The sequence below is a fragment of the Serinus canaria genome, chromosome 15 (assembly GCF_022539315.1).
Source record: "Serinus canaria isolate serCan28SL12 chromosome 15, serCan2020, whole genome shotgun sequence".
Taxonomy (NCBI): domain Eukaryota; kingdom Metazoa; phylum Chordata; class Aves; order Passeriformes; family Fringillidae; genus Serinus; species Serinus canaria.
Genome location: NC_066329.1, coordinates 570961 through 713856, shown reverse-complemented (window position 1 = coordinate 713856; position 142896 = coordinate 570961).

Here is a 142896-nt window from a genome sequence, read left to right as displayed (position 1 = left end):
AGGGAAGGAAGGGAAGGGAGGAGGGAAGGAAGGGAAGGGAAGGGAAGGGAGGGAAGGGAAGGAGGGAAGGGAAGGGAAGGGAAGGGAGAGGGAAGGGACGGCCGGGAAGGAAGGGCTTTAAGGCCGCGTGCTTAGGTGAAGAAGGCTTGTTTTCATGAAACTCTGTTCACTGCGAACATATGATGTGGATGCATGGATTAAGGCACTGGGTGCCATGGATGCGGATGGTCAGGGCTGGGTGTGTGTGATCACACAGGGGTTTTTCCCGAAAGTGCTCAGAAACACTTCCCAGCAGGAAGCCCAGCTCCACTGAATCTCTGGGCAGGATCAGAACACTCTTCTTGGAGCATCACCATGCTCCATTCCACTTCCCATTATGGTCCCTTGGGAAGCATTCCCACCTTCGAGGTGACTGAGACTATGGCAGGGCTGTGATTCAGTGTGTGAAGTACAAAACAGGCTGGGAAGGTTTTCTCATGGTTCCCATCTTGCTCCCACTGGTTCATGCCAATATTTTCACCCTCCTTACCCTTCCCAGAGCTGGGCAGTGCTCCCATCACAGCTTCTCCTGCTCAGCAGTGGGAGGGGAGAGAGGCAGAGCATCCCTGCAGTGGGACCAGGATTTGGGCTCTAGTGGGTGATGCCTGGAGATGTCCAGGCCACCCAGACCCCCGGTTTTGGCAGAGGAAGAGTCTGTCTGCTGCAACACCCAGGAAATTCTCCCCCTCCCAGCGATTGTTCCCCTGCCCTGGGGCCAGGCTGGGTTTGGTGGGACAGTAGGACAGCCTGGCAAAGCCTTGCCCAGGGGGTTAAACCCTGCTGGGGGTCTGACTTCACTTCCTCCCACCACAGTGATCCACAAGGCTAAACCCATGAAGACAAAGCATCAAGCCATTATTTCATATCCATCCCTTCCCCAGGCACCAGGCACCTTCCCCCCGCCCCCAGGCCTTGGCAGCTCAGAGCTCTGCTTGCACCCACACACCCCCCCCCCAGGTAACCAGAACCCCTCCCCTGCTGCAGAGTGTGGCCTTGTCTCACCATCCTCCAGCATTCTGCTGTGTCTGTTTGTCCTGCCAGCACCCACCTGCCTGGATCTGGCTTTGTTCTAACTAGGACTTGGACCTGGCTGTGTCCTGACACCCACTGGCACCATTCCATGGGCTCTCCAAGGGAAAGGCAGTGCTTGGATCCATCAGGAATTATCTGCTCCTCCTGTACCAGGCAGGAGGATGATGATCCATGATCAGTCCCCAGCACCTGAGGGTTGGGGATTATTTACTGTAGTGGTTTTGCTTCGCTAATCTGAGATTTCTCTGTCAATGCATCAATTGATGAAGTGAGTTTAACACTGGCCAAATGCCTGTGCACCCACTAGAATATACTCACTCATTTCTTGTTGTGAGATAGGATTAGGAGGAAGGTAAAGCAGGCTCAAAACTTTAAAAGGGGATAAAGCAAAATTTATTAACAGTAACTAAAAGAAAGAAAAATAAGAATCAGAAGAAAACTTTTAGAACACTTCTCCTTCCCCCTACAACCTTTCTTTCTCACTCACAACGTACAGGAACAATTTAGTTTATTACTTCTACAATAGTCTTTCTTCAGTTCACTTAGGGAGAGGAGTCCCTCTTGCCAATTTATGGACACTTCTCTACAAGAAAACAGTTTTCTTGTGGTTTTTAATTTCTATGAATAGTAGCTGCCAGAAAAATCTGCAATTATGAACTCTCTCCTATCTCTCACAGCTTTTTTTTACAGCTGTGTTTATGGGCCACGTCAACTTATGGGGTAGTACTTTAAGGATGGGCTGTTCAAGAGGAAAGGTTCTCTTCATCTATCTCTGAGATCATCTTCATCTCTGGGAACAGAGATCTTCTTGTCTCCCTGGGGCTAAAGGGTCTTCATCACTCTTCTCTCTCTCTCTGTTTAAACTTCTCATGAGATCACAGCTACTTCAACATCTGCTTACTTTACCATAGAGGCCTTTGCTCATATCTACAGTCTGAACACTTCAATTCCTCATACTTTCAATGAGGTACAGGGAAAAAGAGTCTGATGCATCAATTATATTCTTCTCTATAGCTTTATAAGAGGATTTCAGCCCCAAAATTAAGGCATCTCCTCATCCCTCCTATTTGGGACGTGACTTTTCACTGACTTTGTTGTCTTCATGTTGTTCTTCTACATGATCTCACTCTGTCCTTTTCTCACACCCGAGGGAGGACTGAAGGTTTGCAAGTCTTCTCTGTGCACTGAAAGTTAACATCTCACCTGCTCTCTGCAGGTCAGGTGGGCCCTGCAGGGCAGTGTCTGGAGCACTCAGGGTGATGGATTTTCAGGCAGCACTGGAGCTGTGCCAGGCTCTCAGTTCCAGCCGTGGGCTTTCTCCTCTCCAGCCCAGCAGGGCCCGGCCCCGCCGAGCCGCGAGGGGGAGAGGGCCTGGCCCAGCCCGCGGCCGCTCCCAGGGCCCGGCTCGGCCCGGCTCGGCCCGGGCAGCAGGGCCAGACTTGTGTCAGCAAAATGTGATCAGCACCACGGCCCGGGCCTGCCTCGGCTGGGGACCCCACAGCCTCACCTGGCACCGGGCCGGGACGGGGAAGGAGGGGAAGGACTTCTCACTCCAAACACCAGAAGGAAAAGAGAGCTTCCCTAGTGATTTTCATCTTTAACATGTGTATTCAGAGAGGTGTGTTCAGCTTTCTCAGTGGATTAACAGATTGTCAGTTCTCAAAGCTAATTACTGATTAGTTTGGTTTTTTTTTTGGTTTTTTTTTGTTTTTTTTTTTTTTTTTTTTTTTTTTTTTTTTTTTTTTTTGTCAGACATGGAGGAAACTGCTAGCAGCTTCTCTTATAAAGTCACTTCCATGAATGGCTCCAATGCAAAACCAGCACATTTACCCAACACCAGCAGTGCAGGAGCCAGGCTCCTCTTGTGTCCCACGGCTCACGGTGGAGTCTCTGTGGGAGGAAGCTGAGCCATTTGAGTAGCTGAGCCATTTGAGTAGCTGAGATATGTTCTCCCACAGGTCCTGAGTCAGGAACTCGGGGATTGGCAAACTGGGAGCAGGAAAATTTCCTTTCAGTGCAGAGGAGTTATTAATAATCTGGATGAGGGACTTTGTGCTGTGTCAGTTGGTTGAACAGAACCATGGGCAGGAGAAGGAATTGGCAAAGTACAAGGAGAGGCTCCTCGTTTGACAGGACTAGAGCCTGTCCCTGGTGCAGAGGGTGCTGCCAGTTTGGCACACATGGAAAGGTGAAGGTTGGGTGTTGGCATTGCAGCCACGCAGACACAGAGAGTGGGACTGAGCAGCATTCATGAAAACACAGCTCTTGGAGGGCTCCAGACTGGTTTGTGCATCCTGTTCCCACCAAGGGCACCTGGGTGTCAGAGTGGGGCACAAAAGGAGGGACATGTCAGTGCCAGTCCCCCAGCAGCACAGACTGAGAGGGAACCTTGTTCCTGCTCTCCTGGGCAGCCTCCATCATCTGGCCATGACCATGTGGGCTCTTCTAGCTCGACACTTGCACATCACTCCCACACCCTTCCCAGCTGCCCTGAACCCCTGACCAGAAGCAGCTCATCCATCCTGAAGCATGGCTTGGCTTTCCAAGGCACCAACAATGAGGGAGTCCCATAGCCCAGTGTGGCTTTCTGCCTGTGCAGTTTTGTCAAGAAAGAAAGAATAAATAGAAGTTTTCTGGGCTGGGGATTGAACTGGTGTAAAACTGGTCTGAGTTCATTGTCCCAGTGTGCCCCAAGTCCTGGTGTCACCAGTGAACAGATGCTACCAGCCTGGGACTGACAGCTCAGGAAGCCTCCTGAGGCAGGTGACACCATCCCTGCTGGGCTGGGCCTTGGCCAGGCAGGGGCTGTCCTGGAGCCACTGGAATTGGCTCTGCTGGACACAGGGGAAGCTTCTGGCAGCTCCTCACAGCAGCCACCCCCATTCTCCCTGGTCCCAGAATGTAGCCATGCAAACCCAAGACATCCCTTCAGAAACCCCACATTGCTCACCAACCTGCCAGCTAGGGATTATTTATTATTATTTTTTAAAATTTATTATTATTATCTTCACTTTTCCTTATTAATTCCTACCTTTCCTTGCTGCACTTCATGACATGAATTTTTCCCTGTTTCCAATCTGTCCATGTGACCTTTTTATTTTAACAGATCCTTCCCTTGACCACTAAACCAGTGCAGGCTTTCAGGCAAAAATCATCTTTCTTTGGGGTGAGATTCTGACCTAATCATCCCTCATGAAAGAACTTTTTGTCTTCATTCACTTTTTTTTTATTCCAATTTCCCTCCAAATTAATTCCAGTGCTCATTTTGCCCAGCTTTGGGAAATGAGTCTGTTTAAAGCACAGTGTGAGTGTGTTATAGACATGAATTGGTGGGGACTACTCTCTCTTCGCCTATATTAAAGATAATCAGGTCATGATCATGGCTCCCTAGGCAACCACTAAGTTCCAGCACAGTGATTAATTAATCTTTATCCATCATAACGAGGTCCAAAATAAATTACCCCGTATTGGGTGCAGTACCTTTGCTGTTAGATAATGGCCATCTCTAATGTGTAATAATGCTAACGAGGTTTGACTCCTGCCTTGGCAGAAGGGATTTCTCTCTCTGTGCCTTGTGTGGGGGCTGTGACTGCTCCTCCTCCTGCCACAGCTGCCTGGAGGAAATCCCAACCCATTTCCAAGAGGAGGAAGAAGGGGAGAAGGCAGACACCTTTCCCAGGCATTGGGGACTTCAGAGGGGTCCTGTGTACCTTTGATATGCCAGGCATGCCGAGGTGGGATCCCAGACCTGGCTGGCTCTTCCCAGAGCTTTGCCTGGATTTTCCAAGTCTCTGGTCTGTATTTTCCTGCCATTCTTGTCCAGAAGAAAGATGGCATCCAGTGTGGGGAATGCTGATATTTTCATTGCTGGAGAAAGGGGTAATAGAGCTGCTGGCAGAGAGTGACGATCCAGAAACCTTCAAGGAGAACCGGAAAAGGTTGCCAAGGGAAGATGTGGCTGCCCCTGGATCCATGGAAGTATTCCAAGGCCAGATTGGATGGGGCTTGGAGCACCCTGGGACAGTGGGAGGTGTCCCTGCCGTGGCAGGGGTGGCACTGGATGGGCTTTAAGGTCCCTTCCCATCCAAACCATTCCATGATTCTGTGATTCTATGAAGAGTGGACAGCAGTCCAACTTGATAAATCGGAATTCTCTTGGCTGCTTCAATCCTTCCCATGCCCTCTCCAGGGTTTCTGCTTCCCACAAATTTCTCCTGATGGATTAACTGGGATCTGAGGGTACAAAGAAGACCATGTCACATCCCAGAGTGGGACTCGTGGGGCTCCAAGCACAAAAAGTCTTGACATGTTTATTCCCAGGGCATTGAGCACAATCAGTCTCTGGGAAAAGAAGGGCACTGCTGATCTCCTCTGCACCTGCAAGAAACCCGTGTGTTGTCCTTAGAGGAGACAAAGGCCTGGTCCTTATAAGGGGATTGTCTTTGCTGTTTTTCTTTCTTCACATTCTTTGGGAAGGAAAACAATGCTGTGGAGGCTGGGATGGACTTTAACTCCAGGTGCTTGGCTATATTGCAATAATACTCTGCTTTTCTGGAGCCTGGAATCACCATGTTTGTCCCAGGTCAGGGCATGAATTGTTGACATGGGAGTTATGAATCTATGGGGGTCAATCCAAGGTGTCTTCCTGAAGGCTCTGCCTTCTTCTTGGACTTCTTTAACCCCTGGAAGTAAGCACCAGAGAGGCTACAGGGAAAAATGTTTTGCAGTCATTACTCAGCAGGGTTGAGAGCTCAGGCTGCCCCTTGGCCTCAGGGGTCCCAAAATCTTGGGTAAGGAGTTCCACAGATTTCCTTTCCCCTCTGGTTTTCCATCCTCCAAGGAGATTGGTGCACCAAGGACACCAGCCCAGCCTGTGGCACTCCAAGGGTCCATGGAATGCATCTGGGGATGCTCACACAGCCTGATTCCAGGGAGAACAATCCACCTGTCCTGGCAGCCAGCCCGGGGTGACATAGCAGGGACAGGAACCTGGGGGACACGGGGATGAGGTTTTTGTCTGTCCAGGGCTGCTCTGGGAGAAAGTGGAAGGACTTGCTGCAAAGGTCATGGAATGCAGCTCTCTGGGAGCTCGGGGGTGGGAATTCCCAGGAGTTCCCAGTCCCTGGTAACTTTATCTGGTGGCCATGCATCTCCCAGCATTTCCAACGGCTCTTGATCCTTTTTCAGTTTTGTGCCCCTCCTCTTTCCTGTCCCATTCTGTCCCACCTCCTCTTCTCCATCCTCCCTCTCTGCCACAGCCCTGCAACACTTCCCAACAATCCTTCCCATCCCCTCTCCATGCCTTTGCTTCCCACACACTTCTCCTGATGGATTAAGTGGGTTCTGAGCACCACTTGGTACAGAGAAGACACTGTCACATCCCAGAGTGGCACTTGTGGAATTCTCCTGGCAATGAGAGCCTGGGAGAGCCAATGTCAGCTTTAATGAGGAATTTGGGCAGGGGGAAGGGAATTTGTAGCCTATTAAGCCTTCCCCTGTAACAGCATCTCTTACTGACTTTTCTTTAGCCACAGAAGCCCTTAATAGAGCAAGGCCCTTTGTCTGAAGGCTCTGTGACGTTATTACAGAAAGCAATAACTGTGCTTTTGGGGCAGGAGGAATAAATCAATGCAATGATACCAGGCTGAGGTGCTGCCACTGCTGGAATTTGATTCTGCTTTCTATGAGGCAAAACAAGGCTCAAATCACGTTAACATGGCCTGAAAGAGCAGCAAAGCAGAAAATCTGTCTCTGGTGAGAGATCAAATGGCAAGTCAGTGTTGGAGGAACAGCTTCAGTACATCCAGTGAGCTGTTCTCAGGGACCTGGCGAAGGGACATCACCCAGGAACCTGCTTAACCCTTCCAGGGCCTCATCCATACCCCAAAGGATGCAGTTACACCCAGAAAAGCCAGGATCCTGTGCAAGGAGGGAAATAAGGAAAGGGAAAAGAGGGATGGAGCAGGGAAAGAAAAGCCAAAGAAGCAAGAGGAGCTGTACAAGGCTCTGTTCCCATCATCTTCAAGCTTTGGATCAGCTGTGGAGGGTGAACACTGAAGTCCCCACTTCTGCCAAGGTTCCTCAGGAGCTGGATGATGAAAGGGTGGATTCCTCATCCCAGCAGTGCATCCCAGCAGTGCAAGGTCAAAGAACGGGGATAAAGCCTCACAGTCCATGATTGTCTTGAGGGATCATTTTGTTACATCTCTTTTTAGAATCACAGAATCACAGAATATCCTGGGCTGGAAGGGACCCAAAGGGATCATCCAGCCCAGATCCTGGCCCTGCCCTGACCCCCCACCAACCCCACCCTGGGCAACCCTGGCAGTGCTGGCCAAAGGCTCCTGGAGCTCTGGCAGCCTCGGGGCTGTGCCCATTCCCTGGGGAGCCTGGGCAGTGCCAGCACCCTCTGGGGGAAGAACCTTTCCCTGATCTCCACCTAAGGACCCTGAAATCAGCCAACAGATTTTCTCAAGTAATTCAGGCCTTCCCAGGCCAGGTGTCATTTGTTTCCTCTTTGGCTTTCTTGGTTTGCTCTCTGTCCGCTCCGAGGAGAGCTTTGTGAACCTTAGATAGCTCAGGTCTTCACCCAGCCTCCCATTCCCAGGAAAATCCTGACTTTGTCCTGAGGGGTTACTGTAAACCTGAAGAGAAGGGTTGGCCTTGGAGCCAAGGGATGCTCCACACTGGATGCCTGGCTGAGGGTGACATTCACTGCAGAGCAAAGCCCTTGGATATTCGGGAATATCAGGATTAAAATATCCTGTGCTCATTCTTCTCCTCACCTGTAAATGTTTGCATGAGCACTTGTGATGCCTTGAGAGGCCACCTGGAACAGAGGCTAGACAGAGTTAAAGGAATAAAGTTGGGATTTATTAAAAGGCCTTCAAAGTATGCACCTTGGGCAATACAAGAGCCTGGCTGTGGCTACACCCAAGAGGGACCCAAGATGGACTCAGAGTCACAAGTTTTCACACTTTTATAAGTTTTGGTCCATTTCCATATTGGGGTTAAGTGTCCAGTTACAGCTCCAGGTTCTGCAGTCCCATCCTCTCAGCTTGCTCTCCTCCATTCCCTGGTGTTTGCACTTTTTGGGGCTGAAGCTGCAGTGGTGTCCTTGGTTCTGGGGCTGGAAAAGGATTGTTTTATCTGACTGAGCTGTGAGGAGAACTTGCTGACATTTATATGAAGTTCAGAGTTACACACTAAGGCAGTACAGAATCTGGAAAATATAAAAGCTAAAACTTAAGGCATCACTTGGATCTCTCCTCAAGCAGAGGGTGTAAGATCCAGCTCATCCAGAGCCTGGACAAAGATTCCTCTACCAGGAGTGTCCTAGCACTGATCATTCCATTAAGGACACATCCTTGAGTCCAATTAGAGCCTGGTTTTGACCAGCACCTAGTGGACACTGGTATTGTTGGCAGTGTAGGAAATTGGCTGGGATAGACCAGGGATGGCCCTCCCAGGACAGGTTCTGGGCACATTTCTGAGTCTGCAGCAGCTTGAACACAAATTGAATTGTAATGAATAAAAGAAAGCATGGAGGAGGAGGCAGTGGGGGAGAGGGGAGGGCTGGGAGCTCTGGGAGTCCAGTTTTGAGGAGTGACCCCCCAGTTCTCCCTGATACCCGTCCCTGGCTGAGGAATCTCACAGGAAAGGGAGGATTATGCTGTCAGTCCCGCCCCAGGATAATTTAACACATTTTTGTGGTTCCCTAACTCCATTCTACGTTCCTCTTTCCACACCTGCCCTGCTGCCCAGGGCAAAAAACACTCTTCCTGCTCCTCTCCCGAGAAGTAGAGAAGGCCGAGCCGAGCCGAGCCGAGACTCGCAGCGAAGACAGACGGAGAAGGAGAAGCGACATGTCGCCGCGCCTTCCGCCAGACAAGCCAAAGCGCAGCGAAGCCGAAGGAGCCCGGCAGGGCGCGAAGGCCGGACGAGAAGCGACGCGCACGGCGTCGAAGAGAAGGAGAAGAGAAGAGACGCGCCGAGAAGCGAAGAGACGAGGAGAAGGACGGCAGCGGACGAGCGCGCAGAGAAGAAAGAGAAGAGCAGGGAAGCGAAGAACAGGAAGGAAAGCAGAGTCATGAAGAGAAGAGAAGCGAAGAGGGGTGGCCGAGAGCCTCCGCCACCACCCGTGTAGCGCCTTCAGACAACGCGCAAAGTACGTGAGCCGAGACGACACATCAAGATCCTCTACTCTAAGTTACGCGCTCTCCTTCCTCCCTCTAACTTCCGCTGCATTCTGCTCCGTATACTCGCAGCGCCGCGACGCGAGAGAGAAGCGCAGGGGAGACGCGAAGTGGCACGGCCTCGTCCGATCGTCGCAGAGCAGCGCCGCGCCGGACTCGCGCAGCGCAGGAGCGCGCGCCGAGCAAGAAGGCGGAAGAGAAAAGGCCATACGGTCCGAGACCGCTCAGCGACGAGAAGACGAGAAGAGAAGCGAACCGCGAAGCGAGGCGCGACGGGAGAGAGAGAAGAGAACGAGCCGAGCCCGAGCATAACGAACATGAGCAGGCCGGGTCCGAAGCCGCGCTCGCCGGCAGTCAAGAAAGAGAAGAGAAGAGAAAGCGACGGCGAAGAGACAGAGACAGTATCCAGTGTCTCGCACTCGGCGAGACAACAAGGAAAAGGACCCGAGCAAAAGAAACGCCCGACAAGACGTATAAACCCGAAACCGAAACGTCCCCCACTCGCCGCAAAGACCCTCACCTCCCAGTTACCCCCCCCTCACCTCCCCGCCCACCACCCCTCCCCGTCCCTCCCCCTCCTCCCCTCCCCCTCCCCTCCCTCTTCCCCTCCCCTACATCCCTCCCTCCCGGATTCCAGGGCCGTGGGGAGCAGGGATGCTCCTGGGAGCATTTCTTCAGACATTTCCCATAGCTGAGGCCTCCCTGTGCCCTGGAAGTGCCAATTTCTCTCCGTCAGCTGCAAAGACAACAAAGACATCAAGCTCTGAGGAGCAGGAGAAGCTGGGATGCATCTACTCACACACAACTCTGTTTGAACAGATAAAACCCAAGCAATTATTTCCACTTTTAAACATGCCAGACTCTGCAGGCAAATCTGGGGGAAGCTGAGCAAAAGGAGTTGTTGGGTCTCCTGGAAGATGCTGGTTTTAAAGCCAACAGCTTGTGCAGGGTTACACACCAAGGGGACATGGTGCAGGAGAATTGTCCTTCTCCAGCAGCAGCAGAGCTGCAGCAGTCTCACCAGAAAGCTGAACACACACTCTTCAGTGAGGTTTGGGTGCTGAACACACACTCAAATCAGGTTTTGGGTGCTAAACACATACTCAAATCAGGTTTTGGGGGCTGAACACTCTTTCATCAAGTTTTGGGCTGACTGTGCATTAGATTGCTGGAGGTTTTCCATTCTACTTCTCCCACGGAGGTGGGTTTGGAAGAGCCCTCCTCCTCAGGGTATTCGTGGCAGAAAGAGACAGAATCTATGGTGAGGAGGAATATCTGGGCTTGAGTGCCAGTCCTGGAGCATCTCTGAGCTCCAGGGCCTCCTACAGGGTCTGCTTGTGCTGGGAGCTGTGCTGGAACAGGGGATGGGAGAGCACCCCTTCCCCAAGGGTTAAGCTGCCTGGCTCAGAGGATGAGTTCAGTTACTCCACATCATCTGAGCCTCTATAATGAAAGCTCCTCTCCCCGTTTGAGGTAATCTGCCTTTGATCAAACCCTCTTCTCCTCTGATGAGAACACAGTGCAGTAATCAAGGAGCTAATCTGAGCCTGAGCCGGCTCCCAGAGCCCTCATCACCCTCACCCAGTGGCTTCCTCACCTGCCTTTCCTCCCTGGTCCATACCAGGAATCCTCCTGGACCCTGCCCCTTGATCCTGCTCCAGCTCCACGTGGCAGAGCCCCTGGGAGGGCCCTGCAAGGCCTGGGCTCCCAAAACAGGGAGCAGAGAGTGCCTGCCCACACCTTTGCTCAAGTGAGCCCTCTCCAAAGACCAAAGGGGCTTTTAAACTCCAAACCCAGCTTTATTAGAACATAAACTTGAATAACCACTTTCTGGGAGAGGAGGAACTCAGTGACCAGGCCAGATGGAATAGAAATAAAAAAGCTTATAAACAAGTCTTTTCCTTCACCCTGTGTTCCCATGGCTGAATCTTTGCCCCTGGTTAGGTTTAGTCAGTGGCTCTCTGAGTTGTAACAGATCTTTTCTTATCCTCATCTTGTCCCTGGCACATCTTTCCCTATCTGTCACCCCACCCAAACCCTCATCCCAGCTGGGAAAATGCCATCCCACTGCTCAGAAAATGCACTGTGCAGAACCAGGAGTGTGCCTTGGCCAGAGCAAGATGCACACTGGCTGCTCTGCTGCTAACAGCAATTACAGCTGAGACAGGAATCTCCTTTGCTTTTCCATCCTCCCTCCCTAGAAGGAAGGACAGAAGCAATTTTGTGGGAATAAACCTGGGAACACACCAGGAGGCCCCGCCCCTGACTTGCTCCTTGCTGTGATCCAGACATAATGCCCAGGCCATGGGGTTTCATCCACCCCTCCCTGGAGTGGGTTCTTGGTGTGGCAGAGCTCATCACAAACACTGAGCAGCACTTCAGGTGATGAAGGAACTGCTTTGCTCCCAGCAGGATCCACATGCACTCGTTATCCCCATGCTCCCTCCTCAGGTGAGCACTTCCCACTGAAGAGGCAGAGCTGTGGGACTTGAAAATGCAAATTCAGGCCTGAGCATCCAAGGAGAAACATGGGAGCAAACACTCCAATAGCTGCAAGGCTCCTCACACAGAGAAAGAGGCACCTGAGCCTCCTTGGGCACCTGAACCAAGGGTTTTGCTCTGCTCAGCGAGAGCTGCAGCCCTGGGAGCAGCGCTGGCCTCACACAGAGTGCCAAGTGCTGGTTTGCTAAAAATGGAACATCTTCACCCATTTCCAGAGGTGGGGAATCCAGGAGTTCATCCCAGGGCTGCATCCCCAAGCAGTGAAGCTCCGTTTCACAGCAGGGTTGCCGCAGAGGCACAGAGCTCTGCTCCCCTGGCTCCAAAGCCTCTGGGGGTTGCAGTGCTGAACTCTGGGACAAGGTGGAATTTCCACCAGAGCCTCTGGCCTGGTTTTCTGCACTTTGGAGGAGCCCCATATCTGTCCCACAAGGGTGGGAACACAAATCCCTTCTCCAGCAGCAGGAAATGAGAAGAGTGTCCAATGTCTGTCTTGCATTTGAGCATCATTTTTCAGCTGGATTTCTCCTGCTCTTCCCACTGGGGGCTTCATCCTGCTATGTCCTTCCTCAGGAGTGCTGGGCCAGAAGGAGCATCCCTGAGTGCCTGGTGTCCCACAGGGGTTCTGATTTCCTTTAGGAAGAGCAGCCTGCACCCCACATCCTCCTGGCACAGCTTCTCTTCTGTCATTATCCCTGCTGGAGTTCAGGTGGGCACAGCCACAGGGGCACAGGGCCAGAGCTCTGCTGGGAGCTGTGCTGTGAGCCTGTCCCTGTGAGCTCAGGCTGGGGACTCTCAGTGGGACAGTCACAGCAAAACATCTGCAAATGCAGCCTGGCAGCAGCACCTGGCTCCTGCTGGGGCTCTGCAGGGCTGGTCAGCTCTGAATCTTGGGCAGCATCTGGAAGATCTGGCTGATGATCCAGTTAAAGATGTCCCTGTTTACTGCAGGGGTTGGACTAGATGGCTTTTAAAGATCCTTTCCAACCCAAACTATTCCATGAAATCTCTGAACATCTCACTGCAAAATTCAGGGATTAAACCCACTCTGTGTATTTAACCTTTGTAGTATTTATTTTGTACTCTTCTTTCCAAGGGGAAATTTCTCTGAGGAATCTTTTCCCAGCCCAGTGTACCTGTTATCTCTTATTGATCTGAAACAGAAACAGGACAATAAAAAAGGTAATTTCTGGTAAAACCCACAGAGCAGGAAATTAACTGCTGCCCACCACCAGTGAATTGTGGCAGCTGAGCCAGAGCCCTGTGCCTGGGGACCCAGCTGTCACCATTGGTGGGGCTCGGGGCTGAGTGGCATGAAGCAGAGCTGCCCTGGCAGTCCAGCAGGTGTGGAAAGGGACAGCCCTGGGGCACCTGCAAACCTGGTCACCAGTTCTGCAAGCACTGGATTGAAAACATGCTGGGCTCAGGAAAGTCACTGACTCATGGAATCCCAGAATCACACAGTGGTTTGGGTTGGAAGGATGTTAAAGCCCATCCAGTGCCACCCCTGCCATGGGCAGGGACACCTTCCATTACCCCAGGGTGCTCTAAGCCCCATCCAGCCTGGCCTTGGACACTGCCAGTGGGATACTTCCCCTCCCTTCTGCACAGGGGCCAGCAATAATTCCAGAGAAAATGAGATTCCTGGCTTTAGGACTTCCCTGGAGCTTGTGAATCTCCTCTCTTAGAAAAATTAGAAAGAAGTGGCCAAAGTTTGGAGCATGTCTCTCCAGTCCTCCCCAGCCCAGCTGCTCAGGTGTGAGGCTGGCTGGGGCCATGCTTTTGCAGTCCCTCAGCACTGTCACCCTGGGAAGAATAGGGACAATTCCTCATGGACACAGTATTTCCAACAAGGGAAATCCTTGGCAAGGTGAGTAATATGTTCTACACCAAGCAGGGGCCATGGAGCCTCAGTCCATCCCAGGAAACCCAAGTGCTGGGGCAGTGGGTGTGGGAATTGTGCTGAAAAAATCAGAATTCTCCACAAATGCCTGGAATCTACCAGATTGTTTGTGTCATTTTCTACCTGGATGGAGGGAGAAAGAGAAAGAGCTGAGCTGAGATTGCAGCTACATCCCAGTGGGACTTCACCTCTTCCCTGTGGGAGGGCATGGCCTGGCTACTCCTCCTGTGCTCCTCACACACAAGTTGTGGCAGGTACTGGCACTGTCCTGTGGTGCTGGGGACATCCCTGCTAAAGCTTTCCAGAGGCTTGGATCCCTCCAGGCTCTTCAGGGGGCACTTGGGACCTTCATCCATGGGGCCCAAGTGCCCTGTGGCACCTCCAGGACATGGCAGCAGTTGAGGTTGGAATCAGAGGACACGGGACAGCCTTAGACTAAAGCTCTGGAGCAATATTGAGGGCAAAAAACCAGCTTTGGGAGCCTTGAACAAAGGGTTCCAGTGGGATCATCAGGTCTGTCTTCCTGGAATAGCCAGCTGAGCATCTCCTCTGGGACACAGCACAGGCTGCTCCATCCTCTGCCCCTCAGGGCTGTCAGAGTAAACCCAGGAGATTCCATCATCCCTGCACAGCCCCACTTTTGGAGAGAGGCTGAAGCAGGAGCACAGGGAGGTGCAGACACTGGAGAAAGGCCTGGGTTTGCTGGGTCTGGTGGGGGAGCCACAGAAAGCTCCAAAAATAAGAGTTTGTCCAGAGAGGCCTGGATACAGGGAATGCTTTAAAATGCAAAACTCCTGGAGCAAAATGCTGCTAACTTCAGGATGCAGCTCAGAACTGGATGGAGGGGTTCCAAAGGGATCTCACCTGCACACACACCTGCATTTATTAGCTGTGGTTGAGAGGAGGAGGAAAACCCCATCCCAGCCTCACTTCCCACCAGCCCATCACCTGAGGAGTGCTGCACTGACTGCAGCTCCATGGGGGATTTTCCTGGTGGATCCTGAAAGCTGGAGAAGGCAAAGGTGTGGCCGATGGTGGAGCCACAACTGTGAAGTTATGCGAGCAAATCTAAAGGTGGGAATGTCTCTGCCAAGGATTTAAGCTTTTGCAATAATGCTGCATGTTTGACTTGGAGGGATCATCCCAAAGTCACAGGGAAAAGAAGGAATTTAGAACAACACGGGTAAAGTCCCCTGAAAAAGAGCTCCAAAAGGAGCTGCATCCAGGCTTAGGAGCAGTATTAAAATTCGTGAAAAGAAGACATGATTCTGCTGGCAATTATTGTCCAAAGAGTGCAATTTAAAGATTCTGGCTGGAATGAGAAATAAAATCTGGAGCGATAACAGAATGAAAAGCCAGACTATCACACACCTCACCCGGACAGCCAGGCACGGAAGGATCAATCAGATTTCAGCCCTGCACACAAAGGAAGCCAGTTCTGCCTTTTATCAGCTCAGGCAGTGAGAAAAGGCCTCAGGCAAAACCCATTGTACAGGAGAAGTCCAGAGGGCTCCAGGGATTCAGGGAAGCAGCAGGAGAAGGCCAGGCAGGATGGGACCCTGCAAACCCACAGGATGAGAGGAAAGGGCCTCAAGCTGGGCCAGAGGAGGCTTCAGGTTGGACATCAGGAGGAATTTCCCCATGGAAAGGATGCTCAGGCCTTGGCAGGGGCTGCCCAGGCAGGTTTGGAGTGCCCCTCCCTGGAGGTGTCCAGGGAAGGGCTGGAGGTGGCACTCAGAGCTCTGGGTGGGTACAAGGTGGGGATTGGGCACAAGCTGGACTCAGTGACCTTGGAGGGCTTTTCCAATCTCTGTGATTCTATGGGATGCTCCGCAAGCTCCTCTCCTGTAGCAACTGGAATGTGAACACCGTGTGCTTGGGATTTGGGCTGGGAAGGTGAGAAAACTCTGTGAGAGGCGAGGTGAGCACAGCCATGAGCAAGGGCAGTGGGAGGGGAGAGGAGGGACAGCCCCAGAGACACATCTGGAGGAGCTGTGCTGCTGCAGTGCCCTGTGTGTGCACAGAGTGCCAGGAGGTGCATCTGGGCTCATTCCTGACTCAAACTACCCAAAACCACCTGCAATGTCCAAAGAGCTCCCTACAGCATCACTGCTCCACCCCAGCTCTGCAGGGCTGCTGTGGGACCAGGGCCCAGGGGCCACACACAGCTGGACACCAGAAGGCAGGAATGGGTTTGTTCCATGTCCCAGTCAGTGGCAGTCAGCTTCTCATAAATCTGGCCTTCATGAGAAACTCAAACTACTCAAGTGCTTGTAGCCACAGAGTGGAGGAACCCCTCAGTGCAGCCCCTTGATGAACACCCCTTGGGCTGGCAGGACTGAGCACTTGCTTGGTGCATCCAGCACTGTTGTCCAAAATTTGGTGAAAAGCTCCATCCTGATACACCAAAGACCTGTGGGTCTAAAGAAGACTTGTCATGGAATCAATCAGGTTGTGAAAGCCCTCTAAGGTCATGGAGTCCAACCATGAACCCATCACTAACCTGTGTCCCCAAGTGCCACATCCCCGTGGCTGCTAAGCCCCTCCAGGGATGGGGACTCCATCCCTGTTGGGTTTGATGGCTGACTCTCCCAGGCTCCTTCCAAGGGAAGTTTGCTCCTCTGCAGCAGGGTCTGAATCCTCTTTCTACCTGGTTTTACCCCATTCCCATAACACAGACCCCACCACCCCACCAGAATCCGTGGAAAGATGTAAATTACCCACAAAACCCAGGTGGATGGATGGAAGCACAAAGCAGCATCAGCCCTCCAGGGAGCTCTCTTGCACAGGCTCAGTTCTGTGTCTCAATGAGGCACAGCACAAGGACAGGCCCCCTCCCTCTAGGAGAGTGAAATGCAGAGCTTGGCTCGGGTCTGGCAGTTCATTATCACCTGGGGGTCCCTCCCCTGCTGGCACAGGCCAGGAGTGAATGGGCACACCCAGACTTTCTGCTGCTGCTGTCCGAGGTGCTGGCAGAGCCCAAGGCTGGATCAAACGGCACAAAACCTCGCTGGGATGAAGCTGTTGATCCCACGGGCAGGAGCAGCCCAGGAAAGGACTCAAAAGGGACAGGGCAGCCCGGGATGTGTGTGAGCAGGGTCACCCTGCCAGGGCAGGGATGTGTGTGAGCAGGGTCACCCTGCCAGGGAGCCTGAGGGGGGCCATGGCAGTGCTGGGACCCAGCCCATGAAGGGACCCTGTCCCAGGTGTCTCCTCCCTTGCCCAGAGCAGAGGATGGGCATTCACAAGGAAACAGCCCCTTGGCATCACTTTTCCCATCTGCACTGGTTCTCCAAGGAAGTGCTAAAGGAGAATTTTTGCTTTTCTCAGTGGGTCACCATCATATTTTCTGAAAAAATCCCTTCGCCAGGATTTCTTCTCCTGGGAAGCTGAGAAGCCTCAGAGAAAAAGGAAAACCAGTAATTATCTGATTGCTTCTGCTGTGTTTTGCTGCTTTGGAATGTGGTTGGATATTGTTTATCCAACATGTGAGTTGTTTTTTTGTTAATGACCAGTCACAGCCAGCTGTGTCAGACTCTGAGGAGTCAGTCATGAGTTTTTCATTAGTGTCTTGTTAAGCCTTATGTCTGTATCCTTTCTCTATTCTTTAGGATAGCATTCTTTAATGTAATATAAGTCTTATAAAATATAAATTAGGGATAAAATAATAAATTAGCCTTCTAAGAACATGGAGTCAGATTCATCATTTCCTCCTTCATCCTGGGGACCTAGCAAATACCACATCAGCACAACATTATTATTATTATTATTATTATTATTATTATTATTATTATTATTATTATTATTATTATTATTATTATTATTATTATTATTGCTGATCAGCTGGTTCAGAAGGAGGTGCTGCATGGAAACAGTGAAGTTCAGGCTCTCTGCTGTAAATATTTTCCTTTCTGGAATGTGCCCTTCCAGTAGAGCCACTGGCTAGGGCTTTCCCTCTCTGTGCCCACAACTGAGTCCCTCACAGAGAGAGGAGTGTGTGGGGACGATGGAAACAGTCACACAGATGGACACAGACATCTCCTCGGGGCTTTCTTCCATGCAAACGGGACCACAAAAATAACCGATTATATTTGTAGTAAATAATTTACTGCAAATTTGCCGTAAAGTTCAGAATCTCCACTGACCATGCTGCTCACTCAGAACCCTTTGGGGTCTGTATTTCCATCAGAACAGTCTCAAAAAACAATGGCAACCAATTTAAAGCAGAAGGAGCTTTTGGAGGGGCACCCTGAATGGTCATTTTTCAACTGAAAGCAACAGCATTTAAAATTTTTGGTTTGTTTCGCTGAACCTGAAACCATAAACGTTTTTTACAATTTGGTAAACCTCCTTTTCTGAGCTTCTGTGAGCACATGAGGCTGCTTGGGTAGTTTTAGGGCTTTGGTGAGGTTCCTGAGAGAAGCAGACTCCCACAGGGCATTAAATCCCCTCTGAGAATTCCTGGCCAGAGTGAGACCCTTGCAGTCCTGCGGCACCTCAATAGACCCGCGTGGCTGGGTGGGAGAGGAGAGCCTTGCACTGGTGGAGTGTGAAGGGCTGGAACCACCTCCATCCCCTTTTTGGAGAGCTGGGCTGGCTCCAGGGATTTGAGACCCTGAAGAGAGCTCCCAGCAGCTGTAGCTCTGTTCAGATCCAGCACATCCCAATTTCCCACAAATTACAGTTTCCAAATCTCGGCCAAATGAGGCACTGGGCTGCAGGAGTCCTGCCTGGAAGGGGAGCAGCCAGCCTGGAAATTCCTGCATGGGAGCAGGGTCAAAGGGGGCAGCTCAGGGAGTCCCAGTGCCCTCGTCAGGACAGAGGGACTGCAGCAATGTGAGTGGGACACCTGGGAACCCAGGGCTCCACATTCCCCTATGCAAATAGGCCTGGCTTTAAAATCAAGCTTTAAAACCCTAGTGGCCAGACTTAGGGCCACAGGGAAATGGCAAACCAGTGACCCCTGCAAGAGTGATTTTTTCCTCTGGGAAATGCAGAAATCTCCCCCTTAGGGAAGAGGCAAAGATCCCACTGTGGGCTCTGCATACCCTGATCCCTTTGCTTCCTGCAGTACCTCCCAGCTTTTGTCTCTCTGATTCAGAAGCCTCAAACCAAGGAGTGTCTGGGGATTAATTTTTAGCTTGATTTCCTTCTTCTGTCCATGCCCAGGCCCTATTCTCTCACTAGCTCAGTGACCTGCAGAAACCTTGTGCTGAAGATGCTCCAGTCTAAGTTAATATCACAAATAAACCCAGCCCTGGCAGCATCCTTTTAGAGCCTGACTGGGCAAAATGAGCAAACAATTCATGAGGAGGGGCCCCACAGAGCCAGGCTGAGCACAGATCCTCCAGCAGCCCCGTGCCAGCCAGGCCTGGCATTTCCTACAGGATAAATAGGAGAAAAATTTCCTACAGGTCATTAAAATGCTCTATATTTTCCCACTGCAGCCAGGCATCCAAAGGCCTCCTCCCAGCACAAAGCAGAATCCAGGGACCACAGCTGGAGTGGCTGTCTTGGAGGAGCAGTGGCTGAAGGAAATGCTACAAGCCCAGGAAAAATGCTCATTGTTCCCCTTGTTTCTCTGTTACCTGAGTGCTGGAGCAGCTGTCAGAGCAGCCAGTGCCATTTCAGCCAGAAATTCTTTCACTGAGGACAGACTTGAACATAAAAAGACTCGAAAATGTCCTTACGAGGTCTGTAAAGAGGTTTTTAGCCCCCAGATTCCTTCTCTCCTCTCTTTGTCCTGGCACTGAGTGCAGTGGGCCCCTAAGCTTAGATCAGAGCTGTCTCCTGCTCTGATCTTCAAGGTGCTGTACTTGGGATCTTGGCTCTTTCTTTAAAGGATAGTCAGGACCAGGCAAAGGAGCCTCGAAGGAGCAGTTCCTCCTGACTGGAGGGAAATGCACCCCTGAAATGAGCCTCTCCCTGGTTTTCAGGCAGATTCTCCACAGTGTTTTCCTGCAGCCACTGCACACTGTGAGGCTCAGAGGCTCCTGCTCAGCTTCTTGCCTCCCTTCTTTCTTTCCCTCTCCAGTCTCCTGCTCTGGGACCCTTCCAGAGCATCCTCACCCTGTGACACCAAGGCCCAGCTGGGCCTGTCCTGCTGTGCAGCCTGAGCTGAGCATCAAGCATGAATTCTCCATTAGGAATGAGAAACACGTGCCAAGAACAGCTGGAAAAGGGAATCCCTGAAGCACTGCAGCCCAGCAGCCACAAGTGTCACTGCTGGGGAGAGAGGGCAGGGCCAGGCTGCCCCAGTGCCCTGGGCCTGCTCCATGGTCCTCTCCACTTGCTGCAGTGGTCCTTGCAGTGGCTGGGCTAGCTTTGAAGGAAAGTTGGATCCCATGTGGTGTTGATGAGTCCCCAGGATAAGGTGAAAGATGAGAATTTGGCTCCAGGTTCTCAGAAGGCTGATTACTATATGTTATGTTATGTTATGTTGTTATGTTATGTTATGTTATGTTATGTTATGTTATGTTATGTTATGTTATGTTATGTTTGTTATGTTATGTTATGTTATGTTATGTTATGTTATGTTATGTTATGTTATGTTATGTTATGTTATGTTATGTTATGTTATGTTATGTTATGTTATGTTATGATGTTATGCTATGTCATGTCACGTCACGTCATGTCACGTTACCTTACATTACCTTACGTTATGTTATATACTGAAACTATACTAAAGAATAGAGAAAGGAGACATCAGAAGGCTAGACAAGAACGAATAATAAAAACCCGTGACAGACTCAGAGAGTCTGACACAGCTGGCTGTGGTTGGTCATTAAATTAAAACAATTCACATGCTGGGTAAACAATTCTCCAAAGCAAGCAAAACAGGGAGAAGCTGAAGCTTCCCAGCTTCCCAGGAGAAGAAATCCTGGCAAAGGGATTTCCCATAAAATATCACGGTGACAATTCCAAGATCCAAGTTTGGATCTCTGTGCACTCCCACAGCCAGGTTTCTACATGTACTTGCTCCCACCAAGAACTCATCAGGGTGGGACAGGCAGGGAAAAAGTAGAAAAATGCTCCCAGAGACAGGTCCTCCTGTGGCAGAGCTGGCCCCAGATGGTCACCAGCTCCCTTAATCAGTCCATCCGGAATTAGCCAGGAACAAGCTCCTCCTAAAGGGTTGTTCTTACAATCTGTAGGGTGGCTGCTACCTCAGTTATTTTGAAATTGCTTCAGAGGCTCAGGTGTGATTATTGAGCAGTGGCAGGGAGAGGAATTGATGGGACATTGCCCTTGTTTAAATATGTTGGGATAAGGCTCTTATCCACATGTACTGTGAGGGGTGCAAGGGCAGCAGGAATTAAAACCCAGACACAGATGTGGTGAGCAGGAACAGGAGCAGCTGGTGTGTGGTCAGCGCTTCCAGGCTGTGCTGACCCAGAGCAGCAGGACTGGGATGGACAAGCACTGAGAATATTTGATGTGGAACCAGCTCTGCCTGCTACATGCAGACATTTCCCACTACTTCCCAAGAAAATGCACTGCATCCCCACATACCTGGGCAGGTCTCCCTGCACTGCCCTGCACTGCCCTGCTCAGGTGCCATAAATCAGATCCCATGCCTGATAGACGAGCGAGGATGGAATTCCATCCTCCTGCCTCCTCCCACCTGGGTCTCACGGCCAAGGCCACAGGGGTGACAGGTGCCTGTACCCCTCTGGAAGGACATGGCTTGGAGCCCAGAATAAATCCTGCATCCCAAAACAGGGAACAAAATGAATGGTAACACATGCACCACATGGGGCTCCAAGCCCTCCATTGCCAGATGAGCTCATTCTTTATCATTTTTGGAAAAGTGAGTGAAAGACCTGGGGCAGAAAACAGGAGGCACAATTCGGTTTTTCCGGAACAAGGATTGGAAGGTGAAGACATGCAGTTTGGCATGAAATGGCAACTGAATCACAAGTGCAAGGTTTGAAATGGCCTTACAGACTCCTCACTGGCAGTAGCTCAGTTGCAAAGATGCATTTTTGAAAAAAGCCACAAGCCAGGCTCTCCTCCAGGCCAGAGCCCCCCCCAAGCCTGGCAGGGATGCTGCTGCAACCCAGCATTTCCATCCCACAGAGTGTGCAGCTGAGAACACCACACCAACCTGTCAACCCTCTCCTCTCAGCCTTGCCCTTTTGTTTACTGACACAAGGAGATGATTTTACCTCTCTGGGAAGTCCTGGGAGGGCCTGCAGTGGGACCAGCAGACAGGCGTGAGCTGTGAGCGCTGACACACGGACTGAACCAGCATAATCTTGTGGTGAGCAGAACGAAACCAGCACCTGCAGAACTGGGGGAGGGGTCAGGAAATGCTTCAATGTGACCCCTGCCAAGGGCAGGAGGTGATTTGTGACCCAAACACTGCCCCAGCCCTCCACTTGCAGCTGCAGCAGCACCCAGGGAGCAGGGCCAGGGCTACTGGAGAGGAGCCTGCATGAGGGTTACTCCAGCCCTGCCATCTCCAGCTCTCCCCAGTTCCTCTGCTCCTGGAGAACTCATTTCTCTCCACACTGCCAAAAGCACAGTGTGAACTGTCGGTGCCTGGGGTGTCTCTGGGTGACACAATTTTCAGCAGGAATCAAAACAGACATCACAGAGAGCCCTGGAAACAGAGTCACTCACAGAATGCCTTTTCTCCTGTTTTCTTTACCCAGAAAATAAGGGATTATTTGAACTTGTGGAAAGCAATAGCAGGAGTGAGGAGAGCAGCACAGTCCTAGGGCAGAGCCCACAGAGACTCTGGCCCTGTTGATCTCTCTGAGCTCCTGGATTTTCACACATTTTCCTGCATCTTTAGCCTCTGCCACAGATCAGAAACTCCACTAAGCATCATTGCTTAATTGGGTCCCTTGGATCAGCTGCTCCTTACCTGTCTCTCTCTCGTAATCCACCCTCAGTCTCAGTTTGGGATCCACACTCCTCGGGAAGGATTTTGCTGTCACCACCCACTGCTGCACTGGAATTGACCCCCCCAGAGCACACAACCCCAATTGCACTGCAGGGAGATTTATTCCTATCCCTGAAAATTCATGTCCCCTTTGGGTGCAGAGGTAATTAAATCTTACTATCATTATTGTGTAATAAAGGGCAACTGAAATTTATTTAATATGTGCTGGGTGAGAGGTGCTTCATTACAAAACTCCCTTATTTATCCTCAAGGGAGCAGTGCAGGGAGCAGAGCAGCAGCAGGCAGAGAAGCAAAGCTGTCTGGGAGGGGAAAGCACATTCCTGGTGCCAGTGGGGATCAGCCAGGACCCCCAGGGGTTGATGTGGCATCTGGGGATGTGGGATGAGGAGGGAATGTTGTCACTGCTGACCACTGGTGCCGAGACCTCTGTCAGCACAGGAAGGCAGAGCTGTCATGGCAATCAGCTCCTCAGAGCCTGGAGAAAAGCTCCCTCCCCTGGGATACAGATCCTGGCTATATTTGTTACACTGCACCTGTGTAATCCCAGCCCAGACCAATCCATCCCAAAGCTGAGCAGGATGCCCTGGGAGCACTGGCTGCAACCCAACTTCCTGATATAGGGAGGAATCTGTCTCCCACTAAAGGAAGCATTTGCAAACAGTCCTTTAAATTCAGGGTTTAATTTACCCCTCTTGCAAAGCCCATGGATAACTGGGAACACTCCCTGGCACTGCTAACCCTGCTGTCCCTGGGAAGCAAAGCCCACAAGGAATTGGGAAGTCTGTGGGCAAAGAGTTTTAAAGCTTCTTGAGCTGTGCTTTTCTTTCAGGACCTGCCTGCTGGGAAAGCACGTGGAGGCAGAGCCTCCTGCCCACTTCCCATCAATTTGTGTCGCACCAGCAGCTCTGCTGGGAATATCTCAGCAGGAATAATTACAGGGTTCACCTGGAGGAGCAGGAGCGGGGTCTGGCTGGGACTCTGCTGCTGATGTCACAGCTCTGGCAGGTGACAGCAGCTGTGGGCACTTCCCCAGGCCTGTGAGTCACTTCCAGCCACACGAAGCTCTGAGCCTTGTGTGATTCAGGAGCTGATGAGCAACTTGGATGATGGAGATGAAGGAGAGCGGGTAGGGGAGATGAGGGACCTGACACAAGACTGCTCTGGAGAAATGGCTCTCACGTCTCCCCTGCGCCCCAGGGCTGGCTGCAGATGGGAGAGGATGGTGACACACTTCCAGAGCTTGAATCAGCTTTTATTCCAAACCTTTCTCCCTTTCAATAACACACAGCATTTTTCAAAGGTGGCTTTGAGCTATTCTTTTGCTATTGTCACACATCCTCTGCAAAAATACTTCAATGGCACCTTTGATTGATTCACAGACAGCAAAGGCAGGAGGAGCAGTCAATCAATCACCTGGTCTGAGCTCCTGTGTGGCACAAGGCAGATAATCCCACCAGGATACCCTGCCTCTAGACCAAAGGCTTGCTCTGACTAAATTGCATCCCCCGAGAGGGCTCCCAGTCACCTCCTCTGAGGGGTTTTTTGGGAGCTGAGTCACCTTCCGTGCCATCCATGTGCTTCCAGCAGCACACGGCTGCTTGCACAAAGGGCTGTGGCAACCAAATCCAGGGGTCCAGCCTGCTGTGGCACCAATCATGGCTGCTAGAGGACTCCTGGAAATTTCTAGAACTTCCCATTCCCCTCTCCAGCCATGACATGGAAGGTCACCCATGAACGGTGGCTGTCTCCCATGGGGAGAACCAGGACAAATGCTGGAAAGGGGGCTCAGGGCTGCAGTGTCCAGTGGAGCTGTTTGGGACTGGGTGTGCATTCCCACAGGCCCATGGACACTCTGAGCCCATGAAGATCAGCACTGCGTATGATGTGTGGAATCACAAACATGGACATGAGGAAGGAAACACTCCCAGGAAGCCACAGCCAGAAGGAAAGGAGTGACACAGGGAACTGGAGGGGTTTTTGGGATCCTTCTGGAAAAACCGGATCTCCTGATTTCAGGCCATGCCCTCACCAGCAGCAGCACCATTGTTTGCTCAGCATTTCCATCCTTGTGGATAACAGCCCAAAGAAGCACCATGTGCTCAAAGGCCATTCCCCTCTGGAGAAAGGTGCCTCCAGCAGCAGCAGCTCCCCTCTCCCTGCTGAGGGCTCCCACTGAACCTGGATTGATCTCCTTGCTGCAAATGTGGGTTGGACTTGTGGTTACAGAAGGATGAGAATCAGGGCAGGAGCTGAGCCCTGCAAATTCCCCAGTGAAGTCAAAACCAGCAGAGGGAATGGGGTGGCTGTCAGCACCCTGTGCCTGGGCTGCCCCTGAACCCCACAGAACTGCCCCCAGGAGCAAGCAGCTGCAGAAGGACAGGGACAGCCAGGCTGGAGCCAGCCAAAGGCAGGTGGGAACTCATTTGGCAAAGCACAGACCTGGATCAGGAGGCACAGCTGCTCTCCAGGGACAGTTTTTTCTCTAAGGCCTGTTTTAGACACCACAATCCTTACTTTAAAATAAAACCTCTGTTTTGTGCCCCTGGAAATCATCTGGATGCAGGCAGAGGAAGAAGAAAAGGAGCATTAATTTATCTCCTGAAATACCAGGGACAGGGTTGGTGGTGCCCTGCATCCCTCCTCAGCCAGAGGCTCAGCCCAGCTGCAGGGACAGCCTGTGGAGCCCGGGGGAGCTGCGGCTGGCAGGACAAAGCCTGGGAGCTCTCACCTGCTACATTCAGCTCCCCTCTCCCCTTGAGCTCTTTGTTCAGGTTCTGCTTGCTCGGGGCTCATGCTGAACATCCCCAAACTCCACGTGCCCTCACCCCGTTCTGGCTGACACTGGGTACAGAGGTGCAAATCCCCCCCCGTGCTGTTCCCTGTTCCCATCACCCCAGCCAGCTGCTGCCAGCCTCCTCCTTGTCCAGTGTCACAGCCAAACTCGTGCCAGCTGCCCCACCCTGATGGGGTTTGGCACCAGGGACCTGCTCAAAGCCCAGCTGGAGAAGTCGCAGCTGTGACTGCCCTGGTGTCACTGTCACACAGTGGCCTCAGTCCAGGCTCATACAGCCCTGCCTTCCTTCTGGTGCCAAATCCACATCAGAGCAGCCCTTCTCCTCCCTGCTGACACAGGGCTCCTGGGCAGAGCCGGGACCCCAGCTCCAGTGCCAGCCCAGAGGGGAAGCCTGGCCGGGCACGGGGAGTCCTGCAAGGGTGGGTGCCAGCTCACCCTGATGAGGTGAGCTCTCACAAACACTGGAATTCCCAGGGCAATCATCAGAGCTGATGTGGCTCTGCTCAGCAGTACCTCTGCCCTGTGGAGCTGGCACTGCCCTGCTCCCATTGCTCCTGAGGCACAGGGAGCTGCTTTCCTCCCCTGTGACCTCCTCTCCAAGCATTCTGGCTATGTCCTGGATTAGGGCAAATTTGGGAGAAAACCTCCAAAAGGGCCCCTCCAGAAAGCAAACCCACACAGCCCCTCCCCCCAGCTGGTTTGGGAAGGATTCCTCAGAGAGAAGTGGAAAGAACCTGTTTGTTTAACTGGCACAGCACCCCCAGCACACAAAATGAACAATACCTGAAGACACCACTCTGTCACTGCTCTGAGAAAGATGACACATTCAGAAAGTCTCTCCTGGGGTGGTGGCTCTGTTATCAGTCCCTCTGGCACTGGGGCAGCTGCTGCAGCCACAAGGTGCAAACTCTCGGTGTTTGCCGGGTCCCAGTCCAGAGCAGGCTCGAGTGGTTCCAAAAAAGGGAAAGGAGAAACAGTCCAGGGAAAGACTTGGACTGCTGAGCTAAACTAACTAATGAGCAGAAGCAAAAAGCAAGAGCCAAGCAGAAGCAAGAGCAAAGTGAAACCAAGGCAAAAAGCAAAAGCAGCACTATGCACTGCCCTGTCTGTGTGTCCCACCAGCCGTGGGGGAGCAGCTGAGAACAAAACAAAACAAAACTTTCACTCTTCAGAGCCAGCCTTGAAGGCACAGAACATAATATCCAGCATAAACAGTACACACCAATGGGGATATAAGCATCATAATGTCACCCTAGGACAGGCCACCAGCTGCCATCTCCAGGAATGCATTCCCTGCAGGATCCAAGAACATGTCTACTCCTTCCTGATCCCTCCGGAGCTCCCTGGAGTGACCCTGCAGCTCCTCCTGTCACCAGAGCCAATGGAATACTGCCCTGGGATGAACAGGGAATGCCAGAGCCTCCTCCCAGCCAGCTCCTCAGTGCTGTCCCCTGCTCGGCCCGTGGCTTTCAGGCACTGATTGTCCCGTGTCCCATGAAAGGGGACACTCTCTGGGTCATCAGGATCCTGTCCCTGAGCAGTTGGCATCTGCCAGAGCACAACAAGGCCTTGGAAACACCACAGGAGTTCCAGAACTTCTCCTCTGGGAGCCCAAGCAGCTCCTCCAGCCTCCCCCAGTGCAGCCCCATCCCTGCTGTCACACTGACCAGGACAGGGACCCCAGCCTGGCTCATTCCCTCCATGGAAGTGGCAGAACCAGCAGGGCTGAAGGTGCTGCTGGCACTGTCCTTGCCCTTGCAGCTTCCCCTGGGAGCTGAACCACACTCAGCTGAGAAAGGTGCAGACTTGTGACACCTGGGGACGTGGTTTGGGGGTGATTTTGGTGGTGCTGGGCTGATGGCTGGACAGGTGATCCTGAAGGTCTTTTCCAACCTTCATGAAAGGCATCACTTTCCCAGGGAAGCTCTGGCTTCCTCATCCCCTCATGTCCCCTCTTTTGGAAGCCCTGATTTGTGGAACCGCTGTGACATGAGTCTGGCTGTGGCATTTCCATGCAGAATAAGCTGAGCTCTACATCCTCAGCTCAGCTCTGACCCTGGGTTCTCCTGGACAAGCTGCCCAGCAGAGATCCAGGCTTTGTGGAAGCACCATCCCTGCTATCACCTGAAAAACTTCCAAACTCAGGGCATGAGACAGCAAAAGCCTGTCTGGCCTCCAAGCTACCAGCAGAAGCTGCAAATCACTCCTCCAGATGCTCTTCCAGCTGCCACAGCCCTCAGAGAGGTTTTCTTGTTAAACAAGCAATAAAATGGATTGCAGGGAGCTGACACGGGAGGGGAGCAGAGGAGATGTGACTGGTGTGTGGAACAGGAGGGAATGGGAGGATGTGTCCAGCTCTGAGCAGCAGAGCAGGTGAGAAAAACCCTGGGCCATGGAACAGGCATCCAGTTCTTGGTGTGTGCTTGTCACAGGTGGAACCTCCCTGCTGGAACCTCTGCAGCAGCTCTCACCAGGGTCAGGGGAAAGGCAGGGAAAATGTTCCATCAAACCTGTTAAAGGACACCTCCTGTGGCAGGAGGGACCAGGACTGTGGCAGCAGGGGTGACACAGGCCCGGGGTGCAGCTGCTGAGTCCCAGGGCAGCACTGCCCAGCTGCATTTCACACCAGCTGAGACTGGCATTGCTGTGCTGGGAGGCAATTCCAGGGAGGGCAGTTGAACAGGCAGCCCATGGAAAAGAAGATTTCCCCAGGTTTTCCCATTGGTTGTGCCCAGAGCAGCTCAGGGACAGGCAGGCTCAGGTGCTGGGCACAGCAATGCCCAAGCAGCCCTGTGCTCCCTGGGGGAGGCACAGGCCTGTCACACCTCCCCTGGCCCTGTCTGTGCACAGACACTCTTCCTTCCCAAATCTTGGATTTCACTTCCCAAAAGCTGCAGCTGAATCCTGGCCCCAGCTCTGTAGCTGGACAGACCAAGGACAGCACATTCACCAGGGCTCTCCAGGCCTTCTCTGTGCCACCTCCTCTGCAAGGGCTCTTGGAAAAGTAAAACCTTGCAATGGGAAAACACATATATTCCCTGATTCATCAGAATAAACAAAGAATAATTAACTCATCCAAAAGAACAACTTCAAAGCAATCAGGAAAGGCAAAGGAATATTGGAAAAGGCTTATAAAGTGCCTCGTGGTGGTTCTGGAGCCCTAGGCAGGTTTTTGCCTCCCTGTGTGAGTGGTAGAGAGTTCTTACATTTGTCTCTCTCTCACCTGCTGCACCCTGGGGACCTTCTCCAGCAGGAGCAGGCTCAGGGGCTCCTCAGGGAAGAGCCTGAGCCTCCCAGCCTGGTGCAGAGCTGTGGAACCCGGTGCAGCTGCTGGCACAGCTGGATCCTGGGAGGGCACTGCTCAGCCTCCCTCAGCTTTCCAAGGTTGGGTGTCCCTCAGGTTTGACCGCATTCCTCAGGGAGGAGATCCAGCTGTGTGCGGCAGGGTGAGTGCCCCAGGGAGGCCCCCAGCCCTCAGGAGGGTGCAGTGCTCCCCCAGGATGCCCTTGCTCGCCCCGGGGCAGCCCCTGCCCCTAGGGGTGCCTGGCAGAGGCACACAGCCTTTCCCTTTGTCCTGCATCACAAAGGAGCTGGCCCCGACTTCCAGAACTGCCCGGTGACAACCAAGAGCAGCACTAATTACCCAAGAGCAGCACTAATTACCCAAGAGCAGCACTAATTACCCAAGAGCAGCACTAATTACCCGGCTGGGGAAGAGGGCCTCATTTGCATCTCCAGCCAGCTAAAGTCAGGTAGTCCAAGCACAGAGCAGAAATCATGAACTCCACTTGCTGGAAGGCTCTGAGTCCTGGCCTCTGCCCTGAGCAGCCCAGAGCACCCAGCACTTGGGTCACACCAACCTCTGCCTTGGCAGGGACAGTGAGGGGACACTGAATGGGGCCACCAGCACCTCCAGCAGCTTCTGAGCTCTGCAGGGCTCAGGCTCTGCAATCCTGGATTTTCCCACGTTTTAGTACCTGTGTTCACTCACTCAGCCACCCCTCTCGGCTGTGTTGGGATGCAGTGGAGTTTCCAGAACATTCGTATTCCTGGTTGATTTCCCAGCTGAAGGACAAATCTCACTCAAGCGGAGATGGTGAGATGCTCTGGGGTGTTTGTGAAGGTGCAGAAGGGTCAGAACCTGCCTCGTGTGGGTGCTGGAGGTGCCCATGGCACAGCACTTGCTCCAGACAGCCCCGTGAGCCCAGTGCCACCACCCTGACCCGCAAGATGGGTCAATGCCTTAGGGACTCCTCACCCCTCCAATGCCACCAGCTCCATCTGAGCTCACCCAGCACCCTCAGGAGCACAAACACCTCCTCACCTGGTGTCAGAAGTACAAAACCTAGAGCCAGGTATTGTGACTCATTTCCCTGCCTCCTAAACTTACCTGCAGTGCAGAATTGCTCTTTTTGTCTTAACAGGCACCTCTAAGGCAGTGTGGATATGTACTGGGAGCATGTGTGGGGTGTGGTGGGGAAGGTGTTGATAAACCCCAAACTTTCTATTGATTGTTTTTAATCTTTTCATTTAAAATGTTATAACTCACCACTACACATCCCTCATCTGCTTTCAGTGTCCTAAAGTGGTGCTGTCAGGTGTGAGGGGAGGCTCAGGTGTGTCCCATTGGACCCAGGGCATAGCTGGAGCTGGGCCAGGGCAGCTCAGGCTGAGATCAGGGAAAGGTTCTTCCCCCAGAGGGTGCTGGCACTGCCCAGGCTCCCCAGGGAATGGGCACAGCCCCGAGGCTGCCAGAGCTCCAGGAGCCTTTGGCCAGCACTGCCAGGGTTGCCCAGGGTGGGGTTGGTGGGGGGTCTGGGCAGGGACAGGAGCTGGATCAGTGATCCTGGTGGGTCCCTCCAGCTCAGGACATTCTGTGATTCTCCCTCTGGAGACACATCAGGGGTGGGACCTTGCTGTCCAGTGTGGCAGTGGTGGTGTCTGACACTGCACAAGAACAAGGAGCATTTGAGCAATCCATGTGTTATTTCACCTGCACAGCTCCAAGTCTGACACCAGTGCCATTAGGGTTAATTAAGATTAATGGCACTGGTCACTAAGAGAACAGAACACAGCTCAGCCAGTCTGGGCACTTCACCCCCAGCTGTACCTGCACCCTGCCAGCCCCCTGAATGCTCCACAGTGCCCCAAAGCCCCTTCCCTGCTGAGGAAAGCTTTGTCCTGGATCCACAGCTGACAGGGAGATTCCTGCTCTGGTTCTGGCTTTGTTTGAGCTGCTCTCTCCCAAGGAGCAGCAAGAAGCCTTACTCACATCCAATCACTTCCCCAGGCAGGAAATGATAAGAGAACATCTCTCTTGCTTGTGATTTGATTTTGCAGCTGGATGTCTGTCATGTAATACACACCAAAAATGAGAATATCCCGGGCATTAGGAGGGCTCAGGGAGCTTTGCACTAATGCTGGGTGCAGATGATGTGTTAATGTATTTATCTGATCTAGCTCAAGCTCTCCCTAATCCATTGCCATGAACGTCTGGGGTGGGGATAGAGCCGCACACAAACCAGGCTGGGCAAAGCCTGACTCCATCTCCACACAAGGGTTTGCCACACCAAACCACTCTGAACTCACAGCACCCGGGATCAGGGACAAAGCAGGGACCACAAGGAGCTGGGGACTCCTAGGCCAGACTTCCCCCCATGGAGGACCCACTGGGCTTTGGGTACAGTCACTTCTTAACACCTCTGAGCTGTGAAACCTCGCTGGCACCTGAGAACAGCCCTGCGTGGGACAAACCCCGACCCAGAGGATTCCTTCCCCTTTTGCAATAAAAACCGCAAAAAGGAGAACTGGACTCTTGGTTTTACCTGGCCAGGAAAAGCCCTTCCCTGCCTCCTCTTGAGTGGCTCCTGAGGCTCCTGAGCCTCTCTGGCTGGTTGCCTTCACCTGTCCAAGCTGTAGCTTTTCAGGGACACACAGCAGCAGGAGCCCTCCTGGCAGTGAGTGTCCCTGGGGATCTCTGGGAGGCACTTGGCAGCCCATCTGCATCAAATCCCTTCCCCATACCGTGATTTAGAGCTCTGAGACCCTGTTACAGGGCAGTGGACTTCCTCTGCCAGGCTGCAGGGCTGGGAGGCACATGCCAGTGTCACATGCCACCTGGAGCCACTTCCCAGAGCAGAAGTGTGTCCTGGTGCAGACCCTGGGCTGGGCTGTGTGTGGGACTAGCTGCAGAAAGCAATATCCTCCTGCTCCAGCCTGGGAGCAAATCTCTCTGAACCTGTCCTGCCACAGCACTCTGCAGACCATAATAAGGAGTGATGGGGGGGGTTACTCCTACAAATTCCTTCCATTTCTCACCTGGGGAGGAGCAGTAATATACACTTTCCAGGAAAAGATTCTGCATTTAACAGTGGGGCTCAACTGAGACCATGGGATAAGAGACAATGCTGTTGCTGTAAAAATAATTAGGATGTGCTTGGTTTGTTAATTGAGCCAAATTTCCATGGTTCCCCTCAGCCATGGAGTGAGTTTAGCCCCAAAGATGAAATATTTCTCTCTGTGGCTCATGAATCAAAGCACAGACTGAGCTGGTTCTGCAGCGTGTCCTTCACCTGAAACCAGGAGTCAAACATTTCAGTGTGAGTGAGATAAGCCCTGGGTGAGTAATGCCCCTGCCTCCTCTGCCAGCTCCCAAAGACAAAACACAAACATGTGCAACTGTGGCTGTTGTATTTACAGGAATTAGAAAGGTTTGGTTTAATTTGGTTTAGCTTGTTTCCCAAATGGGATTTGCATTCTGGAAATTACACAAATTTCATGGCCTAAGGGAGAAAATGATGTTGAAAGGTGCAGGCATCCAGTCCTGACCTGCTGGAAACAAAGACTGAACAGAACAAGTGAAAAGGAATGCAGTCATGGAAGGGATGAGTTATCAAACCCCTCAGACTAAGGAGAACAAGAGGGGTTCTGTTAGAAGCTGCCTCTAAATGTAGAGAACCATCCAGGAGCTTCAAGCAGCAGAGGGGGAAATGCAGATAAATGGACAAACAACCCCAAAACAGCCCCAGAAACTCATGGCAAGTGGGACTCTGCCAGGTGTGGACAATCCCTTGCTTTCTACAGGGGTTTAGAGTCAAAACCACATTGTTGTCTTCCCAAAGAGAAGCAAAGTCCAAAAGTTCCTGCCGGCTGATTGGTAGGACACAAACCCTCCTCCAGAGGGAACAGCACAGCACAGCTGTAAATTGTCCTTGCTGTGCTTTTAATCTCTGAAAGGTCTGTGAAAGTGTTGGGGCACTTGCTGGTTTTCAGTTGTGACCCTCATTTTGTATCTATTTATTCTGCATCAGTCCAGGAAAACTTCCCCCAAATGACCTTGATCAATTTTTCTTGACCTATTTATTAAATCCTTTTCAGTTCAACTCTGGTAATAGCCAGGGCCACACCTCCAAATGTGCCATCACAAATGCACCTTCCTCCTTGGAGAGCTGCTGCCAAAGGTGAAATGTGTATCAAATACTGAAGAACTGAGAAATGGCAGTTAAATGGGAAGGCCAACGGACAGCTCACAGATTTACACTGGTTTCTGATCTTAAAAAATGTCTCCAATCTGAATCTTTGTGTTCAGGCAGCCAGAGCTGGGTGTATTTACACACCCTTGGTGCCCTGCTGGTGCACTTGGCTCCTGGATGGAGGGTGGGGTGGCAGGTGTGCATGTGGAGGTGCACACACACACACACACACACACACACACACACACACTCGTGGATGCTCCTGCTCACCCACACCCCCCAGGCACAATCACAGCTCCTCACTCATGACAGGATCCACTCCAGGCCAAGAAATCAGCAGATAAACCCAAGACTGGCTGCTTAATCACCACTGAGCCTCTCGTGAGCACTTCTTAGGGTGCTGAGTTTAATCATATGATTATTCACTGCCTTTTGCACAAAATACCTTTCCTTTACAGTAAGCGGGCTGGACCTGCCTGGCAATTAGTCTGGGCTGTGTCATCAAAGGATCTGAACATTCTTGTGACTGTGATATGGAACAAAGGTTTGGAAAAAACAATCCGTGCCTGTTCCTCCCACAGGATCACATCTGCTCCTTCACAAGTGACTTAGAGTAAGAAGAGATTGACTGAGAGTAAGACAAGTGTTCTCAAAGCACGTGGCCTTCCTTTTCTGGCTGACCAACTCCACATCCAGGTGTGCAGGAGAGCCAAGTGCTCCCACCTGCATGAGAGAGTTGCACATTAAATAAGTAACAGCTTTTGAAAGACACCTTTGTGAAGAGTTAGATACTCCACGTCTGTTCCATAGAGCTGGTCCAGGGCAAGTAAGGCTGAAATCAGGGGAAGGTTCTTCCCCCAGAGGGTGCTGGCACTGCCCAGGCTCCCTAGGGAATGGGCACGGCCCCGAGGCTGCCAGAGCTCCAGGAGCCTTTGGCCAGCACTGCCAGGGATGCCCAGGGTGGGATTGTTGGGGTATCTGGGCAGGGCCAGGGGTTGGGCTGGATGGTCCTGCGGGTCCCTCCAGCTCAGGATATTCTGTGATTCCATGATTCTACAGAAAAATAAGGGAAGGTTGTGACCTGGGTGCCTGGAGAGCCTCCTTGTGCCCATGGGACAGTGGCACTGACTGCTGACAGAAAAGGACAAAACCCTGAGTAATGACACACACAATGCAGAACACCCTGCAGGGACAGTGGGAGCAGGGCAGCCTTAGTGTGTGCAGCAAAGAAGGGCCTGAGGCAGCTAAAAGGGGTAAAATATTCCAGAGGTGATCCTTTAGCACCTTCACAGCAGCACACAGACTGAGGCGGCAGTCCATGGGACAAATGGTCTGTGGCTGTGACATTTAAGAGTAGGGAACAATACATAGAGATAAGGGAGCTGGGATTATTAACACATAGGTCATTCCTAGCCTGGCATTTCCCAGCAGTTCCCACTCCTGTAAATCAGTTCTGGAAGGCACTCTCCCATTCCAGCTGCCCCCTCCAGGCCCACTGCAGGTGGCACCCAGTTGTTGTGGGCACTTTGTGTCCTTCCTTTCTGCACTGCAGGGCCTCATGTGGGGACACACCAGCTCAAACCCTCCCTAAACCAGAACCATTCCAAAAAACAACACTGACTTGTCTTTCCTCTTTGCTTTCTGGCTGCAGCAGCTGGCTCTGTTCAGCCTCAGTTTCCAAAGGCAGAACTCTGCTGACCCCATGGAACAATCCCTCCTTCCACCACAGCCCATGGGTGGCCTTCCACAACACTGTCCTCAGGACCTTTCTCATTGTCACACCCATTTCACAAAACCATAAATCATGGCTTGGAAAGGGCCCAAAGCCCATCCCAGTGCCACCCCTTCCACTGTCCCAGGCTGTTCCAAGCCCCATCCAACCTGGCCCTGGGCACTGCCAGGGATCCAGGGGCAGCAACAGCTGCTCTGGGCATCCTGTCTCAGGACCTGCCCACCCTGTCAGGGAACAGTTCCTGCCCACCATCCTATCTGACCCTGCCCTCTGCCCATGGGGTGCCATTCCCCCTGGGATCCCATCTGGCATGGCCAATAGCTGTCCCTGGGACCCAGCAGAGCAATGGGGGTCATGTCCTGTTTTTGCAGCTGCCATGAACATGCCCTGGCCTGTTGCTGTGCCACAGCTCCCTTGGCCCTGCAGTTGCCAGGACTGCACCAGCCCACAGACCACTCAGGGGAGAGCAGAAAAGGCCCAAAAACGCAGAGGCCCCAGACTTGCCCCAGTAGGAAGGGCTGGGGAAGTTGGCAGTGAGTATGAAGGAAACAGCATACAGCAGAAGAGGATGGGCAGCAGAACCAGGGGGTGAGCCAAGGAGCATTTACACCTCTGATAGCCCAGACTTTGCCTTCTAGCACCCAGCAAAACAGCCCAGCAAAAGAGCCAAAGGATTGAGGGGACATCCCAGTGTGGGCAAGTTACACCAGCCTGAGCAGCACTCGCAGCACAATGGGCTGAACAAAGTGATTGGCAAAGAAATCAAAGGGGAAATCATCACAGCCACCCCTCTGCTGTGTTCTCCTCAGGGCGTGCCTGGCATTGCCACCCACTGGAATCCTCCTCACCCACCTTACCACACACCGAGCATTCCCTGGAGAGCCAGACCCCCTGCCCTGGTGATCCATCCATCCATCCATCCATCCATCCATCCATCCATCCATCCATCCATCCATCCATCCATCCATCCTGCTCCATCCATCCATCCATCCATCCATCCATCCATCCATCCCCATCCATCCATCCATCCATCCATCCATCCATCCATCCATCCATCCATCCATCCATCCATCCATCCTGCTCCATCCATCCATCCATCCATCCATCCATCCATCCATCCATCCTGCTCCATCCATCCATCCATCCATCCATCCATCCATCCATCCTGCTCCATCCATCCATCCATCCATCCATCCATCCATCCATCCATCCATCCATCCATCCATCCATCCATCCATCCATCCCTCCATCCTGCTCAGCCCTGCAGAGGCAGGAGTAATGGGATGCAGCTCCTGGTGTCCCTGAGCAGATGCAGTTGGTGTTTGTAGCATAGCCCCAGCTCCTCAGGGCCCGTGGCCGGGGCTGCTCCCCCAGCAGAGCCCCTTCTGCATTCTGCCCCTGGGCCATGGGCTCATGCCCAGGAATTGTTCCTTCCAAACCACGTGGGAAGGGCTGTGGCTGAGCTTCTGCAGACACATCCAGGGCTCTCCCAGGCTGGAGAGGAGCTGTGCCCATGCAGACCCAGCTAGTCCTCCCCCACTCCCTGCGAGCTGCTCGGCCATCCCTGATCCCTGGGGCTGGGGGCAGGGTAGATCCCCACCCTGTGCTGCCACGATGGAGAGCTCTGCTGGCATTTGACCCAAAGGGTTGTTTGAAACAGCACCTGGGAGTGCACAGAGCAGGGCAGGATCCTCAGAGCTGGCTGGGAACTGTTCCTGAGACATTCCAAGCCAGCACACATGGCTGGAGAGCCAGGGAATGTGTTTGGAAGGCAGAGCAATACAGACGAGCTCACAGGCTGGCTGTGACCCATCCTGCTTGCAGAGGTTCCCCTCATGCCTCAGGCTGATCTTGGCTTTGCCACACTTCCACCAGTGACAGGGGACCTGTCCTCTGTTTTGTGCCCTTCTCAGTGTGCTCTGTGCTGTTCCAGGATGTCATCCTGCAGGAACAGAGCACATTTCAGAATTGCAAAGGAAGGCTGGAAAAGGTGAGTTTGGGTCAGGGAGCAAGGAATGAAAATATGACTGGTTTTCGTTTATGAGCTCTACAGACCTTGAGCAGGTGCAGGATTGTCAAAGGCTGGGCTGGGCCTCCAGGTTTATGAACTGGTGAAATGCAGCACTGCAAGGTGCAAGTGCTGAGCTAAACCCCCTCTGTCCCCAGGGAAGTCCTGCCTGGAAGGAGGATTGCATCTCTGGAAATCCTCTTCCTGTGTGCCCACAGCACAAGGACTTTGAGTGTGTCCCAGAGCAGAGGAGCAGGTACTGAACCCCAAACCTTGGGATTTTGCTGGTGTCAATGAAAAGGCTACAGCCATTTTTAGGGTATCACCCCACCCCCACCAAGTCTGATCCCAGTTAAATCAATTTTCCCTCTTGTCCTGGTTTAGGGCAAATTTGGGAGAGAATCCCCAAAAAGGGCTTCTCCAAAAAACAAACCCACACGGCCCCTCCCCCCAACCAGTCCGCGAAGAATTCCTCGGAGAGAAGTGGAAAGAACCTGTTTATTTGACAAGCACAGCACCCTCAGCACACAAAATGAACAATACTGGATGACACCACTCTTTCACCGCTCTGAAAAAGATGACAAATTCAGAAAGTCTCTCCTGGGGTTGGTCGCTGTTATCAGTCCCTCCGGTGCTGGGGCAGCTGCTGCAGCCACAAGATGCAAACTCTCTCTCGGTGTTTCCCAGGTCCCAGTCCGGAGCAGGTCAGTAGGTCCAAACAGGAAAGGGGAAACAGTCCAGGAAGGAATTTGGACTGTTTAGCTAAATTAACTAATGAGAGGAGGGGAAGAAAGCAAGAGCAAGCAAAAGCGAAGCAGAAGCAGAGCAGAAGAAAGAGCAAAGCGAAAAGCAGGGCAAAAAGCAAAAAAGCAGCACTATGTACTGTGCTATCTGTATGTCCTGCCGAGTGGCTGATAAGAGGCCCAAAACAAAACTTTCACTCTGCAGAGCCAGTCTTAAAGGCACAGAACATAATATCCAGCATAACACAGACAACTGGGGATACCAGTCACCCTATGATACCTATTTACAGGTGTGCTAGGGAAGGGTCTCTGTCACCTGTGGGGCTCTGGGTCCTGCCTGCACTCAGTCCTACATCAAACACTCTCCCTGGCAATCACACCCGAGTGATGCTCTCGGAATGCAGGAGTCTATTAGTGATGGATAAATAATCAATAGGACATCTCTTTCCTACCAGTGGTAGGGCCATTAGCAACCCAGCAGAGCCTGGCTGAGGCTGTTTACCCAAGCACACCCCAGGGCACATGGAGGGTAAATTGTCTGTGACCTGTGGCTGCTCTGAACCTTCCTAATCCAAAATATCCTGTTCACAGGAAAGGAGAATGCAGCTCGCTATGCCCCTGGCATGGGGAACCTGCAAGTCTGTGCCCTTCTCCCTCTGCTCTTCCCTCTTTTGCACTAAACAGCAAAAATCCCAGCTCAGAACCAGCCAGGACAGGAATTCATTTCCTGAATGAGTGAGTTATTATAATCATGTTATTGTCAAACCCTACAGAGCTGCCCCTGCTCAAGAAAACCTGAAGCACTCCCTGACACTGCACAGCTCTGCCTTTAAAGGGTCACTTTAAGTCCTTGAGCTCTCAAGCTCCTGAGCCCACCGAGGTGCAAAGGCCCAGGGTGGAATCAGGGCCAATTCTCTTCCTTGTAAGACAGGGGGAAGTGGCCCCAATGTCCAGCCTGGCCTTGGGCACTGCCAGGGATCCAGGGGCAGCCACAGCTGCTCTGGGCACCCTGTGCCAGGGCCTGCCCACCCTCACAGGGAACAATTCCTAATTCCCAATCTCCCATCCATCCCTGCCCTCTGGCAGTGGGAGCCATTCCCTGTGTCCTGTCCCTCCAGCCCTTGTCCCCAGTCCCTCCCCACATCTCCTGGAGCCCCTTTAGGCTCTGGAAGGGGCTCTGAGCTCTCCCTGGAGCCTTCTCCTCTCCAGGTGAGCACCCCCAGCTCTCCCAGCCTGGCTCTGGAGCAGAGGGGCTCCAGCCCTTGGAGCATCTCTGGTGCCTCCTCTGGACTCTCTCCAGCAGCTCCAGGTCCTTCCTGGGCTGGGCTGAGGGCTGGGCAGTCTTATTTATACTTTGAGGCCGAAATCTGGGCAGAAGGAAATTTTGTCTCAAGATCCTCTCAGCTGTTGTTTGCTCTTTCAGTTTCTGCCATGCCCTGAACAGTTTAATTGCAGTGTTAAAAAGTTCCACGAATTTCAGCCTGTGCCAGTCTCTCACACACTCCAATTGCCTGGGAAGGGTTTGACATGTGACCACAAGGTGCTTTGCACCACAAGTCCATAACATGACCTATCATTTGCTTTGTTACTGTTTCCAGGGGCATGGAGGAACAGGATAAGGGGGATGGTTCACTTGGACACAGTGTGCTCAGATGGGATATTAGGAAAAAAATCCCTCCCTGGGAGGGTGGGCAGGCCCTGGCACAGGGTGCCCAGAGCAGCTGTGGCTGCCCCTGGATCCCTGGCAGTGCCAAAGGCCGGGTTGGGCACTGGGGCTGGGAGCAGCCTGGGACAGTGGGAGGTGTCCCTGCCATGGCAGGGGTGGCACTGGATGGGCTTTAGGATCCCTTCTCACCCAAACCATTTCATGATTTCATGATTCCACACTCAGTCCTGTGGTATTTGCTGGGTCCCCAGGACGAAGGAGGAATTGATGAATCTGACTCCATGTTCTTGGAAGGCTAATTTATATTTGTAGTGTATTATATTACATTACATGTATATGTTATATTACATTACATGAATTAGGAGATTATAGTAGTATAGGATTGATATGTATATGATAGTATATGAGAGGATATTATATGATATTATATTATATTATATCATTATATTATATTATTATATTATATTATATTATATTATATTATGATATTATATTATATTATATTATATTATATTATATTATATTATATTATATTATATTATATTATATTCTATAGGTTATACTAAAACTATACTAAAGAATAGAGAAAGATAATGAAAACTCGTGACTCGCCAGAGCCTTGACACAGCTGGACATGATTGGTCATTAAGTTAAAACAATTCACAAGAAACAAATCAAACAATGACCAGTTTGATAAACAATCTCCAAACCACATTCCAAAGCATCCAAACACAGGAGAAGCAATCAGATAATTATTATTTACATTTTTTTTAAGTCTTCTCAACTTCCCAGGAGAAGAAATCCTGGTGAAGGGATTTTTCAGAAAATATGACAGTGACAAAGCCCCAGCTTCCCTGTGTCTCTTTGACCATCACAAATTCTCTTCCCTTCCTGTGAGGTCTGTTCCTTTCTCCTTTCATCTCCTCAGCAGCAGAAACGTGCTGTTGGCCAAGTTCTGGCCCAGAGCTGAAGGAGGGTGCTCCAGGGAAGGGAAATGTGCATGCCTGGTGCTCAGAACATCCGTGATCCAGCCACTGCTGCAGAACTTGTGCCACTGCAACCACAGGTGCAAGGGCATCTTGAACCAGAGCACACAGCCCCAAGCTGTGCCAAGGGAGATACAGGTTGGATAGCAGGAAAAAGTTTTTCACTGAAAGAGAGTGATAAAGTTCTAGAATGTTCTGCCCAGGGAGGTGGTGGAGTCACCATCCCTGGGTGTGTTTAACAAAGCCTGGATGTGGCACTGGGTGCCAGGGTTTAGCTGAGGTGTTGGGGCTGGGTTGGACTTGATGATCTTGAAGGTCTCTTCCAGCCTGGTGATTCTGTGAATTCTGTGAATTCTGTGAATCTCCACCCCGGGGCCACCAGGAACAGCCAGTGCTGCCCACGGGGAGTGTGGCTCTGGATCCTGCTGGGATAACAGGTTCTGATGCCCCTCTGGGTGTGGAGCAGGAGCAGCCTAGCAAGGAGCCCTGGCAGAGCCACAGGGAGCCCGCAGCTCTGTTCCCACAGCTCCTGCTCCATCCTTCATCCTCTCCTTGGGAACTGGGCCTGTTTTGGGAGCACATAACCCAACTGCTCCAGGCCAGCTCTGCTCCTTCCCAGCATTTCTCAGCTGCCAGGTGCTGCCCTGCAGCCAGAGGTCCTGGCTGAGGGAATGTGGCCTTTAAACTCCAAACCAGGCTTTGCACCACAATTCATTACCTCAAACACAAAATCAATGGTGCCTTTCTTTCACTCAGCAGTGATGGATAAGGAGACTTTTCATCTCCTCTGCATGAAAGAAACTTTTCCCTGGTATGTCCCTTGTTACCAACATATTTTATGAAAAATCCTTTACTTAGGATTTTTCCTTTCCTGGGAGCTGAGAAGCCTCAGAACAAACTAAACAATTCTTATCTGCTGCTGTGGAATGCCTCGGGAAAATCTGTGATTGGCCCCGTCGGACTGTTTGCAATTAAGAGCCTATCACAATTCACCTGTTCGGCCTGTCTCGGGCTGAGAAGACTTCAGTTTACACATTCCTTTCTATTCTTAGCTTAGCCTTCGTAGTGAAACCTTTCTCTTTACTCTTTTAGTATAGTTTCTATATCTTATATATCCTATCATAATAAATCAAAGCCTTCTGATGCATGGAGTCAACGTCTCGTCTCTTCCCTCATCCTGGAACCCCAAAAAAACCCTCTGTAATAGTCCCTGGCAAGGGACAGACCTGCATGTGCTGCTCCTGGTCACTCCAGAGCCTGGGAAGTATCATGGCCTAGGGCAGATCCTGAGGAACTGTGTCAGAGCTCCCCAAATGACAAGGACTTCCAGTGGCCAAATTGTTCTGTCTGAACTAAACAAATCCATCACATCTTTTCTTCCTATGGAGCTCAAACACTCCATAGGCCCAGAAAAGGGGGTTCCACATATTGTCTGTCCTTTAAACATGGATGTACTCAATTTTTATACTCATAAATGTATATAAAAATGATATTGTATTATGGTTGTGCCACTGCCCTTGCACAGCTGAAGGCCAGGGCTGAGTTTTGTGGCAAAATCTGGGATTCAAACACCTTATGTAGGAAGGAGGCTTCAAAGAAAGTGTTTTCAAGGTATGCAGGACTCTAATGACTAATTAATTGTTGTTTTAATTTTAAGACAAGTATTTTTAAAAATGTAGCACTGTTTGAGGCCATTTTGCTCTCTTGAATATAGATTGGAGCAGATCCTCCAGATTTGCCTCTGAGTTAAAACCGTAGGAAAGTTGGTTCCTTGGCAACCTTTGCAGTCTCACTCTTTAGGATTAATGCAGCTCCTCCTGGATTTTGTCTCTCCCCAAGGGTTCCTTGGGAGATCACCAAGCTGGGGGCTATTTCAAAGCTCTCTCTTCTGGGATGCTGCAGAGCAGGAGGCTCTGCAGCTCTGTGCCTGCTCCCTGCCCACACTGGTGTGCCTGCAGTCCCTCTGCAATGTGCTGGAAGTGCTGGCTGGGCTCTCACCAGGAGCAGGGCATGCCAAGGGCAGCTCCCACCTGGGGCTCGCAGCAGGAGCAGGCTCAGGCCCCAGCTCCCTGCAGAGCCCAGCAGAGCAGCAGGATGCCTGGGACTGCCCAGAAAATGGCACTGAGAGCCAAAATCGGGCCTGTCTGCCCCTGTTCCCACAGCTGGGTGGGCACAGACACAGTTCCCAAGTGGGGTCACCCCAGAGCCCCTCCAGTGCCCTTGGTGCTGCTCCCCTCCCTCAGCTGGCACCAAACCGTGCCCAGGGCAGGGCTGGGGCTGCTGTTGGCCCAGGGCTCCCTGCTGGGCTGGAGCCTGAGCCCAGCCTGGGGAGCACCCATAGCTGCCAGCTCGAGCCAAACTCAGAACCAAACCTGCCTGGGAGCAGCCTCTCACCCAGGGCTGGGCAGCACCAGAAAACCCGGACAAGTCCCTGCTCCAGAACGAATCCCTGCTGTAGGAGGGATTTCTGTTCCAGGAGAAATCCATGCTCCAGGACAAATCCATGCTCCAGGACAATTCCCCTGCTCCAGAACAAATCTCCTGCTCCAGGAAGGATTTCCCTGCTCCAGGACCCTCTGCAGGCTGCAGTGCAGAGATGAGGAGCTGGTCTTGGGCACTGCCAGGGATCCAGGGGCAGCCACAGCTGCTCTGGGCACCCTGTGCCAGGGCCTGCCCACCCTCCCAGGGAACAATTCCTAATTCCCAATATCCCATCCATCCCTGCCCTCTGGCAGTGGGAGCCATTCCCTGTGTCCTGTCCCTCCAGCCCTTGTCCCCAGTCCCTCTCCAGCTCTCCTGGAGCCCCTTTAGGCCCTGCAAGGGGCTCTGAGCTCTCCCTGGAGCCTTCTCCTCTCCAGGTGAGCACCCCCAGCTCTCCCAGCCTGGCTCTGGAGCAGAGGGGCTCCAGCCCTTGGAGCATCTCTGGTGCCTCCTCTGGACTCTCTCCAGCAGCTCAAGGTCCCTCCTGTGCTGGGCCCAGGGCTGGGCCAGCTCTGCAGGTGGGGCACAGGAGCAGAATCCCCCCTTCCCTGCTGCCCCCCTGGGGCTCAGCCCAGGCTTGGGGGTTTCAGGGCTGGGGCAGGTGCAGCCCTCACCCAGCAGCACCCCAAATCTTCCTGCTAGGGCTGCTCCACCTCTTCATCCCCTGGCCCTATTTTCAGAGCAGCTGAAGTGGGTTTTTTATGGACCTCTCAGAAGGGACACACAGACACTGCCAGGGTGAGATGGTTGATGTGGGAAACATCAGCCCCATCCATCAGCGAGTGACAAAAGGCACTGCAAGCAGGAGAACCTTGGAGCATCAGCTGTGCCAGATCCATCTGTGACACAGCCACACATCCGTTACTTATTTTGGCTGAGGACAATTTTTTCCCCTCAGAAAATGGAACTATCAATGTAAACAGTTTGCAAAGCTGTCAAACTGCTTCAGTCAAAAGATGAAGCTTTAAAAATGCCCCTAAGCTCCAAAATTTTGCAGTTTTTCTGTACAGCAGGTTTTCCTGGTTTTTTTTTTTTTTTTCTTCATTTCCACCCTTTCATTTTTAAGTGCTTAGAAAAAATTGTTACAAAAATGCCCTTACACCACACAGATTAAACAGTCCCTGGCATGTTCTGGTGAAATCCTCTGCTCAGCCCAAAATCATGGCTCCATTGGTCAAAGAAATGCAAAACCTGAGTTGCATGCCCAGCTCAGGGCAGGAATGAACTGGGAATGGATCCTCGCTCTGTTTTTTGTTGTGAGTCTTTGGGCACTGAGGACCTTCAACACAAGGAGAAGAAGGCAGGTTGAGGTCAGCTGCAACACTCACCGAACAGGAAAAATGGAAATATCTGTGGTTTTTACCCAGGAGCTCTTGCAGCCCCTGGGGGCTGACACTGGCTGGAGCAGTGGGATGGTGGCAGTTAATCTGCAATGTCTAATGAGCCCCGTGTCCCTCCCCTGCCAGCCTGGCCACGATGAGGCCACTGTCAGTGGCATTTCCAAGTCCAGCCCACACTCAGCCTGGAGCCTCTTTCCCTTCACATTTGCCAGAGGCTGTCTTTAGCACTCCAAAATACTATGGAGCAATCTGAGCTACTTCCTGAATTTTATTTCCCAAAATCACAGCATTTTGATTGACTAAGCAGCAATTAACATCAGAGTTGTTTTTATTTTATATCATGCCAGTAGAAACATTGAAGTCAATATCCATCAGATTTGTGAAAAATGAGCAAAACCTGGCCCTTTCCAAGCATAATTAAGACTTGGGGAATGGTGTTGCTTTCATCTATAGGTCAGTACCAATATTAGCAATTTGGCTCAATCTTTTATTCTCATTTCCAAAAAAAAAAATTTTTAAGTTACATCCACCAGAAAGAATCTTCCAGTGACATAAGCACAACCCCAGGAACACGAGGACTTGAAGAATTGGAAGCAAAACTGATGAAGCCTAAATAAATTTGCATGAAGCTGGATGCAGCTGGGTTGGGTTGGTCTCAGGGGTCAGCATTTCTCACCTGGCACACTGAAGCTCATGGAAGGACTGCAAATTCCACATCATCATCATCATCATCATCATCATCATGGAATGGTTTGGGTGGGAAAGGACCTTAAAGCCCATCCAGTCCCACCCTGCCATGACAGGGACACCTTCCACTGTCCCAGGTGCTCCAAGCCCCAATGTCCAGCCTGGCCTTGGGCACTGCCAGGGATCCAGGGGCAGCCACAGCTGCTCTGGGCACCCTGTGCCAGGGCCTGCCCACCCTCACAGGGAACAATTCCTCATTCCCAATATCCCATCCATCCCTGCCCTCTGGCACTGCCCACATCTGCCCAGAATTCCCTCTCACCCTCGGGAAGATGCTGGAGATGCCCTGGGCCAGTGAGGCTGCTGGGCAGTACCCAGGTGAGCAGCTCCAGACACACCTGCAGGGAGCCCAGGGGAGGATCTGGGCAGACACAGCTGCAGGAGCAGCTCCAGAGCTTTGTGTGACACCCACAGCTGACGAGAGACCCAATTCCTAGAGCCTGAAGCCTCCTGCAAAACAGAGCTGGGGCACTCTGCAGGGTCCTTTAGGGGTTTAGGGCCTGCTCTTCCCACACCAGGGCTCACAGGGCAGGGCTGGGAACAGCAGGGAAATGGTTAAATCCCACCTAGTGAAGTGCTTTACTCCAGCACAGCTTCCACTTGCCCTGATTAGTAGTCCTGGCTGTGGTAATTATCAGGTTTTACATAACTCCTGCCAGCAGACAGCTCCAAGCCTGCTCAGCTCCGCTCATCACAAATAAAGATTGCCCGTGTCTGAAAGAGGCAGCTCAGCTCAGGCTCTCATACCCAAAAGAGGAAAATTCAGCCACAAAGTGCTTCCCCCTGTTTGTTCATGGTGGGTTTTCATTTCCCAGTCTGGGCGGCATTGGGTTACACGTCAGGATTATTTTATAGATTCCTGATAGAAACACCTGGGTTTGTCTGGCATGTGACCACATGCAGGGGACAGTTTGATTACACATCTAAGGACCTTGCTTGGGTAATTTTTACTCTCCTGGTACAAAAATGGTCAAAGGATGGGGACAGAAAGTCTGATTTTGCATGAGCCTCTTTGCTGAGAGAGAAAAGGCTTTAAATTCCACACTACTGCTCTGCCAGAGCAGACAAAAGCCACAGGAGGGGCAAGATGGGATAGCCAGGGGCAGAGCACATGGGAAGCAGGCTGGGCACACTCCTGCACATCCACCTCCAGGTTCCAGGGGAACAAACTGCTCCTAACAATGCTGGGATTGCTGCTGATGGATCAGAGGGAAAGGCAGGCCTGGGAACCTCGCTGGAATCCTGCAGGAATGGAGATTATCCCAGATGGTGGAGATAGGCAGATGGAAGCACAAAATGGGTTGTGAATAATCTGCAAACAGAAGCTCCTCGACAGCTGCTGCTCTGAGTCAGGGCATCAACACCCTGCAGCTCCTGTGTGCCAGAGGAGGGAATGGTGCTCCAGGGCTGGAGCCTCTCTGCTCTGGAGCCAGGCTGGGAGAGCTGGGGGTGCTCACCTGGAGAGGAGAAGGCTCCAGGGAGAGCTCAGAGCCCCTTGCAGGGCCTGAAGAGGCTCCAGGAGAGCTGGAGAGGGACTGGGGACAAGGGCTGGAGGGGCAGGACACAGGGAATGGCTCCCACTGCCAGAGGGCAGGGATGGATGGGATATTGGGAATGAGGAATTGTTCCCTGGGAGGGTGGGCAGGCCCTGGCACAGGGTGCCCAGAGCAGCTGTGGCTGCCCCTGGATCCCTGGCAGTGCCCAAGGCCAGGTTGGGCAGGGCTTGGAGCAGCCTGGGACAGTGGGAGGTGTCCCGGCCCATGGCAGGGTGGCACTGAACAGGTTTTAACGTCCCTTCCAACCCAACCATTCCATAAGTTATATGAAAAATGAGGCCAGAGACATCATAGCCCAGGCCCACCTTGTGCTGGAGAAGGGTTTGCTCAGAGGGAGCTCTTTGGGGCTGCTCCCACCCAAAGGCTGCTCCTACTGCTGGGTTGTCACCAGCAGTAGGAGCAGCCTACTGTTGGTCAGGATGGTCAGGATGAAGGCACACACAGGAAATAATCCTGATCTCTGCTTTGCTGTAGGCCGTGGCCAGAGCCCAGGGTGCAGCTCTCTTTGGGAACTGCAGCCCCTGGTCCCTGGGCACTGCTGCTGCCTGACTGGAGCCAATGAGGGCTCATTAGCAGCCAGAGCAGGGACAGAGCTGCTGAAGGCAGGGCATGCTCACCCTGCAGAGGAGACAAACCTCTTCCACAGGGCCAGCTGGGGACCAGCCTGGGCCAGGGGGCAAAGAGAGGCTCAGAATGCACAGGATGCCTGTCCCTGCACAGCTGTGATGGCACTCACATAGCTCAGGTTATTATCCCACACCGCCTTTATGGGAAGCACCTCTAAGAATGGGTGGATTTGGAGTCTGAGGCATCTCCTTCTTCCAAGGATCTCCAGGAAAGCATGGCCCAGCAGCTCTCAGGGATAGCAGTCACAGACACTCTGTGCTGTGCCCAAGCCTCGTGCCTGGTGGGAAGGATGTGACAGGAGATGGTTCACAAAGCAGTTGGTAATTCTTTGGAATAAAGGCCATGTTTAGAGCTTCTGCAATGCCCTGTGGGCATGCACAGCCTGGGCTCCTCCTTGTACCCCGTGCCCTCGTGCCCTTCGTGCCACCCTTCCCATGGTGTCCTAGGATGACATTATGATGCTTGTATCCCCATTGGTGTGTGCTGTTTATGCTGGATATTATGTTCTGTGCCTTCAAGGCTGGCTCTGAAGAGTGAAAGTTTTGTTTTGTTTTGTTCTCAGCTGCTCCCCCACGGCTGGTGGGACATACAGACAGGGCAGTGCATAGTGCTGCTTGTGCTTTTTGCCTTGGTTTCACTTTGCTCTTGCTTCTGCTTGGCTCTTGCTTTTTGCTTCTGCTCATTAGTTAGTTTAGCTCAGCAGTCCAAATCTTTCCCTGGACTGTTTCTCCTTTCCCTTTTTTGGAACCACTCGAGCCTGCTCTGGACTGGGACCCGGCAAACACCGAGAGTTTGCACCTTGTGGCTGCAGCAGCTGCCCCAGTGCCAGAGGGACTGATAACAGAGCCACCACCCCAGGAGAGACTTTCTGAATGTGTCATCTTTCTCAGAGCAGTGACAGAGTGGTTCATTGTTCATTGTGTGTGCTGGGGGTGCTGTGCCTGTTAAACAAACAGGTTCTTTCCACTTCTCTCTGAGGAATCCTTCCCGAAATGGTTGTGGGGAGGGGCTGTGTGGGTTTGCTTTCTGGAGGGGCCCCCTTGGGAGGTTTTCTCCCAAATTTGCCCTAATCCAGGACACATGGGCACAGCAGCTCCTGCAGCTCAGGAGCCTTCAGTGTCCCCCAGAATTCTCACAGCCTCCCCAGCCCATGCTGCAGCATCCCCTTTCTCAGGGGCACCACAGGCTTCTCAACACCCTCACATCCAGAAATGATCCTTCTCCAGCTGTTGTGGAGGAGCAGCCTCAGACATCACTGTTTAAATGGCTGTTTGTGGTTAGAAAAAAATCCCAAAACCTCACCCTTTACTCCCAAAGGGAAAAAAGAAATGGCTGTGCATTTACCCACCAGGGTATTCTCTTTTCCTATGGAAACTGCTCACTTTTCATCTTAAAAACAAAATCTAGGAACTGTATATCAAAATTTGTAATTCAGAAACAGAGGTGAAGTGCTGCACAAGAGCCTTCCCAGGCTGCCTTCAGCACTCCCCCACCTCTGGGCTTTTTTGGGAATCCCAGTGGAGCAGGTTTACATCTCTCACTGCTCCCAGAGGCCACAGTGACACTGGCTGCCCGTACACAGTCTAGAGGAGAGGTCCAGTGACTCCTGGAAGCTGCAGCTCAGTCAACAAATCTTATCCACAGAGAAGGGCCTGGAGTGGTGAGCGACAATTCCCATTAGACACAGCAGTAGTCTATTGTAATAAAAACCCAATTTCCCACTCAGGTATTTAAATTTTGGAAGGAAATTCTTATGCTTCAATTCCTTACTGGAGTTTGGGATTTTCCTACAGTCCTGCTGTGATTTCCTGCTTCCTCTCCCAGTCCTGCCTTGTCTCAATACAACACGAAATGAACGATACTCACACACTGAGATGTCCAAGGCACAAAAGGGCTAGTTTATTTTCAGACGTTGATATTTATAGAATTTTAAAAGTGACCATGGATTGAAGGGTGAAATTGCCACCTCTCCAACCACACTGGTCAAACTAACAGTTCATAAATTCTCCCTTCTTCTAAAAAGGAATGCTAAACAATAATTATTTACATGAAAAGTGTTTGAGAAACTCCATTACAAAAATGTAAACATCAGAAGGCTTTGAAGAACTTTACAAGAACAGGGTGACACTGCCTGTCCATACAGGGGTGATAGGAGCTGGGTGTCCTGGGAGCAGCCTGGGGCTGGGGAGGGTCAGCACAGCCTGTGGGGCTGGGTTTGTCTCCTGGTGGCCCAAGGGCTGCCCCAGCCATGGGCACAGGAGGGCTGTTAGGAGCAGCTCCCTAAACACCCATTTTCAAATAAAACATCCTCTTCTTCTCCCAGCCCTCCATGGGTGGCATCCAGGAGGAACACAGGCAAATTGTCCTGTGAGGTTGTCACCTCTGGTGCCAAGGGGACAAGTGACCACGTGAAAAAGCCTCCTGGCAGCATCCCCAGGGCAGGGACACTGTGCCAGGTCTTTGTCACAGTGTGGGCCCCCAAGTCCCCCAGTTCAGCAGCAGGGTGAGGTAACCTGCACCCCACAGGTTTTAGGGGCTGCTGCCTCTGCAAAGCTCTGCCCCTGGACAGTCCCCAAACCCCTGACACCGACACCTGGAGTGCATGCTGCAAACCGTTCCAGGTTTTCCTCAGTGGAGAAAGAGCTCCCTGACATCTGTTCCAGGAGCTGTGGGTAGCCAATTATCCTTGAAGGCCAACTGTCCACAGATAATTGGAAATATAGACTTTTAACTGATGGAGTGTTGACTAAACTGCAGCTCCTGCTCGCTGGTGTCACACTGAATCTCGGGAGCCTCTGGTAATGTTTAGCAGGTGCATTATCTTCTCACATCCAGCCAGGTACCACAGCCCTGCTCCTAACTGGAAAGCAGCTTTGGAGCATCCCTCCCACAGCTGCTCCTGTGCAGGAGCTCTCCCTCCCCTCGTGTCCAGGTTGAGCAGACACAGTCAGGGCTGCAGGCTGGCATGCACTGGAGCACTGCATGGTTCTACTGCTGGCTGCAGAGCAGGAAGCAGCTCTGGAAGCAATGCAAGGTGGGCAATGGGAGATGGAGAGCAGCCCACACCACAACCACTGCTCAGAGCTGTGTTCTGTCACTTAACCATGCCCGTGGAGTTCACAGGGCTCTGTCACCTCTGTCTTTGCTCTGCTAGAGTGTTCCAGGTCCCAGGGGACAGCAGGCTCCTGGGGGAAGGCAAGCAGAGACTTGGCTGAGTGTTTGTGCAGGTGAAGCCCTTCCCTGGGGAAGGGCCATTTCATCCCTGAGGGAAGGGCTGGAGCTGGGCCAGGGCAGCTCAGGCTGAGATCAGGGAAAGGTTCTTCCCCCAGAGGGTGCTGGCACTGCCCAGGGAATGGGCATGTCCCCGAGGCTGCCAGAGCTCCAGGAGCCTTTGGACAGTACTGCCAGGGATGCCCAGGGTGGGATTGTTGGGGGGTCTGGGCAGGGCCAGGAGTGGGACTGGATGATCCCTGGGGGTCCCTCCAGCTCAGGAGATTCCCTCATTCTCTGAAGTTGTGCCATTGCAGTCACTGCCCCATGGACCAGGTGAGTGCAGAGTTTGGGATGTAACAGCTTCCTACAGCAAAGACAGAACTCTGTTCCCTTACCCCACCCAACAGGCACAGGGACCCCCTGCCCAGGCTGCATAGGGGGGAGGTTTGGCCCCAGCAGCTGCTGCAGACTCAGCTCTAACTTTTGTAGTAAATAAAACAGGCATGGTTTCCATGATGCAGGAACAGAGAGTGCCAAACCCCACCCAACAAACCCAGCTGGTCACTCCATGGCCCTCAGCCACAGCCACACTCACCTTGGCTCCACCACAATGCCAGGGGCAGGTGGAAAGGAACAGCAGCCAAAGGGAAGATGCTCTTGAGACCCAACCTGCAGAGCTGTGTCCAGGTCTGGAATCCTCAGCACAAGAAACATATGGAGCTCTTGGAGCAGGTCCAGAGGAAGCCAGGGAGATGATCCAAGGGCTGGAGCCTCTCTGCTCTGAGCTAGGCTGGGAGAGCTGGGGTTGCTCACCTGGAGAAGGGAAGGATCCAGGGAGAGCTCAGAGCCCCTTGCAGAGCCTGAAGGGGCTTATGAAAAAGGAGAGCAGCATTTTACTCAGGTAGAGAGTGACAGGACAACATCTTAGCGTCTTTAAAATAAAAGAAGAGAGAAATCCTTCCCTGGGAGGGTGGGCAGGCCCTGGCACAGGGTGCCCAGAGCAGCTGTGGCTGCCCCTGGATCCCTGGCAGTGCCCAAGGCCATGTTGGACACTGGGGCTTGGAGCAGCCTGGGACAGTGGGAGGTGTCCCTGCCATGGCAGAGGTGGCACTGGATGAGCTTTAAGGTTCCTCCCAACCCAAACCATTCCATGATTCCATGAAGACTTGTTTTTCCTGGTACAACTCTCCAGTCCTGTGTCTGTGTCCCAAATCCCACAGTTCTCCCAAGCTCAGGCACTGGCATTGTGCAGATTTACACAGCAGAAAAACACCTCTGCAAAAATATCAGAGTCAAAACTTCAACATCTTCACCAGAAATGGAGGTGTGGTATTGCTGAAGGACAGCCCCTGAGACAAACTATCCCCTGGGAACCCCCCCAGGACAGCAGGATATCATGCAGGGGCACCTGGGAATTTCCATTACCCTTAAATACTCTCAACCTTTGGGCACCTCGCTTCAATCAGATGATCAGTTCTTATTTAAAAAGGTGCTTATTGTTTGCCAAGGCATAGCCTTGCATCCCAGCACCTTCCTGGGGGAAATGGGAAATCCAAAGCTTGAATCCTCTGAGGGAGGAGCAAGAAGGAGCAGGTGGAGCTGTCCGGGACTGCTGCTTTTCCCGCAGAGCCGGGGGGGGAAGGGCTGCACTGAGGTCACGGAATCCACAGCCCCAGCTCTGCTGTTCCCCTGGCAGCACAGCCCGTTTGTGTTGCTAATTAATGCCTTGGCTGGGGGAAAATAAATGCTCCAGCTTTATTATGAAACAGAAGTAAATTTTTAATAAGGTCCAATTAGTGGCGTTTTCCAGTGGAAGCAGCTCTGCTCTTTCCCAGCAGCCCCCCGAGGAGGAGGCAGGATCAGCTCAGTGAGCCCCTTCAGGAAAGACCCCCGACCCCAGGTCCCTGCAGAGGCTCTCTGGGGTGCCCCTGACCCCAGGTCCCTGCAGGGGCTCCCGGTGAGCTCCAGGCTCTGAAGCACCCTGGAGATGTGCAGGGGTCCCCTTGTGTGTCAGAGATTCCCCGTGGGCAGCTGGCAGCTGAGGGTGGGAGGCAACTATGGCACAGGGATGTCCCCCTGTGTCCTGGTGCCCAAACTGCCCTGAGCAGCATCCCAAGAAGAGACCCACCAAGCTGTGAGCTTCCAGCAGCACACACCAGCCCCAGCAAGCACAAATCCCTCGGGGTGAGCCAGATGGGTGTGGGCTGCCTGCTGAATCTGCAGAGAGCCTGGCACAGCTGCAGTGACACAGGTGTGCCAACACCCTCCACTCTGGGAGCAGTGATGGTCATTTTCCTGGGGACAAACTCGTATTTCAAGTCAATGGCTGGGCCAACACCCAGGAGGAGAGAAGGACAATGAGGACAGCAGCTCCATTTCCAAGGGGCCCTCTCAGAGAGGTGCAAGGAGGTGAAGCTTTTCCAAAGTATTTGCAACGCTCTGCTCGTGCTGGGAGGTTTTTTGGCAAGGGGAGTGACACTGCAGATCCAGTGACCTCCATAGCCTGCACTCCACTCAGCTGTGCAGGCACTCACAGCAAACCCAGGGCAGAGCCTTGCAAAGGGCCCTGCCCCCAGCATGGGGAGGGTCTGGGACCCAGGCCAGATGCACCAGAGGAGTGGCACAGAGCAGCCCCACACCAGGGCTCACATTTAAACCTTTGATCAGGGACCCAGAGACTGCCCTGATTTCTGTGAGCTGCCTCACAGAGGGACTCAGTCAGGAGGGGACATCAGCAGTCCTCACTCCATCTCCAGACCCAAATCTTGTCTTAGAGACAAATGCTCTTTGTCCAGCTGGGGTTTGACATCCTCCAGAGGGGAGAGCCCACAATCTGCCTGGGGCTCTATTCCAACACTTCACTCTCTTTACATGTATTTATTTTCTTATATTCTGCCCAAACCTCCTTTACTTCTGTCTTGAACCACAGTTTCTTATTTTCCCACCAAATTTCTCTGCACAGATTCTGTTTCTATCTTCTCAAAACCTCCTTATATAAGTACTGGCAGGTAGGTATTTAGGTTCACTCTTCCCTTCCCCAGGCTGAATAAGCAAATTACCCCATCCTCTCCTGAGCTGTCACATGAGCTGTCACATCAGCCCCATGGCCAACATCTTTACTTTCCTGGAAGACACCCCTCAGTTGAATCCTCTTTTCTCCCAGGAACCCAAAGGGATCAGATTTCCTGAGAGATCCCCATCTCAGCCCTCCTGCACTACTGGAGTTGTTCTCTTTGAACCTTTTCTCTAACCCCAAAGGTCTGAGAGACATCAGTGGAGAAGACAAAAACAGAAGAGGGAGTCCTTCCAACACCTCTGTCCCCAACGAGTCACCCTCTTCTCATTCAGCAGCAAACCCAGTCTCCTTATTACCTAGTTTTGCTGCTGTCACACTGGTGAAAGCTCCTCTTATTGTCTTTGACATCATCTTCCAGCTGAGCTTTGCCCTTCCCAACACCACCCCTGGCTGGGTGTTGCTCCCTCTCCATCCCCTGTCCCACCTGGGCTCTCTTCAGCATTGGAGCTCAGCTGGGAGTTCCCAGTTCAGCCAAGTTCCTCTCCCCCTTGGTGATGTCTCATTCCACATCTGGCTGCCCAAGCCCCACCTCAGGGTGGCTGCTCAGCTTTGATGTGGCCACTGCTCCTCCACTGGCCAGCAAGCACCCAGCTCCTGCTGGCTCTTGGCAAGCCCTGCTCAGCACCAGAACCTGCTGTGGGCTCAGTGAAACTTTGCAAGATGCCCTCTTATTTAGGAAAAAAAAAAATCAATTTATAGCCTTTATTGCACATGGCTGGAAGCTGTTATCCTGGGTGGGAAGCACCTGCTGCCCCCTCCAGTCTCCCAAGCAGCAGTAGCCAGCCTGGGCTTTGGACATCACTGCTTCCATTCCATTTCTCCAATCTGTGCCATTCTGCCACCCCCACTCCAGAAATGCCACCAAACTCAGGGAAATGCCAAAGGCCAGCTGGCATCTCTTGCACACCCTGTTCCCCTGCTCTCCCTGCTCCTGCCAGCAGAGCCATCCCACCTCAGTGCCCCACGCTCCCTGCAGCCCAGCTTCCCTCCTCAGTGCCCTCCCTGGGCAGGCAGTGTGGCCCTCTGCTTTAGGGAGCAGCTTTCAACATTCTTGGCTTCCAAATATCCCCAATATACAACCTTTTTGGCCTTTTAGAACCCTGCCTCCTGTTATAGATACATATCATAACATTGGCTTTTTGCAAATATTAAAATGGATTTATCTGTGCAGTGTTAAAGTAACTTTGATATAGTTTTTATTTCTGCTGTTAATTAAGCTTAGACATAGCAGTGAAATAGCTGATATCAGTGTGCTTGTGTTAAAATGCCTGCTGGGATGGGATAACACCCAGTGAGCACAGGATGAGGGCCCTGTACAGATCTGCCAGCCATCAGCACTCACTGTCTGAAGGCAGGGTGGGCCAGGGCCCAGAAACAGGAGGGGGTAAAAAAGGACTAAAACCACAGCCAGGGAATTCACACACTCTAAAAAGGTGGATCCAAGGAGGAGCCAGGCTAAACAGATCTTGGAACATGTAAACAGGTTTGGGGGAAAGTTTACTGTGCATGAGGGTCTATGAATATGCAACAGGCTGATGTAATTAAAGGTATTTAAGGGGTACCCTGAAGATAACAGGGTGCTCTCAGCTGAGTGCCAAGATGCACCCAGCCATAATAACCTTTGCTCTGTGCTCCTTGTCCCTTATTGTCCTTTATTACACTTTTAAATGTTCCCAGGAGAGTGAAGGGGTTTTCCACACTCCCAGCTCAGGCCAGCACTCAGTGCCAGGCTCAGGCAGCACTCAATGCCAGGCTCAGGCAGCACTCAGTGCCAGGCTCAGGCAGCACTCAGTGCCAGGCTCAGGCAGCACTCAGCCCCAGGCTCAGGCAGCACTCAGTGCCAGGCTCAGGCAGCACTCAGCCCCAGGCTCAGGCAGCACTCAGTGCCCGGCTCAGGCAGCACTCAGTGCCAGGTTCAGGCAGCACTCAGTGCCAGGCTCAGGCAGCACTCAGCCCCAGGCTCAGGCCAGCACTCAGTGCCAGGTTCAGGCAGCACTCAGTGCCAGGCTCAGGCAGCACTCAGTGCCCGGCTCAGGCAGCACTCAGTGCCCGGCGCAGGCAGCACTCAGTGCCAGGCTCAGGCAGCACTCAGTGCCAGGTTCAGGCAGCACTCAGTCCCAGGCTCAGGCCAGCACTCAGCCCCAGGCTCAGGCAGCACTCAGTGCCAGGCTCAGGCAGCACTCAGTGCCAGGCTCAGGCAGCACTCAGCCCCAGGCTCAGGCAGCACTCAGTGCCAGGCTCAGGCAGCACTCAGTGCCAGGTTCAGGCAGCACTCAGTGCCAGGTTCAGGCAGCACTCAGTGCCAGGCAGCACCAGCCGGCTCCCAGGGCTCAGGCAGCACTCAGTCCAGCTCAGGCAGCACTCAGCCCAGGCTCAGGCAGCACTCAGTGCCAGGCTCAGGCAGCACTCAGCCGGCTCAGGAGCACTCAGTGCCAGGTCAGCAGCACTCAGGCCAGTCAGCAGCATCAGTGCCAGGCTCAGGCAGCACTCAGTCCCAGGCTCAGGCAGCACTCATGCCAGGCTCAGGCAAGCACTCAGTCCCAGGCTCAGGCAGCACTCAGTGCCAGGCTCAGGCAGCACTCAGTGCCCGGCTCAGGCAGCACTCAGTGCCAGGCTCAGGCAGCACTCAATGCCAGGCTCAGGCAGCACTCAGCGCCAGGCTCAGGCAGCACTCAGTCTCAGGCTCAGGCCAGCACTCAGCCCCAGGCTCAGGCAGCACTCAGTGCCAGGCTCAGGCCAGCACTCAGTGCCAGGCTCAGGCAGCAGCTCAGTGCCAGGCTCAGGCCAGCCCAGCCCCAGCTGCATCCAGCTGCAGCCTCCCAGGCTCAGGCAGCACTCAGTGCCAGGCTCAGGCCAGCAGCTCAGCACCTGGGCAGCACTCTTCCCAGGCAGAGGCCTCAGCAGGCTCAGGCACCACCTGGTCAGGACCTCAGTGCCAGGCTCAGGCACTCAGTGCCAGGCTCAGGCCAGCACTCAGTCCCAGGCTCAGGCCAGCACTCAATGCCAGGCTCAGGCCAGCACTCAGCCCCAGGCTCAGGCAGCACTCAGTCCCAGGCTCAGGCCAGCACTCAGTGCCAGGCTCAGGCAGCACTCAGTGCCAGGCTCAGGCCAGCACTCAGTGCCAGGCTCAGGCCAGCACTCAGCCCCAGGCTCAGGCAGCACTCAGTCCCAGGCTCAGGCAGCACTCAGTGCCAGGCTCAGGCAGCACTCAGCCCAGGCTCAGGCAGCACTCAGTGCCAGGCTCAGGCAGCCTCAGTCCCTAGCAGCACTCAGCCAGCTCAGGCAGCACTCAGCAGCTCAGCAGCACTCATGCCGGCTCAGAGCACTCAGTCCAGCTAGGCAGCAGGCTCCGCCTCAGGGCACAGCCCACCCCCAGCACTGCATTTCCAGCTGCAGGGATCCCCTTGCACCGAGGGATCAGGAGAAACAGCCTCCCCTAAAGAGGAGAGCGGGCAGCTGCAGGGGGCCAGCAGAAAGCAGCAACCTGGGGTTATTAAAGACACATTTTCCCAAAATAGGGCAGAGAAAAGCCTCAAGCATGGCTCAGGCACCCACCTGGGGTCAGGTACCTTTAATTCTCTCTCTGTGGATGAACAGCTCAGCCCCAAGCCCGAAACCAGCCCCTTCTGTTTCTGTGCTTCCCTCCCCCAGGTGATCCTGACTTGGGCAGGGCTCTGTGAGAAGCCAGCAGGGCACGAGCGAGTGCTGAATTTAACACACAGACTGAGCAGCTCAGGCTCAGCTCTGACATCTGCTCTGGGAGGGGCTGTGCGGCTCTGGAGTCAGTCCTTGCCAGCTTGAACCCCTTCCAAGGTGTTTGGAGGATACAAATCAATTCTTAATACATTTTGTTTTATAATACTGGAACTGTCCATATTATAGAAATAGAATTTATTTTTATTCCTACTAGGAGCTTTTTGAGGCCCTTTGCCACTTGCTAAGTCCTTGCCATTCTCCAAGACAGAGTTTATCCACAGAATGGAAACTTTCCTCAACAGTTTTAATTTAAAACTTCATAATTATTTGAAGAGCCTGTTGGTTTGGGTTTTTGGGTTTTTTTGGGTTTTTTTTGTAAAATGATGAAAACAATCTCCTTTCCTCTCACCCTACTAATCAGAAACTGTAAATAAGTGATCTTTAACAGCAATATAATTTCTCCCCCTGCAGAACAAGGCTGATTAATGCCACTCTGTGGGGGATCGGAATTGTGTGAATATCCCATTATTAAGGTAATTTCAGCCCAAGCAGTGACAAACACAGGCCCTGAGACTCCTGTCAAGGGATGTGGATTTTTCTGGGACTTTATTGACGTGGAGCCATGACCAGACCTGGAGCACGATGACATCACCTGGGCCTTTGGGACTGGGGAGAGGAGGGAAAGAGCAAGGAGGAAAACAGAGACGAGGACACACAGCAAACAAGGGAGAGATGTGGAGACTGATCCCACCTCCCACTCTGGGGCTCTGTGCTGCCTCTTCCCTTGGGAGGACAGGCTGGGAGGGAGGGTTGTTACTGCCTGACCTCCCCAGGCTCAGGGTGGGATTGCTGGAGAGTCTGGGCAGAGCCAGGAGCTGGGCTGGAGGATCCTGGGGGATCCCTTCCAGGACATTCTGTGACAAAAATCTGTGGTTCCCCCAGAACACAGCAGAACTTCAGTGGTCTCCTTTAGCTTTAATGAACTTTATTTCAAGCCAATTTTAGGTGCACAAAGCACAGAGGAAGGAGTGAGTGTCCAGCTCCCCATGGCCTCCAGAAGAGCCTCTGTAGCTTTAATGGAAGTTCTAAAACAGGACAGAGCCCCCAACACCTCTCTCAGCCCAGAAATTAATTGCTTGGCTGTTGGCTGTCTATATGTTGTTATAGGAATGTTTTTACACTTGAAGCTCCCTGAAGGCCTCTATAAGTATTCTGCTCATAAATACAATTATAGCAGAGCTCTTGCTAGAAACAGCCATCTATTATGGGATATTGCAGTCTCATCACCATACCAAAGACACTGCAAAATCCAATAGATCAAAAGCAAAGAGTTATCACCTGAGCACTCGCCCTGGTGGGAAGTTCAGCACTGGAATACTGAAGATGCCAGCATTTCCTCAGGGCTCTCCCACAGGAGTTTGCAGGTGAAGCCTCCTATTCTGGGCCTCTCTGTGCAGATGAAGGAAAGCTGAGCACTTCATTTTGTTGTATCCTGGCTGGACATGTCCTCATCAGGAGGAGACAAATTGCCTCCTGGAGGATTAGGTGATGAGGTGGAACTCATGTTCATAAACATTGGCAAAGGGAGGCACAGATCAGCTCTTCTGGAGGCCTCATCCCCTCTGGAGGCTTCCTTAATATTCCAAAGGGTAAAACAGACTGCTCCTGTTTTACCATGAGGATAAAATGCATGAGGACAAAGCCCATGAGGACAAAATGCATTGAGGTGCTCAATGTCACCCTCTCAATGTCACCCTTTCAGTGTCCCCCTCTCCTGCTAGAAGGGCCCTTCAGGCTGCTCTGGAGCCAAAAGGAGCCTGCTGGGTTCTGCAGAGCACAGCTTGGAAACCAGCAGCTGGAAATGAGGGGATGTCCTCAGACAGCACAATAAAGCCACCAGCAGCTGCCAGGCAGGGGCAAAACCAGGCAGCGAAGGGATTTTGGGAAAGTCCCTGACCCTCTGGGATGTGGCCAGAGACCTGAGTGCCTCTGTCAAAGTGTCCTGTGAGGACCTTTGTCCCAGCCCTGCCCTGGAGGGGCAGCTCTGTTTGGAACTGTCTGGGTGTGATGTCCTGTGCCAGGCTCAGGGACAGCCCCAAGCACCCAGACCAGATGGGTACAACTAATACAAAGCATGGAACCAGGGACTGTTTTGGGTGGGAAGGGACCTTACAGTCCATCCAATGCCACCCCCTGCCATGGCAGGGACACATTCCACTGCCCCAGGCTGCTCCCAACCCCCTCCAACCTGGCAGACACAGCTGCTCCCTGTGCCAGGGCCTGCCCACCCTCCCAGGCAAGAAATTCCTCCTAACATCCCACCTAACCCTGCCCTCTGTATGTTTAAAACCATTGTCCCTTGTCCTGTCCCAGTGTGCCTCTATGAAAAGTCCCTCTCCCTCCTTTCTATGAGACCCTAAAGGTACTGGAAGCTGTAGTGAGATCTCCCTGAGACCTCCCTGATGTCTGCTCCTCATTTTACCTCTATTCCCTCAAAGTGTTCTCTTTTCCTCAAAATTTAACTGTTCAAGAGCAGCTGAATCTCAGCCAGGACAGGTTCTCCTCTGAGCAGGATGATTTTGCAGGTTCATTCCCACTGACCCACAGCTCAGGCACCCCCTGGTTTCACACCCGTGCTGGCATCCCCAGGCCTGCACCAGAGACACCAGTGGACAAGCCCTGATCCCCAAGGTGTCTGTACAGCCTCAAGTCCACTCATGGTCCCCTGAGCTGCCTTGTCTTTAGGATAGGCTGTAGTTAAAGAGATTAAAGCAAACAAGGCTGCCTTGCTGTGTGCCACAGCTCATTAGACAACTATTAGGAAGCAGCTCATTAGGATAGAAAATGCTGCATTGCTGTTTTCTTGGAGGTTTGTTCACACAGAACACAACAAGAACTTGGAGGACAATGAGCTGCATGGGAACCATGTGACTCCCAGAGAAGGGGTTCCTTGCCATCACTCACCAGTGCCAAACTGGAAACTTTTCCAGCCCTGCTCTAAAGAGCCCTGGATAGTAAACCATCCAGGAAGACAAGACTGCACCCTTTGTGTTCTCCTCTCTGCCTGGGAGCCACGGGCTCTGCAGGTGCTGTGGGAGGATCTGTCCTGTGCCGGACACAGGGGCAGGGTGAGGCATGCTCCTCTGCTGAGGAAGCTGCACTTACCTGCCTGCCCTGCCTCTGCAGGTGCCTCAGGCAGGGATGGTCCTGCAGCTGCTGGACAATGTCCTTGTCACCTCGGGTCCCCACAGCAAGGCTGGGCCACATCTCTGCCCAAAGAATGCTGTTTGTGCCCATTTTCCTATTCCCACTCCCCTCCCCAGGTCACGCTGGGCACAGGAGGCAGCTGGAGCCTCTTGCAAAGGAAACAGGAATCAAACTGTCACAGGTGAGATTGCCTTCTCCCAGAAAAGATAATGCTGAGCTTGGATTCAGGAGAAGTCTGAGGCTTTGTCAGGCCCTGGGTTGCAGGGGGGGTGGGTAGGACTAACACAGGTTAGTGTGGATTCTCCTGTCCTGGCCATGTGTGGTGGGACAGGAATGGACATCATCCAGCATTCCAGGGTTCTGCTCCCAGCTGGCCCCTGCTGCACAGGCTGGTGGCGTCCTTCTGACACAGGGACTTGGAGAGGGAATTGGTCACAAGAGCCCAAATTCCAATTTGGTTCCCAATTCCCTGAGCCAGGACCAGCACCCACCAGCTAAGCCCTGCCCAGGGCTTATATGGTGCCGCCCCTCCAAAATTCTCCTGGAGGAGAGGAGCCTGCCAGACAGGGAAACCCTGGTGCTGCAGAATCACAGAATGATGGAATTTCCTGATCTGGGACCCACAAGGATCATCCAGCCCAACCCCTGGCCCTGCCCAGACACTCCAACAACCCCATCCTGGGCATCCCTGGCAGTGCTGGCGCCCTGGAGCTCTGGCAGCCTCGGGGCTGTGCCCATTCCCTGGGGAGCCTGGGCAGTGCCAGCACCCTCTGGGGGAAGAACCCTTCCCAAATCTCAGCCTGAGCTGCCCTGGCCCAGCTCCAGCCATGCCCTGGGTGCTGTCCCTGTCCCAGAGCAGAGATTGGAGCTGCCCTCGGGAGGAGCTGCAGCCCCTGGCGAGGTCTCCTCTCTGTCTGGACACATCTGGATGTGCATCTGGATTGCCAGTCCCTGGGAACAGTCATCACAGCCAGCTCTGGCCACCTAAACCCATCCAGACTGCTCAGGCAGAGCAGGATTCATCTCCTGGAAGGGGCAGCCTGCAGCTGAAAACCCCCAAACCCCACAGAGCACAGGTTCCCCCCTCAGCCACCACTGTCACACCAGAGAGGATCACAGCTGGCAGGGGGCTCCTGCTCCTCTCCAGGGAAAACCTGAAGGCTGAGGGCACCTCATGGCTCCCACTCTTTCCCAGACAGCAGAGGTTGCTCTCTCTTTTCATGGCTCCTTCTTGTGGTTTGTGACTTCCTCAGAGGCACTTAATTGATTTATAACCCAATAATCCCCGCCCTCGTTAGGCGCAGTGTGCTTCATTCATCATTCCCTGCACAGGAGCTGCTGCCAGCCCTTTCGGGACCTGACCTGAAACTGTGATGGGGCTGCAGAGCTCAGCACCCCTTCAGGCCTGCCTGAAGGGCACCATCCCTGAGGCACAGCAGGGTTTGTGTCACCAGTGTCACCCATGGGCAGGGCAGGGTTTGTGTCACCAGTGTCACCCATGGGCAGGGCAGGGTTTGTGTGACCAGTGCTGTTAAAAATAGGTTAGAAACTGTTGTAAAATCATTGCTAGATCGTTCAGCATGTACTGTTAGTTTGGTTATAATATTGTAAATGGGGTTAAAAAGGGTTGTAAGAAATCCGGTACTCAAGGTACCATAACACCTCAGTAAAGCGTACCATGAGCCAGCCTGCACAGAACTGCAATGGCCAATCAAGGCCTAAAACCTGTAACCTCCATGCAAATGGAGGATACAAACAGAAAACAAACCAAAGGGACAAAGAGCAGGAAAAAAAGGGGCTCCTGACCCACTGAATTTGTGCTGCTCCCCTGAAACATTGGGGACATCATCAGGGCCATCGTTGCTGAGCAGCCCCAGCGCGGGCGCTGCTCCATCCTCGGTGGGAACGCTCCTGCTCAGCCCGGGGCCCCCTGCTTTAGGCATTTCTTTTTCTTATAATAAATGCTGAAATCACTTTAGTACCAGGAGCCTGCTCTCGTTTTTATCAAGTGCCACCCACGGGCAGGGCACAGCTTAGGGGCAGCACCTCTGCAGGTCTGTGTTCCAGTCACCTGGAGCACGGCTGCCACAGGGATTTGGGGCAGGGGGAAATGCCCAAGTGCCCATTCAAAGCTTTCTGCCTCATCAAGTTCCCCCAGTCCTCACAAAGGGAAGCTTTCTCAGGCTCCAAGCATATCAAGGGGGTCCCATGGCCTTTACTGGGGCATCCACCCATTATTTTCATTGAGCAAACAATATTCAAAATGTGATCACAGAATCATAAAATCACAGGATATCCTCGGCTGAAAGGGACCCACCAGGATCCTGGAGTCCAGCTCCTGGCTCTGCACAGTCCTGCCAGGCAGGCAGCAAAGATCAGCCTCATCTGATAAATAAAGTCCCCAAAGCCTTTCCAAAACTTCACTCAAGTGTTCAGGGGTCATTCTGGTTGCAGGAATGTCACAGCTGTGACTTGTCCCAAGGTCAAGCAGGACATGGAGGTCTGCCTGGGGCCACTGTGGGGGCACAGATTCAGGGCCAGGAGCAGGGATGTCACCTCAGAGCTCCAGCTTTAAGGGATGAGAGCCAAGTGGGGCTGGTTTTGGGGGCAGGCAAGCCCAGGAGACAATATGAAAGTGACCCAGTACCCCAGCAAGAGGAGCAGATGCAGTCATGGCAACCAGGGCCAACAGCCCAGCATGTTTGGTGAGCCCATGGTGATGTCCAGGGTACAGGGAAGATGAAACAACCCCAAACCCAGCCCAGACCAAGGCCAAGGCCTCACCTTTGAGCTTAAATGCATCTTGTGATCCAAGCTCTGAAGCAGGTGGGGCAGAGCAATTAAAGGCTGGCATTGTGCCGGGCTGGATGGAGCAGCCAGAGCTCCTGGAAGTGCTGGAGCAGCCAGGATGTGCTTCCCCAGGCTGCCCTGCACACCTGAAGCCTTGGAGCCAGCCCAGCTCTCTCCCCAGGCTGGCTGAGCACAGAGATCAGCACAGCTCTGTGGTCATTCATTATTCACTCCTTCCTTCCTTGCAGCAGACAGAGAGCCTTTCATGATGAATGCTGTGGTTGTTAAAAATAGTTTACTACAGCTCAGAATACAAGAGCTGACTCTTCCGTCCCTGGTGAGGAGTAAATTGGAGTCACTTCAGTGGAATCTGCGGTGACACACAGGGAGAATGAGAGCAGAGGAAGGCCAGACAATCCCTCCTGGCACCTGATTAGCCCTGGCTGGGCACATATCCAGCCCAAAGGTGCCAGCAGCTCCTGCTGCCCGTGCTGAGCAGCCTCACCTGGGCAGCTCTGGGACTCTGGGATGGGAACTCCCCCACTGGCAGAACACAGAACCATCTGAGAGCAGGCACAGAGAGTCTCCAGTCATGCTCCTGAGTCCTGATCAGCTCCTCTGCTGTTCCCAACTCCAGCTTCCCAGCATGCAGAGATATCCCCTTTATCACAGAGATATCCCCTTTAGCACCTGAGCCATTTGGGAGTCATTAATGCCAAAGTAGAGGAAGGAACAACCCTGATCCCTGGTGCCAGTGTCTGGAGCACAGCCCTGCCCTGGAGGGGAGAACATGGCACCCCCACATCACCCTGCAAAGGACCAAGGGACAAGGCTGATTTCTGCTCCTGGAGGCAGGAATTCACTGAGGCCTTTCCCTGCTCTTAACCATGACTTGTGAAGCTTAGGCTGGACTGAGGGATCCAGGTGATCTGTCTAAGAACTGAGCAGGGCTCCAGGGGATGTGTGAGAGGGAGGCAGGGCAGAGGAGAGAGGAGGAGGCAGGAGCAGGAGAGAGGTGTGTGCATACAGCTCAGTGTGGAGGGCTGTGTCAGCTGTGCTTGCATAGAAAACCATGCTCAGAGTAATCCAGTGATCAAGGTTCAATGGAAATGATCCTCAATTTCTTTCTGAACTGCTTTAGAGAGTCAGGATCCCTGGAGATGCCACCCTGAAGAGAACACAACCATGTCACAGGAAACAGTCTCTGCTCACAACTGTCACAGAGAGAGGATAATCAGGGTGGTGACTGCCACGGGGTGCCTTTCTGCTGCTCAGCCCGTGCCCAGAACAGCTCCATGAGGGTTTCTCAAGGAACACTTCCCTGCCCAGGACCCCCAGAGCCTCTGGTGTTCCTTGCTTGGATTCTTGCCTCTGTAGGCACACAGCATCCCTCAGCCCTGGGCAGGAAAAAAACATTAGGCAAAGAAAATATTAGCGGAGAAGACTTCTCTGGGACTTCACCCATGAGGTTTTTCCACAAGTGTGCAAAGAGACTGAGCTCTGCCCAGCCCCAGGTGTGCTCCCCCCTCGTGCTGGGAGTCCTCCATGGGACAATCCCTGCGGTGCAGTACCAGGCCAAGCCCTGGCAGGGATTGGGGTCTGCCAGCTCCTCCCTAGGCAGGCAGGACAGCCCTGTCAGAGCCTTGGCAAGAGCTTTCAGAGGCAGGGATTTCACACACAGTGCCTGGAACAGCTGTGGAGGGGGAGCCAAGGAAGGCAGGGGCTTCCATCAACCCCAGCACAGCAGAGGGGAGTAGCTCTTCAGACACCCCAGCAGCCCCTCCTGCACCCAGCAGCCTTGCCTGCATCCCCAGGGAGTCACACTGGTTCCAGAGATGGTGGCTGACACAACAGAGCTGCTGGATGTGGTACAGTGGCTAACGCTCCTCATGCCTGGCAGTGATCCGTGCACAGGCAGGAAAACCAGGAATGTGGCAGCAGAGCCACGCAAGGGCAGTGAGAGGCATGAAGAGAGCATTACCCCAGCACAGGGTCTTGAGAGGAGCTGGAAGGGAGCAGCTGAGGTTACTGGGTTTGTCCTGAGGGCTGAGGTCAGAGCTCAACAGGGCAGCAGCTCCTCCAAGGGGCACACGGGGTGCTGGGAGCAGCCCCTCTGGCTGGAAGTGCCCTCCCTGCTCTGGGCTGGCACCCATGCATGTCTCTGGGCTCTGTGCCTACATCACAGCTGCTCTGGGAAGTGTTTGCAGATCCCCTCCAGGGCCCCCCCCGCCCACCTTTCCAACACCGCTGGCACAGTTGTCCCCTCAGGAGCTGTAAAACTGCTTGGTTTTAACAAAACAAACCAAAGAGAAGCAGCCCAACTCTGTCCCGAGTTCTGGAGCTCAGCTATTGATTGCCGCAGGTGGGTGACAATGAGCCCACCCGCAGTCACAAAAAAGACAATGCAAATTAACACTTTATTGATTGCTAAGAGCAGCTCCCACTTCTCCCACCACAGCAGCAGAGTGTAGTTCTGTATGATCCCAGAGATCCCTGTGCCTCGGGGTGCTCCTTCCCTCTCTCCTGGATTATTTGTGTACAGCTGAGCTCAGCCAGGCACCTGAAGGATCTTCCTGCAGTGGGTGAGTGGTGTGGAACCTCCCTGGTGTCCATAGGGTCTTTGCCAGACATAATCTCTGCTTCCCTGGAGGGCCCCTGAAGCTGTGCTGCCACTTCAGACGGAAGCACTGCTTCCTTCAGGTTTGCCAGGTCAGAGCCCTGCAGTCTGGTGCTGGGGAAAGGCCAGCACTGCAAAGCCAAGGTGTGCTTGGAGCTGGACAGGCCCATGCTGAGCCCAGCACTGCCACACCCACCCAGAGCAGGAGACAGGGCTTGCCACAGACAGAAAGGCCAGCATGGATCTCCTCACATGGCAGAAGGCATTCCTGGTTCTCCATTCAGGGAGGTGGAACACACCAAACCTCTTTGGAAAGCTGCTGCTGTAAAACTCAGGGTGGAGCTGAAAGCTTGGGCAGTAACAGGTACCCACAGTGGGGAGGAGCAGTGCCACACCTGAACCTGGCCCAGCTCTCACACCATATCCTCAAAACTGCCTGCTCATAGGGACCGCTGCTGGTCACTGATCCCGCTTTGGTCAGGCTCAGTTCAGAGCTGCAGTTTCCTGCCCCCTTGAGCAGCTGCTGCCCAGAAGGACACACCTGGAGCAAGGAAGCCTGGGGCTGTTCTGCACCTTGTTGTTCCTGGTTCTGCCCAGTAGTGTGGGAACAAAGCCCCAGGTTCTGGGGCTGAGGATGGGTGACCAGCTCCCCAGGACCAAGAGGAATGTGGTGCCACCTCGTGTCAGGTGACAAATCTTGGAATGTGCAAGGCTCACCAGTCTGACACCAGCCTGTTCCCAGACAGGGCAGGCGAGACCAAGCTCCTGAGATGCTGTCCTGGGGCCCAGCTGTGCAGCTCAGACCTTGCTGGCACAGACTGGGCAGCAGCAGAGGCCAGACTTGGTGGCAGCTGAGAGCTCAAGTGTTGTATCTCAGGATGTCAGACTCAGCAAGGTGACACCCATCTCTGCCAAACACTTCTGTAGGCACCCGATCTTTTAATTAGCAGCTTCTTCCAGTTAATTACTTTTGAAAAATGCTCCAGGCTCTGAATGAAAGCAGTATTTTCCTAGGACAATGAGGCTTCTCTCCTTCCTAGCAATCATAGTAACAGCAAAGCTTAGGGCAGGTGAGAGCCTCTGTGGGATCCAGAGCACTCAGCAAAGGGCAGGGAACAGATGCCACCTCCATCCTTCGGAAGGGGAAAACTGAGGCCCTGCAGCTGCTGTGCCTGTCCTGCCCAACAAGGCTGCAGTACCTGTGCTTGCTGGAACAGGCTCACCCTACACATGGAGAGCATCCCTGTCACATTCCCAAAGATGTGGCTGTGCTGAGCTGGTGTCTGAGGCAGAGATGGCATGGAATCCTGCAGCACTCCTGGGGACACCGGGAACCACAGAATCATGGAATGGTTTGGGTTGAAAATGGCAATAAAGCTTATCCTGTTCCAGCCACTGCCACGGGTGGAACTGGATCAGCTCTAAGATACCTCCCAACTCAAACCATTCAAAATCTGTGACTCTTTTCTCTCACTCTACTCTTGTATGCTCTGACCTGAGGCAGGGATGACCCCCCTTTCCAAGCACCTCCCCCATGTTTGGCTGCTTTAATCCAGGCTGAAAGCCCAGGGTGTGTGAGATGCTGAGGTCTGGCAGTGCCTCTCTGATCAACCTCACAGAGGTCACTCATTTCCTCTATCCCTTTCTTTTTCCCAGGACAGGGAGTGTGCAGAGCCTTCCTCCTGACATGGTCTGTCACTGCTTGGGTGGCTGCACATCCGAGCAGTGACAGACCATGTCTGGGCCTGGCAGTAGTTCCATGCTGTTCTCTGGGAAACATCCCCAATTCCATGGGCTGCTGCACCCTAGCAGAAATTGCGTCCCCATGGATGGCACCTCCTGGATACCTGGCAGGGCTGGGGGAACAAGTTTAAGGTGCTGTGAATCTGCAGGCAGGGGATCACCCCAGCACTTGGCCCTTCTGCCCAGCAGTGATTAAATGTCCCTGGAGACCAGGGGAGCCAAAGGGATGGAGTAATTCCTGCCTGTCTAGGGACCCTGAATTCCTGATGCTAACAGGTCACATTTGTCATGATTTGATGCCTCTGTCAAGCCCCTACATGAAGCAGTGCAGCGATATTGAATTCTTCATAGAACCTATCCTCAGGCTGCCTTAATCAACTGCTGTGTTAATTGCTCTGTGCATTGAATGGCCCCTCTCTAAGATCTCATTCATTAATGAGCACAGGTTTGTGGATGTTGTTTATATTCATACAATCATAAAGCCATGGGGAGCTCTGTGGCTGAGCCATTACAGGGCTCTGGAATAATGAGGCCCTGATTCTAGGGTACACTTCCCTGTGTGCATTCCTGCCTGTGGGAATCATGGCATTATTCAGGCCAGAAAAGACCTCCAAAATCATCCAACCTTTGACCAAAGAGCTCAGGCCCACCAAGCCACAATGCAAAGTGCCACATCTGCTTGTTGTTTGAACACTCCCAGGGATGGTGACTCCAGCACAGGCCTGTGCCCAGGCTTAACCACCCTTTCAGTGAGGAAAGTTTTCCTCGTGTCCAATGTGAACCTCCCCTGGCACAACATTAGGCCTTTCCTTTTCTGCTCCCTGGGAGCAGAGCCTGATTCCAGCCTCCTTTCAGGCCACTGTAGGAGCAGCTCCAGATCTCATGGCCTCCCAGCATCAGTGGGGTGGGATGACCTTGGTGGTGTCAGGTGAACATCCCAGCACCCAGAGCTGTGTTCCTGCAGTCTCACATTCCACTGCCAGAACTGCAGCTCCTGGGGACAGCTGCCAGGGATGTCTGGAGCTCTGTCCATGCACTGCTGGACACAGACCTCACCACCTTCTCAGGGACAAAACCACAGTCAGCAATTTCTGCTTCATCCCCTGTGAGATAATCAAGCTGCTTTAATTTGTGCAGAACTCCTGAGAACAGAAATGTGTGAAAAATGGTGGGACAGCAGGCAGGGCCTAGGCCTAGGCAGTGCCTAGGATTGGAGATGTGTATTTTCAAAGAGTAAGGGAGAAAAGCCAACACTAGAACAGGGAGTCCAAGCTGCCACCTCTCCTAGAACAACCCTCATTCCATGTTTGTGTCACTCTGTGACATTCCTATGTCACAGTGCCACGTCCCACTTCCACAAGGAAGGGAGGACCTAAGATTCCGAGATGGCCGTAGTTAAAAAAGAATGGCAAAAGCCAGGAGGGGTAAAAAAAAAAACTTACAAAGTTTTAGAGCTTTATTAGCAAACAAGACATAGAAACCAGTCTGTTGTGTCCCTGTCTTCTAGTAGGAAGAGAAATGAAAGAATAAAGAAAAAAAGGGAGGAAGGAGAGAGTGAAAGAGAGCAGAGAGGAGAGGAAAAGAGATCACCAGCCCTGGGTCCAGCATCAATCCAGCCCACAGGGAGTCCAGGGGCACCAGCTGGGCTCTATGCAGCACATTTTATAGGGACAGACTTGCCTAGCCTAGGACTGGGTTTCTCACTCATCACATAAATGGAGATCATGTACATCCTGTTCTTCTGGACCTATCTGGAAATTGGTGAGGTGGCTTTGAGGGTCTTTTGGTGGTCTCTATGCCCCTCTCTTGACCTTGCCCACTCCTTGACCCAACTTCTGCACTAGCACTGTGCATTGTGTGGTCCCCACGTACCTGAGCAGGAAAATGGGCTCCAGAAAGGAGCAGCCCCACCTCTGTACAGACCCTTTCCAGCCCCTTTCCAGGCACATCCTGTTCTAACCTCCCTGGCCACCGGTGTTTGGGGCACAGCCAGTCTCTAACTCCCTCAGGCTGCTAGACCCAGCAATGGGGTTTTCCATCAGCTCCTTGGGGCAGGACCCTGCAGATCCTCTGACTTTTACAGGTGAATATCTCCACACCACATGTTGCCAACATTTTGCTGTCCCGCCCTTGGTAAGGCAGACATGCAGGACTGCACAGCTCACTGTGCTTTCAGGCCTCTGCAATTAGTGTAAATTGACAGGAAAAGCAGCCTGTGCACACACCCCACATGTCCCCGGCCCCACACACGCCGGCTGACGGAGGCGCCAGCAGTAGCCTCGGATTTGGGCAGGGATGCCTCTTGCATCAAAAAGGCACATTAACAGAAAGTGCAAATGGCCATGTAATAAACAGAGGCAGAGCAGCTCGTGGATGCAATGAGGTCTGGCATAAGGAACACAAATAATCACCCTGATGCAGAATGAGCAGCACCAGCCCTGTGCCACGTCTGTGTGGGGCCAGCTGGGGAGCCTGCCCCAGCCCTGCTGCTTGGCAGCCAGGCACAGAGAGAAAGGGACGTGCATTTTAAAGCTGATTTCCTGTAAACATTGATACAACAGGCTCAGGTGTTGCTGCAGGAAGTCCTCAGGAGCCCTATTAGTGATCCCACACTCAGCTCACAGAGCTCCCCCTTGCACCAAGGTGTGAAGCTGGGAAGGTTGACAATTGGACTCGATGGTTGTTGAAGTCTTTTCCAACATTACTGATTCTGTGATCCTCAGGTCAGTGCCCTTATGGCTGCAGAACATGATGGGGAGCAGGAGTTCAACAACAACCGTGAGATGTTATCAGAAACCCCAGCTGTGGAATGCAAAATCACTGCTTCGAGAGAGAGGCTGGACCTTGAAAAACCTGGACTCAGCTCCAAAGTACAAAGCCTGCTTTTAGAAGGATTACAAATATTTGGCTTTTTCTCCTTGTGAATTCCTTGCTCCTGTGGGTAACACAATCTCTCTGGCAGCTCTCCCACATCAAGGGGCAGCAAGGTGAGCTTGCTCCAGCTGCAAACCTCTCAGAACAGCAGTGCCCAGACATGCAGCACCTCTGCTCCAGGGCCTCTGCAGTCCTGAACAAACAACAGACAATCCTGTGCCATGGGACCCACAGCACTGTGTCAGGACAAAGGTGAGATGAGTTGTCAGCCCCTGCCCAGACCCTTCCCATTCTTTGGGAATACTTGTGAGAAGCCAGATGTAGGGCTAGGGTGGATCCCTTCCCAAAGTTACAGCCTCTCACTAGCCCATCTGGAAGTTGGGAGGTTCCAAGGCTCCTACTGCAGCTGAAGGCAAAGGCAGGTGGGCTGTGATGAGTCTCTGTGTGTTGACAGCTCTGGTTCTGGGTACAGAAATTCCCAAGCAATGTTAACCACGTGCAGCGTGGGTGGCTTCAAACTGACCTTTCTTCAGCCAGATGGATTTCAAAAGCTGTCAAGGAGAGGAAGGCTCTGATCCCGGTCCTTTCCTCTGGAGAGGGTCAAGATGAGCAGGGCCATTTCTGTGACCTAAAAGCATTGAACCTTTATAGACACTACCAAGTCATGGCCCAGGCTCTGGAGAAAGGTTGTGTATAAACCCAGGTCAAAGGCAACTTTTCCAGAAGAGAAACTAGAGTTCTTGAATATCTGGTCTCTGATTTAATTTGTTGAATTTTGGGTCTCTAAGATTTGGGTGTTGCTGGGATGGTCAGGGCTTGAGCCCCTCCTCAACCTCCAGCTCTCCACGGAACTTCTGCCAGATTTCAGGAGGCCAGGCCAAAACCAGCTGTGAAAAGCAATTGGAAGAAGATCTTAATGTTTAAAGAGATGACAGTTCAGCTTTACTGGAGTTTCTAAGGTTTGGGATGCAGACACATCCCAGCAAGCAGACGGTGTGTTTGCTGTTCTTGTCCCTCTTCTGTGCCACTGCAGTGCCAGCAGAAACCAAGAACCCCACCCTTTATTGCTCTCCACAACCTTCCTGCTCTTCAACCTTGAGGGGTTTGGTTTGGTGTCACCCTCCCCTCCCTGGTAATGACTGAGACAACTGCAAGAAGCAGCCTCAAGTTGTGCCAGGGGAGGCTCAGCCTGGCTAGGAGGGAAATTTTCTTCACAGAAAGGGTGGTCAGGCACTGGCACAGGCTGCAGGGCAGTGGTGGAGCCACCATCCCTGCAAGTATGCAGAGATCAAGAGGATTTTGGAGTGGCTTCAGGGATGCCAGGTTTACATGACGACATTTCTGTTCTTTTCCCTGCAAGACCCTGTAAGAAGATGCTGATTTCTTTCTCCATGGGGACAGAGAAGATCAGGGTCCAGACATCTCACATGGCTGTAGTACATCTGTCATGAGCTGGTGTCTGCTATGAGCAGTCAAAAATTTTTAAATTAAGCCCATAAGTTCCACTACAGAATCTCACCCTGTGACTCCTGCCTCACACTCCATAACTCCTGGCTCAGTGACAGTGGTTCTTGCAGAAAAACCACCTGATTGCTGCTTGAGTGCTGAAAAGCCCTCCTGGCTTCCAACAGTTCTCTCCACTGCCTGCTACAAGTGTCTTCCCTAATTCTAGTCCCAATGTTCTCTCTCTGGCTGTGGCATTAAAGAGCTGCCCAAATCAGAGATGTTCTCCCTGTGATCTTGGTGCCTTCCCTGTGACGAGTTAAGCAGTGAGATCTCCATTCATCTCCACAAAAACACTGATCTTGCACCCCAGGAATTTTTATTCAGTGCAGCAGCATCTTCCAGGTGTTGCTGAAGACCCGTAGCTCATCTCAGCAGAAGGACATAATTAAATCAGGGCACTCCTCTGAGTGGAGGCTCCTGCTCATAGCTGGCACTTCTGGGCCACAGGGGACTGGCTGGGGAGTGTTTTGAAGCCATGGAAAAAAATCTGCATCTTAAAGACATTATTTAAATTCAGTTCAGTCCAAGCAGCCCTAATGATGTTACCCACAATATATCTTAATTTGATGTTGGTAATAAAGTTCAGTGTTGCTGGAGCACTATCATACCAATGTACCAACATACAAATGAATGTTACCCATGTCATTTAGTACCTCTGGCTGTTAAGGTGTCACTTAAGCCATATATTTAATAAATAGGTCCTTTTATGACTATAATACTGATAAGTATTCAACTAATTTCCATGTATGTTGTATTCTATATGTTGCTAGGGATTTTACCAAGGCTGTCACCAATAGCAACTGGGACAAGGAAATAATAAATTCATGGGGCATTCAGAAATCTACGGTGTGGAATCACTTTGTAACAATACAGGAGACATTAATCACCTCGGTGGCTAATGGGAGGGCTTGATGTGATCAGTTTAAATCCCCTCTGATAGGAAAAGAAACCTCTCAGCGCCCAGCCCCAGATCTCCTCTCAAACTGGAGTAAAACTCGCCTGGAAACTTTTGCCAGGTTCACGATCCCAGCTTATTTTTGTCTGTGCTGCCTGGCTCTGATCAGGTAGCGCTGCAGTAGTGGGAGGGAGGGAGGGAGGAAGGGCTTCAGAGCCATCTGGAGTCACAAAAGGTGCCAGAGAGCTACATCTTCTGGCCTGTTCCAGCAATGAGCGGCGCTGCCGCGGCAGCGCTCCTCCTCCGGGGACGGGACCCGGCTGGAGCCGGCCCCTGCCCCATCTGGGCCGGCCCCTGGCTGATCTGAGCCTGCCCGCGGTCCATCCGAGCCTGTCCCTGGCCCATCCGAACCGGCCCCTGGCCCATCCGAGCCGGCCCCTGGTCCATCCGAGCCGGCCCCTGGCCCATCCGAGCCGGCCCCTGGCCCATCCGAACCGGCCCCTGGCCCATCCGAGCCGGCCCCTGGCCCATCCGAACCGGCCCCTGGCCCATCCGAGCCGGCCCCTGGCCCATCCGAGCCGGCCCCTGGTCCATCCGAGCCGGCCCCTGGCCCATCCGAGCCGGTCCCTGGTCCATCCGAGCCCGTCCCTGGTCCATCCGAGCCGGCCCCTGGTCCATCCGAGCCGGCCCCTGGCCCATCCGAGCCTGCCCCTGGCCCATCCGAGCCCGTCCCTGGCCCATCCGAGCCTGCCCGCGCTGCCGGCCCCGCTCCGCTGCCACCCCGCGCCCGGGCCTTGGCTGCCATTTCATTTCCATAGCTCCCCAGCAGGGGCTGCGGGCTGGCTCGGCAGCAGCGCCCTGCCGGCAGCAGGGACAGCCGGGGGATCCCTGCCAGGGGGTTAGACTCGGCCAGAATGAGCATCCTCAGGGGGTTAGACTCGGCCGGAATGAGCATCCTCAACCCCAAAGCACCCCGGTCCCCCCCAGGGCTGGTTTGGGGTCACTCTCTCCGGCACTCAGCGGGTTCTCCCGCGGGACGTGCTGCCCCGGGTGCAACATGGCAGCAAGGATGTGGCAGCGGCAGGGATGTGTCCCCTGCCCTGGGTGGCCTTCACTTCATTTCTGTGTCTCCTGACACCGAGAGGGGAGCTCAAGCTGAAGCTGGTAGTGGCTTCTCAGTCCAGTCAATGACACAAATTCTCTTTCCTGGAGCCGGGAGCACAAAACTGCTCAGGACAGCTTTGGGTGAGACCCAGAGTTGTGAAACACCCTCAGCTGGAAGGGACTCACCAGGATCATTGATGCAGTCCCTGGCCCTGCCCAGAGTCCCCACCAACCCTACCCTGGGCATCCCTGGCAGTGCTGGCCAAAGGCTCCTGGAGCTCTGGCAGCCTCGGGGCCGTGCCCATTCCCTGGGGAGCCTGGGCAGTGCCAGCACCTCTGGGGGAAGAACCTTTCCCTGATCCCAGCCTGAGCTGCCCTGGCCCAGCTCCAGCCGAGCCCTGGCTCCTGTCCCTGTCAGAGATTGGAGCTGCCCTTGGGAGGAGCTGCAGCCCCTGGTGAGCTTTGCCCTCAGCGTCCTCTACTCCAGCTGAACATTCCAAGTGCCTTCAGCTGCTCCTCAGACGAGAGAAGACAGAGTGGCTGGTGAGGAACAGGAAGAGGCAGGCCCACAATGCCTCTGCCATCTGTCACCTGTGTGCTCAGGGCAATGACCCTCATCAGGACCTTCCCCAGCTGCACCAGCAGAGTTTGGGATCAGGACAGGCCCAGCTGCTGTGGCAGGGAAAACTGGCATATTTTTTTCTGAAGGATCTCAGTCATTTTAATTTCGCATCTTCCTCCAGGGACAAGCAATGCATTTCAGATGGATCACCCCATCCCTACAGGAGTCACCCCCAGAGCATGGCCCACAGCCCAGCTCCCTGTGGTGGGCACAGCCAGCTGGATCCACATCCCTGGCACCCACAGGACCTGCAGCTCCAGACTCCATCAGTGCTTCCCAGCTCTTCTGAGGAGCACCTCTGGTGCATGAGGATGTCACAGGTGGCTGAGCTGGAGAAAGCTGCTTAGAGTGCAACTGGGGGAATGCAAAAGGAAAAATTTACTTTTTGCTTTCTTAATAAACACAGAGAGCAAACCAGATGTGGAAAGCAGGTCCTGTGCCCCTCGTGTGCCCTGGCTGAGGCACAGCATACACATTGCCTTGTCCCTGCAGTCCCTGTCTCCGTGCCCACAGCCACAGCATGGGTGGCCTTCCCTCCTGCCCTCCAAGCTCACTCCATGGCTTCTGCCATGCCTCTGCTCCTGAGACCCTCCCTCACACACAGCTCTGCCCCTGCCCCCCTCTTTTCCTCCTGTGGGAGCTTGGCTGCCCACACCTGAGCATCCCTGCCACTGTTCCATGCTGGAACTGTCACTGTCCCCAAGACCTGGCACTCCATGTCAGCACAAGCCAGCTCCCTGTACTTGCCAGGCCCCATGCCCTGTGTGCACAAACCCTGCCAGCAGCACCCCCAGCTCCCTCCCCTGCCTCCCTGGCACGTTCCCACAGCATACCCAGCCCTGCTCCCTCTGTGATGGCAGCAGTCCCCTCCTCAGCACTGGCTGCTCCCACCCCAAGGCTGCAGGGGTCTCCTCCATGGAATTCAGCAAACTCCACTTGGTCAAACAGGGCCTGGAGCTGGGTCCTGTTCCCAGGGCAAAAGGCCAGGAGGAGCCCTTCCCACTCCCTGGAGAAGGAACAGCACTGGAGGTGTGCCCAAAGCACAACTCTGAGAGCCATGGGAAGGAACTGTGCACAGACTGCCCAGCTCACAGACACACAGCACCCACCCAGAGCCTGCTGTCTGTAGAGTGTGGAGAGCTCTCTCACTGCTGGCTGTGCCTTGCCAAAGTGCTGACACCAACACTGGACCTAATCCTGGTGCCCCAGGGGTAGCCAGGATACATCTGGTGCTCTCTGTGCCCATCACAGAGGTCTCTCAGCCTCTGCAATTCAGAGATTCCATGGAGCAGACTCTCTGCTCAGGCAGGTTTTCAGCAGTCAGTGCAGCAGGCAGGGTGAGCTCTGTGCTCTCTGTGGTGCCCAGTTATGGGGACATTGTTCCATGGTGAGGCTCTCTAATATATTCCTTGCATGGTGCTGCATTTAAGCCACTCATTTCTGTGCTCAGCTCACAGCATACCAATGAGACAGGGCTGGAACAGCAAGGTCAAGCCTGAGCAGAGCTCTCCTCAGCTCTGGGAATGGCTCTGGCATGTTCAGGATGTGGTGGAAACAGGGCCCTGCTGCTTCACCCTCCCTGCAGCCATCCCCATTCCCTAGCAGCATTGGGAATGCTGTCCAAGGAGGGTGGATCGAGGCAGGACTAAGCTCACAGGGACACCTGGCATAGGGGACACTCCCCAGGGGTGCTGCAGCAACAGCAGGACCCCTTTGCCCTCAGGGAAATGATCCTTACCAAGTTCATCCTGGCAGCCTGCTCACTTCAGTCTGGTTCACAGGTCTGCCAAAGACACTGCTCTCAGAAGACAAGTCCTTCAGATGCCACTGATTCCAGGGAAAAGGATCTCATGGACCATCCTGGATGCACCTTGCAACAGCCCAGGCTAGGCCAAGCTGGTCTCCAGGACCTGTTCTCCTGCTGTGTCGTAGGTCCCCTGCAAACACAGGGTGGATGCACTCAGCTGGACTGGGAAGGGAGTACTTCACCCCACAGGGTGCTCCTGAGGAGACAGGAGCAAGGCAAAACTGGTAGGGCAGCTTCAGAAAGACCCTTCAGAAGATGAACAACCACAAACAAAACATTGGAACACAACCAGTGCTTCAACTGGGCCCTTTCCCACCGTGTGGGCTGGGCAAAGGTTCTCTTTGAGGGAGAACTACAAACCATCATCCAGGGGCAGCCTGTGCCTCCAGAGCAGGGCCAGGAGCACCACAGCTGCCTGAGGATAAAGGGTGCTTCCAAGCAAAGCAGTTGAAATCTTCCATCCAGGGAGATGGTGTACTCAGGCTGCAGCTGGATGCAGCATCTGCCCCCAGTAACCCAGCCCTGGCTGTCCATTCCAGATGGGCTGAAAATCCTGTGCCGTTTGCTAGCACTGGAAGCTCTCCTGCATTTCCACTGGCCAGCTCAGAGAGGTCTTCCATGACCAAAGGGCTGAGCTTCAAGCACCTTCTTCATTCTCAGAGAATCACAGGATGGGTCAGGCTGAAAGGATCATCTGGTCCAACCTCCCTGCTCTTTCCAGAGCTCATGGCACAGGATTATGAGCAAAGCTCCACACTGTCACCTCTGCCCAAACCCACGTCCTGGCCACCAAGCTGCCAGAACAAGCCTCCTCACATGGACCCAAGGGAAAGCTCTCATCTGGGTGGTAGATGCCACCACCAGCTCCGGGTAGTTCATTTTATTTTCCCAATGCAAGAAAATACTGGTAGGAAAGTTTGGTCTGGCAACTTTAAAAAGCTGCATTTGGTGGCAAAATCCTGTGTCAGGGGACATGTTCCTGATTCATGCAGGTCAAAATGAGTGCAGATCCTGGGTACGTGGACACACATTTAGTGCTTGGTGCTTTTGTTCTTGGGGCTGAGCTGCTTTTGCAGGTCCTGCTGCCTTCACTATTGCCAGTTCTGGCAGTTCTGTTCTCCAGAATCTATCGTGGAGAGTGTTACAGTCAGTAATTACTGAGCTGCAGTAGAGCTAATTGCCTCTTCTCTAAAGATTTATCAGTTCCATGGAGCAATTCATATTAAATACCTGCAAGTGAGCTACTCAGGGTTGCATTTGTTAATTGATTTGAGTTGTTTCTATTAGAGACGGAGCTGTTCTGCTGCTCACTGGAATAATGCTGAGTCATTCATTTGTTCACACTGACATTTTCCCAAATAACCCAGTTCTGCATGGTGGGAGCAGCTGTGACTGTGCTCTCACAGCATCTGCCACGGGAGGTCTCCCAGCTGCACAGGTGTCCCCTCTTGTCACCCTGTCACAGCAGTTGTCCTGGTTCTGTCACGTTTGTCTTCTTGAAGGGCAGCTCCAGGAGAGCTGGAGAGGGCCTGGGGACAAGAGATGGAGGGACAGGACACAGGGAATGGCTCCCACTGCCAGAGGGCGGGGATGGATGGGAGATTGGGCAGGAATTGTTCCCTGGGAGGGTGGGCAGGCCCTGGCACAGGGTGCCCAGAGCAGCTGTGGCTGACCCTGGATCCCTGGCAGTGCCAAGGCCAGGTTGGACATTGGGGCTTGGAGCAGCCTGGGACAGTGGGAGGTGTCCCTGCCATGGCAGGGGTGGAATGAGAGGGAATTTAAGGTCCCAGCCCAACCCTCACCAGCCTGTGATTCCCTGATTTCTTCATTCTGTGGTTCCATGGGTCATTGTTCACAGGAAGTTGCTGTGATCCACAACCAGACTTATGTGCCTGAGAGCTCAGAGGGTGCTGGGATCGGGCCAGGATTGTGTGTAGGAAGCCCATAGGCTGCAGGCAAGCTGGAGCAGGCACACCCATCCTTGGCAAGAATTTCAAGGAAACTTTTTGCTCTTAAGAAAGATGTGCAGGACAGTGGCAGTGCCCAGGGAGCATTCCAGCCCCTTGGACAAGGGCATGAAAAGCTGCTGGACGCACCCCAGGTGAGAGTGAGATGGACTCAGTGTGAGTGTCCAAAGCAGCCTTGTGCTCCCCACAGCTCTGGAGAATGTAGTTGGTCTGGGAAGTTCTGTGGGCTCCAGTTCCTCTGGAGGTGTCACAGCCTTTCCTGCCCTCAGCATGTCCAGAGGTGAGGACAGACCACAAATGTCACCTGGGATTTGTTTGTTGTCTGTCCCAGGCTGGGGCTCCTTCACAGCACTCCTGCTGCTTTCCCAGGTCAGGTCCATGTCCTGGGCTAGGTGAGGATTAAGCCCATCACAGATTAGAAAATGCACCTGACCAGACCCAGAGCACCCATTTCTGCCTTTTCTTGTCCAGCCCAGACTCTTCCCTCCCTAGTGAAACATTTTCCCTGAATATCCCAGAGCTCCTGCCCTGCCCAGGTGAGGAACTTTTCCCAGCACAGTGGGAACAGATCCCAGGCCTGTTGTTTTGGGTTTGGTGCTGGGCAGAGCTCTGCACCCAGCCCCAGCCCAGCAGGGCAGCTCCAGGGCAGGTCAGCAGCATCCCTGAGCCTGACCCCCACTCTGGCTGCTCAGCAGGGCCTGGCAGTGAGCTCTGCCATCCCCACACATTTGGGATCATGGTTTGTTCACAGGACATCTGCCCAAGCCTGATCAAACAGTGACAGCCAGGTGTCACTGAGAGCCTCGTGTCCAGGAGATTTGGACAGATCAGGTGGATTTTGGAACCACTCCAGTGACTGGGAGTGCCAGGGATGCTTAAACCCCCATGGAAGCTGGGCTGTAATGTTGGGAAAATACTGACAATAAGTATATAAAATAATGAGTATAAAATAATGAGAATGAGAAGAAGAAGAACCAGAGATGAATGAACAGCATCTAAGGCAAAAGCGGAGCTCCAACAAATCATGGGACACAGCTGACAGGCAAAAGGGCACAGAGTGTATTTCAGGAATGAACCAACCCACTGACATTTCCTTCTGCTTCCGTTAGGGAGCAGAGGTGAGGCAGGAGCGGGGAAGCAAAGCAGATGCCAGAGCCCCGTCTAACAGAGCTGGGCTGAGCGGGGCTGGCCCGGGGCAGCATGGTGCATCCCCCATCCTGGGCAAACCAGCACTGCATGTTAAATATTAAAGGCAGGAATCTATAAACGTGCAGGAGGATGGAACTCTGAGTATCACAATCGCAAAAAGGCATTACTAGAAGCATTGATTGCTGTGTTTTTTTAATAATAGAAGCCCCTAATTAGTGCATGAAAGGCCCGTGATAGCAGCAGCCTGTCTGAGTTTTATTAAAACATCTGATGCATTGTCTCACAAAGCCACACTTGAAAAATTAATTCAAACTGACTTGGCTGTAGCAGGAGTCACATGAGCTGGGGATGAATGGAGATGCAGGGAGTGCAATAATAACCCGTTATCTGTGGCACGGAGCTCATTTCTACTCAAATGAAGCCTGCTTTGTGCACAACACGGGCAGCTCTTCCCTCACTTTGTCAGGCAGGAGTGCCTCCTGCAAAGCCACTGAGTGCCAGTGAAACCCACCCTGAGCCTGGAGAGCTCTTTGTTCTCTGTGCCATCAGTATCTCTGCAAAAGAGGCTGCTTTTGGAAGTGTCGGGGATTTCATTTGCTGCCTGCCTGCCTGGGAATGCCTGCTGTCTGTAACTCTCTCAACTTCCTTCTCAAGTCAGCTGATACCTCATGTTTTTTCATCAAGCCCCAGCTGCTGAAACTGTGTTGTTTCCTCAGAATATTAAAAGTAGATTTCCATCCTTTCCTTTCTCTGAAAAAAACATGGAATATTGCAGAAACCCTTTAGTGCCCATTAAGACACATGCACTGGGTAACTGCTGAATATTTTCTGCTGGTTTCTCTATGATTTTGATGTTTTCCCAGTACTTTCTCAGCGTGCAGATCTCTACTTTTGGATGCTGAAGGGAATCATGATGGTTTTCATTCACCTTTAATTGTTGCTCTCCTGGTAAAATGTCTCAGTACCCCAATAAAGGTGCAGAAGTTGTCCCACCTGACCCAGCACATGCAGGGAATGGTTACTTAGCAGTCAGTCATCACAACAAACAGCCTTTGGTAACACTGGAGAGCAAAAATTATTTCCCTGCACCTCCAGCATCCATATGAATAATGAATCCATTTGTAGGACTGAGCATCAGCTCATGAATGAAACCTGAACCAAGGAGCACTGAGAAATACAACAAAAATTAATCACTGTGAGCTGTTTTCATACAGGCACAAACTCCGAGCTCAGAGGGGACCATTGCTCAAGCCATGCAGGAGAATGAGTCTAAGGAAAATTGTCACAAGTTTTCCTCCCTAGCAGAAATAAGGGAGGTTATAAAAAAGCTCCGTTCTCCTGTGTAGGCTCTGTTCCCATTTTTGCAATCAGGGTGTGTTATTACAGCAAACTTCTGGGCTGAAATTAAGGACTTTGTTTAGAATCTTCTGATTAAAAATGGAACATGGCATGCAGATGAATATTTTCTGTCATATTTTATTGTGAAAAATGTCAGCCAAAACTTCAGCCTCACGTAAATAAAGAATCACATTGATTTGTCAAGTATCAGAACTGCTTTAATGCCTTCTGCTTTCTTTTTTGAGCATATTAGAGCAACCAGAGCTAGGAAATGATATGTGTAGGATTCCTTGCTATCAGCAGATCAGAAAAACCTCAGATAAAAGTAGCAACATATTTGGTATCGAGTTCCTGGACCTTTGAATATTTCCACAGAGATGGTACCTACAGCTGAAGATGAGCCTTGTTTGCTCCATCCAAACCAGAACAGGCCCAGAGTTCCCAGCAATGGAGAAGACAAGTGAAAAGGCTCTTTTTCTTGGAGGGAACTCCAGCACAGGGAAATTCCAATGCCTCTTCCCAAATTCCTTCTGTTAGAGAAAGCTTCTGAGGAAGAGCCAAAACCAGAGCAATGGGAATGCTGCTGGCAGGCAGGCAGAGGGCAGGCTGGGGGGTGGTTCTTCCCAGGATGAAGACATGGAGTGTCTGTGTCCCCCACAGCTGTGGGGACCAGGCAGGTGCCACCCAGGAGTTTCCTCAGCCGACCTGCTCCTAGGGAAGGACACATGATGGGCTGGGACCTCTTCCCACCTGGAAGCTGCTGTCCATGGTGATGAAGCCAGCTTGGGAGAGTTCTCACGCTGCTCCTGGGAAAGTCCTCAGTTCCTGTGGATGTAGGAGTTAGACTCAGTGCCACTTGTGGCTCCCTTCCAGCTCAGGATCTCCTACAATTCCATGCAGTGTTACCATTCTGGGTTCACCCTCACACCAATCCCTGCCAGGGTGGTCTGGACATTACCAAGTTATAAACTGACATTTTTTTCTCCTGGCAAAGATTTTAGTCTGGCTCAAATAGCTGGGCTAAGCTTTAGGGAGAAGAGGTTGTAACAAACACGGGGCTAGCTACAGTCTCGTGGAGGACAGAGGCTTAGAGATAAGGAAATGCCAAGTCAGAGGAACTAAGCCAGAAGTCTTCCCTCCAGTCCTCCAGGCCCGCTTATCTTTCTGTGACCCCATGGGCTATTTGCCCTAACCCTTACAATTGGTCAGTTCCTGAGCCCTGTTAACCCTCTATCAGGGGCTACTTTAGCCCATTCTGCCAGAGGAGCTGTCGTTGGAACCCTTCACAGACTCCTCAATAAAACCACCGTGGAACCACCGGAGGCTGCCTTCTCTCTCTCTCTCTCTCTCGTCTGCTTTCCTGGAAGCCACGGCTAGCCAGAGCACCTTAGCAAGCTAAAGAGCTGAAACTAGAAAAGAGCTGATATCACTAAAAGCTGGATATCACTAAAAGCTGAATATCACTGAGCTTGCTAAGGGTGGCCAAAGCCATAGAGCAGTTCGGGTTTTGGACACCCAGCCTCCGGAAGGCTGGGCTGGCCGACCCGGGCCTGCCTGCTTCCTGGGGCACCCTGAACCTGCAGGAATCCAGTTATCCATCTGGAAGCAGCCCCTGTGGCTTTTTTCAAGAGGGGGCCACTGTCTTTCAGTGGTTGGGAGCTAAGGTGGGCCCTTCACCACAGTGCAGCCCTGTCACTGTCACACCCATGGAGAACAGTCCTGCCACCACTGCCCTGCCAGGCACAAGCACCTGTTTCTGATTTAATAAATGTTCTGGTTTTCCCCAAAACAAGTACTGAAGGCTCTGCCCACTCTCAGAAGTGCAGCAATCCAGAGAGCTCTCCTCTTTTGGGATGAGCTCTCCCCTTTTGGGATGAGATGACAATTCTGTCAGAATCCTGCTGCCCATCAGGCAGGGTCACCACATCAGAGCCCCAGGGGTGAATGCAAAGCAGCCATCCCAAAGAGCCCATAGATCCTCTGGACACTGAAAACCCCACACCCTGCTGCCCCTGGGGTCACAGCCCACACCTCTGTGCCACCACAGCAGCCACAAAACCCCAGAGCAGAGCTGAGCTGATCTCCTTCACTGGCCAATCTCTGCCATGCCAGCCCAGGGGGACTCCAGCACTGCACTGGGCACCTGTGCCAGTGCCTGACCCCCCTTTCCATGTGAAATTCCTCCTGGTGTCCATCCTGAGCCTGCCCTGGCCCAGCCCAAGGCCGTTCCCTCTCCTCCTGTCCCTGTTCCCTGGGAGCAGAACCCGACTCCCCCCGGCTCTCCCCTCCTGGCAGGAGTTGTGCAGAGCCACAAGGTCCCCCCTGAGCCTCCTTTTCTCCAGGCTGAGCCCCTTTGCAGGTCCCTCAGCCTCTCCTGGGGCTCCAGCCCCTTCCCAGCTCTGTTCCCTTCCCTGGATGTGCAGATGCTGAGCCGTGCCTGGGTTCATTCAGCTCCTACACATGCATGCATCCTCCAGGATAACGCTCCTTGCTCAGCACTCCCAGCTCGCCCTCGCTGTGGATCATCTGTGGCAGCCAAAACGAGGAGTACTGGCAGCAGGAGTGGTGTGACAGTGCAGGACTTGCTGCATCTCTTTGCCTGGGAGCCCCGACCCTGCCAGAGACCCTGCCCAGGAGGGAGAATGGGGAACCCCAGCTCAGCCCAGCCCATCACTCCAGGCTGTTAAACCTGGAGCAAATCGCGTATATTATTATTTCTTTCCTAATTGTTACCTGTTGTGCAGCTGGAGCAGGGGGCGATACCCGGGAGCAAAGACCTGGAAATAACCAGCGACGGGAGCTCCAAATCGCTGCTGGCAATTTAAGCGGCACTTGAGCCAGGTCAGCTGAGGCAGAGTTAAACATGTGGTCTCCAGGCAGGAGCCGCAGCAAAGGAAAACCCCAGGGAGCTCAACAGGATCCCAGGAAGAGTTGAGCATGCAGTTCCAGTCCGGTGAGGCACTGCCGAGTGAGGAAGGTGAGGGGTACAAAGAGTATGGGGAGGGGGGGCCTTATCCACCTGGGAAAGTAGTTTCCAGTGTGCCAGCAGCTCCCTGAAGGGGCTGCCTTCATCATCACAGGGGCTCCAAGGGCCCTGGGAATGCTGGGGATGCTCCCTTGCAGTTTGTGCAGGAGAGAATCAGGATCATGGCTGCAGCCAAGGCCAGTTCAGCTCCCACCGCCAGGCACTGCCAGACCCCACGGGGCAGTGCTCGTTTGCTGCTGATGGCTGGTGTCACACTGGAATCACATCCCCTGAAATGACATGGAAAAACTCCCACATGGCATCCCAGAGTTCAGCATAGCTCAGAACGTCCTTCCTCTGCCTGTCTGGGACCAGCATGGGACCCCTCTGGAGCACTGGACCCAGCCCTGGGGCCCAGCACAGGAAGGATGGAACCTGTTGGAGCCAGTCCAGAGGAGACCACGGAGATGCTGCAAGAGCTGGAGCCCCTCTGCTCTGGAGCCAGGCTGGGAGAGCTGGGGGTGTTTACATGGGGAAGAGAAAGCTCCAGGGAGAGCTCAGAGCCCCCTGCAGGGCCTAAAGGGTCTCCAGGAGAGCTGCAGAGGGACTGGGGACAAGGGCTGGAGGGACAGGACACAGGGAACAGCTTCCCCTGCTGGAGGCAGGGATGGATGGGATATTGGGCAGGAATTGTTCCCTGGGAGGGTGTGGAGGTTTCCAGATGAGCTCTAAGGTCCCTTGAACACAAAGCACTCCCTGAGTCCATGATGTGATTCCATGAGTGTGGCCATGGCAGGAAGATGAAAAGCTGGGACTAGAGGGATGGCTCGTCATCCCAGGAGTGAGATCTCCCCGTTGTTTCCTTTGCAGGAAGGTACCCACCCAGTGATCTCCCATGGTGGCACAGCAGCACCAGGGTCCCATGCCAAGGTTTATCCACAGTCAGTGCAACAAATCCAACCCAGCACCTACAGAACTTGGGGTCATCCCCAGAACCTCACAGGAAGTTGTTCTTATCACTGCCCAACTCCCTGGAATGCCTCCTGGGAATCCTGGGAGCTTCAGGAGCTTTGAGCTGAGCCACAGAAGGCATCCAACAGATGAGGAGCCTGATTCCCACACTACCCCTTCTCATGTTTCCCAAAGAGGATCTGTCATCATTTCAGACCAGTGACACTCCAGCCTCCACTCCCTGTCCCATCCTGCAGCAGGAGACACTGCAGCCCTGGCTCATGCAGCTGCAGTTCTGTCACTGCTTCCTGTGCTGTGACATTCCCAAGCAGTTTTTGACCTAAGGATGGGGCTCCCTTGGCTGTTTTCAGCACCTGCCCTGGGCACAGGCAACTCACTGGGTTAAACTCCAGCTCCCAAGGCCATGCCAATGGTAATGAGGCATTAAAGGTGGTGTCCCCTTCGAGGAGAAAGAAGCAGGACAGTTATGCTAGTTACTGAATTCCCATGGGGCTCCTGCCTGGAATTCCAGCATCTGCTGGTACCTCAAGGCAGGGATGGATGCTACTCCTCAGGACCCCAGGCCTGTGCAGGGAGGAGTGGCCCAGATTTGAGGAGTGGGTGGGATGTGGAAAATCAGTGTCAGAAAAACCTAACCAGTGCTTCTAAAAATTGCCCCCAAATTAATAGCTGTGCCCAGCTAGAAAAGAGTGCAGTACTGTAAATTTTATGTGCTAAAATATAATTTTTGGGAAAAAACCACCAAATATTAAACCCTTATTTAGTGAGAACACAACAGCACAAAACAACTCTGTGAAGTGTCACCAGGTAGAGAAGCAGAGCTGCAAACACTGCCCTGCCAACATTCCACATGCAGCGCTGTGCCTGAGCCCACACTCCCAGGATTGCCTCACTCAGAGACAACACAGGACAGCAACAGGAGCTAAATGAGGATAAATCACATCACAGGCACAATGTTTACAGGAGCTGGTAATTCACCCCCAGCAGCAAATCACTTCTACAACAAGGATCTGCTCTTCATGGTCTTGGCTGTTTGAATGGGGGAGCCTCCATTGGAATGCTGATGGGATTTACCTTGGAATGGTTCAGCTACCCACAGAGATGGGAGAGAGGTGGGGTGATGGATGGATGGATTGATGGATGGATGGATGGATGGATGGATGGATGGATGGATGGATGGATGGATGGATGGATGGATGGATGATGGATGGATGGATGGATGGAAGGATGGATGGATGGATGGATGGATGGACGGACGATGGATGGATGGATGGATGGATGGATGGATGGATGGATGGATGGATGGATGGATGGATGGATGGATGGATGATGGATGATGGATGGGTGTATGGATGGATGGCTGGATGGATGGATGGATGGATGGATGGATGGATGGATGGATGATGGATGGATGGATGGATGGATGGATGGCTGGATGGCTGGATGGATGGATGGATGGAAGGATGGATGGATGGATGGATGGATGGATGGATGGATGGATGGATGGATGGATGGACGGACGATGGATGGATGGATGGATGGATGGATGGATGGCTGGATGGATGGATGGATGGATGATGGATGGATGGATGGATGGATGGCAGGATGGCTGGATGGATGGATGGATGGATGGATGGATGGATGGACGATGGATGGATGGATGGATGGATGGATGGATGGATGGATGGATGGATGATGGATGGATGGATGGATGGATGGATGGATGGATGGATGGATGGATGGATGGATGGATGGATGGATGGATGGATGGATGGATGGATGGATGGATGGATGGATGGGTGGATGGATGGATGGATGGATGGATGGATGGATGGATGGATGGATGGATGGATGGATGGATGATGGAAGGATGGATGGACACACAGGCAAGAAGATACCAAATCAAATATCTTCTTTTTAAGAATTATCCAATGTCTTTCTTTGAAGTGATGGTATTCTGATACAAAAATGCTGTGTTATACTCAGCAGTTTCATTGGGTAATTGAACCAATTACAAAGGTGAAAAAATCCTAGCCAGGGCTGTCCTGGAGTGAGGTGCTCTAACAGGATGAGGCATTTACAGAAGACGCAAACACATCTTTCTTCTCTCATTCAAATTAAAACTTACTCTGAAGGCCCCAAACTGCTCCACTTACAACTCAGCACAAAAGTGGGCTCATTCCCAAGTAGGAAACTGTCAGACATCCTTCATTGCCAACAAAAAATACTCCCATTAATGGAGCAACAAGTGGCTCAGCAAATCAGAGATCACTGCAGAAAGCCAACATGTGCCTCTTGTAGCCTCAAAATTTATTATCCGCAAACCAGTGACATGTGGAGTGGGGGTACTTAATCAGAATTTAAGAAATTATCCAGGAAATAATTTGATTGTTTTAGAAACCTTGCAAAGAAGTTCACAGAAAGATGTTGACAGTGCAGGGATGGCCCTTTCCAAGCAGATTTACATAGAACAAATTTCTAAACTGGAATCAAGAGGAATTTGTGAAGATGGGCAGGGAGGTAGAAGAAAGAGGAAGAGCTGTTCCCCCACTGCTCCTGAAGGACACAGTAAATGGTGGAATGGACAGAAAATCCAAAGGCACCTGGGAAATGACAACTGTCCTTCTAAAAGGGAGATCAGCAGGTTAGACCATGGCTGTGCCAGGCAGTGTATTCATGCAATGCCAGACCTCCAGATTCATCCAGTGCCACCCCTCCCAAGGCAGGGACACCTTACACTGTCCCAGGCTGCTCCCAGCCTCAGTGTCCAGCCTGGCCTTGGGCACTGCCAGGGATCCAGGGGCAGCCACAGCTGCTCTGGGCACCCTGTGCCAGGGCCTGCCCACCCTCACAGCCAATATCCATCACATTTCCCATCTTCAGGCAGGGATTTTTCCCAGTTTCTGGTCAGGAGCTTGGCTCAGGCAGTGTCACAGCTCGGTGTGGTGCCAGCCCAGCAGAGCTGCTCCTCACACGCCTGCTCTGAATTTGGGTGGTGCGTGCACCAGCCCACCCACAGCTGATTCCAAGCTTGGCTGTCAGCTGGCAAAGCACCATAACAGGACAGTGTAGCAAAACCTTGCTTTAATTTTATCACCTGGTTTTGTTAACTGTGTGAAAGAGCTCTGGTTGGAAAGCATACGGTGCAGTATAAAAATCTCCATAGGATGAATTACAGCAACCTCACACAGAAGACGGAGAAGGATTTAGAAAAGTATTTCAGAAGGTTTTAATAGAAAATATCTTATCAAAGCCTTCATTGGCTGGTAGGCCATGATTTCAGAGTGGCAGCTCCTGCTTTTAATTTTACACCCACACAGACACCTGTGTATCCCACAGAGGGGTGGGTCCCTTTGGGGTGGTGGCAGTGTGCTGCATGTCTCAATGCAAGTGCCACAGTTGGACTCGGACTGTGCAATCTGATCTGCTCATCGATTTCCAGGAATGGGATGTAAATAACTCTGCTCTGTACATGGGATCAATGGGGACGGATCAGGGGTGTCGATGCTCAGTGTTATGAGCCTCATTCATTGCAGCAAATGATGATCAACACAAGAGAACTTCCATCAAAACCACATCAATTAATAATTGTTTTGCAGCTTCTGTCCTTTTCTGTCATTTCAGCTCTTTGGCAGATGAAGTTCATCCCCCCAGCTCTCAGGCTGTGGCTGATTGCCCAGACAAGTGGAGCAGAGAGGCTAGATTAGAGGAGGCTCCACAGCTCTGCACAAACTGCAGGTTCTTTGTCTACCTCTAATAGCAAGTTCATAAAAATTGAAAGAGTTGTCAGCACTTGCTTATTGATAGTCCCAGATGAAAACCACAGGACCTTGTTTAAAATCTGTATTAAGATTTTTAAACACATAAGAATTACTCAGGGCAAATTTGGCTTCATTGGACTTTGTGTTAAGCTCTTCTGAAGAAATAAACTTCACTTCAAAACAGCAAAAAAATGACGTAAAACTGAAATGTTAGGGAGCAGAGAAATGTACATATAAAGTGCTGAAGTCTAGATAAAAAAGAGGAATCCTTTGTGAAATTCACTGTACAAGAAGCTGGCTCTGTCCCCCACTCCATGCTGGGTGTAGGGCACAGGCCCGGGCTGTGAAAGGTACTCAGGAACCACCTCCCATCTCTCCACAGGGACTGGTCACCCCACATTTCACCAGAGCTGCAGGCTCCACACCAGAGCTGCTTGGACCACCTGGTTCTGCAGGGCTTTCAGGAACTTGGGTGGTCCATCCCAGGCATTGCAGCCAAGGCAAGGCCTACAGCAGCACCACCCAGCAAGTGAAGGTCCCCAGGGTGACCCCAAATCCCAGTGCAGGAAGAACAGATTCAGTAAAGCTGAATCCCAGACCATTGATACCCGCCTGGGACTGAACACCTGGTCAACTCAACCAGAGAACCAAGTGCCACATCCACTTATCCCTTGGACACCTCCAAGGATTGGCACCCCAACCCTCCGTGGGCAACCCCTGCCAAGGCCTGAGCACCCTTTCCAGGGAGGAATTTTCCCAGAATCCACCCTGATCCTGCCCTGGCCCAGCCTGAGGCCGTTCCCTCACCTCCTGTCCCTGTTCCCTGGGAGCACAGCCCGACCCCCCAGCTGTCCCCTCCTGGCAGAGGGAGGGGAGTTGTGCAGAGCCACAAGGTCCCCCCTGAGCCTCCTTGTGGGGAGATAGTGGTGAGTTCAGCTGTGGCTGCACAGCACTCATGTCTGCAGCAATGCAGGAGGTGGGACAGCCACCAGCATTCTGAATCAGAGGGGCTCTGCATGGTCCAAGCAGCTCTAAAGCCAAACAGCCCAGAGAGGCTGGCCCAGCCCTCAGCTCCCAGCACCAGCCCTCCACTCTCTGCTTCAGCACAGCCTCCTCAAAGCACAGCTGCTGCACTCAGGTATCCATTACCATCCATTCCCATCCATTTCTCTCCATGCCATTCATTCCCATCTGGGCTATCCATTCCCATCTAGGACATCCGTTCCCATCCATTCCCATCCATCCCATCCATTTTCATCCATCCCATCCATCCCATCCATTCCTATCCATTCCCATCCATTCCCATCCATTCCCATCCCTACTCATCCATCCCATCCATTCCCATCCATCCCCATCCATCCCATCCATTTCCATCCATTCCCATCTATTCCCATCCCTACCCATCCATCCCATCCATTCCCATCCATCCCCATCCATCCCCATCCATTCCCATCCATTCCCATCCATCCCATCCATTCCCATCCATCCCATCCATTCCCATCCATCCCCATCCATTCCCATCCATTCCATCCCTACCCATCCCCATCTATTCCCATCCATCCCCATCCATTCCCATCCATTCCCATCCATTCCCATCCATCCCCATCCATCCCATCCATTCCCATCCATTCCCATCCATTCCCATCCCTACCCATCCATCCCATCCATTCCCATCCATCCCATCCATCCCCATCCATCCCATCCATCCTATCCATCCCATCCATCCCCATCCATTCCCATCCCTATCCCCATCCATTCCCATCCATTCCCATCCCTACCCATCCATTCCATCTATTCCCATCCATCCCCATCCCTCCCATCCATTCCCATCTATTCCCATCCATCCCCATCCATTCCCATCCATCCCATCCATCCCCATCCATCCCATCCAGCCCCAGCCAGTCCCACCATGCCAGCCATTCCCATCCATCCCCATCCATTCCCATCCATTTCCATCCATTCCCATCCATCCCATCCATTCCTATCTATCCCCATCCATTCCCATCCATTCCCATCCATCCCATCCATCCCATCCATCCCCATCCATTCCCATCCATGCCATCTATGCCCAGGGCTGGGGTGGACCAGCACACAGGATAGGCCCAGCCTGGTGCTGAGGCAGCAGAGTGAAGGAAATGTGCTTAGGAAACCCCAGCTCTGAATGGAGAGTGGGTCTGAGGCTGCAGGAACCTGTTCCTGGAAAATTCATGGAGAGAAAGAAAGGCAGCATGGCCTGCATTAATTATTTCATGCAGATGATTCACTTGTCTCTAATTATAGATGAGCTTCTAAACACAAATGTCAGTTAAAATGTTATAGTTCTCCTGCAGCTGTCATTCATGTGCTGGTGAAGAGATCAAGGCCAGAACTATTAAAAACCTTGGGAGGAAATTAAGTAAAAGGAGTCCTTGGTGCAGTGAAATTAAAGCAGGAATTTGCCCTGAGCATTTCAGGCCTACACAGTTCTCACCTCTTCCAAACTCATACTCTCAGCAGGCAGCTGAGGGCCTTTAGGGCCAGTTTTTCATTTCTGAACTTGCTGTGGTGCACACAGAGCCCCTGCCACCCTGAGGTGTGTGGGGAGCAGGACAGGAGCTGCTGCAGGCTGCCCCTTGCCCACAAACAGGAAATGGGGAAAAACTGGAAAAAATCCCAGTGCTGTGTGAATGGTCAGAGGAGACTCCCAGCCCGAGGGGTGGCTGGTGATTGCAGGGAGAGTATGTCTGAGCAATGGAAACACAGAGCCATGGAATGCTTTGGGTTAGAAAGGACCTCAAAGCCCATCCCATCTCATTCCACCCCAGCCATGGCATGGACACCTCCCACTGTCCCAGGCTGCTCCAAGCCCCAATGTCCAACCTGGTCTTGGGCACTGCCAGGGATCCAGGGGCAGCCCCAGCTGCTCTGGGCACCCTGTGCCAGGGCCTGCCCACCCTGCCAGGGAACAATTCCTAATTCCCAATCTCCCATCCATCCCTGCCCTCTGGCAGTGGAAGCCATTCCCTGTGTCCTCTCCCTCCATCCCTTGTCCCCAGCCCCTCTCCAGCTCTCCTGGAGCCCCTTTGGGCCCTGCAAGGGGCTCTGAGCTCCCATTGGAGCCTTCTTTTATCCAGGCTGAATAATCCCAATTCTCTCTGCCTTAAAATCTATCTTGTTTTACCTCTCATTAAAATTATTTGGTAAATTAACATATTTTGTTTCAGCATTTTGACACTTTTAGATGAGACCCTGTGCCTGCACAGGGAAGCTCCTCATGGACTGCTTTCCCTACAGAGTTTGCTCTGAGCAGAGCCACGAATCACTCTCAAAGTGGGGCCAGGAGCCTCATGGCACCCCTTGTGCCACACAGGATGAGGGCACACACATTGTCAGGGCGTTCTCTGTGCTGATTTGAAGACAAAACAAAAAGAAGGGAGAATGGTGTATGGAAAGTCAGAGAGCAAACATGATGGGAAGAAACTGCTTTGCCTGTTGAGTCAAGGGAATTGTCCCTGCAGCTTTGTGGTTGACATTCCAGGGGGTCAGAGCTCCCACAGCAGCAGCTCCAGTGACCATCACAGGCTCTCCCACACCGTGGGGTGTCCCTGCTGCTCTCCTGCAGCACAGCCTGGCAGGACAGAAGGGTCACCTAGCAGGACACTGGGTCATGTCCAGCTTCTCTCCCTGCAGCTTGGACCTTTGGGTTGTTGGGGAGTGCTCGTTGCCTCTTTCCAGCCACCTCTTCAGCTGAGCCAGAGCTGCCACCCCCACTCCATGTCCTGAGGGTTCAGGAGGCTGCTTCCAGCAGCGTTCCCAGCACTGTCAGCAGCTGTGGCCCAGCCTCTCCTGTGGGGTCTCTGTGCTGTGTCCTGGGGCAGCTGAGAACACCCAGTAGAAGGAAAACCTCAGGAGGAAGAGGACCTTGTCTGGGGCTTTGACCCTCCTGAGAGAGCCCCTCTGCACATGCTGGATGGCCATGGCCACCTGCAGCACTGTCCAAGAAGAGTCCAGCATGGCACTTGGACACAGACTTGTTTGCTGCCCTCAAATCCATCTTTCTAGAAAGCTGCCCAGCAGGAAAGGCCCTGGGGGTGCTGGTGACAGCGGCGGGACACGAGCCCAGGTGTGCCCTGGGGTGGCAGCAGGAGCAGGGCAGTGCCCATCCCCTGAGCTGGCACTGCTGGGGCACCTCCAGTGCTGGGGCAGCTCTGGGACCCTCCTGCCAGGAGAGACCTGGAGGGGCTGGAGCATGTCCAGGGCAGGGAACGGAGCTGGGAAGGGGCTGCAGCCCCAGGAGAGGCTGAGGGAGCTGGGAAGGGGCTCAGCCTGGAGAAAAGGAGGCTCAGGGGGGACCTTGTGGCTCTGCACAGCTCCTGCCAGGAGAGGACAGCCGGGGGGGGTCGGGCTGTGCTCTCAGGGAACAGGGACAGGAGGAGAGGGAACGGCCTTGGGCTGGGCCAGGGCAGGATCAGGGTGAACACCAGGAGGAATTTCTGCATGGAAAGTGGGGTCAGGCCTTAGCAGGTGCTGCCCAGGGAAGTTTGGAGTGCCCATCCCTGGAGGTGTCCCTGGACAGGACCCTCAGTGCTCTGTGGTGGTGACAAGGTGGGGATCAGGCACAGCTGGGACTCCATGGTCTGTGCTGACTTTTCCAATAATTCTATGACTCAGTGATGCTTTCTGTCTGAGCACCAGCTCCTGGGTACCAGAAGCAGTTCCCTGTCACTGAAGCCCCTGGGCCCCTTCCCTGAGGGCAGCAGGGCTCTCTCCAGGCAGAGCTTGTGCCATGAGCACAGCCCAAAGCTGCAGTTCTGATGTTCCATTCTTTAAACCCTGCCTTGGCCGGGTGTGCCCGCACAGGCAGGGTCAGACACAAACCCTCAGTGAAAGCTGCTGGAGCAGATGATGGCTCTGCTGCCTCCTGTTCTGCAGGCTCAGGAACATCTCAGCTGTTAACTCTGCAGCTCAAGAGCATTTGGAGTTTACAGTTATTTTATTTTGTGAGGACAGATGGCAGACAGCTCTGTAGTAGAGGGGCAGATGGCTGTGCACCTATGAGCAAACCAAAATAAAACAAAAACCAAACCCAGAGAAACTGCACGATGAAGCTGCAGAGTAAGGGGGCTCTGCTCCTCCTTTCAGACACAGCACATGGGCCCAGCCACATGCCCTGACTCACCTCCCACACACAGGCGGGAGCAGGAGGGGGCCCTTGGGCTTCAGGAAAGCATCACACAGAGAAAGAAATGTCAGTTGTGCTATTGAAATGGATGGGAGGATAAGAGAGTGTTGGCCCAGGGGAGAATAGCTGGCACTGGTTCAGGTGGGTGCCACTCTCCTTTGTCACCAAGGGAAAGCAGCCCAAGCCCTCCCACCCAGGAGGGACCTCTGTCCCAGCAGTGTGGGAGGAGCACTCCTGCAGGGTGCCATGGAAAAAGGCACAGGGCTGATCCTACTGCAAGGTGACCTTGGCAGGACCTGGAGCAGAACAGATCCCTTCTGCACCTCACCTTGGCCTTGGGACGATGCTTCCTCACGCATGAAGGCACCCATGGCCCTGGCAGGAGGAACCCTGGGGGTTTTGTGTCACCCACACTGGGGACCAGTCCATAAGGTACGGCTTGGAGAAAACAGCTGGGAACACTCAGTGAGGATAAATATCTGCTCCTCTTTATCTTGAATGCACAAGGCTATTCAGGTAAATGTTGAGAGGTCCCACGTATTATCTGGTGAAACAAAATGACCCAAATTTAAGCCTTCTTTATGCAAATTGTGTTAACCAACTCAAATGTGAAATTCTCCAAGCCTGAGGAAGCAGGACCTTGAGAAATTCAAGCAGAGCTTTTTTCAAGGATGCCTTTCCACAGAAGAGAAAGGCTCATGAGAGATAGAGCAGAATAACTACTGATACACTTCCACATCCCACAATATTATGTGGCTAAAAACCTCTGGATTAGACATCATGTTTCTCCAAGAAATATTAACTTTCAGTATTTGAAACATCTTTTTAAAAGAGCAAGAAGAAGGTCAGACCCACAGGAGAGATGTCTCTCTTGCTCTCCAACAAATTAAACATTAGAGTTATCAAGCCAATATTAGGAAACTTATATGTTGAGGCATTGTGGATTATTTTTCCCCAAACAATTTCCTTTTTATCTGCCCTGAATGTTTGTTTTCCCTCTTGGCTTTCATTTTACAATTAGTCTCTCTGGACAGAAAGTGAATGTTTCATTGACTTGCTTACAGAGCAGTAATTGTCAGCTAACCTCATTCTTTGGGGAGATTTGATGGCAGGCTGCATCTTGCAGTCATCAAATTCCCATAAATTCTTATCCAGGCTTCAGGAAATGCCCACAGTGTCAAACAGCTGCCAACTCTGACGGCTCCTGGCAGGAGTTGCCAAGTGGCAGAGCCCAGGGCTGTTCTCCAGCAGTGATCCATGCCCAGAGGAGGAGTGCAGCTCATCCTGCTGGATCCACTGTCTCACACTGCTCTGACTGGTCACTAGTCACACCTCTTTTCTTCTTTTTAATGAAAGAGGTAAAATAGAGTAATGGATTGGAATTCCTGAGGTTTGACTGGAAAGTGGATGAAATATGAAACAGAATGAAAAGTGAGCATTTAAATCATAGAATCATGGAGTTGTTAAGGTTGGAGAATACTTCTAACTTCATCAAGTCCAACACCAACCCAGCACCATCACATTCACCATTAACCCATGTCCCCAGCTGCCAGATCCACACATTCTTTGAACACTTCCAAGGATAGGGACTCCACCCCTGCCCTGGACAGCCTGTGTGTCTTGGTTTGAAAAGAAAGGTGTCTGCTAAGGAAGGGAGGAGCCTCCCTTGAAATTGAAAATGTAAACCTCCTCAGCCCAAAATTGTTATAATTTTGAAATTAAGGGGCTCTCAGGCAAAGACAGGAATAACAGTTGTTAAGGAAGAAAATAAAAATAACAATGCAATAATAAAAAACACCACTGCCAGAGTGAGAGCAGGTCCTGGCCCCTGTGTGTCAGGGTGGTGGCACAGTCCCATCCCAGGGGCTCAGGGTGGTGGCACAGTCCCATCCCAGGGGGGCTCAGGGTGGTGGCACAGTCCCATCCCAGGGGGGCTCAGGGTGGTGGCACTGTCCCATCCCAGGGGGCTCAGGGTGGTGGCACAGTCCCATCCCAGGGGGGCTCAGCCCTCCTGCAGTGCCAGCTGTGGTTCTGCTGGAGCAGGGATCCTGCACAAGGGGGGAGTTTTCCTCTGCAGCTCCAGGGCTGCTGGAGATGGGCCTGCTCTCCCTCTGGGAATGCAGGGCAGCAGAAAGCTGCTCCTCTGGGAATGCAGTGGGCAAAGGCTGCTGGGCTGTTCCCAGGGCAGATTGGATCCAGGTAGGAATGCTTGGCTCCTCCCCTGGGTGGAGGATCTCCCCATGGGATGGTGGAATTTGATCAGCCCTGCAGGGACACTCAGTGGCCATGGACAGCAGAGATCTCCTGGAGGGAGGATGGGCTGTGGGAGAGATAAAGAAAAAACTGCCTCATGAACAGCAGAGAACTGCCCAGCTCTGAAAGATGGCAAGAGAACACACACATTACCTTGGCACACACCTGTGCCAATACTTTACAACTGTTTCTGTGAAAAAAAATTCCCTCATATCCAGTCTAAACCTCTCCTACTGCAACTTGAGGCCTTTTCCTCTCACCCTGTTGCTCGTTCCCTGTGAGAAGAGACTGATTCAGAACCAATATAAAATTTATACCAGTGTCTCATCAGCTCAGGAACAGGCCCAGAGCAGCACAAGGTCAGCAGCACAAGGTTCTGTTGGAGGTAAATCACTTTTTGTGCACCCTGGTCACTGCTAGTCAATCCTAGTTAATAACTTCATTAATGGCCTGGGACAGGATGCCCCACCAGGGGCAGGGGACAGAGGGCAGCCAGTCTGCGCTGTCACCAGCTGGGAGCAGTGGTGACACCCCAGATGGTGGTGTGGATGCCTGTGGGACATCCAAGGGCCCTCAGCAGCCTGGAGAACTGAGCAGAGAGGAATCTCATGAAGGAATCTCAAGGGGGATGCAAACCCCTGCTCCTGGGCAGGAATAACTCCAGGCAGCAGCACAGGCTGGGACTCATCCACCTCTGCAGGGAAGGGCCCTGGGACTCTGGTGGATCTCAGGCTCCCCATGAGCTGGGCATGCACCCTCGCAGTGCTGGAGGCCAATGTCTGTCCTTGGGCTGTGCTGGACACAGCATGGCCAACAGCTCAAGGGAGGCTGTCCTTCTATCTTCTGAGCACTGCAGAGGCCACATTTGGAGTTCTGGGCCCAGTTCTGTACCCCCAGAACAAGAAAAAAACTGATTAATTGGAATGAGTCCAGCAGAAGTCCATTAAGTTGCTTAAAATACTTTTTTTTTAAATTGTGAAGAAGATCAAGCATGGGCTGCCCAGAGACGCTGTAGACTCTCCAGCTTGTAGATATCCAAAACCTGACATGGTCTGGGCAACCTGCTCAGGGCAACCTACTCGAGCAGGGCTTGCACTAGAGCACCTCTAAGTGTGGCTTCAGCCTGAGAGGTTCTGTGATTCTGTGCTAGATTTGGCCATGAAGGATCCTGACCTCCTCCTGCCTTGTGCAAGGATAAATCTGGTCAAATCTGAGAAGCCAGACTGAGAACAAACACTGTTGGGTTATGGCAGAGGTTGTCAGAAATAATAACCTGGCTGATTCCATTAGGAAATCCTTTGTTTTGGGAAGGGAGTATAAAACTCCATAAAATAAGAAAGTATTTGATCATCAAAGAACTCTTAGAAAGAATGTGAACTTGCTTGCACTGAGCAAAATTCATTTTTAGCCTGGGTTCATGAAGAACAAAAACTGCTGGGATCCCACGGGCTCCTCTGCCAGCCCCTCTGCCAGAGTGAGCTGCAGGCACACTGGGAGAGGGGAGAGGTCTCAGAGACAGGAGGTGTCACAAAAACTTGCAGCTGAGGAAGGGAGCTCCATGCTGTTGGCTCTTCTCTGTGGGAAAGGCAGGGACAGCTCAGCCCTGGTCTGCTCAGAGAACCAAGGCTGACTGATAACACAAGTGATAACACAGCTGATAACACAACTGATAACAGAGGTCCAGCCGGGCCACACAGCAGCTCTCGGTGTCCCTCCTCCCTGGGACAGGAACAGCTCCCAGGGCACGGCTGGAGCTGGGCCAGGGCAGCTCAGGCTGGGATCAGGGAAAGGTTCTTCCCCCAGAGGGTGCTGGCACTGCCCAGGCTCCCCAGGGAATGGGCACAGCCCCGAGGCTGCCAGAGCTCCAGGAGCCTTTGGCCAGCACTGCCAGGGATGCCCAGGGTGGGGTTGGTGGGGGTCTGGGCAGGGACAGGGGTGGGACTGGATGATCCTGGGGGTCCCTCCAGCTCAGGACATTTTGTGATTCTCTGATTTGGGGCAGTAGATGTGTTTTCAGACAAGTCCAAGGGAATTGACCAGGAGCTGAGGGTCCTCCAGGGGATTCAGGGATTCTGAAGAGGAACTGGAAATGCAGTCTCACAGAATCATAGAATTATTAAGGTTGGAAAAGACCTCCAAGATCATCAAGTCCAGCTAGAAGGACAGCATCACTGCTGTGCTGCATCTGCCCATTTCATGTGACCTCTCTGCTTCCAGGATGCCCCAGTCCCACCAGGGACACCACTGCCGTGGCAGCGCCACACCCAGGCACGGTGACAAAAGGCAGGCACAGACATGGCCAACAGTGGGACCAGGAGGCAGCTGGGGGCAGGAAGGGCAGGAGGGAGGTGATCCAGCTCCAGGGTGGATCCAAGCCCCCTTTCTCATCCCACCCTGTTCTGGCAGGGTGGATGGAGGGCAGGGAGAGGCTGAGAAGCTCAGGCCTGGTGTGGGGTCAGTGCATTGCCCTCACCCAAGCAGGGCCAAGGAATCACCCTGTGAGCAGAGGCTTTGCACAGGTAATCACAGAAAACACATCGCCCCCTTCATTTCGTCTCACCTGAGCTGTTATTCCTGCTCCAGAGGGCTCCTGCTTTCCCCTTCCAAACCCAGAGCACACACCAGCTGCCTGGGGCAGAGGCTTTAATGTTTAAACTCTTTCTGTGTCAATTCCCTAAAATCCCAGTGGTTTTAAAAACAGAACAGGCCAAAATTTCACGTTGGGGAAAAAAATCCCCTGTGATTGAAAATATATTTAAAATAAGTGGATAGGATAGAATTGGAAATCAATCAAGATGTATCCATGGGTGAGTCTATTCAAAATCTTCCTGAATCTGAGGTGTATCTGAGAACTGGGAGTAATGCAATTTAAAATGAGTCCCTACAGGTTTTAGGGTTGGGGTTTTTTGGTAGGTTTTTCTGTTAATTGGTTGGTTGGTTGGTTGGTTGGTTGGTTGGTTGGTTGGTTGGTTGGTTGGTTGGTTTGGGGGATTTTTTGGTGTTTTTGTTATTGTTGTTTTGGTTTTGGTTTTTTTTTTTTTTTTTTTTTTGTTCTTGTTTTTTGGGGGTTTCATTGGGTTGGTTTGGGGGTTTTTTGTTTAGTTTTGGTTTTGGTTTTGGTTTTTTTGTGCTGGTTTTTTGTTTGCTTGTTTGCTTGTTTGAGGAGGGGTTTTTTCTTCTTCTTTGAAAGAGATTTTCAGGATCAAGAGATAAAATCATTGGAAATCCAGCCAGGGCAATATTTTGGCTCTGATTCCATTCCTTTTGCCATTTAAAGAAATACCCATTTTTGTCTCTTTTTCCTCCTTTCTGACCATGGAATATATTAGTCACTAACAATGTTTTGTTCTAAAGGGTGGTTACTTATTCACCTGGGAAATGGAGAAAATGCAGAATGCAAATGCTCCTTCTAATGGGAATGAATCAATGGATTGCTAATACCTGGAATTTTAATAATACTTTGGAAAGATGGTTAAAACTTGGATTGAATTTAGGACAAGTGCTGGATCTGTCAGGTTTTATACTCTTCATTGTATCAATGTTACAAATAGCACATTTTTGGATTAGAAAGAAAAATCAAATTAAATGCCTTTCACTGACCAATTAGAACAGAAGGAATAAACTTTTCTCCCCATCATTTTGCTCATTTCTGCATCCTTTCATACAGGAGAAAAAAAAAAAATTACTGATATAGGGCCCGCCTGCTTCCCTTTTCAGAATAAAAAGAAAATTTCAGAAAAAATAAATAAAAGGGCAGGAAGCAAAAAGTTGTTCAGTAAACACCAAAACTAAAATCTATTTTTATAGATTGCTTCTAATGCCTCCTTATCTGCAACTCACTGGATCTTCCTCATGTTCCCCTCACATTTCTCCTCTGACAGAGCTTCCTCCACAGCCATGACCCTTCCCAAACCTATCCATGCAGGAACACAGCCTAGAGGACAAAGGAGGGAATAATAATCGAGTGCACACTGCAGCTTTTTAATCAAGAACTGAACTTTCAGATCCTGTCCTACCTCAAAATGCTTTGAAATCAGTGAAACAGTTTGAAAGGGGTGGAGGTTTTGGAGGAGTGGTGTCAAAGTAGGAGGGAGTGAGAAGTAAATAGCAGAGAAATAGGCAGATGGACAGTCTGGGAAAGGCTGATAAAAGAAGTGTCCTGTCACTAGGAAACAGGCTAGAAAGGAGGGAGGAAAAAGAATTAAACCCATAAGTTTAAAGACTTAATTAAAAAATGTTACAAAATTCAAATAAAAAAAGAATATTAAAAGATAAAAATTACACACTTGAATCTATACCAGAATTTTTGGTTTAAACCTATTGCTGAAAAAGGAGCTCATATTGGGCCAGGAGCTGGACTGGATGGTCCTTGGGAGTCCCTTTAACTCAGGATGGTTTGTGATGATATTGTAAAATAGTATTGGGAACTGAGGGGGAAGGGATGGGGAGAGAAGAGATAATGGGAGGGGAAGGAAAGGTGCTGAAAAACCATTATTTTTCCAATAAGAAGCATTTGTAGAAAAAAAAAAAAAAAAAAAAAATCCTTTTGTTTGAAACACAGAATATGGACCACCAGTCTGGACCTGGGACATTTCAGTCTCAGTGGGCAGTCACCCATATTCTTCTATCTTGTGTTAAATCTATTATTATTATTATTATTATTATTATTATTATTATTATTATTATTATTATTATTATTTATTGTTGTTGTTGCTACTTGTTATCACAGATTTCAGCTCTGAGGGGGATTGGAGGTGCTGGGCTGTTCCCTGCCCTGCAGTGAGTGGAGTTGATGGTGATGGAGACCCAGAGGCACAGGAGTCACACAGGGTTAACTGAACCCAGCTCTAAGTCCTTGGGCTGGAGCAGGAGAAGTGTGCTCCCAAATTTGCCTCTTTGCTGCTGCCTAAGAGGAATCCCACTGTCCATAGTCCTCTCCAAGGCAGGGAAATTCAGTGATGGGAAGTTTGCTTTAAAAGCTCCTTTCTGAGTTAGAATTGCGCCTCTCTATCAGGGGAGCACAGGTCAGGAGCTGCCAAGGGGTCCCAAACCCTCCCTGGTCCCAGCAGGCAGCCCTGGCATCCTGGCACTTCACCCTCTGCTCTCTTCTGCCAGCCTGAGGAACCAGCTGGGAACTGCCCTTCAGAGAAGGGTCAGGGGATGAAATAGGAATTCTGACAGGCAGGAGCTGGGGAAGACACACTCCTCACACGCTCAGGAGGCAGCAGAGCAGAGCATTTTTGCTTTACAGATTTAAGGAAAATGTGGAAAGGAGAATCTGTCAAAGGCTTCAAATCCAAAAATTCAGAAGTGTTTGGGCATCCTTTTAGCCAGGCTCTCTTTATGGTCCTATATAGAGTGGGAATTCTCTTTATGGTCCTATATAGAGTGGGAATTCTGTGGGAACAGCAGTTCTTCTTTCACCCACATGGAAAAATAGTTTTTAAAATGTCTAAATAAATAAAAACAAAGGGGAAAAAATAAGATGCAACCACAAACCACTTTTGTGGCAGGGCTGGGTAAAGGAGCACAGGTCAGAGCTAAGAATAGGAGCAGCTGCTGTGTGTGGATTTAAATAGTGGAAAGGTCTGAGGCAGTAAATCAGGGCACCCGCTGAGAGCCTCCAGGTGGTCCAGATTTCAGACACAGGCAGGGAGACAGAAAAGTGTTAGGAAATGAGCTGAAGCAGGGCTGCAAGGATAGAGCCCTGTGGATGATGAACAGAAGGAAGCGAGGAACCCCAGAGAGGAAAGTTAAATGCAGGAGAAAGCTCTGAAGTGTGTGCAGGAAATAATAAAATGCAAATTGCCCCGTAAATAAAAGCAAGGACAGTCTGGGAAAAAAAACCCATCCAACCCAGCAGACAGCCAAGAGGAGGGAAAGGCAACCAAGCAGGGAAGGAGAGAGGCTGCAAGAACTGCAGGGCAGCAAATTAAAGCTTCCCAGCCTGATGAGAATGCAGAGAAGGAGCGAAGTCCTCAGCCAGCAGGTCCTTGGGAGCTCAGGAGTGCCAGGGCAGCAAAGACAGCCCTTGTCCACCACTGCCAGGGGAGCTGCAAATGAGCCCTGAGTAACTGCAGGGAGCTGCAAGGTGGGACAGAGCAGCACAGTGAGGACACGGCGAGGAGGCAGAGACCACAGAGCTCCTTCAGCTGCTCAGAGCAAAGGCAGAGCACTGAGGGCATTGTGTGGGTTTTCCAAGAGTTCCACTGGCTCCCTGCATTTCTTCTAGAAAGGCAGCAGTGCTGGGAGGGCGGGGGAGAACCTCATGAGATACCTCAGTCCACAGGTTTGAAGTGGGGTCTAAGCCAGAGCCAGCTCACAGGATGAGACCCAGTGATGTGGCAGAGCTGTCCCCATGTCCCCTCCATCCCATCACACACCCTAAATCTGCCCAAAGCTCGTGAGTGCACTGCTCCTTGCCAAGGGACATCGGGGGGTTTGATCCCCCAGTGTCCACCCCACTGCCAGGGCTCCCCAAACACCTCCAGGTTTAACTCAGACCTGAGAAGCTCAGGTGACACCTGGGGTGTAGCTGCTGTTCTCAGTGACTTTTTAGCTCTTCAGGAACCACACTCCCAGTTTTAGTTTTATTTTTCATCAGCTGATTGAGACCTTGAGCAAGCCCTGGGGATGGTCCTGTCCCCAATGACTGCTAACCCCATGCATGGCTGCCTACCCCAAAAGTCAGGTGGGCCTCAATCCCTTCTCCCTGGCAAGGACAAGATGAAATGGCCTCAAGTCGCACCAGGGGAGCTCTAGATTGTATATTAAAGAAGATTTATTCTCTGAAATGATTAGCAAGTATTGTCACAGGCTGCCCAGGGCAGTGGGTTGTCACCATCCCCGGAAGCGTTCAAAAGCCACGTGGATATAGCACCTGGGGACACAGTTCAGTGGTGAATACTGTGATGGTGTTGGGCTGACACTGGGCTTGGTGATCCCAGAGAGCTTTTCCAACCATAACTATTCTGCCATTCGGTGAAAACCCACAGACTAATTTAGCACATTATTAAACATCAAGGACTTATGTGTGTCTTGTCAAGTAAAGCTCCAAGCCCTGGCCCTCATGGTGTGGCCAGGCACTGAGGCCGCCAGCTTGAAATGCAAATTGCTCCTTCACTCAGGTGTAATTCTCCAGGGTCACCCATCCAGGATCTCCCCCTTCTCTGGATGCTCTTGGCCCTGTCATCAGTAAGACCAGGGCCCTGTTTTGATACCCTCTGCCAGCATTTGCAGCCCAGCCGTGTGCTGCTCCTCCTGCACAAACTGCATTTTAGTTTGCACCCTCTGTACAAGGTCCCTCCCTGGGGGCTCCTGCCCACCCCAGCCTGTCCAGCTGGCTCCATTCCAACAGCCTGCTTTGGCCAGCAGAGGGGAACCTGCAGGGACCCCCCCAACGAGCTGAGTAACGCTCTCAATTAGCACAAACCCCATTCCCAGCAGCCACTCAGACAGCTCTGGCCATGTGCCCAGCAGCTCCCACAGGAGGAGGCTCCCAGGAGCACTCCCCATGTACCTACTTTCCACTGTTTGTGCTGAGCCAGAGGTGCACAGGAGCACTTTTCTGGCTGGCACCTCCCTCCCTGCCTAGATCTATTCTTCCCTAACTTTGCAGTCGCTGGTTGATCAGCAAAATACTTTTATGGCCAATGGGAGGAGCAGAGGACAGAGAGGATTTGTGCTCCTTAACTGCCAATAGAAGCAGAAAAGGAGGTAACAGCTGAAGGACAGTAGCTTTGCATTAAATATGGGAAATTAGGAATTGTTCCCTGGGAGGGTGGGCAGGCCCTGGCACAGGGTGCCCAGAGCAGCTGGGGCTGCCCCTGGATCCCTGGCAGTGCCCAAGACCAGGTTGGACACTGGGGCTTGGAGCAGCCTGGGACAATGGAAGGGGTGGCACTGGGGGGGCTTTGAGGTCCCTTCCCACCCAAACCATTCCATGGATCTGCAATCACATGAACATGAGGGCAGATGCTCTCCAGCTTTCCTCTGCAGAACCAAAATTCCAGCCATGCAGAAAGTGCACAGAGCAAGACTTTGCAGAGCAAGATTCCCCCTCATTTCTTTTTCTGCCATCCTTACTCTCAGGCTTCTTCTCAGAGTTTGCTCAGTGGGGCCATGGGGTGTGACCCACAGGCCCACCCTGCTCTGTGTGCTTGGCTGGGGTGCAGCCTCCAGCTTTGGCTCTGCCTGAGGCTATCACAGTGTCCAAATTGGGCAGAGTCTGGCCAGGAAAAGATCAGAAGTACCAGGGGAGACAATGTTCAGGAATGAAGATGGTTGAGGTGGAGCAGCAGCTCGCAGGCACACAGCCCTGAGGGCTCTGCTGGCCCCAGTGCTGGCTTCCTGGGTCCATGGATTCCTCACCATGGCACAGTTCAGTTTGGTGGAGAATGGCACAGTTAAAGGGAACAGACTCATCTGGGCACCAGCTTTAGCTGGAGAGGTTTCTAAAGGTTTTTAGAGCTTTCCATCTGCCACCAGTGCTGAGAGCTCCTCTACATTTCAATTTCATTGACTGCTTTTCCTCAGCAATATCCTGCCCTCACCCAAGAGACTGGAAAATCTTTACAGTGTTAGAAACCTTCTACACAAGGTCTGAAAGAACAGCCCAAGCTGCACCTCAGGCTGCTCTAAAAGACAGAGTAGGCAAAATGACCTTTAACCTTCTATCCTGCACAGGTTTCCTGTGCCTATGTAAATCCCTTCTCAAGCCTTTCTTCTCCCCAGCCTGGAAAGCAGCACCAGGCCATGATGCACCCTGTGCAGTTGTGGGACCCCTATTTAGACACAGCTTTGAGGTGCCTCTGCCTCGCCTTTTTCCCCAAGTGAGCTCTCCAAAGAAGATCAGTCAGTTCTAGAGACAGGTATTATTTATAACCTGCATTAACTTTATACAGAAAGAAAAATCAAAGTGACAGAATAGAATTAGATCAGATAGAACAGACATGAAAAGGCTCATTAACAGCTCTCCCCCGCCTACAGAGCCCTTGCAAGTGGGTCCAGCTCCCTTTCAGCCAATTCAGGCTTCCTGAGCAGCAGGAGACTCTGCACAGTTCTGGGAAGTTTCATTGCTGGAAGTTTTATCCACAGGTAATTCAGATCCTGGCTCTCTGGATGTCTGGCTGTTAATCCTGTGGCTCTTTTGGGGCTTCCTTATGCTCTTCCTCCTGCCTTGCAGGACAGAAATGCCCCTACCCAAGCTGCTTGTGGGACAGGAGTGATTTCCTGTCTCCTGTGGGGTCCATTTAACCCTTGCATCCTGTGGGAAATGGATTTGTAGGGAATTCTCAAAGCCCGACAGAAGGCCCACACAGTGTGCATCTGTGTGCAAACCTCGAGGCAAGAAATGCTGACTTAGATGGGATAGGACCATGGGACAGGACAGACATTGTTGGGAGAGAAATGGAGCTAGAAACAAGGTTCAAAGGATGGCCTTGCAAATAAGACTGGATACTTTGGAGAAACAGAACTGTGAAAGGTGCATTGTAGTGGGACCCACGAGAGGCAGTTTTAGATGATTGGTTTAAGGCATTTACAGCCTGGTGTGGCTAAAGCTGACAGGCCAAGAAATGCTGACAGTGTCTTTTAATTAGGAAATGGTTGGTTTCTGATTGTGCTGGTGTGAATTATAACATCTGTATTGTCTCACCCTTCTCATGAGACTGAAAATGGAGTAAAATTTTTAAAACACCTCTCAGTTGCCCCATCTCTGAGTCAGAGAAGGGCATTGTCTGGCATGATCCTTCCTGCAGAGGAGCAGGACATGGAGGGAACAAGGCTAGCAGGCGAGTCCTGCTCCGGGAGGCGATGGCTGAGCCCCACTGCTGCTGTCTGTCACCATCATATTTTCTGAAAAATCTCCTTGCTCAGGATTTTGCTCCTGGGAAGATGAGAAGCCTCAGAGAAAAAGGAAAACAATAATTATCTCATTTGCTTCTCCTGTGTTTTGCTGCTTTGGAATGTGGTTGGAGATTGTTTGTCCAACATGTGAATTGTTTTTACTTATTGGCCAATAATGGCCAAGCTGTGTCAGACTCTGAGGAGAGGGTCACAAGTTTTTCTTTAGTATCTTTTAGCCTTCTGTCTGTATCCTTTCTCTATTCTGTAGTATAGTTTAGTTTATCATTCTTTAATATAATATAGATGGTAATATAATAAATTAGCCTTCTAAGAACATGGGGTCAGATTCATCATTTCCTTCCTGCCACGGGGGTCCCGGAAAATATCACAGCTGCCCATGGAGAGGGGATGCATCTCATCGAGCTGAGCTGGCAGCACTCACTGGAACCTGGGAGTGCTCCTATTCCTTAGCCACAGAATCACAGCATCTCTGAGGCTGGAAAATACCTCTGAGGTCACCAAGTCCAACCAAGGTGTCCCAGGGCTCCCACCTTCCTCAGGGCACCTCTCCTGGGAGAATCAGCCGCATTAAACTCATTTCTCCAGCATTAAGGAAAAGGGCTGGACACAAAAGCAGACTGATCTATCCCAGATGTTTTCTGTCATCAGCCCAAGCATCTCTGATAATCACTGCACCGTGGCACGCCCCTCCCTCCCCACAGTGTGACTGATCCCTCCTACAGCAGACAGAAATATTGGTTTAAAATATCTGCTCAATGGAAAATTGATCTTTTGTCAAAACAAGAAACCTCAGTGGGAAGTTTTCTATTTGTGCTTTCACATTTTTCATGGAAAACGAGATAGGGAATGGAAATGGGAATGGTTTGAAAAATGAGATGTTATTCTTCTGACTAACTAAGGGGGCTGGTTTCGCTGTCTCGGTGCCTGGTGTTGCTGCACATGGAAGAAGAAAAGATACAGGCTGGTGCATGGGGGCTGATCCCATTTCCCATACACCTGCTCTCAGCTGTGCTCTTTCTGGGGATCTGTGGTGCAGTTCCTCCAGCCTCTGGGTATCTGCACCACTGGAGCCAATATGAAAACTCAGACATTCAGTCCTTCCCCCTGCCCTGAGTTTTGGGGCTGGCTTTGCAACAGAATGCTAAAAATACAGCAAACAAGAAAACAGACCCCAAAAAAAAATTGTTTGTCCCCGCCATGTCCAAACCTTTGAGCTGTGCTGTGACAGCAATTCCAAACCTCTCCAAGGCCAGAGGCTGTAAAAATGTTCCTCTCTGAAATCCAACCTGAGAACCAAAATTCCCAGCAGGACTGCAGGCCCTGGCACCCTGACAAGAATCTCACCCACAACAAGACTTGTGACTGAATCCTGGGAGGTGGCACTGGCACCTCTGAGCTACCAAATGTGCCTGGCTTTGGTATGGAGAGCCTGGGGCCACCTCCTTGTTCCACTCACCCTCAGCACCTGCAGGACACCCTGGGCACTCTCCGCAATCTCCTGCTCTGTCCTTCACCAGCCAAAGCACACAGACATCAGCCCCATCTCCCCCTGCTTTGCCTGCAGACTGGGAGCCTTTTATCCACCTGGCTGCCTTCCCAGGAGATGAATATTTTAAAACACTCCTTTTTTTCTATTTTATACAAAATATATAAAATGTTAAGTATGTGTCAAAGTGTCCTTTTGATATCTTCTCTCTTCCGCATGCTGGGCTTGAGCTCAGTGATTGATGCAGAGGAGTCCCTGTGTGCATCCCAGTGCTGGGGACACTGGGGGAGGCAGCCCTGGGCTGGCCAAACCTGGGAAGGTCAGGTGGGGCCCCCTCTCCACCTCCACAGCTGCTCAGAGCCAATGGATAATTCATTCCTCACCCACCTGGAGTGATTTGTCGGACTCCTGGCTCACAGAAATGAAGAGCTGTGAATTACCAGTGGCAGTGCTGGACGTGGCCACATTCCAGAGGCTGGGATCTGGCTCTGGAGGCACCATCCGCGTTCCACTGCTCCTCTGGGAGCCCAGAGCTGCTGCCTGTGCCCCTCTAGCCTGCCTCCTGAAGGGAAACCATGGAAGAGATGATAATAAATACAATAAATCAGGATTTCTAGGAAACAAACAGATCTGGCTCCCAGCAGGGAGTCACCTCCCATCCTGCACACCTGGATCCTCAGGACACTGCTTCCTTCCTGTCCAAGCTGACGAGGTGTAAAACTCTCCTCTGGAGCTAGAAATTTGTTAAGACATTTTTTTTCCTCTTCCTTGATAGTACAACTTCAGGCCCTGTTCTTATTCATAAGAAAGGGCTCATCAAAGGCAAATGTAGAGAGCAGCAGAGGGAGTACAACAAAAAGAGAGATACCGGGAGGTGTTCCCTGCACCTCATTTGCTCTCACACGCTCCAAGTGCTCCTATGCAGGGCGACTCCTCCTTCATCCTAACTCCTCCTGCAGATTTCCACCTCCTGCCTCCACATGTGCTTCCATCTCCCATCCTCTCTGGCAGCACCTTCCTTTGCCATCTCCCAGAATTGTTTACTCTTTCCCAAAGGAGGAATGTTTTTCACCCTTTTTTCTGGTCCCTCATCTTTCTCCCCAGCCTTTCCAAGTTCTAGCAGTCCACCAAGGTCCTCTGCAGGGTGTTTCTCTCCCCTAGCCTGGGAGCAGATCAAGGTGGGTTCCTGGCACACCTTGATCTGCTCCCACCTTATTATGGCCAAAATTCCAGGCCTCCTCTTCCTTCTGCTGCTCCTTTGCTTTTGGCTGCCTGGGGATATCCTTGGTCTTATTGTGCCCTGCAGTACCAGGTCAGCAATGCCAGGCTGGCAGGAGAGGCCTGGAGCAGGAGCTGCACTCAGGGGGAGCAGTGCAGCTCTGAACTGCTCCTCTGAGCGTGGGGGCACTCAGACACCCCCTCCCACAGAGCCACTCTCTGGGAGAACCTGCAAAAATGTGTTTCCTTCTGGCCCAGGACCCCAAAGCCATTCTCCTGCCTGAGCATCAGCACTGGAACAGGCCATGCAGCACAGGAGGGTTCATGGCCAGAGGTGCTGAGCAATCCCCAAAGCTGCCCCTCCTGATCCAAGAAGGGCAAAGCCACTTCCAGGCCTGCTTGGAGAGCTCCCCAGAGTGGGCTCCAGACAGAGCCATCTGCCAAAGCAAAGGGTGGCCATGGCAGGGACCCCTCGTTCCCAGCACAGCCTCTGTGAAACCAGCAGTGACACAGCCACTGGTGACCCAAAGGCAGGGTCACCCCAGAGTGGCACTGTCAGAGCCCTGTGGGCACCCCATGGCTTTTGTACACAGCTCAAAGCCTCCCTCCTGCCTGCCTCTTACAGAAACATTCCTTTTCAGCTCATTAAAGGCAGCAGCTGTTGTTCATCTGAAGATCTGTCAGCTCTGCTGAAGGTGGATGGTGGCTATTTATTTTCAGCATAATTTCTTAAAAAAACTGCGGTCACTTGAAAAAAAAAGAAAAAAAAAAAAAGAAGCCTGGCCCTTTAAAGATTCCAAATATTTTCCTACTTAAAATGTATGCTGATGGGTCTGACTATTCCCTGGCTTCCCCTCCTCGGATCAAAGCCTCCAGCTCATGCTGGAAGGATGGTATTTCCAAAGAACCTCCCCCAGAAGGGACCTGCTCACCCAGCAAAGAAGCACAAGCACTTCTTGGCTTCACCACAGCATCATTAAAGGCTGAAAATAGCAAAGGCCAAACCTTTGCTATCCAGCCATTTTTTATTTTAACTACTTTATTCACTTGACCACTAAAAAATTCATTACATCTAAAGTTTAATGAGAAATTAAATGGATGGATTGGCTGCTAAACAGCCTGTGTGAGGGTGTGAGCACTGCCAGAGGGGCTGTGGGCTAATGAAATGTTTAATGCTGGGGACTGCAGCGAGCTTGAGCGCAACAGATGCCTGCTTGGGGCTATAAATAAGTGCAGTGATATGAGCTCATGTTCTCTTGACACTCTGCTGAAACCCTCCTCCTCTCTCAAAAAGCTTCAAACTTCTCAGCTTCTTCCTGAGCTGAAGGCTGAGCTCATGTAACACCAGATCCTCCTCCTCCACCACCTGCAGGAGTGGTCAGCCCTGGCCAGGGATGGATTTCCTCTCATCATCAGCTCAGCTGATTCTGATTCTGTGACTCTGTGGTTCTGTGATCAAACTCAGCTGCTGGAAAACAGCTGATCTCTTCATGTTTGCTGGGGAAGCACTGCTAGCGTTCAGGCTGAGCAAGAAAATCCACTTGGATCCTTGCAGTGCTCTCTGCAACCCTTTTGGGCAAATTTTCACACATTTTGGGAGCTTCAGCATAGGAGATCTGAACCCTGGCCAGGAGGGACCTTGTCTGCCTGCATTTCCTGAAGGAAAACAAGTACTGAGGTTCAAACCGAGATGCAGGGAAGTCCATGTAATTCAGACCCAGGAATAGTCAAAATGAAGCAAAAATCCAAGGCATTACCCCACAAAAGCTCCATATTGAGCCACAGGTACCTCAGGAAGGGGTGCAGAAGCAGCATCTCACCTGGAGCTGGGTCATAACCAGGATGTGTCCTCAGATCAGATCACAGAAACACAGAATCAACAGAATCAATGGAATCAACAGAATCATTAAGGCTGGAAAACACCTCAAAGATCATCAAGTTCAACCATCAAAAATCAAGACAATCCCAGGGAAAGGAGGTGGATGCTTGTGATCTCATCACTTGCACACAGACCTGTCATTGTGCCCTACCTTGGGATTGTAGCCATTGTTCCCTATCCTGGGAGTCCTGAGCAGCTCCATGCAGATCAGCTGCAGGAAGATCTTCCCAAGGCTTGTGTTTCAGGGTAAAGGGTTGCAGGCTCAGCTGACTGCCCTGCTTTTTGCAGGGTTCTTCCCAGGAGTGGGGAGCTGGCTGTGCCCTGAGGAGTGTCCATGTCCTGGAGTGTCTCTCTGTGGCCTCTCAGTTTTGATCTGTCTGCTCTGGAGCATCCTGGCTCAGGGATGATCAGCCAGGACTCTCCCTCACCCGGGCTGGCCAAGCACAGAGCCCTGTGCAGCTCTTGGTGCAGGGCTGTGCTGGGGTGCTCTTGTCCTTCTGAGCTCAGTGCATCTCTGCTGTTTGCACTGCTGGCTGTACAGGGAGTGTCAGGCTGCCAGAACCTTGGCCATGAGATGTGACACTTCCAGCAGTGGGACTGGGGAGCAGGGCTGTGGGCAGGGCCAGGAGAATCCCAGAGTCACAGAATCCCAGAATGGGATGGGTTGGCAGGGACCTCAGAGCTGCTCCCATTCCACCTCCTGCAGGGTCATTTTCTACCAGACCAGGCTGTTCCAAGCCCTGTGGAACCTGGCCCAGAGGAGTCACCCAGGCTGACATTCACCCCTTGCCTCCTGACACAGCTGGGGTAGTCTGGTGAGGCAGAGCAGGGATTCCCTGCTGTTTGCAGAAGGCAGGCTGCCTTTGGAAGCAGCAGAGGGGTTTGGATATCCCCAATTGCAGTTTCTTAATCTTCCCCCAATACTGGCTAGCAGGCTCAGAGCCAAAGGCAATTTCCCCTGTGTCCTCTGTTATCCTCCAAACCAGGACACGCCCTCAGCACTCGGAGAGGGAGGGATCACACTGGTCCTTCCTCATCACCTGATGATGGAGAAACCTTTGATGGTGAGTGAGCTCCTGAGAGGAGCAGAGAACTGGGGCAAGAGCCCTCCCCGCTCTCAGCCCAGGAGGTATTTGAATATTTCATGAGGAAGCTTTTCTCCCACTTGTTTGTTTGGAAACAGAAGCACATGTTCAGACACAGACTGAGGACTGATGATCAAACGCTTCCCATTGCCTCGTGCTCCCAAATGACTCTTCCCCCTCAGCAGACACATGGGACAGGAGTCCAGCACAGAGCAGAAGATGCTGTCAGAGCAGGATGGGCTCAGGTTATTCCTTCCCACAGCATTACCAGAAGATGCCTTGGAGCCACAGTTGCTCCACGTTCCTGAAATGATCAGAGGAAGAACACACTGATCTTCACCCTGACTCCTGAGTGAGGTCTCAAAATGTAAATGTGCACAAAAGGCATCACAGGGGCAGATGGGGGGTTCTTAAGGGCTGAAAATGAGAGTGCCTCTTAGCCCTACAGCTTAACCTTTTACAGTAAATCTGAAAAAGACAGTATCATAGAATCCTAGAATGACAGGATGGTCTGGGTTGGAAAGGACCTTAAAAAGCTCATTGCACCCCTGCTATGGGCAGGAACACTTTCCACCAGACCAGATTGCTCCAAGTCTTTTCCAAGCTGGCCTTGGACACTGTCCTTGCCAAATTACACAGCCAGCACACTGAGCAGAAGGGCTGGGTAAACACAGCAACCTCAAAAGTTTTGTAGTGAGCCTGTGAAAGTGGTCAGATGTGAAAAGACTCACCTTGGAATTAACAACTCCAACTGAGAATATCAGGGGGTGGGGGAGTTCCACCCCCCTGATAGAAGTGGCGGGGGGGTTCCATCTTTGGGAGCCACACATTAGGGAAAAGATGGGGCAAGCAACAAGCTCAGAGTGATTTCAGCACATCAAGTCAAAGAGATAAAATAACTACTCCAAATTCTTGAGGAAAGGGCAGAGTCTGTGGCTCTGAGTTCATCACTACGGAAATAGCGAGTCCCAAGCCAGGATCACACCAATAAACATGAGAAGGTGCAGGAGGGAATCAAGAAAATGGGTGGCAGACTCTCACTCTGCTTCATTTATCAGGGAGAAGGTCAGGAGTGACTGACTCATTATCTGCAGCTGCGCTCAGGGAGCAGAAATCCAATAGTCCTGAGCTCTTCAAACCAGCCCAGATCTAAGGAGATACAAAGTGGTGCCACCTTGCGCTGAGCAGAGGGCACCGAGGTCTTAACAGGGAGATTTGGAACTCATTTACTGAGGATTGGGTGGGATTCACCCACACCACACATGTTCAATTAAAGCCTTCTGCCTAAGAGATGCTGACTTGAAGCCAGGACCTGCTTGAAGGTAACGAGCTGTTTTCTGGAAACAAGACTGAAGAGCTCATCCAGGCATGGCAAACATGTCCATCCCCACGGGGCAGGTTAGTCTGAAGTGCTTCTCACATCCTGCCCTTCTCCATGGGCACTCAGGGCCTGTCCAAAATGTTAACAACCTCTCTTCACACCTGTACCCCCTCCCATAGCCCTGCTCAACCCCTGCAAGGTGGGGAATTCCCTGAAGTGTTTGAGTAGGAGTGGGATGAGGCAGGGGATGGGCAGTGACAGGCACATCTCTGTGCCAAGGGATGGGGTTAGCACAGCTCTTGCTGTCCTCCCTCCACACTTCTCCTCCCTCCCGGGGGCCCAAACTGACCCAGCAGGAGCATACTTCATTTCTTTAGTCTGGTTCTTTGGCAGACCAAGTGGTTTGGATGCTCCAAGGGTCAGGCAGTCTGCCTGCCCTGCTGTCCCCGTGTGCCAGCACAGAGCCCTCCCTGACACAGAAACACCTGGCAATGGACAGGCCAAACCCTTCTCCTAGCAGGAGGAGAAACACAACGTGGCTTCCACAAAGCAAACACTGGGAGGGATTTCTGGAGGAGGCCACAGAGCCTTCAGGTTGACTGACCACCTCAGCTCAGATATCACTCTCCTTCCCTGCTCTCAGGAAGCAGAGGGATGTGGTGGGTCTGTCCATTGAGCAGATCTGGCACCATATGGCCAGAGGAGCTGCTGCTCCACACACACACACACACACACACACACGCACGCTCAGAGCTAACTTTGGCTCCAAAAGGCTCCCCAGACCTTTCTGTGAGATTTTCCAGCAGCCCCAGGTGGGAAGGGATGATGAGTCACTGCTGGGAGCAGCCATGCACAGAACACATGATGCCTGCTAGCTCTGCAGAAGGCTTCAGGAGTGTTAATCCTTGGAAATCAGAGAGCTGGCGTCTTCTGAGAAAACCCAGTTCTTGAGGAAAGGCAGGAGGGGAAGGCCTGGGAAGCAAGGCTCCTCGTCAGGAGTTGCAGATTTCCCCTGCTACTGCTGATGCATCATCCCAAAACCTGCATGGAGGCCGAGATTTCTGCGGCTCATTAACTCTGTCTGGATCAGAAAGGTCACATCAGCTCTGCCCAGCCCCAGCTTCTCCGTGCTGCGGGTGTTCACAAAGCTTTTTTCAACACCAAGAAATCACATTAGGTTTCTGCACCATGGCCAAGTCTTCTCCTCTTGACTAGGTGCAGACAGGCTCCTCTGACTGCTTCCCTTCTGGCAGTGCCATCCCCCCACTCTTCTCCAGGGCTTCTGGTCCCCCTGACCCTGCAGCAGCACAGGGGAGATGCCACCTCTGGTGACCCTGGGCTGAGCTGACTCACCTCAGGCTGCAGCACAGGCACAGCTGGACCCTGCCTGGGTTTGGGGTCTGCACAGTCAGCACTGCCTTGGGGGAGGACAGACGGTCACAGAGGTTGGCTGGAGCACAGCTGAAGGTCTCCTTCCAGCATCTTTGCTGTTCTGCTCTCCTGCTGGGCTATGCGTGTCGTGGCTGTGGTGCACAGAGGTGAGAGCACCCCTTCCTCCCAGGAAGGAGCTGTGCCAGGGCCCAGGAGCTGCCTTTGAGCTCAGTGCACGTATGAGAGTAGAGCCCAGACAGCAGCAGCTCCTCGAGATGTGCTGTGGGTTTCTTATGAGCAGATGCAGCTCTGAGATGCAAGGACTGGCAGTAAAGTCTTTACAGTTTTGCCTTTGCCAGTCCAAAGATCTCTGTCCTAAGAGACCACTCAAGGGACTAGCAAAATAATTGCATCTGTTTGAGACAGTTCAGGCAGGTAGGAGCCTTTGGAGGTGCTTGGGGACAGTCCCTACAGGCACTAGGTTGCTTATAAAAGGTGCCATTTGTTCACGGTCTGTTAGTTTAGGGGAAGCCTTGGGAATGATGAAGCATTAATTGCTCCTCAGCTGCTCTGCTCCTGTCTGTCCTCCATCTGCTGATGAAGTCATCCTCAGCCACATGCTTCCAGAGCTTCCTTCAGCTGCTTCTCCCATGTTTTCATCCACACATCCCATGCCTTGCCAGGATGATGCTCCACCACCCTCTCCTGCCCTTCCCTTTGCACACAGCTCCTGTGAGAACTAGCTCATGACTTCTGCCGTGGCCAGGAGCAAGCCTATGAACACCCTGGAGCCAGGGGATGCTGCAGCCCCACAGCCTTGCCCCTGTCCCCACCCCTGCTAGTGTTTCCCTCCAAAAAGGGGCTGCAAATGAACAGTCAGAGTCCCCAGCCTTGTGTTTGAGCAGTGCCATGGGATTGTCCTGCCACCAAAGGGACAGTCACACAGTGATGGGGAGCCACTGTTTGGGGCAACAGTGCCAGCTGGGAGTGGTTTAGAGCAGGGCATATGACTGACCTAATCACCTTTGCCATGGTCCAGGAGTGCAAAGCCCTGAATACCCAAAATCCTCAGCTCTGGCACCTGCAGAAGAGCATCCCTGGCTTCCCAGGGCACTTTGGCAGGAGGGAGACAGACTAAGCCAGAGCAGCACACTGCCAGCACTAGCCTCACTCAAGTGTTCTGTCCCATGGGTAGCAGAGGCCTCCCAGGATAGGGCTGAGACGCACAAGGTGCAGGAAAATCAGAGAGCCCAGGAAGCTCCTGGCACTGATGGGAAGGGGAAGAGGAAGGGCATACAGAAGCCTTGGCAGAGCTCACACCACCCTGGAGGACAAGAGCCTGAGCTGGACAAGGACACACCAGAGTCAGAAAGGTGGCAAAGGGTGAGCCCAGGTCTGCTGGCTGAGGGTCTCCAGCATCAACATAAATACAGCAGCTCCTGCTGGCTGGGATTCACTGGATTAAGTGATTAATGCGTGTTGGGCAGAGAGAAGAAGGCATCTCCCTGTAGCATCTCTCTCCAGGGCTCTGTGGCTGACAGGAGGGGTAGGGGGTTGTTTGCTCCCTCTTAATCCCCCTTTCTGAGGGCTTCCCCTCCACAGGCTGAGATCAAGGGGTTTGTGGATGCCTCTGCCCATGCCTCTGGTCCCCAAGGACAGCAACCCCCGCTGAAACAGTTCTGCTGCCTTGCACTTCATATCTTTGATCTCAGATTTAAACACAGCTGCCCATAAAGGGAACGGGAATGGTTCTCAGATGAGGTTTGATTTCCAGTCTCTCCATCCTCCCAAATAATACTATCAAAGTATCAGATTTTGGAAAACTAACCATTGCCTTGGCTAGTCAAAGATAAATGGCGGGGGAGAATAAAGGAGGAAAATAAATGTTCAAGAACAGTTATCTTCAGGTTATTTTTCACTGCTTCTTTTTTATACCATTGTTTGAAATTAAACTTCAAGCTGGCCTACCTCTGCATATTGTACCTCCACTTTTAATCATGGCAGCAAAGGAGAAGCTCATAATCCTGATGGATTTCCCCCACAAACTCATGCTCTTTCCAGAGACATCGCTCCCACCACCTCCTCTCCCCCACTCTGCAAGCACAATGAGTATTTCTGGTTCCCCCTGTTTACGGCCTGGCATTTAGCTGCATTCAACCAGGGGCTTTTTTATCACCTCCAATTTGCTAAGTGATATAAACACCACCACCTGATTACTCCGCTCTTGCCATTATTTACTGCTCCAGGAGTCTCTCAGTGTCATCTTCAAACTTTATCAGTAATGATTTTCTGTTTTCTTCCAGATCACTGCTAAAGATGCCGAGCAGCTCGGCAGCCTGGGGAGATACCTGTGGGACCCAATTAGGAGTGACTGTACTAAAGGCTGATGGAGAGCCAACGATTCCATTCCAGATCTAGCAGTTAGCCAGGTTTTAAACCCAGCCTAATCATGCCAGAGTCATTTGTTAAGTACTTATAAAAACAAAACCACAGCAAGACTGCCCAGATTAACTCCTGACAACCTCAGCACACCAAGCTCTGTGAAACTTCAGTGCACTTGCTAAAAAATAAACCACAGAAGTGACAGCAACTGTGTCACTCCTGATATGACCTTCACAGCTGTTGGTCTCAGCTCCATTCACAGCCCTGAGGAGGTCAGGTCTCTCACTCTCTTTTTTTTCTGCTAAAGAGGATTTGTCTCCCAATGCTGGAGAAGAGGCAGGGATAAGGTAGGCAAGGGAAAAAGGCACCTTCAGCCTCTGCTGCTCTCTTGTTCCCACTAAGCTGATACAGCGCTCCAGAGGCCCTTGGAAATGATGTTGAATCTCTAAGAAATCTCTGCTCTCCTTCATCTCTCCTATCACAAAAGGAACACAGGCCTTGGATCATCTGTTTATTAAAATATTTTAACTGGGAAAACAAGTCGGGGGTGGGAGAGGGTTAATTAAATTAATGGCCTCTCTAAAGAGAGGCAATTAGGGTATTGATTGCAAGAAGTGCCAAGTTAATTGGGCATGTGACACATTGACATTTTTCACAATCAATAAACCTGCAACACCTTCAAAGAAATCTTGAGCAGTGTGCGACCATATCAGGGTCAAAAATGCAATAAATTTCTTGAGCTGATTATAGCTGTTGGTTTCTTTCATGTTTTCTCAATACCGAATACTGTCTGACACGGCAGCTCTTTCCCCATGTGGCTTTAATAAAAAGCTTTGATGGAGCCAATACAAGCTTTCTGTCCATTTTTTTTCAAGAAGAAGTCTTGTCAGCTTCAGTCAGCTTTGCCGTTCCGTTCCATGATGAGCACTAGGAAGAAAGGGGCTGGAAAGGGCTGGGAGAAGCTAATTAGCAGGGATAGAGGAGAGATAGCAGAGCGCCCGGCAGTGATGCTCTGAGGAGAGGCTGGAGCCTGGAACCTGCTCCAGATCCCGCCCAGCAGGACATGGTGTGCACTGGCATCAGCCAGCCCTTGCCTGCCTTCCTTTGTGTCCTGTGCTGCCCCAGAGCAGCGCTGATGTCTGTTCAAGGCTGTGGGGAAGGGGTGTCCATCCCCCAGTCACCCCGGCCGGACCAGGCTGCAATGGCTCCCGGGGAGCAGAGGCTGAGCCCCACCGAGTGTCCTGGGACAGCTCTGGGCAGGGGCTGCTGAGCAATGTGACACAAACACCAGGGGAAAGTCCTGAAAGGCTGAGGGGAGTGTTGAGCATAGCACCCTCGGGTCCTGACAAGAGAGGAGGGCTTGGATCAGAAATTTCACCCTGTGAAGGTGGGCAGGCCCTGGCACAGGGTGCCCAGAGCAGCTGTGGCTGCCCCTGGATCCCTGGCAGTGCCCAAGGCCAGGCTGGACACTGGGGCTTGGAGCACCCTGGGACAGTGAAAGGTGCCCCTGCCCATGGCAGGGGTGGCACTGGGTGGGATCTAAGGTCATTTCCAGCCCAAACCATTCTGGGCTTTTATGGTTCTGTGACAGCCTGCTGTGGGGCACAAGAGTCTTTGTATCTACACTGGAGTTGGGCTGCAGACTGGTTCTCCTCTCCTGAGCTCAGCTTCCCTCCTTTTGCTGCTCCCTGCTCTGGGGCTGCCCCTCTGGGTGTGTCATTTCAAGGTGCTTCAGGGGGATGGCACCAAGAGCTCCCAGCCTGACAAAGCTTGTCTGTCCTGTAGTGCATGTGTGTACTGACTGGGCTGGACTTGCCCATGGCCATTCCCATTGTCATTGCCTTCTGTGTACCAGTATGACATAGAAAAAATAAATCTCGTATTCTGAAACGTCACACTGAAAAAATCGGAAATCACATTCAGTGGCTCTCCTGTTCTGGGAGGGAAGGGAGCTGGAGGTGGCATCAGGCAGGACTGGGGACCAGGAGGTGTTTCAGCTCCCAGAGACTCCAATGGGACCAAAGCCAGGTCTTAGCTCCAGGCCAAATGCAGAATGGAGTGGCTGCTGCTTTCTGCTCAAGGGTGAAGCTCTGGTGCCACTTTCCCCCGCTTGGGAGCTTTGCCACAGTGTTTGAGAGCCCTACTCAGCTCTTTAGAGCTGGACACCATAAGAGCTGGACACTATAACCACCCTCACCTTTGAGAGCAGCCCTTGGCTGGGAATGTGTCGGGGCCCAGGCCCTGACTGGAGGTGCCCCTGCCTGCTGCCCGCTGGCTGCTCAAACATTGGAAAGTGCCCAGCCAGCTGCTGAGTCCCAGAGGTTACCTGTGCGTTACTGGGAGTTCACCGCTGGAAATACACACCTAGACTGGTTTCACTGAAAACTCATCTTCCTGCCCTTTAAATTGTTTCACTAAGTTGACCTGGGTACTTGTCCCACTTTAACAGGATTTTTCCCATGGATAAGCCCATCCATATGCCCCTGCTGCTTACGGCTGTGACTCAGATTTCATTGCCTGTGCAGTGTTATATAATTTACAGCAAGGAGCTGCTGTGCATTTACAGACATATCTGCATGGCTGTGACCCAGCACAAACCCCTGATGTTCATCACTTTTTGTCTGCTTTAACCCTATGCAAGGCTACACTCAGTAATTAACTGGTACAATTAGAACTTGACAGGGTCCACAAATGCCACGTCCTGTCTGTGCCCCCAGCCTGACATTCCTTATTAGCAGCATCACCTGGATCAGCTCCTCTCAGACAGTGGCTGCACCCTTTCTCCAGGCTCAGTGGGTTTTTGCCCTGGACGGTGACACACTCTCACAGGATTAATGCTGGGAACCATCACCTCATTACAATCAACGTTGCTGCCTTATCTCAGAAAAACTGCAGGAAAATTAGTTTGTTCCTAGGAGACACAGGCTTAAGCCAGGCAGGCTCTCTGCTGCCCTTGTCCGTGCTGGGGACAAAGTCAAGAGATTAAATTCCAGGCACTGCCAGGGAAAGCTTTCCAAAGGCTGGAGCTTGTGGAGAGGGTGGTGATCCCTTCTCTGATTCCTTCTCTGCCCCAGCCTAGGGTGATTGGCAGAGTCCCTGGAGCAGGGTACGTGCCCTGACTCCAGAGGGAGGATGCAGGGATGATTCTCCATCACCCCGTGGTTATCACTCCCCACAGGGTGGCCAGAGCTACCCCTCCCCCTGTGAGAGCAGCCAGACTCCTGCACCCACTGCAGAGAATGAAGGCCCTTGAAAACACTCCCAAATAAATGCATCCAGCTTTATGCACCAGCTGAGCCTTGAGATGCCTCCCAAACCCCGAGCCAAGGGCAACGTGCTACACACAGGATGGTGAAGGAGCTGCTGGGAAGGCAGGAGGGCACCTCTGCACTGATGGGACAAAACAGACACTGATCTGCAGCCAGGTGTCAAGCAGAGGGGTATTTTCAAACTGGTGTTAATGGACATAAAAAAGCACAGCACCACCTTTCATGAGCACATGGGGTCCCAAGCCCACAGGAACAATCAGGGAAAAAAGAAAACAAAAAGAAAAGAAGGAGAAAAGGAAGGGAGAAAAAAAGGAGGAAAAAAGGAGGGAAAAGGCGGGGAAAAAAGGAAAACTGTTCTAGACATACTCTTTACACCCAAAATTCAAGAATAAGAGTTTAATGCAAAATCTGCAGGTAGTGGCCAAAAAGCTGGCAGAGCCCAGGTCTCTTCAGGGATAATGCTTAATTAATGCAGGAGTTTAAATTACCTGTGCCTTGTTCATGGTGAATGCCTCTGGTCCTTCCTCCTCACCATCAATCCATCATTCAGGCACCCTCAGGATGAACTCCATGGGTTTAAAAAATGGCTAAAAAGGGCCTCCTCTTTCTCAAACCACCAGGAAGTTGGAAACTTTCCACCCTGGCCACCGTTTCTAATTAAAAGTTTCATTAATTCCAGGGAAGGAAAGAGTTCCTTGGGGGTCTCTCCTGACTCCAGCACTATTACAAGTTCTCATTAATGACCCAGATGATGGAGGAAATAGCAGGCTTATTTCATTTATTAAGTAGTACCAAGTTTTGAAATATCAAGTGTAGGCGGAAGGACAGGATTCAAATTCCAAATCTCTCAGTGAATTAAAGAAAATTTGATTTAAAAAAAGCAGGATGTGGTGAGGAAGAAGAGTGAGGTTTCCGCTGCTGACAGGAAGGTTGCTTGGAGGTCTCTCTGGGAGAAAATTAGTCAACAGGACAAAGCAGAGTCAAAAAAAAAAAAGTCCATTTCATCATGGGGTCACGTACATGGCTATCACTTGTAAAGAAATACACTCTTCCTCCTGCTTTCCACTGCTTAGGCAGCAGCTGGAATAAATTTTCCCTGTTTTGAGAAAGCAAAGGGTCATATGGAGGGTGTTCAAAAGAGAGCGGGAAGAATTGCCTGAGATCAGGGAAGCTAGTCCCAACAGGCAAGACTGGAGGGTTTAGGCAGGACAGAGCACAGGCCAAGGAGGAGATGAAGAAATCCTTGGGAAGGAAAAGAAAGCAAAGTTCCCCAGAGCAGATGGCACCAGAAGCCATGAGGTTAAAAGTACCTTTGCAGGTCAGATGTCAGAAAAATCCAGCTGTCTGGAGGGCGAGGAATGGACACAGAGTATTTGCAAAGGTCAGAACAGCCCTTTCCCTGATCGGTTTTAAGATCACAGCAGGAAAAGGCCTGTTAGGAATGGCCCAAGTGGAGCTGATCTTACCTGGGACAGAGGGGGGCCACAAGTGTTATTCCCAGCCCCAAATCCTATGAGGAAACAGAGCATTCATAGAACTGCAGAATCTCAGGATGGTTTGGGTTGGAAGGGGCCTTGAAGCCCATCCAGTGCCACCCCTTGCCGTGGGCAGGGACACCTCCCACTGTCCCAGGCTGCTCCAAGCCCCAGTGTCCAGCCTGGCCTTGGGCACTGCCAGGGATCCAGGGGCAGCCCCAGCTGCTCTGGGCACCCTGTGCCAGGGCCTGCCCACCCTCACAGGGAACAATTCCTTCCCAATATCTGATCTAAACTCACTCCCTTTCAGCTTGAAGCATCTGACTGGTGAATTAGAGAATTTGTAGTGGATTCTCCTGGGAATGTGCCTGTTGGACTGAGGAGGGATAAGGCAATAGACCATCATGGCACAAGCTTTGCCATGATGAGTGAACATCTCCAGCAAGCCTAACACGTCCTACAGAGCCCCAGGCACCCCATGGAGTCTGTGGCCTGGCATCTACACCTCCACTTGGACCAGTTCAGAATGCCTCTCTTTAGAGAGCAGGGCATCATTCTGAGCAGCAGAGAATGTAATTTTTCACATCTGTTAGTAAAAAACACAACACTGTTTTCACAAAATGTTTATTTGTAAACCAGACTGATTTCAGTGGAAAGTATATAAAACTCAACCAGCACTTTGAGAAACGTGTTATTTTCTCCACAGTCTTGAAATGTTGTACTAATGCACCATTGCCACAATTCCATATCAGCTTCTGTTGTTTTTTCCATTGCTTAATGGCACAGAGCACAAGCACAAGATGCATATTTACTGCACCTGGGATTGAATTTGTGGCCCTTGGAGACAGATATTTCAAAATAATTCTTATCAGCTGCTGGTGTAATGGTTGTGAACACAGAAATTCCTCCCTGGGAGGGTGGGCAGGCCCTGGCACAGGGTGCCCAGAGCAGCTGTGGCTGCCCCTGGATCCCTGGCAGTGCCCAAGGCGAGCTGGACATTGGGGCTTGGAGCAGCCTGGGACAGTGGGAGGTGTCCCTGCGCATGGGGGTGGGACTGATTGGGCTTTAGGGCCCTTCCAACCCAAACCATTCTGTGGTTTTATCATTCATGGGTTCATTTATAACTCTGCTTTCCTTGTCCAACTCACACAAGAAGAGGAAGCCACCACAGGCTCTCAGTAGGTGGTGGAACACAGGAGCTGAGCTCCAGCACACTGTACAAAGTTCTCCTCAGTGCTGCTGAACAGTTACTTGCCTCCTAACCCTAATTAGTAATCCCACACTAATCAGTTGTCATCACCCTAAAGCTCCCATAGAGATTGTCTTCCAGCTATGAAAAGCTCTGCCTCAAAATCTGGAGAGTCTCAGAGAGCCAGACGGGGCAGTGAGGAGCCTGTGGCAGGGCTGTGCAGGGCTGATGGAGAGGAACTGTGAGTGTGAGGTTCATCACCTCCACCTCCTGCAGTGGCGATGGCAGTGCAGAGAGCAGGAGAGGCTGCTCTGGCAGCTCCAGAGGAGTGGCTTAAGACTGGGGGATGACCCCCAGCAGAGGTTTGTGCTCCATGGGAGCAAATTTTTGACAGAGATGGACCAAATACCTGGCAGGAGCAGATCTGGGTGAGCTTCACAAGTCTTCCTGGAGCTTCTTCCAGGAGGAAACAGAACTGGCCGAGACAGGGATGGATGATGACCCAGGGTGACACAAGGTCCAGCAGGATGGGGCCATCAGACACACACACCAGCAAGGGACTGGTTCAAGCAGAACCCTGGCACCTGTGTGCCCAGCCCTGCTCTGGTCTGTCCCTGCCGGCCAGCACAGCCAGGGGGTGCAGGAGGGGCTGGCTTGGCATCACCCTTGTCCTCAGACACACCATGAGAGGGACTGTGGTGTGCTGGCTGTCTGGTCACAGAGAGAAGCAGATAGCTTTTCCAGGCATCATCTCAGGGAAGCTGTGAGAAAGCTCAGAGACAATTCTTGTCTCACTCTCTGCACCTGTTGTTTGAGAACATGCTGCGTGTGAAATGTGATGTTTATGGCGAGATGTTTACAAGAAGGTGTTGTTCCTAATTAACCAATGGCGTGAGAGGTGTTGCTGAAGACCAATCAGGTCTTAGCTGAATGATCCTGTCCATAAAAAGTGCGTAGTTTCTAATAAATCTCACTTCTATGCCTTCTGAAATGCATGGAGCCATGTCACCTTCATTTTCGCTGTCCCTAAGGTACGGTGACAAGGGACCCCGTGACACCTGCCTGGGCAGGACAGGGTGGCTGCATAGGCCATGTACCCTGTTCCCACCTCTGTGCCCCCCTGGAGGTGTGTCCTGTGTACAGAATGCCAGGGTGATCTGGAAACAGCAAAGTTAGAGGCACAGGGGGATGTTTGTGTAAGAAGCTCTTCTTATGTGATTTATAAAGTGTGGTGACAGGCTTGAGAATAATGCAGTGATCAAAAAAAAAAAAGCCTTAAATAGCAGAGGTGACATTTCCCAGAGAAGCCCAGCTTACATAGCTGGATGGGAGCGTTCCCTGCCTCAGTGCCTGTTCCCATGTCAGTCCTGTTGTAAATGGGCTGTCCCTGGTGGTGGCCAGGCAGCCCCAGCACAGCCCCACTGCCACAGGGAGCCTTAGGTAACAAAGATCTCAGGTGACAGGATGCATTTTGTATGGAACGGGCTCACTTACAATGAATGAGGCATTTCTGGAGGACAGGTGTCCAGCGAAGGCTGCAATATTTCCAGCAGAGGATAATGAGTGCCACAGTATTTTCTTAAACAAAGAGTGAGACAAGGCAGGAATTAAGAGAAATTCCAGAGATCAGAATCATAAAATCATGGAATGGTTTGGGTGGGAAGGGACCTCAAGCCCACCTCATTCTACCCCCTGCCATGGCAGGGACACCTCCCACTATTCCAGGTTGCTCCAACCCCCAATGTCCAGCCTGGCCTTGGGCACTGCCAGGGATCCAGGGGCAGCCACAGCTGCTCTGGGCACCCTGTGCCAGGGCCTGCCCACCCTCACAGGGAACAATTCATTCCCAATATCTGACCCAAACCTCCTCCTTTCCAGTTTGAAGCCATTCCCCCTTGTCCTGTTCCTCCATGCTCTTGTAAATAGTCCCTCTCCATCTTTCATTTTAGCCCCTTTAGGTACTGGAAGGCCACAATTAGGCAACCCCAAAGCTTTACTTTTCCACACTAAGCTATCCCAACTCTCTCGGCCTTTAGTCCCAGCAGAGCTGCTCCATCCCTCTGATCATCCTGGTGCCTCTCCTGGACTCACTCCAGCACCCCAGCTCCTTCCTGTGCAGGGCCTTAGGGCTGCAAGCAGCTTTGCAGGTGGGGTCTCACCTGAGCAGGGCACAGGGCAGAGTGCTCCCTCCCCTGCTGCCCACACTGGGGAATGAGCCCAGGGCACAGGGATTTGGGGTCCCAGCACACACAGCCAGGGTGTGTCCAGCCTCTCATTCACCTCCCAAGTCCCTCCTAGGCAGGGCTGCTCCATCCCTTCGTCCCCAGCTTGGATTGATCCTGGGGGCTACCCCACCCAGCTGCAGCACTGAGACAGACTGGGCTGCTCTCCTGGGGTGACTGTATCATGCTGAATTCATCTCTTTAGCCCAGAAATAAGTTCTGCACCTTTAAGACTGGTTCTGAGAGTGAAGGGGGGGGAGAGAAGAATCGCACAGGTTGTTTCCAGAGACTGCACTCACTCCTCCACATTCCTGTTCCTGGACTGTGTTGTCTGCAGCACTGAGACGGCAGGACAGAGCTCTTCCTTTCTTTTAGTTAGTTTTTAGCTTGCTGAGGCAGAGAAGTTCTCTGGACTGCAGTTTTTCTTTTTCCTTAGAACTATTTAAACCTGCTCTGGACTGAACACCCAGCAGAGCACCGGCAGCTCACACCTGTGGCCACCGGGCCGGGCCTGGGCCGCGGCATTTCCAGCACCGGAGGGACTGATAAGAGACTGAGTGAGCTGAACTTGCAACTGGGGAGGGACTTTGTGAGTTTGTCATATCTTCAGAGCAGCAAGAAGTTTAATTGTTTAATATTGCCCATTTTTTGTGCTGGTGAATGCTTTGACTGTTAAATAAACAGATTTTTTCCTCTTTTCTCCAAGGAAATCTTTTCCCAAACCAGTTGGGGGAGGGGCTGCTTGAATCTGATTTCTAGAGGAAACCTGGGGAGGTTTTGTCCCAAATTTTCCCCAAACCAGGACAGCTGAGCTGTGACTGATGACTTGAGGCTGTCCCATTGCAGCAACTGGAGCACCCAAAGCCAGGCTGTCGGTGCAAGGGCTCAAACCATCCCCGGGGCTCTGCTCATGATACAGAGCAGCCAACAGGCGCAGAGGGCAGGCCCACCTGAGCCCGCAAACTGGGCTTCCAGATGAGGGAAGTGGCTGATAAGAGGCAAAGCCTGCAAGGTGTGATGAGTCCATCCTATAGGAGGAAACTCAGCTGTGAGCACTGCCCTTTGGAGTGCCAGGACGTTCACAGGCGGGATGAAGATTTTCACGTCTGCGGGGCCATGGTGGATCCAACCACACTGACCTAAGAGACATCTGCAACATCTTAGAGGGCTTCAAAGACTCCTGAAGAGTGACCCACTCCATTGCATCATCCACGATCCAGCACACTACATCACCCAGGTGTCCCATGATCCAGAACATGACATCACCCAGGGTGAAACTCCCTGTCCCAGGGGAGAAACTTGTGCATTTCTACTTGAACCTGAGTGAATATAAACCAAACAGATTTTTTGTTTATGAGACTTTTTCCTCTCATCTCTCAATGGATACAGTCTGTGAGCAATGAGAAGACTGCAGGAAGACCAACAGGACATTATCAGAATCTATAGAGGGATATTCTTTCTCTGTCACTCTCTCCTGCCTCCTCTCTTTTCCTTTTCTGTCCTCTACCTCACATTTAATGTTCAAAAAGAAATCCATACTATTGGCTTTGGCACACAGTTTTATTTGCACCCTAATTCGGGCAGAGGCATCTCCCTTGTGATTTTAGTAATTGGATCTTAACAAATACTGACACCTGGTCTTGTTAAACTACATGAGCTTCCCATGGGCCACTCCTGGAGCTCATCGGGATCCCTCTGGTGGGTCACTGCACCACTCAGCTGCTGCCACCTGCAAACCTGCTGAAGGTGCCCTCAGACCTTTGCTCATGTCACTAATCAGGATCGGTGCTCCTGTTGTATAAAAAGGATGTAAACAACTCCCAGCTGAACCCAGACTCTTGGCTCTTTGGTGAGCTGCAGTCTGAGCAGGGGATGCTGCTTTGCCCTCAATCACTGGGCAGGAGTTAGCAACAAAAGCAAGCTGGGAATCATGTGCCTTGCCTCTCTGTCACTCCAGTTTGGAAATCAAATGCCCAGCCATGCACTTTGCTGCATGTCTGATTGCTTTCCTCAACCGTGTCCAGGCAGAGAAACCCGAAGGGGTTTGCCCAGCAGTGCTCACACCACCCCAGGGAATGGATGTGACACCACCCAGGGCTGGCTCCACCAAGCCCATCTCAAGAGCTGAGCAAGGGCTCTGCTTCCCAAAATCACTGCCGGAGAGCAGCTGGTAACAGCTGGATGAGAGGAGGGGCTCTGGTTCAAGGGATATGTCCTGGGGGGTCTTTGTCAGCAGGATGGCCCTGCAGCAAGTTCTGACTGAGGTTTCATGTGACACAGCCAGCAAAGTGGGGCTGCTCCCACAGCACAGACACACCCATGGGTGCAGGAGCTCAGTGAGACCAAGCCAGGCCTGGATGCCAGTGCCTGAACCTTTCCCCACATCACATCCCAGTTCCTTCACACTCAGAGCCAGCCCTGACTTGCATATCCCATGGCTGTGGCAGCTCCCAGAGGATGTTTTTCCTTTGCATTTTATCAGAGGGCTCCGTTTCCAGTGTGGAAACAAGGAGGAATTGCCTGTTGGTGTGAGACCACCATGTCCCAGGGCGCAACCTGGATCCAATGAGAAATCAGGAAAGGCATATTAATGTGGCAGAGATGTTACAGCAGTAGTGCAGATATTTGGTCAGGGCAAGCACTGCCTTTTGTTGTTGATCACAGCTGTCAGGACAGTTCCAGCCTCTGCAAGTTATTTGCCCGTGCCACACAATAGACATTAAAATGTCCATTACACCTCTTCCTGAAGAAGCAATCCGCTGCACATGGAGACAGTAGCAGGCAATCACAGCTCTATTACCGGCAGTGAAGAGCTGTATGACCAAAATTTCATGCAGCTAAAATTGACTAATGGCTTCAAGGTTGGTTGCTATTTTTTCTTTTTTTAACTGAGGCATGTTATTGCTCACCATATTGCTACAATTACTTGAGGGAAATTCCTGCTTCCAGAAGTTGTTTGTTGGGTTGTGTTTATTCCACAAATAGGGAAGACACAGCTCATTGATTGTAGGTACAAACCATGCAGGGACCATCCCTCTCAAACTGCATCTTGCTAGTGGAGGTTTTACAGCAGAGAGTGAAAGACAAGAGAGAAGCAGGGAAGTCCCTGCTAGGGACTGGAACAGGGAGAAAATAAAACATCTCTGTCTCCAGGCTGACCTTGCCTCTTCAGAAGTTTTTACAACCTCACTCAAGGGATACACATCATCAAGGAAATCTTCCTGGAAGAGCATGAGAAGTTTTTTCTGCTCACTGTACAGCTCCTGTGAAATGTGAGGAGGGCTTAGGGGAACAGTGGGGCAGGAAAAAAGCTGCTGATTGGGTTGTGTGAGTTAGTTTGGACAAAAGAAGGGGAGATGTCTGTGATATTCTGCATGCAGAAAGGATACCACTAGTGATAGGACAATGGGGCATGGCTTTAAAAGAAAGAGAATAGTTATAGTTTGTATATTAGGAGGAGGTTGTTCCCTGTGAGGGTGGGGACCCCTGGCACAGGTTGCCGAGAGAAGCTGTGGCTGCCCCTGGATCCCTGGAAGTGTCCAAGGCACACTGGCAAACACTGGGGAAGTGATGCAGCCCGGCTCTGGGGCCAGGGGTGGGCAGGGGTCACAAGAGCAGCCCCCTCTGGGCAGGCCTTGGGAGGGGATAACCACGGGGATGGATGCTCAGCAGGTCCCTTTGGCGACTCTTATCTTTTACCCGCCTAAACAGATGGGGTAATGGGAGCACTGTGGAGGGTGGGTGAGCTCCCAGCTGGGAACGTCCCTGGGATCACAGACTAGGGCAGAATCTCTGAAGGGTCCACAGGTTCCTCATCCATCTTCAGGCATATCTGGAGGTCTTGGTTTGAAAGACAGGTGTTTGCCAAGGAAGGCAGAAACATCCCTTGGAATGGAGACTATCACCCCCTTCCCTCGGAATTATTTTAACTTTGAAATTAAGGGGCTTTCGGGCAAAGATATGGGAAAAGGAATAGCAGCTCTTTACTAGTATGTGTACCAAGGCAAACAGCACTGTGGCATTAACAACAAGCAGAGCCAGAGCCCCAGTGCCAGCCTCCCTCGGCCGCAGCCTTTTCCCCTTTGGTGCAGTCCCGGGCACAGCCGGCAGGGGCGTTGCTGGCTCCGGACCGGGCGGGGGCGACGATTCCCCCACGCCTGCAGGGGGCGCTGTGGCGCGGGCTCGGGGAGCGGCGGTGCTGGCGGCCGGGCTGTGACAGGAAGGGGCAGAGAAAGGGGTGGCCGCTCCCGGGGCCCTGGCAGGACTCTGGGAGAGCAAGCTGAATGGCAGGAATGAGCAAAAACATCCCCAGGGAGCAGGCAAGATGTAGTGAACAGCTGTAGCTGGAACAGTGGGGCGTCCCGGCAGGGCGGGGGTGCAGGGCTACGGTGCAGTGAAAACTCCGAGCAGTGCTGAGGAAGCGGCAGGTGCAGGGCAGTGGCAGGCTGGCTCCCAGCATGGCACGGAGAGGTGGGCTCGGGATCCCAGGGTTCTTTCCCTGAGGCACCCAAGCAGATGGTGAAAAGTCCCTTTTTTTAATGAAGTAGCGTGTTAATAAGGTCCTAGTGCAGTGGCCACTCTCACAAGCAGGGCTCCACTCACGGTAGGAGGCAGCAGGAGACAGAGCCCTGCAATGGTGACCAATTATCTGCACAGCAACTGCAGCCACTTTTCCCTGCTAATACCAAGAGCACAAGAGAGTCAGGGGCCTGTCTTCCCAGTCCAAAAATCTCATGGAGTCTCTGCCCTCCACAGGAAACCGCAGGTAAAGAGAGAGTAACCAACTGCACCCCTTCCCTGAGCTGTGACAACTTCTTTTGCCTCTCTGAAATATCCAGTCATTATTGTCTCCTAGCTACACATTCGGGGGAAAATTCCCTAGGAGAAAAAAAAAAAACAAAGGGAGAACTCCTAAAACACCAACACTGGAGCTTCTGTGACTGCAGCATCTGTGAGTGACAGTCTCCCTCCCAAAAGTTGTTATTCCGTGGAAAGCTACTCAGTTTTCCCTGAGCTGGGAGCCCAGACTGGCCAAGCCAGCGCACAGCCCTGGTGCTGTGGAGGAGCAGCAGCAGGGAGCTCAAACCCCTTGCTGAGACGGACCCAGCAGGTGCCCCTTGCAGACTTTTCTCAGAGGCTGTTTGGCTGCTGGCATTTGTTTGTTTAGAGGGGTCGTGTTTGGTTTGTAATTCAATGTGTTAAAGCAGGCAGAGAAGTGCAAACTGCGCTGTTAATGATTGACCTCCCCCTGGCCTGCTGAAAGATGCCCATGGATCTGACAGCCCCCAGGGAATTCTGTGCTTGGGGCACACAAGGAAGGAAGGAAGAGATGTCAGTTCACCCAGCTCTGCTTGGAGCTGCACTTCACCTGAGAAATTCATAATTCTGCTATGGAGATTTTGTTTCCCCAGTGGCAAAGCAGGACAAGGATGTGACCTGCCTGCTGTGCTGAGTGCTCCCCACCCTATGATGGGATGCCCTGAGCTCCCCTGCTTTCCCACGGGGGCATGGGAATGAAGATCAGCCAGGCTGATCCTGCCAATCTCATAGAATCATGGAATCATTAAGGCTGGAAAAGACCTCCAAGATCATTAAGTCAAACCTTTGACCAGATCCCCCCATGGCCACTAAACCATACTGGGAAGTGCCACATCTCCTTTTACAAACACCTGCAGGGATGGTGACTTCACCTCTGCCCTGGGCAGTCTATGCCAGTGCCTGGCCACTCTTTCAGGGGAGAAATATTCTCTGATATCCAGCCTGAACATTCCCTGACACAAGCTGAGGCCATTTTCCCTTGTTGCCTGGGAGAACAACCATTGATGCTGTTCTGCAGCAGCATCCTCACCAGGAATGGCCTTTCCCACCACCATGGACTCCTCCTGACAGAGCTGAACACTTCATGGACTGGTCAGGAGAGATGAACAGAGAGCTTCCCATGGCCTCTGCAGCCCACAACAACAAATACTCCTCCAGCAGACATTCCATGCTACATGGCAGGTTGGAGTGTGCCTGAAGAGCCCCAGCCCAGCACTCCTGAACCCTCACCCTCCGGGCAGGGGAACAGCAGCGTGTGGAGCTGCTGCTCTGTGTCCCAATTAACCCCTGCACTGAGTGCTTGTCTGTGCCTGCTCCATGGGGAAGGTGGGTGAGTGGTTTTCTGCCAGCAGCAGGGCACTAACAGGGAGCTTGGCAGGTTTGAGTGTCAGCTCCGGGAGCTGCTTCACAGATCCAAGAGCCTCCACCTCCCCCTCCTCCTGCAGCACCCGGTTGAATGCAGAGCAGGACAGCCCTATACTCTGCCTCTGCCAAATCGATTGGTGCTCCTTCCCCCTCTTCTTCTTCCCTTCCCCCAGCACATATTTCCCTTGAAAAAATGCGTTTTCACCATGTGTTGCGGGGAAAAAAAAATTACAGTGCAATTACACATTTTTATAGTGTACCTTTCACGGCCTATCGCGAAGCTGTGCACATAAAAAAATGAGCTGCATAAATTTTAAAGACATGTAATACATACACAGTTAAAATCCTGCCGCAACAGCAATAGAAAACAGGTGTGTGCTTAAAGGGAGATTTAAACCAGGGACGTGAGCTGCACACCGGAGCTGAGGGGGGAAGCAGCCAGGGAGGAACTGCAGCCAGCACGGATTGCTGGGATGGAGAGAGGGGCTCTATATCTCAGTAGAAGAACAGGAACCAAAGGGAGAGACAGAGAATGAGGCTAAACACCTGAGAATTTGCATCCTCACAGGAATGATGCTCTGCAGAGCCCAGGTCTCCAGAGATGGAGCTGGACAGGGAAGGGTTCAGAGCTCAGAGAAGAATTTCCTGATGAAGCTTTCCCCACAGGGATCCCCGTTTAACCAGTGTCCTTGCGCAATTCCAGCAGCTCTAGCACAGATGTGAGGGTGCACTCAGCCTCCTCAGCCCAACATACAGAGTTTGGAGCAGGCTCCTGAGGTGAAAATGGCCTGAGCTGGGCCAAGAACTCCTTTAGGAAACCCACAAAGGAACCGAGTGAGCTGGTGAGATTCCATCATGTGAGCTTGGAACACAGATCACACATGGAGAGCCATGGCTTTTCTCATTTGTATCAAGGAGCAAAGGAAGTTGTGAGTACAAAGAGTTTCACACATCCTTCTCCCATGTTATGCAGTCTGATTAGGAGTCAGCCAGGTGCTCAACTGCTGTGTCAATCTTTCCAGCTTGATTCTAACTCGATTTTCCTGTGTGTTTCAGCCATGGAGTAATAGGGTGAACCTTGTCACTGAACTTTGTTAAAGCAAACTTTTACAAATTCATATTAAAGCCACTTTTACCACTACCTTGGATGGTGATTCTTTGAGTGGCAGTATTTCTTATTTCTGACAAATTGCTGTTATTGGCAGGTTCCTCAGGAAACACAACAAATCGATGTGGAGAGCTGGACTCAGAATCAGAATTTGCAACAGCTGCCACACCCAATGCTAGGGATCCCTCCAAAGGCTTGGGGGTTTCCAGCCAGCTCTGCCTTGGTATGATGGAGGCTGGGAGGGTTTGCAGAACCACAGATGGACCAGTATCTGAACTGGTGACCCAGCAAAGCAGCTGCGGGAGCTTTGTTGGGGTCTCTGGAAGAAGCTGCTGGGAGTGACTACCTGCCCTGGCAGCAACTTCCTGGGGCTGACAGTGGACAGAGAAGTTGGCCTCGGTGTCCATCCAGGAGGGGATGTGAAACATGACCAGTGGGATGTGCAGGCACGCAGAGCCAATCCAAACCCCTCGGATGGAGCTGTGACAGGCCTCTACCAGGTCATGAGCACAGGGAACATTGGTGTCACCTGGGGAAGGTCCCGCCCAGCCCAGGCTGCAGGGTCTCCTTGTGTTGGTTTGGCACAGCCTGGATTTTCACAGCGGGGGAGGGCCACAGAAGTGGCTTCTGTGAGAAGCTGCTGGAAGCTTCCACCATGCCCAACAGAGCCAACCTCTGATGGCTCTGAAGATGGACATGCTGCTGGCCCAAGTAGAGAGGCTGGTAAACCTCTGGGATGGCATTTCTGAGAGAATCAGAGCAGCGCAGGGACAGGGTGGCAGCGCCACTGGGGCCATCTCAGCACAGCCCCGGGCATCCAGCAGAGCCCGAGGCTCAGCCCACCAGCCGAGCTGCGGCAGCGAGGCCGGGCCCGGGCGGCTCCTCCTGCCCAGCCCTGCCCGAGCAGAGGCGTTGGACAGCGCTGGGGCCGCGGGGCCCGCCCTGCCCGGGCCGCGGCAGCGGGAACGGGGCAGCGATTCCCAAGGGGAACCCGGGCAGCATCCGCCTCTGCGAGCTGCGGGATCCTGCAGGAATCTTTGAATTGGTGGAGCTCGTTGGCAATGGTGCCTATGGGCAGCAGATTTTTTCTAGTCAGAGAAGAGGAGGAAGCGAGTGTTACATGGTTTTCTAGGGTCCCAGGATGAGGGAAGAGACGAGACAGTTGACTCCATGCATCAGAAGGCTTGATTTATTATAATATGATATATATAGGATATAAAAACTATACTAAAAGAATGAAGCTAGAGATTTCACTACCAAGGCTATCCTAAGAATAGAAAAGAATGTGTAAACAAAAAGTCTTCTCAGCCCGAGACACTGGACAGGTGTTTTGTGATAGGCCCCTAACTGGAAACAGTCCGACGGGGCCAATCACAGACCTTCCCGTCGCATTCCACAGCAGCAGATAAGAATTGTTTACAGTTTGTTCCTGAGGCCTCTCAGCTCTCAGGAGAGGAAAATTCCTAAGTAAAGAATTTTTCATAAACTATGTTGGTGACATCTCACCCTTTTTATTTTAGTAAATTAAAAAGAAAATGCAATCAAAAGATCAATCAAATGCTGGTGTGGAACCATCAGGGAAACCCTTCACCTGCAAAACACCAAATTCCCATCACATCACCAAAACAATCTTAAAATAGAAGAAAATGCAAAAACAGTCCAAGGAAAGTTCATTGCTTCAAGTCCAAACAGCTGAGTTTCAGGAAAAAGTCCAAACTGAAGATGTTCTTCTTTGACAGTGCTGAAAAGTCCCTTTTGGTCCTGAAACAGGCTTGCAAAAATTTCTGAGCTGCTAGCTCTTTCAACCCTTTTTTTTTTTTTTTTTTTTGAAAGAGCAGCAGCAGAGAGGAAAGGGGCCACCGAGACCCCAAACAGGCTGGTCCACCAGCTACCGTTTGCAGGGGGCCCTGCACCCCGTGGAAGGAACAGGGACCCCAGACCCGGCTCACAGAACAGTGGGCCAGGTCCCGGCGGGGGAAACAAAGCCCCCAAACCCAACAGGCGCTGGCCGGGAGGCCCTGGCCCAGGGAACCGAGCCAAATGGCCCAGACCCGGCTCGCGGAGCAGGCTCTGTGTTCTCTCAATCCGGCACACAGCTGCCGATATCCAGGCAGCACGAGTGACCGAACGCTTCATCTCCGCTGAACCGGTGCAGACCAGCAGCTGGGGAAGAAAAGCTTTCCAAGGGAACAACACCCCAGATGTGGGGGTGCTTTGTCCCCACAGCAAATGAGCGATGCTCACTTTGCACTGTGTCTCCTGCCTCTGCATTGCAAATGCAGAAGGTGTTCCCTCTGTCTGCCCCTCGGTACCAACCCTGCGGGCTGGGGACCGGAGGCAGAAGGCTCAGGAGCCACCTCCCCCACGCCGCAAGGGCGCGCGGGGGGAGTCAGGCATTCCAACCCCCAGCGGGAAACCCCGAACCAGACCCGGGTCAGCCCGCGAAAAACACTGAATTTGAAGGCAAGCAGATGGGCCGAGCCTGCGATCAGCTGCCTAGCCACACCCCCCCCATGGAGGGGCAGGCCGGAATCCCCTTCCCCCGTCCCAGCTCCCCTCACAGGGGCAGCCTCGGGACAGCCAGAAAAGCTCGGGGGAGGGTCCTGGCTGATTGCAGGCGCTGAGGCGGCCGCCGTGGTCGGGTCCGATGACGGTTCCGCTGGGTGACTCTCAAGCCCAGCCCCCTCCCCCGGTGCGCCAGCCGGAGGCGAGGCCACCGCGGGGGTCGGTGGGGGCTGCAAAGCCGTGGAGAGCGCGTTCCCCACCAGGCTGGGGACAGCCGCCGCGTCGTCTCCGGGTACCGGAAGCTGCAGCGCAGTCGCAGCCAGCAACGCCGGCGGAGCCGACACGGAAGACGGCGGCCCAGCTGCGGGGGGCGTGGTCGCAGGAGAAGTCACTGAAATGCCGACAATCTCCGCCGGAGGTGATGGGTCCACCCCGGGCAGAGGCGGATCCGCGGGAGGGACTGCAGGGACCGGCCCCTCCTCTGGGGCGGGCAAGGGCGGAGCCCTTGGCCCCGGTTCAGGTGACAGAGCCAACCCACCTCCCCCCTGAGGGGGGGGAGGCAGTTCCGTCGGCTCACGCCCCAAGGTCGCAGAAAAAAACTTGTCTTCTGCCGCGGGCAAAGCTTCGCCCCCCCGCGCCGATTCGGGGGGGCTGGAGACTTCCAGGCAGCGGATTCGGACAGGCTTGCCTTTTTCCAGCTCCAGCGAGAAGGGAGACATGCCCCGTGCATTTGCAATCCACTGATATGCTAAAGCTTTCCGTCTCAAGACTGGGAAGAGAGTTCTGAAATGTGGATAAATTCGAGGGAAACCGAGTCCCCGGTAAAAAAGATCTCTGATAATGAATTCCATGCATTCCCAAACATATGAATCAAAGGCATACAGCACATCAGAGAAAAAACCATGGTGTTTTGCCCACCGGAAAAACTCATAGAAATGTGTCGTTAGCATAGGAATGCTGTCCTCCCGACCCCATCTCCTCCAGAGGCCGATAAGTTTCTCCTCTGAGGGAGAGAATGGAACCTCTGCCTCCTTCGGTACTCCCGTCCACATCCGAATCTGCCTTACATGAAGGGCAGCATTTTCAGGAAGGGAACTGTAAACAGTACCTTGCGACAGTGTCCTCTGGGCTTCAGCAGGCTGCTCTGTGCCGTGAAGACTCCCGGACGTCTTGTCTTGGAGACTTTTCAAAGGTTCTCTCTGTGGCCAGCCGTGGCTGTGAACTCTGCCCAATTTCAGGATCTTCAGTTCTTCAGCTTCTGGCTAAAAGCCACTTCTGTGGCGATGTCCCTTTATTCACTCGGGTTCACCATTTGTTACATGGTTTTCTGGGGTCCCAGGATGAGGGAAGAGACGAGACAGTTGACTCCATGCATCAGAAGGCTTGATTTATTTTAATATGATATATATAAGATATAAAAACTATACTAAAATAATGAAGCTAGAGATTTCACTACCAAGGCTATCCTAAGAATAGAAAAGAATGTGTAAACAAAAAGTCTTCTCAGCCCGAGACACTGGACAGGTGTTTTGTGATAGGCCCCTAACTGGAAACAGTCCGACGGGGCCAATCACAGACCTTCCCGTCGCATTCCACAGCAGCAGATAAGAATTGTTTACAGTTTGTTCCTGAGGCCTCTCAGCTCTCAGGAGAGGAAAATTCCTAAGTAAAGGATTTTTCATAAACTATGTCAGTGACAAGCGAGGACGCGTGAGGGAGAACAGCATGGCAGCACCAAGGTCAGTGGTAAAGAAAGAGGGGGAGGAAGTGCTCCAAGTGCCGGAGCCGAGATTCCTCTGCAGGCCATGGTGAGGACTGTGGTGAAGCAGCTCTCTGCCTTGTAATGCATGAAGTCCACGAGGGATGCAGAAATTCACTCACAGCCTCTGAGAGAAGTGTTCACACTGGAGCAGGTGGATGCCAGAGAAAGCTGTGATCCAAGTGGGAGACCCAGTGCAGAGGGAGGGCCCCTGCTCCCAGAGAGAGAGAGAGAAATAGACAGAGCCCTTGCTTCCAAACTGGAGCAGCCCATCCTTAGAGGACTGCACCCCGTGCATGAGTGACCAGTGCCACAGCAGTTTTGGGAAGACTGTTTGCCTCTGGGAGGGACTCACTTTGCAGCAAGTTTGGCAAGACTGCCGCTGGTGAGATTGGAGCCACGCTGGAGAAGTTCAGAGAACTGACTCCTGTGGGAGGGACCCCACGGCACAGCAGAGGAAAGACTCCTCTCCCTGAGGGAACAGAAGATCTCGAGTGAGGGACTGACCAAAACCCCCATGCCTTGTCTCCCTGCACTGTCAATGGGAAAGAGGGAGGGGCTGGAGGGGAAAAAGGTGTTTTAAAGGCTTGTTTTACTTCTAATTATCCTCTTCTGACTCTGTTATTAATAAATTTGCTTTATACCTTTACATTTGAACCTGTTTTGCTCTCAGAGTGTTTGTCTCTCAGTCCTCATCTCAACTCATGAGCCCTTTGTTAATTTTTTCCTTCTCCTCTGCCCAGCTATAATGAAGGGAGGTGAGGGAATGACTTCCATGGGTGTCTGGTTAGTATCAAACCATGACACTCCTCATCAGGGCAAGGTGGGAAGGTCTCACAAAATCCATCTGATCTCTAACTCCAGGGATCCCACATGGGGGGAATCTCCTGCTGCACCTCTGCTGAGAGCAAAATTGAAAGATTTCTCACTCCCCTTGAATCATACAACCATTAAAGCTGGAAAAGGCCTCCAGGATCATCGAGTCCAACCAAGACCAGAAGACAGAGTTATGGACAGACTGAAGGGAAAAGCTGAATTCGTCCATTCTGTAAGCATGACCCCACCCCAGGGGTTTCCCCCATTCAAATCTCCATCCTTTCCTGCTGTGCCTCTAAGACCCACATCTGTGGTTCTCAGCAGCCCTTCCACATGGCAGAAGAAATGGAAACTGATCCATCTTCTGCTCTCATCCAGGTGGAGATGACACAGGGACAGCCAGAGGCACATCTGGGGTAGAGGCACCACTGCAGTTTGTGACCCCAGTGGAGCAGCAGCTGGAGGAGGCTCCAAGGATTGACCCATCCCAGAACCATCTGATACCTCAAAATGAGCATTTTAGAAAATGAACACTTTAGAAAATGAAAACTCAGCCCTGCCCTCCACACTTTTACACTCAGCTGCTCCACGTGCTTGCCTTTCCTGCTGTCTTTGTCCCAGAGCGGGTCACCCCAGCTGGGCCAGGACCCTGGCGCAGCCCCAGTAGCACATGGGGATGCCTCAGGGGAAGGACTGTCCAGAAGACTATGCAACCCCCAAAAGTGCTGGTTTGAAAGCACTCCGAAAAGCAGAAGGGACCTGTGGGAAGTTTTGAGAGTAAAAATTTAATAAAAAAGCAAAAACCTTAAAACTAGGCAGTTTCCCAATAGGAATTCCAGATGGTATTCTTCAAAAAGCTGCCTCTGATGCAAGGGAGACTCAGATCTAAGATCTCACATATTTTAAAACATTTCTCTCCAGCACAGCTGCTCTGATGAGCCTGCATGAGGAGTCCCACCCTGGACCCAAGACACATCATGATTATGAGGATTTTTTAATCATTATCATTAATTTGTTAAAACTATTATGACGCATTCTGGTTCCCAGCCAGCACTTTTCTAATGAAGGATGTTTTGGCAGGAAATTCTTGACTGGCTTATGCACCTTGGGAATCCCAGGCACTAAGAAATCCATTAAAATGGATGTGAGCGGCCATGGGGACACCTGGCACTTGTCACAATTTTTGCAGGATGGCCCAGTGCACCCCATGTCCCCAGGTACCCCATGAGCACCAGGCTGTGCTGGCAGACCCCCAACCTTCCTGTTTGCTTGGCCCTACCAAGCCAGAGCCATCTGTGCCCCCAGGTCTGGCCCCCAGAGGAACTGAGCTGGATGGATGTGGGGGATGAGCCACCTCCGTGCCAACCTGATGGCAGAAGACGCTGGTTTGGAGCAGGGAAGAGGATTCCTGCACCACTAACACAACAGGAATTGTTTGCAAACCAAGGAAACCCAGTGAGTGTTTAGCAGTGAGACCTCCCTGTGACTTGCAGGTGCTTCCAGCCCTGCATGGGGCTCCTCTGCAGGGCACCCAACCCCACAGAGCCTTTAATTTTTTTTACTTCTTTTCCCATGCTTTGTGGAGCTGCAGGCTCTCTGCCAGCCTTGCTCTTCATCCCTGCCCCTATCCCCAAAGTTCTGCTCCCAAAGCCTCCACCCTTGCCTACATGAAGGAGATGGCACAGTCAAAAATTCCCATCTTGGTGGTACCCCAGCCAGGACTTGGGATAGGCAATGTAGAAACAAACCAGCAAACAGGCACAGCAGGCACCCTCCATCACTGGAGGGTTTGCTTCACTCTCAAGAGCTAAGGAAGGAAAATTTCTCTCCTGCATTTTGAAGTGGGGGTTTCAGTCAGTGCTAAGCAAGTTTCAGCAAGAACCTCTCAGGAGAAATCAATCTCTGCCCCTTTCTGCCAGCCAGATGGGTCACAAACCGACTTTATCTCAGCCCTCCCACCTCCCACATCTCTTGAGTTATCTCCCCATCACCCCTTCTCATCCCTACCATGCCAGTATCACAAATGTTCTCCTCCTGACTTGCCCCCTGTCCCTCCTCAGCTCCTGCAGTGGCCCAGCTCCCCTGCCTTTCCCTCCTTCTCTCTTCACTGTCCTTCCCAGGGCTGCTGGCAGCCCCTCATGGTCCCCAGTGCTCCAAACCTGCACCCTTTGCCCTCTCTCAGCCTTTTGTCCTGGACATTGCTCACATCCAAGCAATCCCCACTGGCACTGTCTTGGTGACAAGCCCCTCAGTGCCAGGGCTATCTCCAAGGTGGGGTGGGGTGGGCTCCAGGGAGCAGGGCAGGCAGCCCTGTCCGTGTCCCCTCCTGGGACAGGACAACCCTGGACAAAAATGGTGCATGTCTGCTGACAAGTCCCTCAGTCCTCCCACCACACCCTAAAGACGCTTTGCTGGGCTTGCCCTGAGGACAGAACACATTCCAAAGGCCTCACCTGGGCACGGCTGTCCAGAGGTGTCCTTGCACCCCTCTGCTCGCCCTGTGTCCCTGCAGCAGATGGACATGCAGCTCTCTGGAGATGCTGTGCTGATTTTCTTTGCATCCCAGAGCAGGACAATGTCCTGGGTTGGAGCTGGGACTGGGGGAAGCTTTAAGGAAAACCCCAAACACTGCAGGAGTTGAACTCTGCAATCACCTTCACTCCACAACACTTCACTCTGAGCTGCTAAACCCACTCTGACAGAGCTGTTTGGGATCCAGGTGCTTCTAAAGACCATTTCAATATCATGTTTGTCTGGTTTACTGCAGACTCAGCCTGGCCACTATGGCAAGAGAAGAAGGGAATTCTTCAGCACTTGATGGCCAGCAGGACAAAAAAGCCTCTACCCATTCTGTGCTTATGGAGGCAGAGCACAAAAGGAGGAACCACAACCCTCCAGCTCTGCAGGGAATTTACCAACACTTCAGCTTTTTAAAGCTCATTTCAGCCCATTTCCTTGATTGTTTTAATCCAGTAATTGTTTTATTCCTAAATGCCACTCACACCTCTGAATGCTCTCCAAGTCCTTCCATGCCATGCACACATTCCCAAGGTCCTTGAGCCAAGCCTGGCCTCACAGTGCTCCCTGTTGGTGTCCTGGACCAAAACCAAAGCCCTGGGCAGGTCTGGCAGCATCTCTGATGCTCAGTGGTCCCTCAGCAGCACAAAGCCCCAGCTTAGGCAGCTCCCAGGGGTGAACAGCAGGACCCTATTTAAATACAGGGTGTGGGACAGCAACCCCCTGAGCCTCTGGCCCAGCCCGGGGGGACCTGGGTGCTGCTGCCTCGTGCCCAAGGCCCACCCCCGGAGCAGCAGTGATTCATTCCCCAGCCCTCCCTGCCTTGGAGTGCAGCCTGTGAGGAGCGTGGGGGCGGGCAGGTGCTGCACATGGCAGATGCTGCATGGCCCTGCCCGGCTCTGCCCTTCACTTGCTGGCTGTTTCCTGAGATCTCGCGGTGCTGGAGCTCCCGGGCAATGCCATGGCAGTGGCAGCTGCCCTTGGCAGGGTCTGTCCCCGGGGCTGGCAGGGCGGAGAAAACTGTGCTCCCATGGGCACAGATGGCATGAGGAGTGGGCTGTGGCAGCGGGCACGTGTGGCACCTTGTCACCATGTTGGGAGCGCAGAGCTCTGAGGAGGCTCTGCTGTGGGTGAGTTTCCCCTGATGGTGCCACCTCACTTTCTTTTGCAAAATTCCTGCTGTCTCCTTCACCCACCAGCAATGCTCTTGGCATCGTCAGTCCTTCAGTTATACAATGTTTAAAAAGAGGAAAACCAGCCACAGAGAACAAAAAGAGTGATGTAACCCAGAACCCCACTAGTGACAAATCCAGGGACCTGTGGGTGCAGCCCCACTAAAGCAGGGAGCACAGAAGGGTGCAGGAGCTCTGCACACATGGGCAGCCAGCCTGCAGTTCCACCTGCAGGGGCATCACTTGGGTGGAGTTGGGTACCACAGGGACACTCGACCAACCCACAAGAGAGTCAGCCAAGGTGTGCAGGCTGTGGAGGGGGAGCTCCTGACCTCATCCTGGGAGGTTCCCTTGGCATCATGTGAGTGAATGGCTCAAGGGCCAGGGGTGTTCTCAGGGGGCTCTCTGCAGCAAATGGTTTATTCTGAGTAACTTCCATGCTTCTGGAGATGGCTCCCTCCCCTTATTTAGCACTCCCTGTCTGAAGCAGACATCTGACAGCTGCAGCTGGCCACTTCCAAAATAAGATCTTGGCCATTTGGGGAAAAGAGAGAAAGCCTGAAAAACCAATTTTTGCTCCCATTTCTTATCCTCAGGATCACTGCTTAGGTTGTCCCAACTTCCCACACCCATTTTGTCCAGCTTGATTTTGGGTTATAGGTCCTAAATTCTCCACCTTGACTGTCCAACTTTGTGAGAAAGAGCATGGCTGGGAATAGCAGTGCAGAATCCAAGCAGCAGGAGTACATCCCTGCTCCAGGTCATCAGGGAGCAGCTCTGCTCTGGGCTGATGTCCAGCATCTCACACACATTGATGTTCTCCATGTGATTCCTAGACTTTTATCTTCATAATCAAGGTATTACAAATCATCATTATCAGGTTGTTTTAAAGCATGCCAAGATACCAGGGGGTTTGGGAACCATCCTCTTCTGGGATCAGTCTCTTCTTACATGCTGCAAGTAGAAAGGTGAGAGGAAATGGCCTTAAGTTGAACCAAGGGAGGTTCCGATTTGTTATAGGGAATTGGAATAAGTCACTCAGGGAGGTGATGGAGTCACCATCTTTGGAAGTGTTCAAGAGGTGTCACAGTATGGCTCCTGGGAACGTGGTTTGGGAGTGATTATGGTAGCTCTGGGTTGATGCTTGGACTTGGTGATCTTGAAGTTCTCTTCCAACCCTGGTGATCCTGTGATTCCGTGAAGTCCTAAAAGCTGAGTAGGGAGCGCACACTACCAGCACTGAACATCATTTTGCTGGGTGCTTTGAGAGCTGTCCTGAGGGGCTGCAGTGCCTGCCCTGCAGTGCTGCTATCCCAGAGGGCAGGTCTAGCCTGCTCAGGGTCCAGCTCTGACCTGTCACTGCAGCCTCCATGTGACACCAACAGCCTGCACATTATACTTGGCCCAGGAACATGGCTGGTCCCTCAGGAGGATGCTCTGCCAGATGCTGCCCTGTGACACTTTGGTGACCATGGTGTGTTGGTTCTGAAACCCCTTCTGTGCTGTTTTCGTTCTCTATTAGCAGCATTTAACTAATTCCAGCATTATCAAATCAGTCCATCAGCAAGCAGGGCCACCACATCTACTCTCCTGGGCAAACAGCCTGACCTGGCTTTAGCTACTGAACATTTGCTAGCATTGTTTTATTCTTCCTTTGAATTTATCAGGGGTTTGGAAAGCTCCATATTTGTTTTCCCTGTGCCTCTAGCTGGCCTTGGCAATCAGCCAGCCCTGCAAGATTCCTCAGCAGCCTCCCTGTGCCCAAAGTGGAACAGGACCTGGAGACATCAGCAACATTCCCGCTCCTAAAGAGGGCTCACGAGAAGGCTGCAGAGGGATTTTCACAAAGCCATGTAGTGATTAGATAAGGGGAGAATGGCTTTAAGCTGAAGGAGGGTGGATTTGATTGGATATTGGGCAGGAACAGTTCTCCATGAGGGTCTGAGACCCTGACACAAGGTGCCCAGAGCAGCTGTGGCTGCCCCTGGATCCCTGGAATTGTCCAAGGCCGGGTTGGATGATGCTTGGAGCTGCCTGGAATAGTAGAAGCTGTTCCAGCCCATGGCAGGAGTGGCACTGGATGAGCTTTAAGGTCCCTTCCAACACAAACCATCCTGGGGTTCTGTCATTCCCAGATGCCAGACTGCCTCTGCTGTGCAATGCAGCACATCCTGCATGAACTGCACAAAACCAAGGGTTCATTCCTCTCCCAAGCCCCAGAAATGAACTATTTTCACGTGATGCACATATCTGCTGCCAAAGCCTGTGGCTGAGCTCTCTGCTCAGGCTCCTGGGCCAGCTGGTGCTTCCAGTGCAGCTGGGTTTCCTCCAGGCCCACGTTTCTGCCTTGGCTTCCAGGGCACCTGGACACCTGCTCAGGTGAAGATGTCTTGATGGCCAGAACTACATTGGAACAACTAATCCCACCCAATGCTTTGGTTATGATTCAGGGGCTCAGATACCTTCCTGACAGACACCCAGACTCACTGGAAATCCGAGCACCGAGACCTTGTTGCCCCCTTGACTAAACTTCTGTTACACCCCTGGGAGAGCTGCTGTTCCCAGACTGGTGTCCAGCACCCTGTCCAGTGCTCTGGAAGGACCTGGCTCTCCACAGCCTTGCAC